We start from the raw sequence: 105,056 nt of genomic DNA, 5'->3' as shown, positions 1-105,056 counted from the left end.
GGTGCAAAATAAGTCTGTAAAGCAAACTGTCCTGGTTTCAGATGAGATAATTGTCTTTATAGTAAACGTGCTGGATTTAGTATGAGAATAATGTTGACAACAGGCTGTTTTAGTTGGTTTTGAGTAGTGTTTACTCTAAATCAAGGACATTTCAGCTTCCTGTGCTCTGCCAGTGAGGAGGTGCACAAGAATGGAGGGGAACATGGTCGGGACAGCTGACCCAAACTGTCCAAAGGGATATTTCATACCATAGAACATCATGCCCAGTATGTAAATGGGGAAGGAGTTGGCCATGAGGTGCCAATGACTGCTGGGGGACAGGCTGGGCATCAGGCAGTGGGTGGTGAACAATTGTATTGTGCATCATGTGTTTCTCTTGGGTTTTATTTCTCTTTCCTTTTACAATTAGTAGTACTAGTGTCTAATTATTATAATATTTTATATTTTGTTTCAATTATTAAATTGTTCTTATCTCAGCCCATGAGGCTTGCCTTTTCTATCTACTTTTTTCCTCACTGGGGCAGGGGTTGGGTAGTGAGTGAGCAGCTGCTGGGGCTTAGCTGCTACCTGGGGTTAAACCACAACAGAGTGCATTGTCTTAATTCAATCCTAAATGTCTCACTTGGCTGTAGACTGCAAGAAGAAAAGTACTGCACACCAAAACTTTGATGTTAGAGGGCAGGAGGATTATTGTCAGAAATTACTCCAAATGCCAAAGGCTTACCTGACCAAACTTTAGTATAATCACGTAGTTGTTACGGAAAGATGTGAACAAGAAAATTCACTTGTGCTGGTATGTGCATGGCAATGAATATGATTTCCTAATAAGTTTGACTGTATGGAATATAAACCCCAGTCATGTAAAGATATTCTTATATTTAATATTTTATATTAAATTATTATAAATATTATGTATAATTTATTCATATTAAATATAATAAGTATTAAATCGTGTAATGAGGCAGTAAATAGAACTTGTCTGAATTTAAAAAAAAATAGAAACAAGCCTGTAAAGACCAAAGTTACAGCAAACTATTTCTAGACACATCTCTAGCTTTTATTATTTTTTAATTAAAATAAAACAGAGAAAGATAAAATACCCAAATATAAACTTCTAATATCTTTTTTGTTTGAAGAAATAGATCAGATCTTCCAGGAATGTCTACAAATGGAATGTCTACACAATGTCTACGCAACTACACAACTTTCTAGCACGTCCAACTTCTGTTTCCTTAGGCTTCTTAAGGTATAGCAATGGAAAAATAAATTTGCTTTCCTGGAATTCTTCTTTTTTTGTGGGGTGAGGGAGATGTGAGATTTTCATCAGTAGTTTTTGTCTGAGAGGAATGATCTGATTTTTCTTCAAGGAATCTTTAAAAATTTAAGCGTGCACCTATACACGAAAATATGCATATGTCTGTTGATGGAGAAGGGTGACATAACTAACAGTGTGCACGAACTTCTGAATTCTGCTGTTATTTTCTTCAAATAAACATGTATGGGAGTTGATGACTCATACTGCAAAGTCCAGACTCACTGATTTCAAGCACTTCCATTGGAACTTCCTTGCCTGATCACTGGGGTCTTGAAGTTATGTGTTTATTTCTGTATGAGTCAGAAGTTATGAATAATGTTACTGCTTAGTTGACTACAGAAGTAGAAAACAAAGGTCCAGAAAAAGTTTTGGAAAGCCAGATGTCATGAAAAAGAAGATAGAAAAAGAAAGAAAGAAAGAAAAAAAAAAGAGGATATAAATAGCAGGATGCCCAGTCTTAATAGAGACGAAAAATTCATGGGTTTGGTTAGTCAGTAAGTTAACATCCACCAACTCCTACAATTGAAAAATTATTGGAAATTGTAACTAAAATTAATATATAAATGGAGGTGGAAACAATGCTCTCACTGAAGAGTAGAAAGGGAAACACATTTGATAAACTCATATTTCTGGCAAAAGCCAAGGAAAAAAGGAAGTATTGGCCAGAGATGAGAAAGCTCTCACCAAGTTTTGTAGATGTTTAAACAGGTATCTAGTTAATAGTAGATGAAAATTGCAGACCTTGAGACATCTAGTTCAGCCCTTTTTCCAGGGAAGAACCAACTGTCCCTACAACACTCTTGGCCAGTGTTTGTCAACCTCTTCTAAAAGTATTTTGTTGATGGAAATCAAGGAGTTTTTTATGGGCTGTTTTGCTATTCTCACTAAAATATTTATTTCACCCATTGTTCTCCTCACATCCTATCACCAAATGAATGTATTCCTTTCTTGTGTGCTACTACCTGTAAAATTACTTGAACACTATTTTCACCTCTCACCATCAGTCTTGTCTACACTAAGGCACCTGAGTTCCTTCAATCTTTTCTCACAAATCATGATTTGTCGACACATTGTCAATAAGCATAAAGTCACCACTCAAACGGCAGAGGGATCTTGGAAAAGGTTTTTTTTTCTTGGTAACTGTCTTTCAAAAAGAATCTCAAATTACCTGCAAGATGTCCTGAGTAATACTGTTCAATTCAAACAATGTCTACAGAGTGAAAAATAGTATCAACATCAGGTTTATAGTAAGCTGAGACTAGGTAGTGATTAGTTTAGGAGATCTTTCAAAGAGAAATGTGACAGGGTATGTCTGACTACTTTGCTAGGGGAAGAAGGGTCAGCTGGTAGAATAGTGCACCAAAGTATTGATGCTATGAGATACGGAATTGAAAAAGGAAAATTTTACCTCACTATGTAAAGAAAATTCTGTTACTAGGCCTCATAATATGCATAAAATTCCACTCTGCAAAAAGCTTCCTGATAGCTGGCTTGTGAGGATAACATCCATAGTGAATAAGGTACAAAAGTGAAAAGCAGTATTAATATGTGGTCTAATTATGATTAGGGTTGTAAAAATGGATTCTAGTCTTCAGAAAGAAGTTACAGCCAAGATGGAAGTTTTAGGTTACCAACCAATTTAAAATATATGTTTACTTCCAGCCGTATTGCTGGTCTGATTTTAAGGTGAAGACACTATTTCTGTGCCTTAGTTTTCCATTTGTAGTGACTCACAGTGAGTCATGAGTGCATGACTCAGAGATTGTGGACAGTACAGCTCCTATGGATTGAAATCAGAGCCAGCTTGACAGGTAATGCCATGGAGTTTCCTGCATTATACAGGACCCCGAATGACAACATGTACATGTGCAGTACGGTTCATGCAGGTCTGCTATAATTTCCCTTTTGCCTGAGACTGATTTCAGCATCCATATTGTTATAATCTCTACACATCTGAAAAATGTACTACTTCTTTTTCTGATTTGTTTAATCTGTGGTGTTCTTCAGGCAGTTGGATGAGCTACAGTTTTAATATTCTGCATTTTTCATGGAACACAGTACAGCAGACATTCTGGTAGAAGAGTTGTACAATGTAGATCTGTAGCTGAAAAAAAATAAAACTGACTTAGTTTTCAATAAGCTTTGTGTCATTTTAATGTACAAACTGGATCCTTTTAAATTAATGCCTATTGCCATTACTTCTTGCCTTTGAGTTTTGACATTCCCTCTGCCAGCTCTGCAATTCTGTAAGAATTTCAGATGTTGTGACTTAACTTTGATATCTTTATCTGCTAAAAGACCCATAATTATCTAAATACCACTATATTTCCTTCCTAAATTTTCAAAAATATAATTGCAAAATTAATGTTCTTCAAAGATTCATTTGCTTCTATTTGCTTAATAACTTAAGTCTCTCAGTAGCTACCATGTGGTTCACAACTTTACAAAAACCAAAAAAGCAGATGATTGTTCATGCCCTCTCCCCATTATCACATATCAGTGAGAATCTCTTCCTGAATATGGACTTGGCCCAGATCAGAAGCACTGACATGTTAAGGAAAGGCTGTATAATACTTGCTTCCATCAAACTCACTGAGTGCTGCCAGTTTTAGTCCAGTACTCAAAAATCTCATATCATTGGTTGTCATTTACATTAAATACAAGGTGAAACTAAAAGCCACCCAAATATAAAAAACCCATTGATTTTTGGAAACTAGATGTAAAATTAAACTTTACAGCATCCATCAGCCCAAGCAGTTATTTCATTTACACTGATTCATTGCACATCTGTCCTTGCCTGGGGACTTATATATGAATGGTACTAAATAGGTAAGTAATTGGGCAAACACTTGTTAAATTTACCTCTTTTGGATGCAAAGCCAAAGCACAGCAATCTCCACTGTTAGCAGGAAAGTGTGTGATCTCTTTCTATTCCGCTGGGTGATGGATGTAATCCCCCATGTACAACCACTCCTGCAAGTTACAAAATGCTAGCTACTCTGTGGTCTTAATGTCCAGGTTTCCCAGAAGGTCTGCAAGAAAGTGCATCAGGGTTAATTATAGACTGTCATAACACAGAACTAATTTCTGAATAATTCAACTTTTGATATTACATTTGCAGCTGAAGCCATTTCCAAATATGAGATGGAACAAAAAATGCAGGTAGCATTAACCTCTTATTGCATTAAGATTGGATTTAAGTAATTTCTGACAATGAGGCATTCTTGAGCTTCCTTTAGCTGTGTGAATGACCTCTAATCTCTCTAACACAAATTAAAAAAAAAAAGCTTCTTGCTCTCTACTGTAGAAAAAGCCTACATACAGCAGCACTGCCATCTCCTGCCTGCTTGCTTTCCTGCATACAAGTAGGAGATTTGTGCTGCAAAGCAGCCATAGAAAAGGTGCATTTTTCTGCTACTAGGTAACTGAGGCAGTAACATTTTCTAACACTCAGGGATAACACATTTGGAGTTCCACAGATGTGGAGTTTTCATGAGGGAATTTTTTTATAAGCATAGAAAAGGACTTCAGCCATTAGTCCAGGATTTCTGATATATCTCATTCCAGATAGAACAATAGCTCAAAATGTGTACATTTGTGTACTTATGCTGTACCCAAGGAATACATAATACCTGTTGTTGAATATGCTTCCAGAGAGTTGATGTGTACACAAAGGGACACATTTGAACAGGTCTAACACATTCCCTGCGGTCTGAGTGCTGCAAGTCCAAAGCATGAATGACTCATGTGCACAGGATTAATTCAATGCAGCTGGAGTGTATCTGACCATATGCAAGCATTTGTGTGGTCCATGTGCAGTAGGTCCTACAGGTCCCAGACGTATCACATATGCTCTGAATCCTTAGGACATAGGCAAGATAGAGCCAGTGTAGTGTTACAATACAGAGGTAGAATCACAGTCTTATCAGGGTAATGGTTTATTGCTTATCATCAGCTGGGACAGGATAGTTTATGCTTCTGAGAATATTTATACATATTTACAATGCCTGGTGCAGAGTCCCTTGCAGTTGGTCATGTGCCCACTGAACTCTCTCTGCTGTGCCAAGGTGTTACAAATATGGATCCTACAGGTCAACCGTGTCCTTCTTAGGGATTCGGTTCAGGTACTGACATGACCTCTAACTTGACCAAGCATTGCTGCATACTCAGCCTGTTGCCACCACTGTTGCCAGTTCAAAACAGCCACATCTGTCCCACAAACTGCTACCTGCTGGGCTCAGAAATGCCAGAGGACATGACACTTTTGCTTTTGGCTTGGAATAGAGCTAGATAAAAGACTAGGACAGAGGCTTCTTCTATGTTGCTCTTGAACCTAGAAAGCTTCCCAAACCAGAACCTACTGTGAATCATACAGGATGATCCAATTGCTCTTGGTTACTTGAACTCTTTTCTTGGACAGTCACATTCAACACCCAGAGAACAGAAAATTCCATCCAAAGCAACAAAATATGGAATGATAGGTAAGGCACGTAATAGTGGATACAAATGATAGTTGCCTAAGATAGATTTTACCTTCCCACAGAATCACAGTATCATTATTCTTCCCTCCTTTGAAGGCATATTTATTGTTAAAAACAAATTAAGAGCTATTGAAGACATTAGCAGGCACAGAAAAACAGTCTCTGTTGCTTACTAGCAAAAAGTAGAAGTTCCTATGAACCATTTTGTTGGCGAGATCTCAGTTCACACCCAGTTAATTGGCCTGTTTTGCAGGATTTAATCTGGTGGCATAAGAACCTTGAAATAAATCCCTGAGCTATGATTAGAGATGAAAGAGAGATTAGCGCGGGCAGGAGAGTTGAAGTGGTTTTTTTCTCCATCTCCATTGGTGAGGCAGTGTGAAGACAGAGCAACTACAGAGATATCAGTATTTCAGTCACCCTCAGGATGGCCAATTTGGGTATCATCTCCCTTGTGGTCAGCAAGTTACCGGTTTCAAGATCCTGTTCAGTCCTCTGAAGCAGGTTAGTGGTTTCTTTTACAATGTCACAAATAGGAATGTGGATTTAGCAAAAATGGCAGACTTTAGCAAAATCAGTTAGATGAGATGTGGTTTGTTTATGACAAAATCACCAAATTTCTTTGAACAATTTGTATCTAATAAGTAAATGTTAAAAATAAATAAATAGCTCTGCTATGTCTTGTTCAATGTAGTTAGGGGAATTTCATAGCAAAGGAACCACTAGGTGACATCTTGAAAGCAAATTGTATGGTGATGGAAGCTGTGTTTAAAGTTAAATTTTAATTAGACAAGGAAAGCTTGAGAACAGTATTGATATTATGGAAGAGATTTCCACATTTATTCGGCTTTTTTTGTTGAAAGAAGTATTTCTCCCTTTATAGAATATAATCCAGTTTGCTCCCCTATATCTGGGGAACGAATGTCTGTGTGTATATGATTCATAACTCTGGAGTGGTTCATGTGCAAAGGTTTCTAAGAACTTTGATAGAGGTGTTGGTTCCCTGAAGTGCTGGGAGTGTTCCTGGCTTTACTAGTAGCCTGCTGCCAAACATGACTTGGGAGAAGAACAGACACATGTTGCAGAGCAAGGCTAACACTTATAATTGCATTTCAGTTCTTCCAGCTGAAAAACTTTCTTCACGATGCTCAAAAAAATTAAAACTACCCAGCTGTGTGTGTGTGTGTGTGTGTTGCAATACATTTTACGCTAATAAATGTATTCAATACTTCATTAAACAGTTAGGGAAAGAATAATGATATGGTATATTTACAAAATTAATTATGATGTCAAGAGAATCTCATTATCTGAAATAAATTCAGTAAACTGTTAGCATAGGTGAAAATAATCTTAAGATAAGTATCCATGTAGAAGCTAGGAACAAGGAACAGAATAGGTAGCTTGTTCTCCTGTCCCAGATTCAATGAACTCAAAGTTTCATGAGAAGCACAGTGTCTCCCAAATATCAATCCTAAGCATATCAGTGGCAGCGAGGGTCAGTCAACAAGTGGTCACTGAACTACTACAACCAGTCATTCCATCCCTTTCCTCTGGCACTAGGACTCTATGAAATCACAGATCTTATGCTACTGCAGGACTGTGGTGGGGGTAGCACTCTTAGACAAATGTCAGTGTTCCATGAAATCTGATCCTACAACAATACTAAAAACTCAAGGGAAGCTGAAAATACCACATGACAACTTCTGGAGAAAAGTTCTACGAGAAGTACGAGGAGAATTTTTCTTGCATAGAAATTTTTTACCTTTTTTAACTTTAGGCATCTGAAAATTGAGGATGGAGCTATAACAGAATAGCTACATGAGATTGAATGTATCCCTGCTTATGGAAATTCAGCTTCAAATTTCTTTATGGCTAGGATATGACATCATCTTCTAAAAGCAAGGATGCCTCTGCAATAGATAAATTTTAAGTAGAGGTAGAACTGTTTATAACTTTCGTTCAAATGTTAAAACAAAATCTGGCAAGTAGAGTGTTTTCAATGACAGCGTAACTAAATCTGCGCTGAACAACTTAGAGATGTTCAAATATGTACATGTGTTTCATAAAAACAGTGAGTGATGCATTCATATGTACTGGCCCTTGAATGTGAACAGTGTATTAGGAGTCAGGAAATTTCACAAGAGATTCTCTCTGTTGTGAGCTCTGAGACCTGAGTATCAGGTGCAAATAAATCTATTAGCAGCCATCATTTACAACTATTTAAGGTCAAGTCACGAACTGCTTAACTGATGGAGCAATCAAAGATACTGTCTCCAGGCTTAGCAGGCAGGCTGTCAGCTGAATTCATAGGGAGGCTTAATTCTGTATCAGCAGAGAATGATCCCTTCAAATGAGGTCTGAAGGATACTGGAGAAGAATGCTGTGAAGAAAGCATTGTAACTTTATAAATGACTATTCTATGGACACCCCTGTAAGTTGTCTATCATCAATATGATTATCACAAAATGTTCACAATCAAAGCCAAAACTGAAAATCAGCCTTAACAAACACTAAAATTAGGAGCCTGTTTTTAAGCTCAGAGGCCTGCTAGCCTCGACACCTTTGGAAATAGACTGGTAAGGAAGTATATTGGGTATTTTGCACACTATTCCATATATTGTGCAAAAGATATCCAGAGCTGAAAAGCTTTGAAGAGAATTAGTTTTCTCTGTAAATGCAGGAAAAAATAAATGCAACATGAATCAATTAGATCTCACAGGCCTTAAAATCTTAATGCATGAAGATATTTAACCATATCCTAATATGAATCAAACAGCCTATTCCTTGCCTCTACAGATAGAATTCATTCCTTCTGACATAAACACATGAAGACACTGGGATACCGTTGCCTTTTTAAACTGTGCTTTGCAACAATCTGCTTAACCAATGATAAGCTTCACTGCAGCTGGAGATCCTTTAGCTGGTCACTGCAGCCCTACTTCTGCTCAGCTTGTCTGTCTGCAGGTGTTTTTCACACTGTTTCAGCTGACACAGGCTTCATTCAATAGCACCATCCACTAACTTAGAAAATATGATGCTGCTTATACATCTCCATTTGATCGTATTTACAGGATTACACTTTACTGTTTATAAATGCCATTGTATCAGTGGAATTAAATGACTGTATAATCATATAACACAGAGTTGTATAGCACAAAATCACTCCAATGATAGCTGCCAAATTAAGAACAAGACAAGCAAGTTTTCTGGGGAGGAAAGAAAAAAAGAAGTCTGTGCACATGTTTTTTGTCTTGTTTATTCAACTTTTGAACAGAAATCTGACCATAACACAGGAATCTAAGAATACTAAATACCTACAAGTATAAAAAAAATGCAGGCAACAAGTAGAAGGGAAAGACACTGGGAATCTTCTGAAGGGAAAGACAGCAGACCAGTTCACTTTTAGATATCAGGAAGTCTGCACAGAAAACTGGTCTTGACAAAAATTCATAGGAAGCCAGAGTCAGTGTTTGTACTATTTACTTATTTTTAATTGCTCTAGTTGGTCCTTAGATTTTTTTAAAGTGATTCACACTGTTATGAAATTTAAGCAATAGATTTCACTGGGGCAATCCCTTGGCAGGACTCAGAGTGCGTGAGGCTGTGCAGGAAGTTCGTTTGTAGCCTCTATAAATACCTGGCCAAAGAGACAGTAATCTCTCTCTCTTCTTCAGATTTCATCTGCATGCCTTGGATCCATGCTCCTAATCAGCTTACGAGCTTCCCTTGACCTACGCTTCTTTTCCTAATGCGCATCTGACTATGGCTGTCCTCAAAGTAAAATTCACCAAAACCAAGAGGGACAAATTGGCTCAGATCTTATGGATCCTCAACTGGGTTTCCGTAGTGAGTGGGATCATTCTCTTCAGTCTTGGCCTCTTTCTGAAGATAGAGATCAAGAAGCGCAATGAAGTGATGGCAAAAGGGGACATTAATTCTGTCCCCAACATGCTGATCTCTGTAGGGGTCATAGCATGCATCATCAACTTTCTGGGTGGCAAAATCTGCTATGACTGCTCAGATGCAAACAAGTTCTCTCGATGGAAACTAGTAATGCTGCCATACATCGTATGTACCTTTTGTTTTACCTTCTCCATCCTGGTGGGTGCTCTCATGTGCTATACCATGAGGAACGAGCTGGAAGAGTCTCTCTATCTGGGACTGAGGGATGCCATTAAGTTCTACAAAGACACAGATATACCTGGACGATGTTTCCTAAAGAAAACAGTGGATTTGTTACAAATTGGATTTCATTGCTGTGGAAACAATGGTTTTAGAGACTGGTTTGAAATTCAGTGGGTGTCTCCTCGTTATCTAAATATGGCTTCCAAGGACGTTGTGGAGTAAGTATTTATCAGCCATAACAAAAAACTTCTAGGAGAAAAACTCTTTTGAGAATGGAAAGCCCTTTTTTTCTGGACCTTTGTATCTCAATAAAAAAAAAGTAGAACGACCAAGTTACTCACAAAATATACTAAATACATGCACAATCAAAAGCTGCCTTTTGCTAAGCCTTTAGGGATGCTATGCGAAGCAAAGATACATCTCTCCTTTTTCAGTGTGGTGAATTAGTTACCTCAAAATTTTAATTTCAGTTATAGTGACCTGATGATGGTAAGAAAAAAAAAGACTGTACTATCAGCACATTGCACAGTCAATTCTAAGCACTAGTAAACCTTTTTTCTTCAAGGTACTAGACTTAGCAACCCAAGTTAAAATCTGTATGTTCACATGTGAGAAACTGCCAGAAACCACACACACTGCATAAAATTGCAGAAAACACCTCCCCCCCTTTCTTTTGGTGGTGGTGGTAGGGCTTCACATGATAGCAACTGTGAAATTATATGCTCAAAAAGAAGAGTGGTAATATTTACAGACAAGGTAAAATTAAAAATTTTCCAAAGTAGACAATCCAGTCTGTAATAGTTCTTCTAAAGCTGAAAAAAGATCTTCACTGACCTTCTTGAGTACACAAGAGTGTAGCAGCATTGTATTCCTAGGAAAGACAAATGCAAAGAGCTTGACTGGCATTTGTGAAGTGCTGTGTTTTGTTGAACTCAAAAATCAGTGACAATAAAGGCAGCGGAAGGGAGGCCAAATTTCACAGGATTCACAGCTTGAAACTGCCATCATAGCAAAGCATATACAGAGAGCTGCAAATATACCAGAGGGCAGGACCTAGGAGAATACAAACAAGAGGGCATCAGCATGCATAAGATACTTATCATCGAAATAAAGCAATATAAGCATTCTTTACAGAGAAGTTAGACAGTGTCATGCAGAACAGAGTGACCCAGAGGTGTTTTAAATCCTGGTTCTACACTGAAAAGAGTCATGACAACAAAGATGGTCCCCAGGAACTTAAGAGAAGTCTCTTAGTGTGAGGTCAAAAGTAAAATATACTGCCTTTTATCTCTGTGAGACATGTGGAAGCAGTAATGTTTTACCCATGGTCTTAAGTTCTGTTTTCTTTTGCAGGGTCACCTGTGCTCTGCCATTATTTTGAGAATACCCTGTCAGTTAGTTTTTGCCCAATTTAGGCAGAAGGTGACAGTGAAATGTGTGTGAGGAAAGTAATTTCTGCATTTGTTTTGCTGTGGATAGATTGGTTAATTTCATCTTGATTGCCAGAATTGAGGTTGGAGGAAGAGGAGGGGAAAGGGAAAAATTGAGGGGAAAAAACAAAAAAGGAGGTTGTATTTAGTAGGCTCACAGCAATAAAATAAAAGCAATTATTCTGCCATCACAGCACTGCCACAGATACTGAGCTTCCTAGCAGCTTATGTTTCATTTGAAGGTTACAGTTAGTCCCAAATTCCAGAACAAGACTGGACCACAGCATTTCTGCTTCTTCTCTTTACCTGATGAGCTTCTTGTAATTATTTCCTTCCCTCTAATTTAGATCAGCTGTAGTGGAACAGAAAAATATTATTTCCAAACATTAATAAATTAGTATGTTTTTGAAAGTATTAAAAAAAAATCTACTATTGGCAAATGGTGAAAGCTGGGTATCTAAGTGAAAGCTGTCCTTCATGTATTCCGGCCCCCTTAAAAGGCTAAAGAGTCTGGACTTGATTAAACCAGGGCATGGATCTCACCTGTGGGGCTGTATCAGGAAATCAGCCTTTTGCAGTGAGCATGAAAACAGACACACGCTAGAAGCTGCTTACCCAAGGTGTCAGAGTATCTCTCAACATCTTGATTAATTTGAGACTGTTGTATTCCCATCCTATTTTTTTTTCTTATTATTCTTTGCTCTTTCACCACTTGTCCTCCTGATCTCATAGAGAAGGGAAAGGAATAATTTTTTGCAAAAGATACATTTTGCAAAGTTACAGAAAGTAAAGTAGAAACTCCCTGGTGAATTAGTCTCAAAACATGTCCCAAACCAGCCCTAGCAATGGGCACAGTGATGAAAAGCCAGAAGACAATTTCCAGTGGTTCCTGTGGCACGCAAAGTTGTTCTTGTATTAGGTTCTCTCTCATGGAATGCTTGCGTTGAAAAATCAATCCAGAAGTAGTGAAGCACAGGATTCCCAGGGACATAACTTCCATTAGAAGTCCACCAAGATAAGTAAGTTCAAAAATTGTCTTTCATATTTTCAGCACAAAGATACCTAAAAAGGCAACATCTCCATGAACACTGAACCCACATCTTGTGGCACAGAACCAAGAACAACATGAGATACTGTGCTATACCTCACTTAAATACAGCAAATCAAATATTGTTTTCTGGCGGTAAGCTTTTCCAGTTGAAAGTATAACCTCATTTTCCTTTTGTTATGTTGGGGAGGCCTACGTTGCAGCAGAGTTGTATTATTTCCTTTTCTAAAATCACAGGCACTGCCTGCTGCTGCCACCAGGTTTGTAATGCCCAAACTTTGTCCTGTTGCAGCCGTCTGAAGAGCAACGTTGATGGGAAATTCTTGGTAGATGGAGTTCCCTTCAGCTGCTGCAACCCCAGCTCCCCACGGCCCTGCATCCAGTACCAGCTGACAAACAACAGTGCTCACTACAACTACGATTTCCTGACAGAGGAGCTCAATATCTGGGTGAAGGGCTGCAGAGAGGCCCTGCTGGATTACTACACTGCTATCATGAGATCCATTGGCATTGCAGCATTGCTTATTTGGTTGTTTGAGGTAAGTCTCATGAAAGTGGTCTCTGTCAGATTAATCAGTCTTCTGTCTCTCTAGGATGGAGACTTCTCCTATCTGAGAAGTGCCTCAGCATCCAGTATAAAGGCCACAAGCACTTCAAGAATGTTGCAGGATTTTCCTTAGTAGAGACGACTTTTCCAAAACCCACAGAACAGAAGCAAATCTTGTTGAGGATGAGAAGTATCAAAAACTATAATTCTGTATAATTACAGAGCTTTTTCAATAGAATATAGCTTTTTCAATAGAATATTCCCTTCCCTGATGCATTTACAGGATCAGATACAAGATGATAAATGCAGTAACACAACTGCAAGGAAATTTGGTGAGAAGATCTGAGTGTTCTTCTAAGTCAGTTTTAACAAAGAATATATAAAATATGAGAAAAAAATGAATCAAAAAATGAATTTTGTTTATACTTAGAATTGAGCATTTTATTAATATCTTAAAGGCTCCTTTTTACATTATACAGTTTCATCATATAGACACTACTTGCAATCATGGCGTATCATCCTTTTAGAAGAAAATTGGGCTGCAGGTTATGCAATCAAAATAAACGCATCACAGAGAAGCTACAGGCCTGCAAAGCTGCAGTCTTCCTGCTGATGTCTGTAAAGAGAGTTCTCTGGATGTTGTCATCTGCAAGTAAAGGACCCCCAATGGCCCAGGCTCCAATACAGTTTTCTTACCTTTTTAGTATGTTTTAGTTTTCTGACTATTGCTCTAGTGCATAAATATTAGCTATGTAAATGAAATAGTTCACAACAGTCCTCAAGCAGTTCCAGGTGGGGTGGTGGTGTTAGAAATAACAGGCCTCTGACAGCACGTGAAAAGCTGTGAGCCAGCTCTTTGTGCTCCCTTAAATATTGACAAGCTGATCTTGATTCCAATGGAACTATGAAAGTGCTTTTTCCTGAACTTAGACTTGAGCCTCTGCTATAGGCCATCCTTCTTAATTTTCACACCTTGGCATGTAGGACACACTTGGCTTACACGTGAACGATTAAATTTCCTTGGAGGAAATATTGATTTAATCAAGGTCAGTGGAAAAAAATCCACTGAAATTAAACTACTACAATTTTTTCCTTCCCAATGACTGATGGTTCCATTAATTGATCATTCAAGCTATACCAATTAGTTGCAGTCTCTGAGGCTGCAAGGCTCCCAAGTAATTCTAGGTATTTATGTACTAATAACATGCAAAGAGGATTGTTACCTGAAGAATGAAGAGAGAATCTATCCCTGCTATGTTTCTTTCTAAAAAAATGTAATTAACTGCAAGAGTGGTTAGATATATTGCTAGGATAAAGAGTCTGTCTGCTTTACTCGGTTATGAGGCCTGTAAATACACAAGTCAGAAAACTGACTTCGTGATAGGACTGAGGCTGCAATTTCAAATCTTTGTGTAACCATTAACTGTTTCTTACAGCTCTCTGTACTTATTGGTGTCCGGTACCTACAAACAGCCATGAAGAATGTCCTTCTGCTAGGAGATCTGGAGGGTGAATCAGATGGTTGGTTACTAGAAAATAGTTTTGTGGAAACTGCCAAATACAACATCAGCATAATTAAGAACCTCGGCAAAGCCAACCAGATCTCCACTGTCTCAGGCATGAATGACCCCAACATTGATGTTCAAAACACAAACTGTGAAAAAACCAATATTCCAACCAAATCTATCCCTGCAGATAGGTAGGCAAATCTTCCAAGAAATGACATTACAAGTGTAGCTTTGCTCTACTACAGTCTGACAGTCATCAGATTTTATCTGGTGGGGAAAAAAAGGTAGAAAAACTAGTAAGACAATTGAACAACAGACTGGCGACAGGTCCAAAAATGCTGATACTTCTTTGGATGGATGTATGTTTACTTGTGAAATCCCTGATTCTCAACACTGCACAAAACTTTTGGTATTTTCCCCACTTTCTCTCCTTTACTTACAGACTTCTATCATGGTCTGAATACATCAGAGTAACCATTATGCACAAACAAGTATTTCAGACAGGTTGGGTCTACATGTACTAACATACAGGTTAGTTGAATAGGTACCGAAGAAGTTTGTCATTACTGTCATTACACCTATAAAAATCCCAGGAGCAGGGAAATTCCAAAAGAAATTATTACACTGGATAAAAAGATTGTTTACAAAAAAGAAAGAGACAAAAACTGAAATGAAGACTCTGCTGGTCCAAGTTAGGAAAAGGGAAATTTTAACCAAAATATACACATATTACAGTTTACTAGGTAGGGCAACCGACTAGGTAGGTGAAATTCAGGTGCAGGCAATAAAAGCTACCATAAAGTATTTAACTTATTTTTCCCAAAATGCCTGAAATATCTTTTCATTTCCCCCCTCCAATAACTTAGAGAAAGCCAGTTACCCCACTTCCCTGAAAGTCAAAGAGTACTGCTGAAAGGAGTTCTCTGCTTAAGAAAACTAACTGCCAGCTTTTGCAGGGACATTTAAACTTCCAAGTAGCATGTGATAGCACAAGTTTAAAAACAAGTAGATACTTCCTATAAAACAAACACTGATGATCCCAGATGCTCAAAAGCTCATTTCTAAAGTACTTACCACACTGATCCAGGGGTGGGAAGGTAAGGGATTATTTGTAATCAATGAAGGCAAAGACACACTGACAGCTCTCCCATCACAGTCCTAGTTCAGCACTCAGGAACTTTGTCAATGCATGGAGTGAAAGCCTTCAATGCCCAAAACACCTGTAGTTACAGGATGCCCTATGACTGTAATTTATCATTAATAGTAAGCAGGAAAAAGGTACTGATACAAAACAGAGGTTAAAAGACCAAATAAAATATTTTACTTGTTACTGCTGTGTGTTCTTTGCAGATGATCAAGTTTTATCACTGAAACATTCAAAACAGAACCATTCCTACTTTTGAAACTGTGCAGAAGTAAAAATAAAAATTTCTTTACATGTGTAAACACTATTGTATCCTGTAACACTAGAAAAAGCAAGAATTATACTGTAAGGATATATTGTAAATAAACTGTGCAATGTAATAATCTGTAGTGTAATTCAGGCAGGCTATATACGTGACCATAATTTCAAATGCAACTCCTTCACTGCTTAACATGTTAGGCCTACACTTAAGTGTGTTAAAACCCCTTCAAAGAACTAGATTTGTAAGCTGAGACTTCCTTCTAAAAGAACTGTTAACTCTTCCCTCTGCACTGCATTTACCTGTCTACTTCTATTCTTCATTACACTGTGGCCAGTATGGGATTAAAACGTAACTGGTGTGTAATTCATTCAACCATTTCTGAGAGCCACAAGTACTTACCAGGAGCTTTATAATTAGCTGCTACAGACTAGAAAAGAATGAATACAGAAATCTGTAGCTCCTTGAGAGATCAAGGAGAAAAGCAGTAATGCCGCAAACTAATCAGATTTTGCAACAGTACTTTTTTTCTTTAAATTCGGTGCATTTTTTTTCAAATGAGTATGAAAAGTGCCACTTGGGTCAGTCAATAACAGTCACTTCCTCAACACAATTTTATTCTATCTGCATTTGGTAAAACAGTCATAGACCTCAATAACTAAAAGTTATTAAGATAATCAGAAGTAACTCACAGAAAACCAGAAATTATTTCTGTTGGGTTTGGGAGTTTTAAATTAGGAAAAAACTGAATCATGAGGACTGTGAATACGCAAAAAAAAATAATAAAAATAATTTTTAAAAAATGCTTTCAACAATTAAAAAAAGAAGATGGATGGTTCAGCATGATTAAAATAGTTGTAAACCAGGAAATTAGAGCTTAAATAAATTAATAAGTAAAATTGTACTTCTGATTTTAGAAAATATTTCTGTATTTCCAAACAGCAAAACACATTTAAATGTAGAAGCAGAAGAAACTGGAAATTTTCCATTTAAAAATCTTGGTCAACTCTTGAGCTCGCAGAATTACAAGAACTGTGAGCTTACTCTTTTGATAGCTTTCTAGTCAATGGATTTGTCAAGAATCTGCTGTGAAAAAACAGATTTGGAAGGAAGAGTGAACTGATCATCCAGTCTCAGCACCTCTGTCAAGACACACAAATGTCATCCAGCAGTTGCTGTTAACCCATTACCATGAAGAGCAGAGGTATAAGTATCTGGCTGTGACCAGCTACACAATTTTCTCTGGCTCCCACATAGCTCATTTGCTTGCATATGAAGAAAACACATTTTACCATAAAAGACTATAACTAGCATTTAGCACGTTAACCTTTGTCTCAGCAAACTGCCTGAAACTGCAACAGTGGAATGGTTTTGAAATTAATGGAGTTTCAGCACACATCACACAGGCAACTGTCCTTGTCTGGCCTATTACCAGTAATTAGCTACTCATCAGATGAATTTCTATGCTGTCTAGGCATTCAGAGTCTCCACCGATACATTACAAAAAGATGATAGCTCATTTCACACTAATCAGGATAAAATATACTTTTGTTAAAAAATGCTTTCTTCTTTCATTTGTATTTATTGATCTCCTCAGAATATGGAAGTGCACTCTACATACCCAGCTTCCTTTACAGCACCTATCACAATACTTTGGGTTTCCTGCAGTATTAAACACCACAGAGCACTGGATCAAGGAAACAAACTCGGGTAGCAGCACAGACTCCATCTTTAATTCTCCGTAATTTATAAAGACAGAGATGGCATTAGTGAGCCAAGCCTTTAAGCCAGGGCATCTGCTCAGATACAGAAATAAATACGATTTGGGGGACACTTCTTATCCTATTTGTTATTAATGCTTAATCCAGTCAGAATTAATAACAATACAGCACATTCCAGAGTAAGGAACTCACCTATGCATAAAACTATATTTTTTACCTAGCTCTTGATTTAAAAAATAAACACTAATGTTGAGTTTTGGGTGAAGGCACTATGAGAATTTCTTTAGAAATTGCACTTACAATGCTCCTCCTTTAACGCTTTCTGGTTGCCACTGAAAACACTTGCTCTATGCTGATCATAAAGAAAAAAATAGTAAGAAATATAAACATGCAGCACATTTTGGATTTTGCTAAAATGAACATAGCTCAAGCAGGAACTCTGGTACATTGGGATGAGCATCTCAGTATTTGTAACCAAAAAGGCAAATATTACATTTCAGGCACAATTAAGGAGATGTAAGGTTATGCAGTCTGCTGAAAAAGACTAACCACACATCTTCACAAATACAGCAAGGACTTCAAATGATCATGAAATCCATACCCCCCACTTGGTGCTTCACAACATATCACTGCAGCTCAGACTTACTCAAGCATGAAGTCTGAAAAACCTCCTGAAATTAAGTCTCATGGACTGTAAGTTGTTTGACCTGTAATTAAACAGCACTAAGTATACTCCTTTTTTTGACACTGATCTCATGAACAATAGTTACACAAAAGTAAGAAAACTCAGGTCCCCTTTTAATGTCTCACGTGCAACTTTATACCTGGTCTCTTACTCACCATTACACAAAATCATGTGTATCACCTCTCGGAATATCAGCTTGCTCTCCTTCAATGCAAATTTTCTTTACATAGATTCACTTTCATGTATGCTTTCGACTGTACTCAATGCAACTTCAGTTGAGAGACATGTAAGAAAGTGGATTTTCATTATTAGCCTTTTTTTTTTTTTCTGTATCAACCCTCAAATTTAGCATACCTCCAAAATGTTTATAAAAACAAAGATTGTGCCACAGAAATGAAACAACTTCTATTTCTGATTAGTATCTCTGAAAATCTTGTCAAGTAGTAGGTTAGAAGAATCTAGAAGAATCTAACAACTTAGATGTTGTATTTTGAATCTGACTAGTTTACATTGGAGATTATTCAAGGTTGTTATGTAGAAAATAAAGTGGACTTCAACGATAATGCAAAGTATATAACAGCCAAAATACTCCTTTTTCATAACTTCATACATTGAGATTTTTACTATGCCAGAAATGGTGCTGTGGCTTTTTTCTTTTTTCCCTTAATTAACAGGATTCTTATTCTAATTTTCTTCAGAACATTTCTGCTGGTAGACTTCAATCTATCTATCTATCTCTACCTTTTCAGGAATTGGTTCTTAAAAACCGTTTACTAAGAATAAGCATAAAGAGCAACACCATTAACACCCAAATGGTGCCCCAAATCTGTAACAAAGCAGTGAGGATGTAATGACGACCAGCTGCCTGTAACATAAAAGGAGCAAGTACTGGCCATTTCTACGTAAAAGATTTCTTGACTGTTTGCTTAGCTCTACAATAAACACTTCTTTTGAAGTATGTATTACACAGGACATTAGATCAACACCACAGAGATTTCTAGAGGTTAAGTATCTGCCAAGCAGTACAGCCAGTTCTTCTTTGAGAAGACACAAAACCAGAATCACTCAACTAGATCAGTTTTACGGCATCTAAATTCTAAATTCTGTACTTAAGATTTTTTACAAACTTAGGCAGACACTGCAGGAATTTGCATCTGTAAAATACTAGGATAAGTTTCAGGAGGACTGTATCTTTATGTAAGAAAAAGCATGCTACCGTTCCTTACAGTACAACGATATAGACTACAGGGATAACTGATGGTTTACCAACCATTTACCAGCTCTTCTCCTTTCCCATACTGACAGACACCACTATAGGGCTCCTGTAAAATGAACTGTGAGGTGTCAAAGTGCCTTCAAATAAAAACTGAATAATCTATGAGAAGTTACTTTATTTCCTTTTTTTTTTTAAATATACATATACAAGATATTTTATTTCAAAAGCACAAGAACATTATACAAGTTTCAAATTTACATTTTTGCAATTTAAGATACCAGTATGTGCATTATCAAATAACTTCTGTCAGCTTGGATGGAACAGAAATCAGTGGCATAAGCATCTTGCGGTCACTAAATACAGATTATACTCACAGTGAACCAAACTGCATAGTAATTTATGAAATGAAAGATGACCACGCTAGTCAGTGAATGACATGGGAGCCCATTTGCTAAATTAGTATGTGCAAACATACAGAAAGATGCAACTTTCCTCTCCCACTTCTTCAGCTACAAAGAGATTTCCAGAGCTTTAAACAAGCTCACCTGCTCTTACCAGCTCCTGTCCTTATATAATACAGTTCAGACAGAAAACAAAGTGATCTCACTGCATATTAGATAATGGAAATTTTGTATCAATGAAGTACAAGACAACTGAAAGTTTTTGATAACTGAATAGGTAAATATCAGAGGGAAACAGTGAGAAAATACAGGTTTGGTATCAATGAGGCAATTTGCCAGTCTTAATTCAATATCTTTGTTGGTAAGCAGTGTTTTGATGACTTAAAAATCACCAGTGCATGCAAGTTCTCATGACAACTGTTCTAAATTCAGTATGCGTTTCAAACATGTTTTAGAGAAGACTAACAGAATTAATGTTTGTCTTCAAAGAGTTTAATATTCAGGTTTTAAAATCTGACAATTAAAATAAGGAGAATGGTCTTAATTGCAAGAAACAGAATACCTGGAAAATATACCAAAGCCAACTTGTTTTATCACTGGGGAAGGATTACAGCAAAAGTTTTAAAAAAGTATTTGAAACCAGAACAGCAAGCGAGTTCACTGATATTCCATCTTTAGATTCATTATGGTGCTGTTCGGTGCACGCATACATACATACTCAAAAAACATTAAAAAAAACAAAACAGAAGAATGCTATTTAAACCTAAATTGTTACTTGTGATTCTACTATCTCTCATGTAATTGTGGCAAAAGAAAACAAAACAAAAAAAATACATCATACAAAAACACAGACATTAATTTGAAAACCTGCCCTTGAAGGCCTTATTAAAATGGCACAAAAGAATCCAAACAGCAAAGGGACAGGGAAATTGAGGGTTGTGACAACTTCAAACTTTCACATGGAAATGGCATTTCCTGGGAAAGAGTTTTTACCCATCACATTACAAATTCTCTCATGTATATTATGGTTGAATTCAGAAAACAGAACAAACATTTAGAACTGAAGCACAATCACATATCATTGAGAGAGAGTTCAATCACAATATGCTATTAACTACTGAAGGGCAAAGAGACAGACACGGTCAACTTTTTCTCCCTTTTCTGCTCTACCTGGCACTGAACCACTGAACATGCCTCCCAAAACATACCATTTAATTTAGGCAGACTCCAAAACATGCTCCAAACAACAGTGACAGAGGATGATGAGTGGAAAATTCCTCAAATATGGGCAAACTTATTTCTGATTCTAAAATTTGCTGCTTTTGGGCTTTGATTTTAATCCAGTGATAGCTTTGAAGGCCACTTACTTTACTGAAGTCTCTGGGTCTTGTATGGCTTGCAGGGCTACACCACAACTACCTACCTGAAGTATTTTCATTTTTGATTCCTGGGGAAAATCTCAGAAGACAAACTGTAAAGCAAGTAAAACTAACTACAACCTAGCCAAATGGTGAAGCCCTAGACCTCTTATGATATACATTAATGGAGGATAAAAAATTCATTAGATAAAGTGAAGTTCTGGCAACACAAAAAGCACAGATTTAATTTTTTGATGCAACAAGCAAGATGCTAATTTCCCCCCATGCACTTTCTATTCCACACTTCTCATTTAAGGATGTCATTAATGAAAACTCTCATTAAATCTCAAGGTATAGCTGAATGCAGTTTTTTTTCTGTAAACTTATTCTTTGTTGTACCTGCTGCTGCAGATTATTAAAGATCTGGCACCATTTCCACTCCAATATTATCTCAACCTATTTAAAAGCTTCACTAAGCTTGGGAAAAGAACCCAGGAAGAAAGTAAAGAAGGCTTTTCCTTGGCAACGCCATTTAGATATGTTCTCAAGGCATGGAAGAGACAGAAATGTGGTCTGTGCTCTGAAGCACAGCATTTGGGAACTGTCCTCATGAAAACATGTGAAACAATTAGAACTTGTGAAAAAAATGGAAATATTTCTGGACCTGAACACTCAGTATTAATTACAGAATGTGGTTTTCTTTTTTTTTTTCTTCTGGAAAGAAAAAAAGAGGAAAATATATGATATGAGTTTCTGTTTCAATGTATCAGTGATACATTCAACCTAGAGAATCCATCAATTAATCATGTCTGAACTACAGAAACCACTTGAGTAGATTTTTTACTGCCACCCTCCTTTCCTTTTTTCAAAGCACTGCCAAAGGTACAAGTTTTCACTAAAATCAAGAGACTCAGAGCAGTTGCCAGTTGAATCCAAAGAAGATCTGATTTGTTTCTTGGCTCCTGGCAATCTCCTCTATGATGCAGTGCTGCTGCCACAGCAGATGGAGCTTCCGGTAACGCTCCCGACATAAGTGCAAGGGATTGCCTCTTCTTCAGGGAAGAAAAGAAGAGAATAACCAGTTAGCATATCAGAATAGCAATGGATAAACATTAGTCCAATTAATAGTCTAACATTAACACTAACCTATATTAAATACTTGCAGGAACACCAATTCCAACAAGTCTATTTGAAACGTAAAAAAAATTCTACTTGTGACAAGCACTGACTGCCATTTCTACGATGACATTTCACCAATGGCAGTTGTCACATGTTTCTGATGAAAAGCATACAAAGCATTCTTGAGAAAAGTAAGAACGTTTAACACAGAAAAGTGTATTTTCTCATTATAAACTACCCATTCCTGACTGGAAACTGCCATCAGTTCACCAGGCCGAGACACACACTACATACAGTGCTGTACACACTAGCCAGAGGAACATGTTGCCTAATGGGTATAAGAAAGAAAGATACAAAACAGAAACATAGAAAGTCAAACATTTACTTACTTTAGACCTGGATCTGTTTCTCCATATTCATCCAAGTAGGGTGCAGGGTATAAGCAGCCCCTGGTTTTACCTTCAATGAGGACAACTTTGCATTCCCTGATTCTTAAAGAAAAGAATAGCTTCATTTAAAATACAACTCCAAGCAGGTTCTTCACTTTTTGGTGAGCTATAATTTATGCCAAAGTAATGTTTCTTTATCTCAGACAAAAAAAATCAAGTGCTTTGACAATGTTACGAATTCTGTCCTTCTAATATTTCCCTTTAGTCTTTAACACATAAATTCTGGCTACTTACTTGAGAAACATACAGACTCCAGCTCCACACTGAAGAGCATGAGACGTACAGGCTCCCAACTCCTCCCCATTCACCAGTTCCTGACAGCAAGTATTCTGGGAACACAACATTGCCCCACAGAATAAACACAATACTGGGTGTTTTTGTTCGTCATCAGAAGACCGTGGGCATCTAAAAGAAGCAGAACCAGCATGTTACAGTATGAATTACAGCTTTAAAATAAACGTTCACTATGGTTAATGTTCCTTAAAAAATAACAAGAATACCTATCCAACCAACTAAAAGCCCCAAATCACAATCAAACAAAAACCCAAGACATCATGTCATAATCAGTTCACATATCTGCCTCCTTATGCTGTGTTTTTACACTGCTTGAAATATTTTATCTGCAAGATATCTGCTTTGAGCAGGAGTTTGAACTAGATGATCAGAAAAGTCCCTTCTGACCTGAATTATCCTATGATTCACTCTTCTTGGCATAAAACAGTGCCATCATGTGGGCTTCTTGTGTCCAGTGCAAAAATAATTTTCAGGCTTATGGCCAAACCAAATGTACATTGCACTGGAGAAAAATGACCACCAGATTAAGCTATAAAATTTTTATATGCTCTTTTATCAAACACAAGTGACTTCTTCTAGCAAGCTGTTGTGTTTCACTTTTAAAATGAACATGTGCTAGTATTGGTATAACCATAACAGTGCCTCCACTTGTAGAAAATAATTTCTGTATTGCTTTAACACCAGTTACAGTAACTGCAAGAATATAGATTCACTAAAACTGACAAAACACCTAAGAACACAACTATTTGTTACCTAAACTTACCTAAACTGAGAGGCTTGGTTCAGAAGACAGCTATAGTCTTCAGGAAGCTCTATTAAATTATTTCTTTTCCTAGGATACCTGGGTAAGTGAAAAAGAACTATTATGAGATTAATAAAGATCAAAGCAAATAAAGGAATAAGTAACTACAAATCCCTGCTAAGCTTTTGGTAATTTCTACAGAAGTCTGCAATTCTAGAGCAATTCTTGAGTTCTAGAATCCCAAGCAAGAGGCTCCACATGGGAGCTTCAACACTTCTATATTCCAGCAAAGGTGTTGAACTTAAATTTCATATATAACCTACATGCATGAAGGCATTTCATATTTCAGTTAGCTTTTTTTTCCCCCCAGAGCAGGACAGACTGCTTGTCCAACAATGTTGTACAATCTCAATGAAGAGTCACTACACAAGGAATAATAAATAAGACAATTAAATGTACTTCTAGTCATAGAGCAAAAGGAACAAAACACAGAGTCTCCAACTTGCCCTCAGCAAGCACTTCTTTTTTTCAAGTGTTTTAAGTGAAAACCAGAAGAAACAACAACAAGCTCACCTTATTGCAATGCTTTTCCCTTTCAAACAACTCAACACCACTGGGTCAGCACACCACCTATTTCAAACAGATATTTGCAGATGATAGCATTTGATAAAAATATGCATTTAGGTTCATTAAACTAAACTAGTAAGTGATAAGCAAACACAAAACACTGATAAAAGTGTTGATTGTTCTACCTAAAACGTCACAAGGTAAAACAGGTGTTTTTTTATACTTCAGGAGAAGATTTTAAGTTTATACAAGAGGAAAAACCTATGAGAAAAAACACTTAGAATTATCATCATGCACACAGAAACACAAGATTAACACAGTTAAAAAATGCAAGAAGTCTTCAGACATATTCAGTTTCTCAAAGTGGGCTTCAATACACAGCACCTTTTGGAATATATGCACCCAAAGACACAGCGTATATAAATATTGTACATTCTAATACAAAAGCATTTGTGCTTTTTATTAAATAAGCATCACCCAATGGTTATTTTACAATGGTTATTTTACAATGGTTTATTGCATGCCGTGTGCTTGTTTAGAATGGCCAAACATGTCTGTCAAACCAACGGCAGATCTCAGCCAGTTACCAAATAGAGGAACTGGTATGTTTAATACGTCTTTGAAGTTATTTCTACAAAAAGGAGGAGAAGGAAGAAAGAACTGCAGCAGATGGTCAATCTAGTATGCTTCATTTAACACATTTCTCAACAATCATCAAATTTAGTCTTCTGAAATAAGATTCTGTGCAAAAGCATATGGGAACCTGCATGAAGATTTGGCAACTGTTACTATTACGTTAAATATGCAGCCTCCTACTGGAAACCTCTTTTTCTGACTGGGAGCACTGTAACTGTTAATCCTGCTTCTATGATCTTTTCCAATGTTCACAAGCACCATCTTCTGCATTCTCTTAAAAGCACTATTATGTCTTTGAGCAAATATGTAAGAACAAGTACGACAAACTTACTTAACAATTTAGTTGTAGAAATTAATTTATTAATTTATATGTAATAATATATACTACAAATGGCATTGATTCATAGTAAAACTGTATGCAGGGAACTGTTTAGGTTAGCTATATGGACTATAAGATGGAAATCACTGGTTCAAAATGTCCCTAAATTGAAGAAATCTAGACAACAGAAGAGAGGTTAAAAAACCCAACCAAACAACAATGCAGTAAAAGCTAATGTGAGTCAGAGAATTCTGCCAAGAACCGGGAATAATCATTAATGCAACCAGGTGCTCAAATGGTCACATTAAATACACAGAGACATTCTCCAATACAATATTCTTCTCCCGGATTATTCTTAATTGGGGGTGGGGCATGGTGTGTCTATTTATTTAATTTGAGGTTTTGAATGCAGAATTTAACCAATTCTTTCTTTGTTGCTGAAGAAAGAATGTTTTCTTTAATGCTACTTCCACAAACTGAAAGAGGGGAAATTTAGGTTAGAAATTAGGAAGAAATTCTTTTCTTTGAGGATGGTGAGACATTGGAATGGGTTGCCCAGAGAGGCTGTGGGTGCCCCAACAATGGCAGTGTTCAAGGCCAGGCTGAATAAGGCTTGGAGCAACCTGGTCCAGTCGAAGGTGTCCCTGCCCATGGCAGGAGGGTTGGAACAAGATGATCTTTAAGGTCACTCCCAACCCTCTAACATTCATGATTCCGTGACTGCAGATGGCAATGTATGTAATGCTCAAACTGTACCTTTTGACCATTAAGCCAATTTCAACATCCACCAGTCTATTTTGGAAATGATGAAAAGAAGTAATACAGAGCCTCACCCTGCTAGCTACATGATCCTCAACATTCTCATTTATAGCTCATGTAATCAGCACTTTTGCTGTAGACACATTAAAAATAAGCAAATGATCACTGAGTGGCATATCAAGCAAGCAAAGGTTTAAAATAATTTCTTCCTTTCTGTTTGGTTTCATATAGGTCTGCAAGCACTAGTCCCTTAAATTAAAGTTATTTTAAATAGGAATTACCCTAAAAGAGTAAGTGATTGATGTTTTTGAAGTGCTTTAAGAGATTCAGTGTCCCTGTGCAAAATGTTTAGAACTCAGTATGAATTTGAGCTCAATCATTTGCTATCAAATTTGATCTAGAATTCCCACAGGACCACCACAACAGAAAAAAATGGCCTGTCCAGTCCCAGTCAGTACCTTTGAAGCAGTGGATTTACAGTGTCCCAATATTCATGGAAGAGCAGGAACAAATTTGTAGGTAGAGAGAGGTAACTACAAAGTGCCTTGAATTGCCCTTCTTCAGAAACTGGGAAAAAAAAAAAAAAAAAAATCAATGAGAACACTTGTTTAAGTGTTTCAGTACTGCTGAATAATTCACTCAAAACTAGAAATCTGCCACTCCCTTTCTATTGAATAGTACATATCCTACAGCTTCAGCATAGCTCCTACATAGTACAATTGAATATTATTCCACCAATTTAATCAGAGCTATAATAATTTGGATTATCTGAGTATCTGCTTAAACAAATTTGATATATATTATCAAGTATTTTTTAATGCATAAGTTACTGTAATAACAGAATTCCTTCCTTAAATTACTGCATAATATGTAACACATCTTAGTGCAGTGGATTTCTGTACTTGCACTTTAGTTTTTCACTATCCTTGTGACAGTCCTCAATGATATTAAATTTTGCTATAATCAAGTCAGTGCTAACAGATTACATAAAGTTGGGCTAATTTAGTAGCTTGCTGGGTGGTCATTTATTGTCTCTGCTGCAGAAAATGATGTCGTTTCATGAGAAAGACTTCTCCCTACAGAATCAAAGATCCAGACTACTGGTTACAATAACAGCATATCCCAAAGTGCAGAGATTTTGACTTGTATATCCTAACAAAATTCAAATTTAGTTCAGAGTTTATATAGATTAATTTTATATTTTTGTTGTTATATATCATACATGTTATATTTTGTCTCAGTTATTAACAGAAATTATGGTCCTTCTTTCCAAATAGTTGATAATTCTGTGTTTCACTGCATTTTGACAGAAGACAAAATAGTTTTGGGGATAATATCTGTAATGCCTTAGAAACCTTCAAGGAAGGGGCTTTAGTTTTATAATGTGCTTTATATCTATTTGGCTTTCTTTTGCTCAATTCCTGTATCTTTAGCATTTACTAACATTAGCTCTATAAAAAAAGGTTGGTTTTTTAAAATATATTCCAGGCAATTTCTTAGGTGATGTAATCTAAATTCCTGAAATTATCCTTAAATCGCTGAATCTTCATAAACAATACTCACTATAAATACCTCATTGATAATTCACATATTTGCACACACTCAGAACTAACACTTTTTTATGCAAGGAAAGCCAAGACAACTCAGCCTCTCATGCTTGTCCCTTTTCTATACAAATTATTAATTCCCTTACTTTCCAAGTCTCACTTGAATGTACTGACTATTGTTAAGTTATTGTGAAAATTTAAAAATTCTTTCAAGACAATAAAGGTCATAGATTTGTTTTCCCATGTTTACCTTGTAGTAGTTCCTCAGGTGGAGAAACTCCGAGCAAGTAATGAAAAAATAAAGCAGCACAGCGAAGGTAAGGCATGATGCCTTTTTTAACGCAATCCCATACAAGCCCGCCTGGAATATCCTGACTAAAGCAACTGTAAAATATAAATGAGAAATAATTGCAGTAGTTCACAGTGCAAATCCTTCTAGCACTTTCACATTTTGGCTAGCATTGGTAGAATGGTAGCTCTGCGGAAGCAGCACTGATGTAACCTCAAATCCTGTGAAACACAGCCACCAGCACTTAACTTCCAACTTCTCCTTTGCCTAAGGAATGGGTACTGAGCTTATGTACCACACTTATATTTTAACCAGAATTAAAAAAAATAAATAGCCCACACACAGCTCAAGGTTACTAAAGATAATCTGATATAAACTGTGCAACACATCACACAGAGCAATTCATTCTTCAACTGGTTGCTTTTTATTACCAAAAGCCAGTAAATGTTTGAAATGGTGAAAATTTTTGATTCAGTTGGTGATTTGAATGAAGTTAATAAGAGAAAAATCCCTCTTTCCCCAGCATAAGTACTCTTCAGAAACACTAAAATTAATAGAATAAAAAGATTAATAATTCACACTTTATTACAGAAGTAACAACACTAACACTCAGATTGTTTAAAATAAAGCTATACTAATCCCATTTTTGTCAAAAAATACTGGAGTGCTACTGATCCCAGTAATTATTCTTTTAGTTTGTGCAAAATTGGTCGAGATTTCAGAGTAAATTTTACTTCGAGTGTCATTGTTTTCTAAAGATTTTAAACAAAATTCACGTTTATGTGAACAAGAAATTCACACAAATATTGACCAGGACCTGATGAGGAACAACCTGTAATGCTGCATTATAACATCAAAGACCATTGCAAATTTATTATGTAGACTGCTGTTGAAGCACAGATAGGTCAGAGTAATAAGATGAAAATGAATACATAGAAACTAAAACATTAAAACTATCAGAGCTGGGTTGCCTAAACTTTGGCATTTAATTTTCTATCCAGGCATCTTGGTACAATTGTCCAAAATGCACAGCACCCATGATTCTAAGCTGACGCCTCAGAAAAAAATCCTCTTGGAATTTAAATACCAAATGTTAAATATTAAAACATTTAGACTTAAAAATTTAGAAAAGTATCAGTCATTGTCAGTCATTGAGAAACCTATCTTTGCAATTAGCTGTGATGAAGATAAATCAAAGCAGGGTTCATAGAGGGTACATCCATATTTTCTAGTTCATTTCACACCAATACTGAAGTAGTAAGGAGTCTGAAGCTGTACCTATCAGAAAAGTCTGAAAGATGGGCACTAGCACTCAAATAAGCAACAATATTCAGCTTTACACTTTATCCCCCTTTTGCAGTAAGATCATTTTCTACTTGCTGGATTCCATTTATAACACAACTGATCTAAACCAAAATAATCAAAGCAAAGAAAAAAATACTCTAGTTGGTTGTGTTTCTCTCCAAAATTGATACAGCTATTTTTTCATCCTCAGATCAATAATTTACTCTGCTGTCCACAAAAAGCAGACATTTTAACTAAAAGCATTCCTTTCACCAGTTTCAGTGTTCAGGAGCCTGAGAAGAAAGCACAGGGCACTGTGCTAACTCCGCACACAAAACGAGCTATTTTTTTCCTTCCAGGAAAATGTAATGCTACAAGTGAAGTGCTACTTACCCACTGGTGTACTGGCAAACCTCTCTACAGAAAGACTGTGCAGACTGTGCCTCCTCGCTGTTATCAGATGAGTGAGCACTGGGGGATTCTGCACACAAAAAGATGAATTCACTGTGAACACACTTCACCCTGGCACACTTCTCTTTTATAAATATTAAAATCTTTTTTCTATTTATGCAATTGCATCACAGAATAATTTCCACTTTAATTTACTTAATTCTTTTCTATTTGCTATTTTCTGCCTAAAAAATGCTCTCCTAAGACTGAATGCTGTAAGGGAGAATCGGGAATACTGCCTCATTGCTTACCCTCATGTAAAGAACTGCTTCCTCCCCTCAAACTTTTGAAGTTGTCCTACACAGCTTAAGCTACAGAAATTTTTTTTAACTTTTAAGTTTTTTTTTAAATTCACATCATACTGAAGAAAAAGAAAAGTAGTAGGTGGGAAGCCTATAAGCTACTGATAGTTTTTAACAATGTCATGAAATAGAGAGAGAAGTGAAATTCTCTCTGATCAGTTTACAGGATTCTGTATTTTGGATCCAGGTATTTAGTAAGTTGAAGGCTAAAGAAAATTTCATTTCCTCAGTCCATACTGACTGTCACTGTACAGCTCAGTGATGCTACTTGGCAGAGCTTTGATTCTCCTGCAAGCAGTGAAGAAGGGAAATTTACCCCTCTGAAATGCCCGGCTGACTGCAGCATGTACTAATATATCAGTAACTATTTTGTTTTCTTAGGCTAAGCACACAGAAGTGATGGATGAACTGGATGTAGCTAATGGATGAACTGGATGTAGATGATACTCTGAACTGGATGCAGCACTATTTAACAGAAATACAGATTATTACTACAGAAAACTATTACTACCTAACCTTAAGTGTCACTTATTATGAGGAAGTTTATACCTGGAAGATACTAGTGGTGTCATTCCATTATTTTTAAGAAACTGCAAAAATGCCAGAGAAACACAACACAAATACACATCTACCTGTTGCTGAAGAGATGACAATTTGCATTATGTGCGCCAGTGTTGTCAGATGGAAGAGGTAGAGGTGGTTGTAGGCTGAACTAACTGATGAAGGTTGCAAGTCTACAGCATCTTCCCAGTATAAAGATGGAAAGGATAACACAGCTCCCACCTACAGTGAAAAGGCACAGGCAAATATTAAAGTAACAAAAATTTGGTAATAGCTATAAGGGTAACAATTATATTCTCACACTACATTTATATTTTATTTCTGTAATCTGAGTATGCTAATCTATCTTTCTAGTTTTAATTCAAAGTGTAGCAAAAGCTCTCTGGAAAATACTAACCATTTGTGCACCACAGCATGTAGGAATCAGAGTTGTACGGTAATTGCCAGTTTAGAGATACCAGGACAGGTGGTTCAGTTCCTAAAAAGCTTAATTTGTATTCTTTGATATAAGACAAAGCACACTGAAAAAACTGAGGAGTCAGACCAAGCATTAGAGAGAAATGCAATCGGTAAACCAAATTTTATTTGGTGAGTTTGGTTGTGTTGGCTTTTTTGTTGTGTGGCTTTGTGCTTGTTTGGGGTTTTTTTACAGGCAGAAAAAACTATAATACAGACTTCTATTAAGAACAGAAAAAGAGGCTAATAAAAATACAGTAGGTAATGAAAGTGAACGTGAAGGAATCAGAAGGTATGAGACACTGGTTGAAACAAAGAGAAAGTGAGGGAAAGAAACTGAGTGCATAACAATGGAAATGGTAGAAAGAAGATTGAGATTACAAACATGAATTTTAATAACAAGACAGAAAAGACTTGAAAGTTAGCAGAACTAAAGTAAACATATATAGCAGTCATATGGAATCAATTGATTGTTGCTTATGTATAATCCTTTGACTCGTGCAAGTGAACAGATAATGCAGGACTATTTACAGAGTATAATACACAAAAATTTATGCTAAAAAAAAGGTATTAATATGAAGAATAAAATGAACCTGCTTACCAAAATGTGGAACATATCTACTTCTAAGAGTGATGGAGTGTCCTCCCCTTTAAAGTTTGGTAGGAGAACTACAAAATAAAGATATCAGTTATACATTAAAAACATATTTTCTTCTTTTGGATTGAATTGTAGTATCAGAATCTGATTTTAGAGCCTCTATCATTTCTGTTTTCATTTTTAAAAAAGCGCAGATCTCTAAACTAAGGATCTATTTAATAAATTGCTTACCACTTATTTGTGCATATTTGGCTATTTCCACATGCCCAAATAGCTGACCATTTTAATCAATATATCTTCAAAATTCTGACATACAAATCCTTGATTTATTTCCCCAGCTCTAATAAATCACACAAAGTGTTAAGGGTGAAGGTCCTTAGGCACCTCAACACTAGACGCCTCAAAACCTCGCCCAACAGAGAAGTCTAAGCACCACACCTAAGCATCTTAACTATATAGCAAATGAAAGAGTGGGATCATACTAACCAAATCATTAAGAAACACAGGGGAAGCCACATACCTCAAATTAGCTCTCCCTGAGACCAAAATATCTTAAGCTAGGCTTCAAGCAGCCTTTTGAAAGTACTGAAAATCACGGAATTATGGAATGGTTTGCATTGGACGGACCTGAGAGATCATCCAGTTCCAACCACCCTGCTGTGGGCAGGAATGCCACTCACTAGATGCAGTTGCTCAGAGCTCCATCCAGTCTGGCCTGTAACACCTCCAGTGGTGGGGCATCCACAACTTCTCTGGGCAGCCTGTTACAGTGCCTCACCACCCTCACAGTAAAGAATTTCTGTCTAACATCTAAACCTACTCTCAATTTGAAACCATTCCCCTTTGTCCCGTCCCTACCTACCTCTATAATAAGTCCCTCTCCCTCATTTTTGTAAGTCTTCTTAAGACACTAGAAGGCCACAATGAAACCTCCTGAGAGTCTTCGCCACGCTGAGATGAGTTTTCACAGTTAAGGAGAAATATCTATTTTTGGCTTTATTCACCTACTTCGAAGAGAATTTGAGTAATTTTGAACATTGCCAGAAATGGTTTGTTACTCATCTGTAAATATTCCAGACCTGAATACCTGCAGACCTAGGTAATCTGGAATAAATTCAATCAACACCCCATGATTTCTGGCAACATTACAGAAACTGAAGCAAGCACTGTTGTCAGGTACTCTGACCCTTACTTCTATGATGTATTAACCTGTGTGCCATTTTGGAATAGAAACTCCTGCAACACCAAAGGTAGTAAATAAAAGGAATACAGTACCTCCTAGAAGACGAATCAGATGTTTCTGAATCAGGACCTGTGGGGATGTTGTTCTCTGAGCAGCTGCAAACTGCACTAATGCTTTAAGGCCACTGTGCTAGAGCGCAAGAGAAAAATCATTGAACAGGAAAAAAGGTTAAATATAAGAGTGGAATAGAACTGTAAAAATATACCTATTCCTACAAACATACAACACATTTATAAATTAATTTAATATTAACATCTGTATATAAGCAGACATATTATTCTTTCAAAGTGTTTTTTATGCTATGGATCCAAATATTGAGAGATAACCCTCAACAAAGAATGATCTTGATGCTAGTAGTTTCAACAGGTTTACATATGTATGTATATTATAAATAAACTTTAACATATATTGCATATCTTACTTGTCCATACCTGTCTGTTTTGTAGAGATCCAAATAAAGGCTTGCCCTCCATTTCCAAGAGGTTTTCTTAAAATTAAACACAGAAAAAAATTAGTTGCTTTGCTCTACATGACCTAATATTAATTTATTCTTAGTATATACACTTGTTTTTTAAGATAAACTTCATTCTAATAAGAGAATTCTCTTGAAAAATAACATCTATATAAAATGGCACTGAACATTTCCCAGATAAATTATTCCAGTCAGCTTTTCAAAAATTTTCAGTTTTCAGACCTTGCTAACTAAGGATTTGAAGGAATACTGTTTCACATGAATTATAATATTCATTCTATGGATTTAGATTTATTCTCAGTTACCTTATGCAATGCTGAAAACCCTCAAGTTACATTTACAGAGACACTATACGGCCATCTTACCCTCATATTCATCATAGAACCATAGAATGTCAAGGGATTGAAGGAGACCCTAAAGATCATCTAATTCCCACCCCCTGCCATGGGCAGGGACATCCCCCACTAGATCAGGTTGCTCAAGGCCTCATCCAACCTGGCCCTGAACACTGGCAGTGTTGGGGCAGCAACAACCTCCCAGGGCAGCCTGGCAACATTTGCACTCCTGCATTTGACTGCAGTTTAACAGAAATATTTTGAAAACAAAATTCCCAAGTGAAATACAATTCAGCTTTCCTCCCTGAATGCACTGGTTCTGAAGGAATAGTAAAGAAAATATATCTAACTGCTGTCTCAAATTAAACTCACTGTTGGCATTTCATACCTTATTTCACCAGCTTCTATCTAACAACATACTATTATTTATATTGGTTTATAGTTGCTAATTCTATTATATATACAATTACATATAATTTACTTTGCTATATTATTACATATGGCTCATACTTATGTTGAACTATTATTTATTCAATCATATTAAATAAAATTAAACAACCAAGCAACTGTAACATTTTCAATTCATGGGACAGGATAAGCTGAAATCCTGCTTTACCTATACATTGGATGGTAAAAGCACAGGTGCTCCAGGTCATCATAGGAATCCGGGAATCAACTTCATTTGGAGCAACTTTTAGCCCAACTCTATAAATGGTGGTGGCAAAGAGAATAAGCATCTCCTTGATACTGCTTGAGTACTTGGCTCTGCAAAACCAATACGAAAAAATTTCAGTCTCAATTTTTAAGATTGTTTATTAGTTACTGGTTAATCAATCACTAACAAAGTCTAAGTCCAAACCAGGAGAGTTATTTGTGAAAGAAATACTGAGTACAAAGACCACTTGTCTGGACAGAGGTGAAAAAAACCCCTAGTTTTAGTAGTAGACAAGCACCTTGACATAAAAGGCTCTACAAATTCAGGCATTAAGAGCTGCCAGCTTGGGAAGAGATTATTTCTGTATATTGCATTATAATTAACATTAGAAAAATGCAAACATCTCAAAGTAAAATACAATGAAAATAAACATTGTTAGAAACTGTAATTTTAAGTCCTGAAGTGAAAATAATGTGTTAAAAATGGAAGACATTTTAAGTGTGTTTTTAAACATATTTTTTAGCATTTAAGCTCTTTTCAAACAACATTAGGCTAGTTTATATAAAGGTAGTTATATGTAGGAAAGTGTTTAGCAGTTTTAATGGCTTGTGGGATTTTTTTGAAGTCCCATACAGAACTCTGTAATAGAAATATATGCCATTTGTATTAATTCTCCATATCTCTATGGACAAAGCAATTATACCACAGGTGGGGGTTTAACCAAGTTCACACTTAAACACCACACTGTTTAAGTTAACACCACACTGTTTAAGTTAGAACTACAGAATCTTTCCCATGAAGATCAGTTACCAAGAAAACAATCGATTCAACTTTCTGACAACAGAAATTTTTTTTTTTAAACAAATAAAAGATATATGTGGGTACTTTGCATAACTATGATGTCAGTCAGAAGTAGCAGAAGCAGAGTAGGTAGAGTATTATCTAAAAAGAAATAAGGGACAGCTGAGATCACTTGAAAAGTATCTACCCATTCATTCTGTTGTACTGGGCAAGTGCTTTTGCCCACTGAATAGAAACAGACAACACGCCCCTATTCTTTTAAGTGATCCATATTCCATTTTTGCATCCCAACTCACCTGAAATCTATGCTACAGACATGTAGCAGGAAAATTAAGGCAGACAGACAATAAATAACTTGCCTAAAAACACAGCAAATAACCGAAATCACTGGAACTGTAGCTTAGAAGACTCCAGACTTCTAGCTTTGTACCAAGAACATAAGAAGTACCAGACTGGATTTGCTCAAGAGGTCCACCTAGCTCCTCACAGATCCAATATTCACTGAATGCTTATGGAAAAGAGTAAGTAAGCCCCTAGTCAGACAAAACAAATCACATGTCTTTCCTTCAATACAAATTCTGAAGTATATCTAGTGTATTGAAGGGAAATTTAATCTAGTGCAGAGAACACTTGCAGTAACACTTACGAGGACTGAACTCCAAAACTAAGGATAGAATGGAAATCCAAAGCTGAGTTCCCCGTTCCCTTGTTGGTGAAAGCTGGAAGATTTTGTTTCTCTCCTTCCATGAAAAAAAAAAAAAAAAAAAAAGAACATGTCCATATTAAAAGCCAAAGAAGCTGTTACACTTTTACAACAGTGTAACAAAAGGCAGTCTTTTTATTGTAAACACACACCTCACCAGCCAGACTACATTCAATGATTCCTCCTTTAGGTAACATTTGCCTCTATTCCCCAAAATAATAGTTGATTCTCTGTGTCTTGTTTTCTCAACACTCATACCTATTTTCATTTTGTCCTTTTTTATTTAGTTTTTTTCTTTTTTACTGTCTCACAGTCAATACAAAAGTCTAATTAACCATGATCATTAGTCTGTTGACATCCTCTCCAAGTACACATAATATTTTTTCTATGGCAAAGATGAAAATAATTTAGGAGATGCCAGAAAATTGGTGAGGTCACTGAAATCAAGACATTAGCTCAGAATGGGCAATAACCTTATCCGCAGCTTTATTTGATACTGTCTTGACTGACAGCAAAATGTATTCTTTATTTGAAGTTTTCTGTTGGCACTAGTTAAAACATGTACTGACATATATTCCACAGAATAGTTTAAAAAATAAGATAGCAAACCTTTAGTATTTTTCACACTGTAGCCTGATATCCTGACTGTGACAATCTCCAGCCACCTAGTTAGAGACAGGATTTGAGCTACTGCTTCTGCATCCTCGCTGAAAATAAAAATAGAAAGCAGGTTTTACTTTAACACTCAAAGAGCCACCTAAACTTCGAAAACAGAGGACACAATTAGATCCAAACACATTTACTCAGTTCTACTGGCTTCAGAAATTTTGAGCAAACTGTACAAAATTAAGGCTAAATAATACATTTAGGTACTTCCTCATTTGATTTGAGCTCCAATGAACAGCAAACCCAAAAATGCTTTGTAAAAACTAAAAATTTACTGCCAAAAGAAGTATTTTAAGCTAAATAATCAATAAGGAGATATGCAGTATTGTATACAGATGAGGAAGCTCAAACCAAGTTTTCCTTCCAAAAATCTGAAAAACTGACCAGCCCCAAAGTATTTTTTCCCTTTTTTTCTTTTTAATTCGAGATTATGCAATCTGGTATTTCACCTGTTTACTTTTTGAGCCTGCAATGGAACAATAGGAATCACGGTATTGCAAAGAGATTTGCAAAGTGGACAAAGATACTCTCCATTCTCCAGGTCAAATATCTGTTCAACATGCAGACGTTGCCGAAAGTTCAGCTGCATTGCTTCAAAGTACCTACAACATTAAAAAGGAAATTACTAGAGAGTGGAATGGCTCAAATGCAATAGGAACACAATGGTTCAAAGCATAATTATACAGCAAACACTTATCCAAACCAACAAACAAGTCTTTTCCTTTGACTTATAACTCTTTTAAATCCTTAGATGTAAAAATAATAAAACGTGTGAGCACATACATGAACTCATGTAAAAATGCACGGCATATATCACTGATGGAAAAATGATGCCAAGTTTTCCTTGCTTACAATATCCTTATAAATTTCATCGAGATTTTGCATACAAGCAATTGTTACATCTTCTACTCTTCCTTCTTATCTTCAACATAACGAAACGTATCTACAAATCATATCCAACTCATAGCAAATTTGAAACAGGTATTGAACATATTGTTATTTAATTTTAGGAAAAACTACTGGTAACATTTCACGAATGATTCATCAGCTATTCATTGCAATTACCAAGCCTCATGGCTAGACAATGGAACCATAGCCTTCTTTCAACAGGAAGAGAGAATAATATATATTAGAATATCACACTTCAACTACTTTAAACTGAAAAGGAAGTAAGAAACAACTATGATCTTTTAATAGGTTTCATTATAATTTTTGCCCCCTCAGTGGATGCAGTAAGGCTTCAAATTTCATTAATGTCTCAGTGGCATTTATAGGAACAAAAAGATGGAACATTTAAATCTTCTTCTCCGGATACAAATTCAGTCCTAGGGTTCAGACTGAGTATGTAGGATCTTAGAGACACATATGAAATTACCTAAATTCCATACCACAGTAATAACTAGATTTTTTTTCATTTAAATATACATCTTAATGAAATAAAATAAAATCACATTTATGTGATAAGAGAAAGTGTATATGCAGGGGCACCTGCCAAAGTCCTAATGGATACAGAATATTTAGGAAAGTATTGTGTTACAAACAAAAAACCATACATTTATTTTCCCCACATTCACACAACTATGTTTTTGCAAGCAACTCCTCTTCCTCATACATGGCAACTACGAAGATATTCCACTCATTTGAACTTGTTCTGTTTTAGAGGGTTTGCAGTATTTTTAGGCTGCACATAGAAAGGTATGGCAGGCATTGTTCAGAGGAATATTAGTAAGTTAGAATGTCTGTTATGTAATAAATAAAAGACTATACTCAAACCTTCTGTGCCATCCTGTATGAGAAGAGCCTGTTGTCCATTTTAATCCCATTAACCCATACAGCAAGTCATCTTTTCTTAAAGAGAGCAAGGGAACTGAGCTCCAATGTTGCACTACTTAGATCTACGCAGATGTAGATGGATCTGCCAAGAGCAGATGTATTATACTCAAGGAACATACTTGTGATCATTTCAAGTGTGTGCACCTATTTATTCTGTACTGATGTTTTATTGTAAAAAGGAACATATCTACATACATATAGAAAAGTGAATGATAAGCACTAGAAGCTCAGTAAGATTTTTTTTGAAGTAAGTTGGCATAAACGCAAACAACAAAGCTCAACAGATTGTTTATAATTTATACCATATAAAGAGTAGCTTGTAATTGCATGATCCAACTCTATCTGTTGATAGTACTTCAGTGGGGTTATTTCTACTGTTATTTAACACTGTTTACATTGTTCAGAGTTGCCAGACCTAGGCGGAGTGAAACATAGGATGACTGTACCCTGCAAGCTAGGAAACTTGGTCTTTCAATATTCAGGTTGCATTCAGATCCAAAACACTTGGTCTAAATTGTGGGTCACCCAGACAATAGAAATCTTGTAAAGTTTATAGCAACTGTATCAATTCTTCCCCCCTACATTTCATTAAATGCTTCTTTACTGAGATGGGAGGGGTCACGAACAAATACTGAGAGAGAGATTTAACCTCTCCTATTATAAATGCAAGAACCTCTTCTAAAGTCTCCCTGGAATAAACAAGCTTCACACTTTAAGTACTGACCTGGTGGCAGACTTTTAAAGTACTTTTGCTATTGAATGCTCACCTGGAAGATTCCTACTGGTTCTCACTGGACTGCTAAAAGTAAACCTATTCAATATGGTTTCTTATGCTTGACCAGTTTTACTGCATTGTTTATATCTGCATAAATTAGCAATGCCTTCAAGATTATTCTCTGGGTCATAGAAGGCCCTAAAAACTTTTAATGATTATCATCTTCATAAAGTCAAAACATCCCCTGTGCCATATATCATTTTTAGATGAGTACCAATAATTTTGATCCCTTAATTAAATGTCCACGTACTGCACTGTGTTTTCAGTGTATTCTTAGATGATTTGGAAAATAGATTAATTAAAAACCATTAAAAAGCAGCAAAGACATCCTTACTTCTGCCAGCAGGCTGCATGCATCACATGACCACAGCTCCCTGTGTGGGTTCCACACGGTAAGTCAGGGTGCATGAAGAGAGGGTCTAGCGTATCTACAAACACATAGCAGGAAAATTATTGAATGAACAGCAACTTCCCATCACTATGAACAGAAATGAACAATATACACAGAGTATGAACCTTCAGATCTTCTTACAGTTTGCACAGTCAGATTAAAACTCCATTGGGCTAACTTTGCCACACCAATCATCCAGCAGAGTATTGACAAGACAGAACCCATTTGAATTACCGAAGCTTTTCCACTAATTCTAAAGAAAAAGACAACAAAATTCAAAAGCAAATTGGTTAAAAAGAAAAAAGGGTGCTTCTGTACTGGAACAGATTTGTGGTTGGATTCACTACTGCTGAAGATTTTATTGTCATTTTATTTTAAAATGAAAATACTAAGGACAAGTCAGATGAGTCATTTCTCCAACTAATTCCATGTATTTTCAAACCACCGACACAAAAAGCATTGCTGAGTATCAAAAATCCAGTCTGTTCTTTACTAGTGTTGCACAGCTCTAAACAACAGAAACATTATGACAATGTACTGCTGTCCTTCTGCTGCATGTGCACCCAAAGTGAGATCCCACTTTCGCCTTACAGATATCTACACAATACTGAACAACAGCAGTCCTTCAAGCCTCATCCGGTGGACTGTTTATGATTTTGAACAAGTACACTTGAATCTGACAGAAGGAAAGAAAAACACCTCTAGAACCTAAATTGCACTGAAAATAATTCTGTTTGACAGCAGCTGAAGCTGCCCTAAGTCAAATAGAGACTGAAATAAAAAAATAAACCTTGGTATAACACTAAATTGCCACTATATGCAGTTCTGCTGTAGGAACAAGCATTTTCCCACTTATTTAGATATTGAAAGAAAGAAGTTGTTACAGGGTTCCTGGTAACTGATGAGCAGCAGAGGACCATGCAGCAGGCTGTAAGTGCTATAAATAATGTCCAGAAACAGCTTTAGAAAAAGGAACTCCATTCCCTTCTTTTTTCAATTATTTCAATAGCCCAACATGTCACTGCAGAAAATTTACAAGTGTATCTGACTACAAGAGCATAGGATTTAATCTGTACTTCAGGCCACCACAGAAAAAAGGAAAAAAAAGATGCAATTAGTATATTACCTACATAAAAATTCTACACAACTGCCTCAAAAATGCCATTACCAGTAGTTTGCTGATTAAAAAAAAAAAAAAAAAAGGAGTAAGCAGGATTCCGCAGGAGTTCATCCTGGGCCTTGGACTATTCAGTACTCATTAATGATCCAGAGGAGAAAACACAAAACATCTTATTAGTGAAACAACTTGGTAAAGGTCTGTAAGCAGGATAGAAAATACAGTAATATCCTGGAGAAATATGAAAGAATTCTAAACTTTCCTTTGCTTTAGAATTCTGTCTGGTAACAATCAAGAGTTTACTTCTAAACTAAAGCAGGCATAATGAGCTGCACAAACAGAATTTAAAGCTATTTTCTACATAGCAGTATCAATAAAAAAATAGGACATAGTGTATGTTTTGCTCTATGAGCTGACCACAAACTACAAACCCCCCCCCCCATTTGAAAATAAGAAGGAATTTAAACTACAAACTGTAACAGTATCTATCTTGAAATACTACTCATTTTCTTTTTCAACAAGAGAACAAAAATATCAGTGAGTACTTAAGTTTTCCCTTTTCCTTGTATTTTTTTTTTTTTCCCTTAAGTAACAGACCAAAATTGCCACCATGTTTGGTCAACTGCTACTTACAAAAGAAATTTTGATGACCTTTGTGTTCCATGCTACCAATACACCATTACACAAATGTAACTCTTGGGATTGGGTAACTTTCTTGTATTCAGTTTTTTCTTCATTCATCAGATGATATATGATCCTTGCTTAGACTTTATTTTTTTTATATTGCTGTTTTTATTATTTCCTGGATATATAAGGGAGAAAAAAAAAACAAACCAAACACCCTCACCCTTTTCAGGTTGCCATATTGGCCTCTGATATCGTTCATTTATTTCCTCCATATTGGGAAAGTTTGCAGCTGTACTTGAATAAACAGGAATGGTGAACAGTCTTGGGTTTTTCTCCAAAGCAATCATTCCTACCAAATCTGCATGTCTTGTGAGATTAAAGCATTTTCTGATTTCCCCCACCAAAAAATCTAAATCTTCATATACTTCTCATTTAAGTTTTAAAGCATGGATTTCAGAACAATTCAAAAAATTTCAACTTTTTTTCTGAAATAAGGTGAGCCATTTACTAATCTGACCAAAGAAAAGAGTTTAGTTGGTTCTAATAGTTTAAGCTCCAGGGACAGAACTGCTTGTAGTCTAAGAGAAGAAAAATCACATACCCCCTGAGAGTTCAAGAATTCTGCTCCTATTCTGAGTTAAGGCAGTTGACTTCTGGACACAGGCAGATAATACCATGGCAGCACTTTCCAACTTTACTTCTTGCTCCTCCTGACAAAGAATACAGGTCAAAACTTCTTTCTCAGCAACAGACGGACCTCTTTTGGGACCCAAAGCAATTCTGGAGTAATCAACTGCTGAAGATACGCTGTAAGATCAGAAGTGACAGATGAAAAACAACCAGCTGGCCTTTTCTAAACAAACTGAATTCTTCTGGACATCTAACAAAGTCATATACTGCTAATATTTCTGGATTTATGCCAAACTGCTTTACAAAACCAAATGATGACCAAACAATGAAAAGACTCCTCAATCCTCATTACAATGCAGTATTCTTGAAAAACGGAAGGAGGAAGCCAGCTAACATAGAATAACACAATAAGACAGCAGGAAATTCAAGAAACTGTATTCATTGCAGATTAAATATATTTTGAACATTAAAATTGCTTCCCATTCTTTAACAAATGAATGCTACTACCTTAATTCAATGCTTCATGACACAATAAGCTTCCACATATTTTCTAAATATTCTCTATTTCCGAGTTCAGCAATGATTTATAGAACACAATTTATTAATGACCAAAGCATATGGAAGTCATCTGTACTTTTCTTCCAGTAGGTAGCTCCATTTTCCAGATTAGTCTTGTACAGCCCCAATTACACAAAAATTGTGAGCTGGATTAGGTGTAATATATTGAAGTATCTCTAGAACAGGAGCAATGCACATCAACAAGATTATACCCAATATAAACCGAACATCTTCAGTATGAAGTAAGATGCTAAAACCTAACAAACAAATCGCCAGTGATTTGAGCTACAAGAATAATATGTTCTTCATTGCAACCTAAACTTAAGGCACATTGGCTTTCAGACTCTTTCCAAATAAAATACTTAAGTTTTCATATAAGGTAGACAGTCACCTCCAAAATTAGTGCTGTCAACTCAACAGCTTTCTAATGACATTTTCTTAAACGTTATGCAATGTAAGAATCCATCATCTGAAGAAACTATTTTTTTATAGTTTATTTTATGCTGCTCTACAAAGTGATGCACTGTTTTTACATCAGCACATATGTGCTATACGACATAGAATTCTCTAACAGAAGATGACCTAAAAGGAAATAGAGACACAAGTTTGCTGACTGGAATGACACAATCCATCCCTTAAACCTACTTATGTACTTCATGTAGCGTAATGAGCTCATGTAGCAAGTAATGTACTCTTCCCACCAGAACTCTGGATGCCTGTTTTTTCTTACCTTTCTTCTTCCATAATATCATCTTCTTTCCCCTGGGCCTCCAGTGTGTTTTCATAAAGGAGCTTGTGGGTTTCAATGAAATTCCTCTGTAGGGCAGACATCTGGGCCATAATCTTCTGACGGTGCAACCTTGCTGCCTCTGCCTTTCTCTTCCGCTCAGCTTTCTCTTTATCCTGAGTGCTCTGGGTCTTACAATAAGAGAATAAAGAAATCACAGGGCAACTGCAAACATAAAAAAATGGAAAAACTCTTTCCCCAGTTATAGGCATTCTAACCACTGACATCAAATTCCCTAACTGACAACACTTTAATGAGGGAAAAATGTTAACTGCTATCTGAAGTAAAAATAAATAAAACTCAGATCTTTAAATGTTCACTAGGTTTATGTTAATGATAATGTTAATAGATAAACATTCACTAGACTGGACTTTTGTGGTGTACAGAAGATCACTAGTAAAATCCCTAGCCCAAAGACAAGATCAATAATACCCAAGTCATTTTAATTAGGTACTTGTCTGTTCTTAAAAAATTATAGTGAGTAGAAGGTCAAAGCTTTCTCCAGCGTTCTGTTATTTTGTTATAACCGAAACCCCTATTGAGTATTCAGTATCTCCCTTACAGTAATTGAAGAAAATTTTATCTTGAACTGCCTATCCATGACACAACAAGTGTGTCAGCTTTTTATGCATCTGTGTATTGCATTTTCATTTTTCTTTGTTACACTGAAAAACTTCTGCTTCCAATATTTACTTTTGCATCAAGTTTTCAAAAACCATAAACAAAGTAATTCTATGCTTTAGAAATGGAGAAGTCAAAAAACACAGGTAGAGTTTATTTAAACATACAGAACCTAACTCTTCCAACTCAATTACTTAAGGGACAAATGCAACATTATACACATTGCTTCCATTCACAGTACCATCACTTCTTGAGAAAAATCGAACAACAAACTGCTCCACAAGTAGAACTGTAAGAGACTAATTTCTTACTGACTTCTGTATTTTGTTTGATACTAGATATCATATGACAGCTACCTCAAAAAAGAAACACGGCATATGCTGTGTGGTAAGTTTAGAACTAGGCATGCTATGACCAGCCAAGACACTGTTTGGCAGCAAGCTGCTGCCAAACAAAATGTGTAAGAGCAAACTGGTCTGTCTTTGCATACTGGCTAATTAGATTTTTCTTTTCTATTTAAATGCCAATTGAAAACACAACCACACCATGGGACTGAAGACATCTCTGAAATCTCCATTTTCATTGTGTCACAAGATGCAGACGTTATTTTGAGGGAAGGGCAAAGAGACTGACAATCAGAATAATTACTCAGGGCTCATGTCTTTATACAATCAGGGCAAAGCAGATTAACCTCTTGATAGATACTATAAATGACAAGATATCATTTAAAGTGCATTTGTTTTTCTAATTACTGTATGACAGTGTAACAGAAAAGGTGGTCAAATCACAAAGACAAGAAATGGAAAATTAAACATAAATTACTTCCTTCAGCCCCCTCAGTTGCTTCACTTAACTTGGAAGTACAACCAAAACTCACATTAGCTGCTGATAATTCCATTAAACACGTTTAGCACAAATTTCACTTACTAAAAATACTATTCTTGGAACCTAAATCCTAGCTGTAGAAAAGATTTCAGAAATTAGTTTTGAAAAACCATCATTTTAGGATGCAATAAATTTAAACACATTAATGAAAATAGCCACTCAAAACATGAAATACAAGGCTTCCACTGAACTTTTATTTTTATTATTACCTCATCACCTTTTGTAGTTTCTGAGCCTGATGTAGCTCCTACTGCTGTCAAACTAGTTTTTTCTCTCATTCTCTTCACCATGTCAAACATCTAAAAATAGAGACTTAGATGTTAAAAATAAAACACGACTTAGCTCTAATAACAATATAGACTAACACATTTCCAATATTACAACATATAGACACTGAAACAGGCTGCCCAGAGAATTTGTGGATGCTGGAAGTGTTCAAGGCCAGGCTGGATGGGGCTGTAGGAAATCTGGTCTATTGGAAGGTGTCCTTACCCATGGCAGGGGCTTGGAGCCAGATGTTTAAGGTCCCTTCCAACCCAATCCATTCTATGACAGATAGCATTAAAACTCTTGGTATCTAGTTTAGTTTTATTTTCAAATGGATTAATACTCCTAAATAACAAAAACACCTAAGACTGTATGTGCACTCCCAGAACACTGCTGTGTCTGTATCCTACACCTGACAAACACTGCTCAGTACGAAGGGAAGTAAAATTCCTACAGATTTTTCAGTCTTCGAGCACTAACACTGCTAAGCAGCTAAAGCATCTGTACATCAGAAGAATGGACAGGCACCTCTAGCTTATTTCAAGTAGATGAGATATGGATCACCCCATGCAAACAGTAAAATCATGCAAAAATTTATACATCTGGAACAGAAAGCTCTCCCTATGCCAAATTAGTTAAAATTGGACCTTCAATTTTCATTTACTGCTTTCTCCAGCTATACTCAGTAAGCAGTCAGGTTTTGTTAATATTAAGTATTCTATGTTTACTATAGTTATCAATCAAAAGTTACTATATACTTTCAAAAGTACATTTTTATGTTTTGCCTTAGAATTTCAGAAAAATTAATTCTCTAAAAATCTTTTAAACCTGCCTATGTAATGTACCAGGACAGTTCAATTTTAGTAGCTGAAAATAGCTTTGAATCCTATTCTTGCTCTCTTTTCCAAGACCACTGCATTCTATGTGTGCCACATAAACCAAGAAGTCACCTAAACCAGAAAGGTCAAAATAGGACAGCAGGACTCAGCTCCTAAGCACAGGCACCATCCTCCTGGCCTGGAGAAGCTATCACAGACCTAGAAGTCTTTCTCATCTCTTACTGGATAATGGCAGGGTGTGGAACATAAAAATTCCACAAGTCAAAGATAGAATATGGCCAATAGTCAGATCTTTATGACTCAAGTCCTAATACTAGCAGTCTCTAAAATGCTTTCTGCATTAATAAATCTTTAGTCATCATTTGCTGTTATTTTGCAACAGAAATGTGAGGAATATACATAAAAATCTCATTACTGGAATGAGTTATCCATGCAAAAATTGACCTAATATTTGAGAGTACCAATAGCAAGTATAATACCGCAGAAGATTAAACTTCTCAGGAAATCACTGCAGATGTAAACACTGGATGACAGGTAGGAATGATAACATCTTTTATAAAAGCTTTCTACATTACTGGAATCAGATCATTCTTATCTCTCCTTTGTGTACCTGCAGTATCCAATTGACTGTGTCCTTCTGTGCCTCTAACTGGGGAACTCTCTTCAATTTTTCCAGAAGCATTAACACATTCACAGCATTCATAGCTGAGCTTCCCATTCCTTTACAAAGTGAAAAATAGAAAAGGGCCTTCAGAGAAAAAAAAAAAAAAAAACCCTAACATTTTAATGTATTTACAACCAGGGACATGCCTTAAAATACTGCTAATTACATAACACACACATGAACACAAACTCTGTAATTACATATCTGGTATAACTTCATTTGTTTCTTTCAGTTGTATATAATTTCTCCCCTTGTAGATCAATCATTTCTGCTTTAGAAAATTTTTGCTTAATAATGTCTGCTTAAAAGGGAATTGCATTTCACTTCAGACGGAAGCCATAAGCTCTTTAGAGTTTACCTATGTTTGCCAATAGCTTAGTGTGTACATGTTTATTTCTAATCACAAAAGCTATTGTTATTACAGTAATTATTTCCTTCATCACAACTTAGTGGGAGTTCATAGCATTCTAGGCCTTTCTCTAACACAAGAATGCTTTAAAATAAAGACCATTCTCTTCAATGATATTTCTTTTGCAGCATTTTCTATATGGAATTAATCATACATTTTTAGTAGGGAGAGAAACACATTGCAAAAATAACTTTCTTTTAATAAATAGCTTCTCAAAAAGAGGTTTCTTACAAAAATACTGGTTATTTTTGCATCCCTTAGGTGTAACTTGGGCTTTGGTTTTTCTGGTTATGCAAAACTGATGGTAGCAAAGCATTCTCTAGCACTGCTGTTATAATTACTACTTTTAATGTATTACTGTAGTTGACATGAAGCTTCTGAAATGGAAATACTTTCAGTGTGATGATGATACTTCATCCTGAACAATAACAAAAAATTAAAAAATAAAGTGCATCGGGAGTGCTTTTCAAACACATTTTTTTTTAAACTAAATAAAGGGACGTCAGTAATTTTCTATATTTATTCTTGTAGAAGGTATTTGTACGACATATAAATGTGTTGTTCAGGACCATGGTTTAGTGGTGCACTTGGCAGTGCTAAGTTAACATTTGGACTTAACGATCTTAGAGGTCTTTTCCAACATGAATAATTTTATGATTCCATGATTTTACAATTCTTATCTCTGTTGCATCTCACAAGTAGCAGTAATGTTTAGCTTGATAATGGAATTTTTTTATTTATTCTTACACAACGAAGCAGAAACTCTAGATAAGATGGAAGATTATTTAGAAAATGCAGATTCCAACTCCCACACAGTAGTCCTGAATGAAATATTAGGAAATGCTCAATAGAGATTCAAAAAAGAATAAAGTGCATGCCACAGCCACTAAGTTTTGTTTTTATTTTCACCACTATGGAATAAGACTAACTTGCAGGTAAATCAGTAATTGTACAGCTCAGGAGAACCAAAGATGGATGCAGTTCACAAAAATCCACTGCGATTTTTCAAAGAGTTCTTCATTTTCATTTCAATGCTGTTCTTGTAAAGGAAAAACCATTTTCAGTTATGTAACACTAGTACCACTTGTCATTTCTTTCCCAGGAAGAGAAGCACATATCCCCTTCAACGTACCTGGCAACTGGGAATAAAGGAAGCTAGTCCAAACTTGGTTTCTTAATTATTGAAAAAAAATTTATATTATCAGGTTTTAATTATATAACAAAAAGTAAAACCTTTCTAACTAAAATCACAGAACAATTTCTTCCAGTTTATCTTAGTCCTTACAAAATCAAGTTAGCCTAGTTCAGTCTGTGCTTTTAAAGAAAAGGAAACATACGTGTCGCTTTGTGATAAAAATCAAAGGTTACTTCTTCTTCGGGAGACTTCTGTAACTGCTGCTTCTCTTCCAGTAACCCTAGAGAAAGCAGATGAAGCACCTGAAAAAAAGTGAAAAATTAATGATTCTCATTGGATGTTTAAGATAAGGAACATAAAATAAGGATGTTTAATACAGTTCTGTAGTATATGTTTATTATATTAATGATAAAACACGTAAAAGTGCAAAGATCATACACGGAAAGTGAAATAAAAAAGCACAGTATAAACTTACTGCATATTATTTGCACTAAAATTAATCAACTTGCAAATGCTTTATATTAGTAATGTGAAAAACCTTGTCACTTTGCTGATATAAATTCCTATTTGGCCAATTTCATAATCCAAAGATTATCAGGATAGTCAAGGCAATTAAATAATCAACACACTCTAACAAAATGGATGAATTCAAGGAGTCTGTAATTTCAGGTCCTAATTCTATAAATATTAAAATAACAACCCTCCAAAAATAAACAAACAAAAAAACACCCCAAAAACATTTCAACAATATCTTAAAAGACTAATGTCACTGCAGTAAAATTAAATGTTTAAATACTTACAAAAATTATATTATTTTACGACTGAGGCCCCAAAGACATTTATGTAACTGCAGCTCAAAAAGTGAAGGAACTCCAAATATCAAAGGGTTACTTAATTGTGAAGTTTCAAAAAAGTATGAGGTAAGGAGAATTACATATTGAAATAGCTTCAGTGATGAGGCAACACAGGGAGGAAAGCCAAATAGAACACTTGAATACTATTGTGTATCATGTTTCTATTTTACAACAGAAACAGGTAATTAGATAATTAAATTTTTTTTCTTTGTCAGTAAGATTTATAAAAACTAATTTGGGGACAAAAAAATTTAAATTTAAAGTGTATCTTCACACATTTTGATCTTATCACTCAATACAGGAATGACCACCAGAAGATGACCAAGGCTAACCATACCATTTGGATCATAGCCTCAGTCCACAGATGTGTTTCCAGCTCTACCGCTCTCTGCAGAAGAGTCCGCAGGATGTGCATCATAACATCACAGTTCAGAATCCTCACCACGTTGCTGAATGCAGGACTGAAGTCTGGAGGAGGAGGTGGTGGCAATGCTAGAAAACAGATGTGCAAAGATATCAATGAACTGATATCCCACCCAAGACTACAGGCAAAAGCAGAGACCACAAACATACTAATTTCAGTCAAAGAAAAACGGGACCTTTAAATTAATGAAACCATGCTCAAATACAATTGTTTGCCTAAGTCAACCTTCATCTTTGGCAAAAAAGTACTTTTAGTAAGTGCTTACATAAAACACATGCAAGCTCAGTTAAACATTCAATAACAATTATTAGCTGAATCTGTAAATGCAGATTTTTTAACAGTTTGCACTGCCTTATCACTTACATATCACTATTAAACATACAGTTTGTACTTTGTATCAAGTATAAACTTTTCAAGCAGTTAAATGCAAGTGAGGAATGGAGCTTCCAGACTCCACTACAGTGTCACATGTCTGGAGCTCTAAATTTTTCTGCTACTGGCATTCCAGTCATTTCTAGTTAAGTACGTTTTCTGAGCTAATACTGGAGCTGTGTGATGTGGAACCTTGGCATCTACTAACAGCAGCTCATTTAACACCACAGCCTTTCCCACCTGGGAAGCACTGACTTCAGTCATCTTTTGGTACCTGGCTGTCTATTTTCAGATTACGTCTTTTCAGAGCACCCCTGTGAATGCAGTATCTCTGAAACCATCATTCTTTTGACAATTTAGACTGAATGAAGTTACTGAGAAAGACAAACACAGCCACATTAAAGAATACGCAGGAAGTACCTGCAAGAAAATATGTAGCGTCAGGGGAACACACATCAATGTCAAAAGATATCTTGGCATTTTGGAATCATACTGTGCAGTTATATGTGAATTTCTGACAATTACATCCAATAAACTGTATATTTTTATATTTCTGCAAAATTAATCTGCATCTTAGTTACTCCACCATAAAAATCTCTGAGTTGTTCATGGGTTTGTCAATAGGTACTATGCCATGTTTATCTCCCTACATGTAAATTAAACTAAAAATTCCAGATTTCCTGTGATAAAGAAAAAAGACAAAAGAAATACCAGTTGCTCATTAATTACAATTACTACAAATCAAAATAAATTTAATATGAACTCAACTATCCACTATTAAATCACATCTCCCAAAGCTCAGTCTATGTACACAACTACACACACTACCAAATTATCACATTTGTTGAATCATCCATTTTATAATTTTACCTTCATCCCTGTTTTCTTGTTTTCTTCTTTTCTTTTGTGTATGTTCAGCCTACAGAAAAAGGAGTGTTGTTGTATCAGCACCTCTATGGAAGTACACAATTATGAGATTAATGCAGTAACAAGAAACCCTGCACTAGAAATATGGCAAGATACATAGTGAATGCCTGGTTTCCTACAAGAATTTTATCTGAAATACATTTACCAACATTGCATTCTGCATTTAAATTTGTAGTAAAGATAAATAATTGGACATATCTGCTCCCTCAGTAAGAGTTACAAAAGCAAAGTTTGGGGTTTCCCCACGCAAAGATAATTCTTATGTTTTGTTCTCAGCATAACAAGTTAACAGAATTAATACAAGTCGCCCCAGAGGAAACACTAATGCAAACCATACCATGTCAATTTGTATTGACAGTCTTAACTTCATGAAACATGGAATTTTGAAGGTAGCTGCATATACTCTTTACTGAACCAATTTCTTTAGATTGCATTAATTCTGCAAAATTCTTTAAATGTTCCTAAGTATGTACTATTTTTTTAACCTTTTAAAGTGTATCTTACACTTCTTACCTTGCTGTGCTGGGTCTTAGTGTAGTGATAAAAGAACATATTGAACTCCTTCAAGCATTCGTCTTTCAGTTCATAAACTCCATGGCCAGAGACACCCGGTTTCCTTCCAGAGAAATATTTCACAACATACAGATCAGTAATGTACATTCAGCACATCTTTGAATGTAAACAAACACAATTTGTTTTCTAAGGAATGAGGAACTGTAATGGTTACTTCACTAACTTATTAAAAACAGAGAGTGAGTACAATTAAGAGTCTTAAAAAAATTTAAGAGAGGATTTACAGGAGTGAACAATCCAGCAGCAAAATATTTCTAGTCTACACCATCTACAGCACGCCACATAGCCTCTGAAAACTCTTTTTAACTGTATGGCTTAGAATTTCAGGCATTGGATGTTATCATATAAAATTCAATCCTTTATTTAACCAAAGTATAAAACAAGTAATACTTGCTACCTTCCAGCCAGTGAGATTTTTTGAACCGTGCATGTAATTCCCAAAGTAAAATTCCTAAGTACACCTACAGTTGCTCTTAAACACAAACAAGCAAGCCACATAAAATTTAAAATAAGGTATACTAAAGTAATTAAGGTAAGACATTTTTCTCACAAAAATAGCAGACATTTGGACTAGCTTCTTTCAGCTATTCCAACTGATTGTTCTACATTTGCATACACACAAACACACATATATATATTTATATATATAATTAACTCCCCAAAGAAAGGGGGAACGTTCCAGAAAGTTATCAACTAAGTAACATTTACATCAGTTCTTAGATGGCAATTGCCAAAGGCACAATGAGTTGTTAATGTTCGTAACTATCTTTGGAAAAAAATCAATTTTTGACAATTCTCACACTAGGACATGAAATAACTAAACTCCTGAAACTCCTCAAACTGAATTTCATGACAGAGGGTGGCAAAGGGAGAGAAGTAGGGGCAGCTTAGGATGTTCCACACATTTTTCTTTCCTATGCATATTTGCAAACATATCTATTTCAAGACAGCAAAATAATAGCTGAACTGAGACTGTGCAGTTCAAATTGCTTAACCCAAATAATCTAAAAAAACTGATTTCACATTTGAGCTACTTATAAAACAACATTAAGAACTTACTTAAATGTAGCCACTTTATCAATTACATTCTCCAAGCCAGTTTCATTGTTCTCCTGGTAAAAAAATATAGTTTGGGATAAATATATAATGATTCAAATATCTTCAGTATTATTCTATGTGTAACAAAAATAGACAAACAGATTTAGATTATTCCCTAATTCATGAACTACCATATTTTGCCTGCTGTTAATCAGAAAGCAGACACTCAGAACTGACAAGTTCCAAGGAAATACTTAAGATAGATAACACTTTCACTTAACAATGTAGAACTTCATTAATAACAGAGCTGAATCACTAGAAACAGGTCAATGTTTACCCAACCTTAATGGAGGGGTAAACACAGGTTTAGGTATTTTAGAACAGTGAATGTGGGTATTATGACAATATTTCAGGATACTTAATTTACAATAAAAATTTAAGGTTTTTTGCATTGACTGCTGGTTTTGAACACTTGCACAGACTGTAAAATCTAATCCACATCTCTTGTCTTTGCTTGAATCTTTAACAAGTGGAACAGAATGGCACGGAAATCTGTGTTTTCAAATAGACCTTTACAACACTTGAATTCAAATGGAACTTCACAGGTTAAAGGGATCAAAATTACAGGCTCTAATTTATTAATGGTACACAGGGCAAAATGGAACCCAGCTGCATCATCCTTTAGGGCCAAAACAGAAAATTTCACAACTTCATTTTTTGAGTCTAGGAGAACTACAGCTGAGTATTCTAAAAACATTCACTTCTTAATCAAAAAGCATAATTCCCACACAAGTCTTTTATAATCAATCCAAACTTGAATCTACAACATTTACCCTTACATCAGTAAGGTGTGTAAGCCCCTGTGTCATGCCATTTTGTAATTCTCAAACCAACAGTTAAGTTTTACATTAGAAATAATTCCATATAAAGATATGAAAGTTAAAGAAGAAGGACATAAAACAAGAAGAAGTCAATTAAGGAAAAAAGTAAATAAATCAGGACTCACGTTTTCAGGCAAGGACTTGGTAATTGCACTGTGAGCCATTGGTTCAATACATAACAGATGGATGATTTCCCTCATTATAACATCTTCTTTTGTCACATTACTGATTCCAGGCACATATCTTTCCCCTGTCAGAGTGAACCAAAAGGAGAAGAATGGCAAGTGTGACAGGTATAAAGCAAATCAGAACTTTGCAACATGATAATGGTATTGCTGGGATGTTTCATTGTATAAATTTGCATTTGTCAGAAGTCTGTCCCAACTGTCAGAGTTAAAATGTTTCTTAGCCTAGCTTCCTAACAAAATGGGCCAAGATAGACTCTCTTCATATTCCACTTTTATGTTAATTATGAAGTTATCTAATAGCTTTTTTCACTGTGCAACTCCTATTGCTTCCAGCTGAAAAATGCTTGTGTTACTGAATTTTCTACTTAAAAGAGACACTCTCCAGTATCCTCTCTATGCTGTCTATGTTAAAGAAAATCATCAAGCCTGTTCTGTCAAAGTAATCATCCATTACTACAACAACAGAGAGAAATTAAACTTACCCACAACATAGATGAGAATCTGTAGCATCTCTTCTATTAAAACATTATATTGCTTAATCAAATCCTGCAAGAATTGGAGAAATTAGGTAAAAAAAAAGAGGTGCAGAAAAATCCATCCATCAAATGACACTGAGCTCAGCCTTCATATCTACTACTTTGCTGAAGCACTGTACTGTAAGGAGAAGCTTCCATTCTAACAAGCTGGAACAAGTTCCTGCTCCTGTAAAGGAGATATTATACAGCAACTAAAATGCAAAATTCACATGCAAAAAAAGAAACAACAGCTAAAAAAAAGTACCCAAAGTGAAGGGTTATAGCAAACCCTTCAAGTTTTAAGAGTTCAAGCCACAAGAAGTAGTGTAACAACCCAAGAAACTTCCAACCAAAATAAAAGCACATAACATGGCCTAAGAGACACAAAAATGCTGCAGTAAAGTCATTTACATGGATTTTGGTATATTCCCTATGAAATAAAGGTCGAAAGGAGCAAAACCTGCTTGCTAATTTTGAAGAAGCCTCTACAAATTCCATGTACAAAATACCTACCTAACCACTAGCTCCAGTGTTTACTGACTCCTAGTGTGGCCTTAAAAATGCAGTTATCAAGAGCAGCTTGTTTTTCTCATAGATGTTTCCTATACTCAAAGCTGACAAATTAAACAGCAGAAAAACTCGCTACTTACCTGATCTTTGGTGGGTTTGATCTTTTTGAAAGCATCAGCAAGCTCATATCTCTGCAGTATCAGCAGGAGGAACTGGTTTGGATCCATAAGAGATGCACCTATCTATCAAAAAAACCCAAATTAATATGAACATAACTTACTATTTCAAAATCAAGCAAATTTAACTGAATTTTTTAAAATACATAGAAGTTTTATAAGACAAGTATGCAATGATTCATAACATTATACCTGGAGCATGATGATGTCTTTATCATACATCTCTTCTCTGCATTTAACATCTTGATAATAGAATACCTAAGAAACAGGAAAATAGAATATAGATACAAAGTAATGTACTACCAAATGTGCATCAGTCAATCTCTGAGGCTTTTTCAAATTGTACCAGACCTCTATTGAGTAAAGAAAAGTCCATATTTGTTTAAAAATAAATGTGTACTTTGGAAGCGAAAAATTATTTTTTCACCTATACAGAAAAAGTCAATGCCATACTTCACATCCCTTCCAAGAGGGCATAATTCCAATAACTGCTTCTGATTAAAGTCAAAACATCCTCCTTCTCCTACCTCAGTTCTAGGAAAGACAATTCTACAGGAGTTTACCAATATTTACTTTGATTTCACCAAATGGTGCTGTGCAAGGTTAGCAGGGAATTTCTGCCATCAAAGGAAGAGAAAAAAAAAAAAAAAAAACCAAACAAAAACACCACCCCAAAGTGAAGCCAAAGCAGGCAAGGGTAGACTCTTCCCTTGACCTTTACTCTTGCAGTAGAAGTCACAAGTATTAGAAAATGTCTGTATGCCTAGCATACGGTTCTCAAAAGTTTAGTATGAAATTAATACAGTTTAACTTTTGCATATAATAATTTCTATACACCAAGAGGAACTTCTAACATTTTATGTTAGAAGCAAGAGTACTAACAGGTACTCATGCAGTAATTATGAGATCTGAAAGTAGCTTACAAGTAGACACCAGTAATATTAATACTGTTTCACAGAGTAGGAAACAGTCATAATAGAGATGAAAATACATCTAAGACAGGGAGGTAAACCATTGTTGAAGGTAGAAATAAAACCATGTAACCTGAACTCCCACCTAGAAACCTTTCTATTTATTGTAGAAGTGACCCCATGATCTCTCTCTGCACTGGATGAACCCCTTGCAGCGTTACTGAGAAACCCTTGCAAACACTATTAGGGAGTACCTGGCTTATCAGGGAGAGCCCATTCCTTCTCCACATCTCTGCAGCAACCTGAGCAACCAAGACAAGGCATCGCAAAGGATATTCTACTAGCAGCTCTACTTGAAATTCTTCCTAGAATTTAAAAAAGGGAAAAAAAAACAACCACTTAAAAATAAACCTGCTAAGTCCTAGTGAACCAAGACATATTGACAGCTGGAAAATAACTTGTATGTGTGCCATGAAGGTTAGGGGATATAGCTTTAGGCTTTTTTCTTCACAGAGTATAAATCACAAGAAGTACTTGGAGGAAAAAAAAAAAAAAAAGACTCTTACAGGTGAAACAAACTCATGCAATCTTGAGATGGCTCCAGTCTTGCTTAATCGTACATGAAGACCTACAAAACCAAGGAAGAAAAATCAGAAAATATATCAAAATCAGTGAAGGTTCTCCAACCCCCTTCTAAATGTTAACTAAATCATCTACAACTCAGAATTACAGAAAAAAGATCAAGTTTATTTAGGAAAGACTTCATACTTTTCCTTTTCTTTTTTAAGATGAAATATCTATTACATTATCACAACAGTTCTTACCAGTCTTACAATCCATTATTTTATGAACAAATTTATTCACTGAATGAATTAACTAACACCATCTAAATTGAGATGCTATATCATATTAGCAAAATTTTTATTTCACATTTAAATCATACATCAGCAGTAAACGAATTTCAAGACTACAAGGCTTAACAGACGGCATCTTGGTATCAAATGACGTGATAAAGAATCCACAGCTTAATAATAGCATATGATTTCATTTGTTTTCTACAGAAAGCACTGATCATCCACTGCTGTGGTCCTCTGTATTCTGTCTGGAAACCTGTCCTGGCATGTTGCAAACGTATGTCTTTTGTCAGGAGCATTTTAACAGTCCTAAGATATATGTGGCCGGAAAATAAATTCAAGATACAGTAATAATGGACATTTAGTTAGACAAAGCAAGCAGAAACAGAACCACCAACAGTCCTGAGAAAAATAAGTATCTCATTAAAAAGGAAAATTTTTCCTTCTTGCCTGACTTCTCTCTCCCATTTAGAAATACATCCTCCAACCTCCACAGCAAGTATTATTTTGAGAAAAACTTTCCCTTAGTGGGACATACGGAGAACACATACTCCTGATCCTGAGAAGGTAAAAAAGTCAGAGAGCAATTGATCTGTGAAGCACTTAATCCAAACGTTTTCTGAAGTAAAGAAATAGAGATGGATGATAAACATGGTTTAAACAGCAATCAAAACACATCACCTACCAGCAAGAGTCCTAGACAGTGGCAAATGTATGCTGACAGGATCTGCAGACACTCTGTAAGGTCTGCTCTCCAGGGTATGGCCACATAAGTGAAATACTGTCTTTTCCCGAGAGCGACCATTTGTGCTGCACCTCATCACAGCTTTATGGCATTCTCTGTATGACCTGAGCAACAGCTCTTCCTAGAAATTAAAATAAATGTTTAAGTTATATTTAAAAATTATGCAGTCCATCCTCTCTCTCTTTGTCACACCTCAGATTAACTATTTCAGACTAATTTTTTTGTGGGGAACTATATTGAACAATACTGGGCTTTTGTAAGGGCTGCTATTTCAAAAGCCCTCAGGAAGATTCACAAAAGGCATGCATGCAAGAATTCAGACAACTGATATACTTACATCACAGGCACACCACTCCTGGAACATCAAAAGAATGTTCTTGAGCTGCATCTGTATGGCAATAGCTGCTTCCCAGTCAGGGTCCACCTCAATGTGCTGACCAATCTGTCTTTTTATCTCCTCCATTCCCTGCAATGGAGATCCCACAAAATACTCTGTCTGAATCAGTGATCACAGGCTTAACACAACACAAAATTTCACAATCAAAAGGTAAAATACATATAGCTAAAACTGATGAGTATTACTTCTATAAACATGACTTCTTCACCCACACAAAAACAGGGATTGAAGAATTTACCATCGTGATTGCATGTTTATATCCAAAATATTGTTACAGGAAAAAAGAGGAGCTGTAATCTCTTTACAACAGAGTATTAGAAAATTATTCAAATGTACTGTACCTGCATACAAGTTAGAATCCTTAGGAAAGAAACGAATCCTTCTAAAAAACGCTCCCTCAGACGGTCTGTCCACACTGTAGGCTTGCTGACTAAGACATACCTGTCCCCAAAGAAAATATTATCATTCTTTATTCAGACTTCTCTTCTTATGTTTATATTTCAAGTGTTCTTGAAATACAATTGTTTTCAATTCTTTTAATACCATCAATTACATCGTCAAATTACATCACCCTCCCCATCTTAAACTATTCAGAAAATTTCCCCAAATACTAGAGCTACTAGTCACTTGGTGTGACTCCACCAGTGGAAATCAACAATTTTTTTTTAATTCCAAGGTATTTGGGGTGGTTTGCTTTCACAAATTACTCAGTTTATTAGAGAAATCTGGTACCTGTAAAAGTAGAAAACCCTATGCAGATAAGCACAATACAGCTTTCCCAGAATGGTAACAAATAGGAGACGAATTTCCCATACTGTCTTACAGTAGATATATTTTATTTATTAATGGAAATATTATATGCTATTAGATAATTGAAAACCAAAAATTGTTTTTACAGAATCTAATTTTGGTACTTTAAAAATTTAAGTTTCCACTGAAAAAGAAAATATTAAAATTTTATGCGTGTTTTTTGAGGGGTTTGGTTTTGGTTTTAAAGCAGTTTTATCATCAGACTCTGAATTGAAACACTTCAGCGTACTACCAATTTTTTAGAGCTGCTCCAGCTTCTCAGCCTTCCACTTACCTGAGGTCATATATGACTGCATATACTCGATTCAGTTTGTCCTGACTGTAGCCTTGGAAGTTGAACTTGTCATTTTTGTCTAGGTACTCTGGAAGCACTTCTAGGAGTGTCTCTGTAATGGTGGTGATTACATTTTGCTCTTCAATAAGATGTCGGGCCTGCAAGAACAAAGTGAAAATTTTTTCTTCCTAGTTCTGCTAAATAATTTGTAATCAGAAAGATTGGATTCAAAGGAAAAAATACTTGGACAAAAATATTTTAAGCATTTGCAAAGAGCCCAAGACAAAAAAACTCCTACAGTATTTATTATATAGGAACAATTGCTATCAACTTTGTCTATTTGTTCAATTCTGACAGCATCTATATAACGGATATGCTATTTCTTTCCTTGAATGATCATGTAGAAAAGAATTTTTATATTAGTACTTCAGCCACTAAACATATAACCTTTAAAATTCATACACATACCTCCCCCCCATAACATTAAAAATATTTCATCCCCACAAAAAGATTTTTAACCTTGTTACTCCCTTGCCCTGTTCTTAAAGTCACATAGGAAGGTAAATGTGAACAGCAAATAAATACACAAAGTTAATGCAGAGTACAATGTGCCAAGAACTTATTTGCATTCCTTCTATGCTCTGTAATGAATTTTCACCATGAAGTCAAGCCCCTGCTTTCATATCAGCCTTAACAAATCTCCAAATCATTCATATTCAACTCAGCAATGCATGAAGACTGCCCACCAAATACAACAATCTGCAAAGGTGGCATTGCTAGCAATTCTCAAACTTGTTTTATACCTCTAGCAGAGACAGGCTGTACATACCAGAGTTGGTACAGTGAACATCTGAACTGAGAGTGCTGTCACAGAGAGAACTCTGTCATGATCATCACTGATGTATTCTTTTTGCAATGCCTTGTAATACTAGAAAAAGAGAATGTTGGGGACATGAAACATTTTTATTAACATTTGTTTACTTTTTTATTTACAAGAATTATGTCCCACTGTGCTTCTCCCACTTAATAGTAGCAACCAAAAATGGCACAATGTCCTCAATGTACCAAAGCAATTCAATATGGCCTCATTGCCTTGATACTGAAGATAAAGACAAATTTAATTGATCTGCCAGATTGGAACCAAAATTTTTTTCTCCTACAATCAATATTCCTCAGCAAAAATATTAAGTATCTGAAAAAAATCCATAAAGACATTTTTTTATAAAACAAGTCTTCCTCCTGCAGTGAACTGCATTAATAGTTATCCAGCAGCTGTTTGTAAAAGACATGCACAATGACTAATGCACATCTTTATTTGCTTTGTTTCAATCCACAGAAAATCATGAAGTACCAAATCATCTTTATCAGAATTAAGAAGTCTCATCCTAAAAAATATTTCTTAATATTTGTATCTAATTTTCAAGAAGAAGGGCCAATTTCAGTTGCAGTTCATGTGACATTTCAAGATACACAGAATACTAACAATATGGCATTCAAACAAGCATATCCCTAAATGATTCTAAGGAACAAACCAGTGATATCGGAATTAATTAACTGCACTCCATAAAGGCTGAGCTAGTTATTGAAGCTCTACTTGTTTAAAATTCGTTATTTATATTGAAACAATTTTCAGTTTGGAGGGAAATTTCATAAAGCTAGCACAACTTCATGTATTAAGAACTAAATAACCATTTACCTTCACAAATTCCACAGCAAAAAGTTTTTTGTATTCCATTTCCATGAAAAAACTACTGAAGATAAGTTCATGAAGAACCTTCCTTGCCCCTGCAAAGAGCCAATACAATACGTCACTTTGTTGTACTAAGATGCAGCTTTTTGTGGAAAAAAGGAACCAATTATTAAACTATAATTAAAAAATCATTAAAAGCCTTGAAATGGTTGTGAATTACATGAACAAAGTTATAAATATTTTTTCAGCTTTTGACATTTATTGCTATGTATTTAAAACACAGGGTAAGCATCAAGTCACTCACTGTCAGGTTGCATTTTGGAAAAAGATTCTTCAAGACACACAAAGCAGGAGAAATTGAGGGGGCAAATATATACCCCAAATATAAATTAGCTTAGCTATAAAAATTGAGGCTGTATAAAAACCGTAATATAAAAACCATGAAGAAATGTTAATTCTATGTGCTTAGCACTTACTTTTATCTATATGTCACAGATAGATAATTAATAAAATTAATTCAGTTTATACCAACACAGATACACGAACCTTTATGAAGTTTTGCATCCCATAGCATCAACTTGCTTATAAAGCATGGCTTTTCAGATCCAGCTTCTTCAAGACATATTTGACAAAATATCTGGCGAAAGTCACCTGTAGGGATGAAACTACTCATTTGTACAAGAATGTTTCAATAATTAAATTATATGACACAAGAAAATTAGAATTACTGAATTCTGTTCCTTAAAAGAAAAAAAGAAGCGCTTAAGTAGGAATTACTTTTAGTATTTTTTCCTCATTGAACATACTCCCACATATCCTTTACCTTACTGATTTCTTCCTATTATTCTTACCTACTTAATTTACTAAATCCCATGATACAGAAGAGTATTTTAAAATGAAATTAATTTAGACAGCTTTGCAAGGCAGATCCATAAGAAGCCTTTGCTATGTCAGCACAGAAATGCACAGGGCTAGGCAAGTCTGTGCTGGTCACTGCCTCAGGCTTTAAAAGTCAGTCTTTTGTAGAATTTCAGAGATTTTTATATTTTCTTGCACCTATCAGTAAGCACAGTACTTGAAGTAATTTTGGGGATCAACATATTGCACTCACCCACAGTTTTTAACATTCAAAAATGAGGCCTTAAGTTAGTAAATTGAAAAGGGAAAGTGAAGAGTCATGAATCAAATTCCTGACAACCTGGAAATAAACATTATTAAGTGTTTCTTGATCCATGTTCTACCACTGAAAACAAAACCATGAAAAGAACAGGAACCACCAGACCATAAAAAAGTTCCACCTGAGTACAGAACATCAGGCTCATAAAGCCTCTCTGCATACAATCCAGAAGCAAGACAGGAAAGTTTAACTTCAATCTTTGTACTTAAAAACTCTCCTAAAACATACAGAATCATCTGTTAACTTACCTGGACAAAAATCAAACTTTCACTAGAAACTTTGAAATAAACCACGCTCAAAAATTTGTACTGATTAAAAGAACTGTCTGAGGAATTCAGAGCAGCAAGAAAATACCACTGGCAAAATAAATACCAACTTGAAAAGAACAGAACACTAAAATTTGTAAAACAGTGTAAAGAATTACAAAAAGGCACAATTCTGATCTATGTATTTCAAGGGAAAAATCAGCAAATGTTCAGAAAAAATGAGAAGAAATTCTCTCTATTAACAAAGCTTACAAAGGGGCTAAAGCAGACCACCAGATTTACCTATCACGAAAGAGGATAAGGAGTGAGTAGAGCTTAATCTATGCATATTTGTACTGTGTGGAGAAATTTTATAATGGCTTTAGTGTCCCAAGACAGGTATGAAAGGAACAGTAACAAATCAAAAGTACATTGATTCAGAAATCTTCTTTAAAACCATAAGCATCATCTAACACCAGAACAATGTTTGGAAGCTTCAATCAGACTTTCTGCTACTGGACAATTTTTTTAATTAAGGTTTAAATTTGCTTGTTTTATTGACACTTTCTAATGAATCACAGCTATCAAATTTGAAGCGGAAATTAATTTAAGCAGAGGATGTTTGTTTTCACTGATAGAGATGTTCTGTGGCTTTCCAACAGCACTGAGGAGGGCAGCTTTTAAGTACAGGAGTCACACACTGAGTGTGTGTGATGTTGAAAGTGAGAATAATAAAATTTTGAGACAGTAATCAATCAGGGAAACACATTTATTTCAACAAGAAGGAACAGAAGAAGGAACATAACCTCACTGATGGATATCAGCACCCATGCTACTGCATGGTTTATTTTCTAACTGGGAAGAACATGAAAGTATTTTAATTAAGGGAATATCATTTCATATCACTGCTAAATTCATTCAAATACTGACATGGCCTTATTGTAACAAAACCCAGTAATGCTTACTTGAATAGCTCATGAGCTTGTTCAGCCAAGAACCAAGGCGCAAGGCAAACTTCTGGTGTGCCATAACATCAGCATGCAGAACCTCCACATGGAGTGGTCGTTGAGAAACATTTTCAGAATGCCTCTAGGAGTCAGGTAAACATTAGTACATATTAAAAAAAAAAAAAAAAAACCACTTTGATTTCATTATTTATTTTCACCACCCACCATTTCTCCCAAGCCAAACAAAGAAAACAGTTCAATGTTTTATTTCTGAAGATATCTATCTATCCTATCTCAAATGTGGTGGTATAAATTCCATTGCAAAAAGTTCACAGGCAAGTTATAAAACCATGCAAGTACTAAGCTAAAGACTGCATGGCAGACAAATAAGTATGTGCACAGTATTAATACTAATTAGGTTGGTATGGAGCGGTTTTTTATGTGAAAAATACTTTAGGAAGTTACCTTAATTTCTTCTTTTGCTTCCTGACAAGAGGCATACTGCCCTGCCTTAACAGCTCTACGACCCTGTTTAAGAAAATATTGAGCATGAGACCAATATAAAGCAAACCCAAAATGTCACAAGTCTGATACTTGCTATGTTTTTTATATGTAATAGAAAAACAGGGCCCAACATGACTCACAGTGCTATTAAGCATCTAGAAGCAAATAAAAAATCACATAATTGTCTGTAGAAAAAACCCTATTTAAATTAAAAAAAAACAACTAAGTCTGGGTATCTTAATATTATTAAATAAGGAAAATTCATGCACATATTAAAACAGATGAGAGAGATTTCTGTAGAACACTTTACATACAAACCGTATCAACTTTCCTCCTAGCACAAAGTACATGAAACTGCAGGCTACACTGTACACCTGGGTTTAATAGTTCTTTCAGTATAGCCAAGAACAAGCTGGACCTCAAATTCCACTCACAGGAAACCAGAGATGAGTGCTTCCTCAACAAGTTCTCCACACCTGAGAAACAAGCGTTGACTAAGAGTTGCTCACCAATGCACCTTTCTCTTCTCCAGCTCCAGCAACCAGAAACAAAGATTCTATAACCAAGTGACTATCGTAGTAACTGTTAATGATCACAAGATGACTCTCTCCAATATCCCAAATGCACTCACCTCTTTATCTATGGTAGTTGTATGCAACTGGGCTTCACCAAGTTCACAGCCAAGTGCCCTTTGAAGGCTATAGATGACATGATCATAAGAATGATGTTCATCATTGAAAAGCACACAGTAGTAGCTGTCTACCTTCTCTCTGCTGGAAAAAGGGTAACATATCATACAAATGAAAGTAAAATTGTAAATAATGTCCTTTCAAATACAAGCAACAGCTTATTTGATAGCTGGAGAAGAATGTCAAACACAAAAAGAAAGTTATTCAAGTAAATCAAGCATGCTCTTCATGCTAATGTCACCACCCCCACCATCTATGCCAGAACAAAACCACAGAAACCATGTATCAAGTACAAAAAAGTAGTTTTGAAGTTATTTGATATTCTCCTATTAGTTCCTTTCTCTGCTGTTTCATGAACCCCTTTCTTTTGTAATGTGATACACAGCCTTTTTCCATTTTCATAGAATCATGGAATCATGAAAGAATCATGGCTTGAGTTGGAAGATACCTGTAAAGTTCATCTAGTCCAGCCACCCTGCAATGAGCAGGGACATCTTCAACTACCTCAGGTTGCTCAGAGCCCCACCCAATCTGACCTTGAGTGTTTCCAGGAATGTTTCCAACCACCAACCCTCTGGGCAACCAGTTCCAGTGGTTCACCACTCTCATTGTAAAAAATTCCTTCTTGTATTGACTCTAAATCTACCCTTCTGTAGTTTGAAAACCATTAGCCCTTTTCCTATTGCAACAGACCTTGCAAAACGGTTTGTACACATCTTTCTCTTGAGCTCTATGGAAAGCATCCTTGAAAATCTGCCAGCTTTGTTCTGCTCCTTTGTCCCTTAGTGTGTCATCAGTGTCCCCCACAAGAGCCAATGGCACCTTGGTGGGTTTCTCCAGTCTCCTGACACTTCCTCCCCTGCGCACCAAGACCTGCTGCTTCACTATGGATCAGGCTGGCTCAGGAGCACTTCCCTCCAGGGACTGATGGAGGACACTCCCACACTACTTTTCCCATGAAGTATCAAAAGCTTTTCTCCACATTACTCTAGGTCAAAAAGAGCACAGTGCTGTTTACAGGGATTTCAGCACTAATGTCTGCATGAGACTATCCCAGGTAAAATTATAATCCAAGTTGCTAATGCCTTGAAGAGAAAGCTGGAAATACTACCTACCTAATGGTGAGCTCTGGAGGCAGTTCCTTCTCTTCCTCCCAGATAAGCATATCTACTATGTATTTTATCACGGAGGGAAACACCCTCCTAGAATGCTCCATAATTTCTTCATTTAACTGACATTCAGAATTCTGTAAAACATGAAAAAATATTAACACAGAAAAGACATTAAAAGGGGGTTGGTAGAATGACTTATTACTACATTTGTTTCAGGAAATTATCATTTTCATGATTTTCAAGCAAATTAACCTCACCTAACTCTTCTTTTCAAAGTTATTTCATCACAAGGGCTCTCAGTATTCCAAGTTTCACCTGCCTTTCTTTATGCATCCATGTTTTATGTAGGACTAGACTACAAAAGGCCTCATCAAATGCATTTAGAAAGCTTCACCATTTTTTGAAACTTGCCTTCAAATAAAGCTGTTTAACAGCTTTCTACATACCATAGATATTAAAAGTTTGCCACGCAAACCAAGATTCTTCCCCTGTATTGCTTTTCTTTCTGTGAGGGTATTCTGTCAATCAAACAGAAACAGTCACAGAATCCTAACTCTGCTCTTTTCAGAGATCATTTCAGAAATCATTCAAAATACCCTGGCGCACTGACATTATTTGCCATTCACGCAGATAAACCTTATCATATGAATTGCCTACATCATGTAAAATTATTAATTACTTCTATAAGCATTTAACCAGGAGATAAGTTTTTAAGTAAAGCAAATCTGCACCTAAGAATGGAGCAATCAATATTCAGGCACAAGACATGAATATGCTGCAATGACACTGTATGAAAGGAGAGCTTTAATCCAAGGGCCCTGATGACCTTTACCACATACCAACTTCCTTTCAGTATACACATAAAGAAATGACATATGTTGTTATGAATGGTAACACAACCAAATCCAGTAATTTCACATATAAATATGACACTGAAACAGAAATTGTATTTGTACAAAGTTTACTATAACTTTAGGTTCACTCAAATGGCAAAAAAAATCTGAACAGGTATGTTTTTGCTAGAATGAAAAAAGATAAGAAACACAGATGCTTTTCAGGGATAAAGCTTACCATGAGTGACTTTGAATCCCAAAGTATTAAGGGCACTTATTTCTGCAATATGTAATCTGGCATATATTAAATATCAAACAACAGAAAGAGTGATGTGTTTAATACAGCTAAGAACCATATTTTCAAAAATTCTTAAATGGATAAATATGACTGCAGTTAATGTATGAAGCAGATAGTTTTTTCTAAAAAGCAAAATTATGTTGAATAATACATTAGATAAGATGGGAAAGCTAAAAATGTAGTGAAGGAGAAATAAAAACGTGTTAACATGAACAACAGTTTTCTGACCTGATATGTATCAGAACAGCAATTTAGAGCCAAACATGCAATCTAAAAATGTCTATCAATGAAATCATGGTCTATAAATATCACTAAGTGTACATACTTAAATCTGGATATGCTTGTACATCTTGGTAACTAAGAATATACATGTCTGGGATAATTATTTTTTTCCCCAGACTGACAAAGCTTTCATCATCTTAATGTTTGGAGCAGAATGAAAAAAAATATAGAGCTAAGAATAATCTAATTGAACTGAGCTGTAAATATACTAATTTTGTCCCCATTTTTCTGAAGAGTTTGGCTTCTTAAGCACTAATGTATGTTAAGAAAAAAAACAACACAGCTGGAGAAAAACTCAGAGCCATGCACAGAGATCATTCAAACAATAACCCTGCAATAAGACATGCTGCTTTCCTTCAGTCTGTAGGGAAAAAAAAAATCAAAGGAAATCACATTAAAGGATTTACAAACTATTAAAAATGGTAATTGAACTCATACAAGTAGTGAAAAGTTAAATAATGCAATGCCATCTCCAATTTTAGTGATATATATATGTATTTATATTTATATATAATATCCATTTTAATAGAAGTCACAGTACAGTGAAATTAAGATACATCTAACATAAAGTGAAAGGGTAAAAATAAAATTGCCTCAGAACTATGATGCAAAATGCATAATTCTTTAAGCTTCATGGTAATGCTTAAATAAAATTGTGGAAGAATAAACAAAGTATGTTCAGGTATCAAAGTTTGGAAATAATTAGCCACCTTTTAAAGAAAAGTGCCTGGCAAGTATTGTTCTCTTATCTCAGACATGAATTAGTGAAGTTAACCGCTTTTAAGGATATATTTAGGAAAACAGATTTTTGTATTTCTGGCATATGGAAGACATTATTTTGGAATCAATAAGAAATGGATAACTCCTAAAAGCATTAAGTGGGGATTCTACAATTATATACCCTCTGAATTTAGAGTAATTAAAGGAATACTGGTCAGGATCATCCAGAAAAGCCTGCTTTTTGTCTTTTTGTTTGAAAAGCATGGGATAAACTTCTGCCAGAAGAAAACGTGCTGGAAAAGAAATACGCAAGACATCTGTACTACATGTGCTTTGCCACTTATTTCTTTTAATAAGCACTGTATGTATGCTGAGAAAATTCCTACATTATGAATGTCCTTGATTCTTAAAACAGAGAACAAACCATAAGATAATCCAAACACCCACAAGCCCTTAGTCATAGAGAATCCATGACAGACAAGTCTTTTATTAAAAAAGAAAGATGGTCATGTAATGCAATCTTTCAAATAGCAACAAGTAGTTTACATTAATATACTGACTGCACAATAGCTACATATATCGACAACAAAGAACTAATAAGCAGCTTTCTACTCCTTCAAATTCAAGTAATTATCTAATTATGTTCTCTATCATTCACAACTCTCAAGCAGCACTTATTGCAGGAGTTCTCTACTTTCCCATATGTCTTCATCAAAACTACCAGCAATCTAGCACTGAAAAAAAAATCCTATTTTCCTTCAGAACACAAGGACAAAACTTAATCCTTCCCAATGAGGAACTGTGCAAATTTCTTAACCTGGAAACACCTGCAGAATGTGCTGGGAAAAGTATTAAACACCTATGTAGTAATGGTGACAGCAGCAAAATTAACCATACCATAGCTATTTTTGGGTAGTCTAACACTGAGGAAACCATTTGGGCTCTTTTGATTACAGGTTTTTAAAATAAGAGGGTAGAATTTACAGTATTTATTAATTTCCCTTTAAGCAATATTCTTACTTCTTTTGGAGAACTGGATGCTCCAGGCTCATGTTTAGTACACAGCGGTCCAGCTTTCCATGCCTCTGTATCCCCACAGTCACAAAATCCACCTCCAGTGGAGCTATGCATCTGGAAAAACCATGTATTTCAGTCATGAAATATGCATATTATAAGGAAAAGGAAAACAGAAATGTGCATTACTTAAATCAAACACAAGTATAAACACCTACTTAAAAAATAGAAGAGTCATTGCATAACCAATGGGCTTACAACAACTCCTCTTTTTTTAGGTAAGAGGAGACTTACCAAAGGAGAAGGGTAAAAGGTAAACCTTTTGAGCAGAAAATAAAGGAGGAAATACAGTTGCTGCTACAAAAAGGTATGCAAGTCCTAAATAAATTTTACTTGAAAGTAAGTGAAAAAGCCTATGATTGATGAGTGTTGCATAAATGGCAAAATAATTATTTCCGGGTTTACTCACAAAGTTATAGCAAAGCTGGTTAACGCCTTCTTTAAAATTACTTCATAAAGTTAGAAAATAATATATAAAAAAGTCTGCATAATAAACAGACTTTTAGTAGTACCTCTGCTTCTTATCAAAGAAAAGATTACATGATCAGCATCTAAATACATTCTAGTAACTTTAACTTTGCATTGGACTTTCAGAAGAGCACAAATTCTGAGCCTCCATTTTGGCAAAAAGTTCAGACAAAACTCAGGCAAAAACAATTATCCTTAGCTTTCTCCAAACCCCGATCTTGAAATAATTGCATAAAAACTCAATGACCCAATAAAAAGACATTTAAAAATCTGTTATTTACCTGAAACATTTCAAAATTACCTGATCTAATTAGACATGCTTCAAGCAGGAGGCTGGACTATGTGACCTCCTTAGGTCTCTTCCAACATAAATTATTCTATGAATCTATCAAGAGCATATCCCCGTATTCTTCAGATGAAAATGCTACAAATCTGCTCCTGTCTACCTATTTCCATAACTGATGTTTTATCCTAAGAATTTACTAAAAAACAGGGAAATGACAACAGCTTCTCAGCCCAGCTGTGTTTCCAAACTGCTCTGTAATCATTACTGTCTGTTTTCCCTAGGTTTTCACCTTACGTATTTCCCAACAGAACCGACTGTTACTCAGGACACAACCGTCATTTTCAGTCACAGCTCTTTGCTCTGACCTACACTTCCATGAAATTGCCGAAAAGAATGACATTCTATGCATTCATATACACTCCTTTATCTTCTGGTTCTTCAATTAGAAAGTTGCTGCTCTTAGAAGAAGCTTTACATAGTTAGAAACACAAGAGAGAGATTATGTAATTCATAAATCCCAGATTTTTTTTTAAATAATAAAATTACTGATGGGTTATTATAGCCTCAGAAGAACTTCTCTAAAGCTATAAGTACCATTTTTTAAAATGAGATTTTCCTACCTTGTACCGGTGGTTCTTGTGAATACTATTCTGGAAGCAGTCAATACAGAGCACACAAGTTGGATCAACTGCACAGTCTCTGCAACAAAAATGGTAAGTGGAAAACTTTCTAAAACAAAACATGGAATTTTCATGCACAAAAGAAAATGCTGCTCTGAAAACCAGAAAAATTTTGATTAACAACAGAGTCAAATTATAAAACCATTGACTTTTGTCTCCTTTCTGTGACATGGAGTTACAAAAAGGAGAGTTACTAACATTAGCCAGTCTTGTTAGATTTGAACCATGTACTCAAACTTGTTATATGAAATTCTGTCAAAAACATGCTCAATTTCCACTTTCAAAACTTGCTGCTAACTTTTTCTGGTTTTGCTAAGAACAAGCAGCTATTAAAACCAGTGAGGACTCTGAACTGACCCTTACTATTGTTTCCTGACCTGTAGTCAGTTTGACAATTAAACTTTTGCTACGCTTCTGCTAGGTTTTGTTTCTAACTTTTAAAACAGTTAGAAGGTGAAATCTGAAAACAAAATCCTTTATTAAATGAGCTAGGAACATATACTTTGAAATTTAACTTTTAGTTTCAGTCATGCATTAAAATATCAGAAAATCTGGAATTACACTCATGGGCAATCTAATTCCATTTTTTTCCTGTGTTCCACATACATAATTATATTGCCTTTTTTCCTTAAAATATGGTCACTTTTTTCTTTAAATGCCATTTTACTCTATGCAAAATGTGGAGGACAGGTGCCAAATGACAACATATCAAATTTTTTGCTTTATACCATTGTTCAACATTTAGTTCAAGCCTCTTTTACAACTAAAATACCATGCCAATTCTAATTGCAGAAATAATGTCCTTTCAAACCTTCAGATTATAATAATAATTACAATAATTTAATACTTCAGTAATATTAATTTATAACCATAAGTCCACTGAAGCATGAATTAAAAGAAAGGAAAAAAAATGAAGCCAGAAGTGCCTGCTAGATTTGATTACCCAATTCAAGATGTTTAGATTTTAATACTTCAGAGTATCTTATTTTTAGCATCTTAGAAGCCTAAAGCAAACTAGCTTCAGTTGCAGTAGTATATACAGTATCTTGTATAAATACTACCACATTTCTGCAAGACTGGAACTCAAAAAAATAAGAAAAATAAACAAACTGAGATATTTAGCTTTGTCTTTTTGCCTGCTACAATACATGAACTCTGTACAGGTAGGCAGACAATCATTCCTGCTCCAGCAGCACTGAACTGCCTTAACCAGCTTTTTCCTTCATACAACTGTCATACTCACTACACACCTTCTATTACACACTAAAGGACTTCTCCAAAGACCGTTCTCCTTTCATACATAACACAAACTTATTCCTAGAAAAGGCTGAAGAGTATGAGATTAAAACTTTACAGTGTAATTCATGAACAAAGTTTACAAAGAGCTTTCATTTAGACACTTCCTAAATTCTAAGGGATGGGTTCTCTACTTATAACATTTTTCATCCTTAATAATATTCTTTCACTATTTCTGATTAAAATTTTTAGGCTTTTAAAATAAACTGAAACATAGAAACTGAAACATAAACTATGACAGTAGTATGATATTAATGCTCATTAATTGCCAGCACAATTGCAGTCTTTACATTCATCACAAAGAGTGCTGGCTTTTTAATATTAATATATATTTTTATTAATTACACTAATTAATGTATTTGTATAAATCGGAACTGATAAAATTAATTCCATCAAATCAATGAGCTTCCACCTTTAATATACTCCAGGATGAGAAAAAAATGTCAACAAATGACCCCGAGTCGCACAGCTATTGCCTAAGCAAAGGACTGATATTGTTCAGAAATGCTGGATTCTGTTTCAGACTTTGAAAGGGTGAGTACTGTATCCCTCAATTCAGGTACAGACTGCATACTCATACTCTGTCATCTAACATTTTTAACTAACGGCTTTCAGTACTTTTAGTATACTTTCCATTTCCTTCCCCATTTCTCTGCCAGAGCCTTCTTGTCATATGCAATCTTCCTCACTCTAAAATGGTTTGAGATGGGAAACAAATGCCACGATCAGTTAAGCAAAGAAGTTCCATGACATAAGCAATGACTAATTAGCAGCACAACTGATTTTATTAAGCCATTTGCTGCATTATCTCAGATGGTAACACTAATGACAACACACCTTCTTTCTTACCTGCAAGAGTATGTTGTCTCTCCTCCTTTGAACACCTTTCCACAGAGCTGGGAGGTTCCACTCTGTTGTAGTTTCTCAAGGAATATATCTGGGTCCTCCCCAAACAAATAACATTCCAGGGGGTATAATATTGCTGCCTGGACCATTTCTTCTTGTTTCTCCAGCAAGGGGTCCATTTCAGCTGAGTAAATATTTGGCACATGTTTTGCCAAGCACTGTAAAAATGTAGCTTGGAAGTCGAATCTTTCATCACACCACTGTAACAAAAAGTACACCCATGGATAAACAAACAAATAAGTAAATATAAAGAAAATAGGATTACACATTTCTACTGTGAATTCAGAAGTCTTTCCTACCTCAGAAGTCAATTCTTTGAGCAATAAAATCAAAGAAACCATTCATTCCAATCATACTAAGATATTCTTATTTTGCAAGTGCAGCAGCTTGATCAGTCTAATCAGATTTCCTGAATCACAAAGCATTCAAACCTATCCGTGATTATCTGAAAATGAAGACCCATCCATGAAGTGCAAGGAACTACTTATTCAAATTCCAATGCTAACAGATAAATCTGGTTTTGTTCCAGAATTTTACCTGAGCAGTAAGTGCCACTGCAATCACTGTATTAAAAAAAATATAAAAGCTGTATAAAAGCTGTAGCATGCACACATATATAATATGTACGTATACATACATGCACTTATATACATAGATATGTATTTATTTTCACATATTCAGATCTAAGGAACAAAAGGAAACACAAACAAATTCAATGGCTGCCTTTTTATTGTAATTAACTTGTTCAAATTTTTCAACTACCCAGCAATATTTTTGTTAAATAAAAGTGATGCTTACCCAAGGCATTAAGACACTAAATTGTAAAAAAACCCTGAAAATTAAATACAAATTTATCAGATACATGCCTATCAACACTGAAAATAGCAAAGCATCACACCCAGCTCATGGTTCTGAGAAAGATATTCTATTGTAAAAGGTAGCTGAAAACTGAATTACTAGATCATGTTTATTTTTTATCTATTTATTTATTTGATTTAAGATGAGTGGACATGAATTATTCTTATCATGATTAAACTTCACAATTTAATGTTCCTGCATAAACATGTTTCTTCCTGTAACTTGTTTTTGTTTTATCCTACCTGTACTGCACTATAGCTTCATCAAATTCCCCTCCCAATTTGGCTACTGTATCTTTTAATGCAGAAGGGTGGGATGTGGCCCCTTGGCACGCTCTCTTTGCAAAGCACAAGAGAATCCCAGTCTGTAGCCCTTCTATCTTAATCACCCATGTTCCCAAGAGATGGTGCAAGTTTAGCTTCTGCGTTGCTGGTCCAGAGCACGTCATACCTTCAAGAAACACAGGGCTAAGCCTCCCTGAATATCTGCCAGAAGGGTAAAATGGGTTCTCACACAGTCGAACTCACAAGCATGTCAAGCATTCTTGTGCAAAGCTTTTAATTCTATTTAAATGTTGTTCTGAGAAGAGAGGACAGGAAGTAGGGAAGGAGAGGGAACAAGAGAACTCTCTCAAGTAGGCTGTCTGCCTTCTGGTAAGCACACTAAAATATATCCTCAGCCTGTATATAACCCAGGAAATACCCATTATACTCACAAGAGAAACAAGAACATTATTTTCCTTATTTCTAAAAGCTGCACCAGGCTAAACTTCAGACCTATCCCATGCCCTCTGTGCCTCCTATGAGAAGTAATTTATTCCTTTCATCAAAATCTTTCAGTATACTATATTCAACTGTATAAAATTACACACAAAACCATCAACAATACAAACGCTGCCAAATAAAGCATCCCCTTTAAATTAAAATTGACTGTCCAATGCTAGCTTGGTCCCCTTGTCCACATATACTGAAATTCAGGCTTGAATACCTCAACAGTTTGAGAAGTCCTGCTTTCCCTCTGCACACTCACTCCCTTACCTGAGGTCATGCCTGTCAAGAGCTCAATTGCTACAGACATAAAAACCATATGAATTGATAAATTGATAGGTTTTTTTTTGTTTTTATTGACAGGATGAGCCAGAAGTCTAGAAAAACCAAATAACTGTCCAAGACATTTGCAAGCCGAGATGAGGCGCACACTGCAGCTTTCTGCCCAGCCCTGGCATAGACAGGCCTGAGAGGCCGTGGAGTTGCCATCCTTTGACATATTCAAAAGCCAGCTGGACATAGTCCCAGGGAACCTGTTCTAGGTGACCCTCCTTGAGCAGGGAGTTTGAACAGAATGACCTGCAGAGGTGCCTCAATCGTTGTGTGATTCAAATGCTTCATAAGGAGGAATCTTACTTCTCTGTCAATCTCTATTAATCTTCCAATTTCTGTTACTAGCAAGCTCTACAGAAAAGTAATTTTCCAGATTTGGTTCCACTCGTGTAAATTTGAAATACAGTCCTGAAAGAGGCAGAGGCCATGAGACAACACAATTAAGGAAGAAACATTACCATGTAACCAAAAGACTACAATCAGTGAGCTCTCCACAGCCCCCCAGGCACTCACACCCTACTCACAGGAGCCCACATGCAGTAGCCAACAGACGAAAGCCCAGAGGAAGCAGGCCTGAATACACTCTACTCCAACTGACACTACCCCATTGGAAAATATTTTCCAACTGCATACTTAAAATTACTGAATTTAGGAAAAAGAACCACCTTCACATTTGGAGCAAATCAGAGCTTCATCTCAAATCTGAATTCTGAAATTGCTCAGCTCTTAAAATATTTGTATTAGTGTCCTTAGTAGAGTTCTTCTGATGGGTTTCTTGGTCTTTTTTTCACTTTTAATTAAAGTCTGCCAAAGAAACAGCCATGCTACCACATGGGCCATATGCACATGGCCCTGAAATAAAAACCCCACAAAAAATGACCAGAATGAGCTAAGGGAGTTCTTACTGCAGCAGCACAACACAGTCTTTACTGCAGAGGGAGAGTAACATCCACAACCACACGTTGGTGGGCATTCACAGGTACTGGAAACAGCAGGGAAAGGTGGCACTCAAGAACCTGACACTAGTGAAGAGTGTATGTCAAAGATATAAAGTACAAAAGAAGAGGTAGGAGACTAAGGTATCTCTAACCTTCTCCAGACCCACCTCTCTTGCTCCTTTAAAACACATTCCTGTCACATTCACCTTTTTTTAAGATGAAGATAATTCTCAAACTGCACGAAAGAGGAAGGAAAAGGGAGCCAGGAGGAGTTGTTGCAAAGCTGTGTTTCTCAAGGGTTAGCAGTTTTTTCAGCAGAGCAGACACAGAAATCATTTTGTCCTACACATTTGATTTGTTCTGTATAACAAAAGCAGCAGTAACTTGTAATCTTTACTGACTCTTCAGAAGAATACTGTGACAGAAGTAGTACCTCAAATACCACTTGAGAGCAAACCATTAAGAAAGGATTTCTTGTCTTGCATGGCAAACATCTCCTCCTCTGTGGGATCAGACTAATACTTCTTCCCATGTGTAACCACATACACATTTTCCCAAATGCCCATTTCAACCAAACACACAGATTTATCCTACATTTAAAAGGACAGCTTGTAGCTTTTCCCAAACCCTTTAAATAAGCATCATGCCAAAAGGTCAGAGGTTGAGAAATTATATTTGCCTACAAATACTGCGATAAAATATGCAAAATATCTGTCATTGATATAGAAAATATATCCATATCCAATTTTGTCTTTCAAATACATTCCATTTATGAATAGTACAAATAACAGAAATGAGAGAGAAGGAAGTGTACAAGAAAAAAAGAGAAAAAAGTTAACAACTCTCTCCATTCACTTTTCACCTTCAGACCAAGCATCAAATGAGATTTCTCGCCACTATGACAGAATTTCTTTATCATTGCATATCATTACGTACATTAATTCAGCACTTGTTGCTTCCATGACAATTTTTGATCTACCTTCTAAGCACAGCTCTCTTGGAATTCTGAAGTCTTTTCAAACTAACAGCTTGCATGAGGCAATATTATAAAAAGCAGCTCTACTTTAACTGCACCAATTGACAAGCTGATCTTTTAGTGCAAAAGCGATTGCCTAAATTTCAAGACTATTTTTAGATCTATACATTAATCTAACCAGTGAAAAGAACGAATATTAATAAATACTAAATAACATTATGAAGGAACAGACACTACCAGTAGCATGAACTGAAACCTGTACCTGGTCCAGCATTCCAGTTAAAAGGAACACTAAATTGCTTTGTTATGCATAGCAAAAATCTGTCAATCACAAGATGACAATACCAGCCACCTGTCAAAGCAGCTAGAAGAAGCAGGATTTTAAAAGCAAATATTTAAAATGCTGGGGTCATACTGGTTTCAGGCAGGTGCCATTCAACATAAATACCAAATGCAAAAGGCAGCTTTAACACACAGAACAGTTGTTACAAGTTAAACTGAGATGAGCAGGACAACATCTCAGAAAACTTTTATTCTGATATTGTCTAACCAACTGAGGAAACATAAGACATTTTAGAAGGATAAATATACACAAGTTTTTTGATAAGTACGCCAAATACTTAAAATTTCTTTGGAAAGGAAAGTTCAAAAGATTCTTGAACAAATGTTTTCATAAAAGATTCTGCTTTCAAAATTTTAGTTTGATTTTTCCTTGTTATTATTTTGATTTAAAATTATCAGTTTTCTAATGCACTGGAAATAAGATGCAACTAGAATACAAAACACCTAGGCACTATTTTTAGTAAAAACAACAAGGAGACAAGGCAATCTATTTCAGCCTCAAAGACATATATTCCACAAAGAAGAGGCTTCAAAAATAAACACTAGAAATTAACATACTTCTTCCCTGCTTTAAATCAAACTGAACTTTTTTTTTTTTTAATTCTGTCTGTGAAAGGGCACAGTTCAGGGAGTTAAAATGGAAACCTACTCTATTTGTTCTGTCACATTCCCAACAGAAATTATGTTGTTTCACATTCACCAACAAAGTATAGCCAATATTTTAGTAGAGAATCCAAGCTTTAAAAATGACTGTTTAGAACTCAAATACAAAGTATCTGTTTTCTGATGCATCAGTCAGCTCCTTTATATACCATGGTTAAAAAATCCAAACCATAGTACCAACTTTAGTATCTGCTCTGGATATCAGTAATTACACTAAAAGAAGTAAGTTAGGTTTCAAAAGTTATTTTCTCTCAGCACAACATGGGTAACATTCGACACTGTCTAACATTGTCCTAACAAAACATCAGCTTTGACCTGAAGACATAAAAACTTTTTGATCTCTACAGTCATTTCACTTTGGCCCCTGAGACAAAGCGGGGTGCCAATTCATGTCAAAAGTTGCTTTAATGATGCAGGTGTTTGCCCACTGGGAATGAGACTCAAAACCAGCACAGACTACTAAAGCTTTGTCTACAGTACAATCTACCTCGATTCCAGTAGTTGCCAACGACTAGCTACCAGTTTAGCTGAACCAGAACGAATCAGTGACCACCAGAGGAGGACAAGTAACCACCAGCCCATCTGGTACTGTTTCAGCTGCTGGACAGCTAAAACTAATGTTTTCTTTGGGGTAAACAATGCACAGACCCAAGATGCTCAACCTCTTGGAAACTGCAGGTCACGTTTAAACCACAGACACCTCCAAAACCACAAAAGCACAACTGCAGCTCATGGGAGTAAGCACCTCAAAGCAAACTGGTGCCCAGGGAGAGGACTGGGGTTAAATCATGGGCTGTAGTTCTCTCTGCCATGCTGGAGGTATCTCTATTGCAGCTCTCTACCAAGTAGACGCTCCAGCCTAAATATGTCACAAAATTAGCAGGATACTACTACTAAGTAGGTTCAACATGTAAAACAGTCAGGAATTCTAGAACTAATTTGCAAGTCTTTGAGGCAAGCAATCTAATCACCTTTTCAGGTTCCAAGCTTTTTGGTGAAATCTGCATTTGGTAGATAGCAACATACAACTAACACTAGAGGAAGCAGAAATTCAGTATGGCACAGTAAAGCAAAACAATGTGCAAAATACATATTTCTGGGGGAAAAGTTATTCTCCCTATACAAATAGCAAAATCACCTTTGAAGAATTACTTCTAATATTCTCTGAGACTTTGAAATTGATTTTTAAGTTCTGACCATTCATTTGAAAGATCATTTTAATTTTGTTTCTAGAAAAACAAAGGAAATACTTTGATTCTTAACATCCATGCTGTGGTCTCCTACATTTTGAAGGAACAGCACATCTATGAAATGTCTTAGCAAGCACCAGGCTGCACTTCAGAACACACAACTATAGTGAATATTTACAAAGAAGTAATTCATTAATGGAAGGGTGGAGGATGCAGGGGGGAAAAACAATGACACCACTAGTTTAATTAATTCCTGTGTACTCATACCTCCCTAATTTTCCAATTATCATTCATTTTAAGATCCACTGTATACAGTCCAATTCTGCAGCAAATGAATGTGTAATAAAATTCAGGTGACTGATATTTAGATCCATATCCACTCAGCATCCCTCAAATACTTTCCCTTATACACCAAACCCAACCTGTTTACCCCTAACATCTCTACTCCTCGTGCATCTAGGAGATCCTGAAACAGTTACATGCTTTCAGGAATATCCACTACTTTCTCCTGGGGCCACATACCTCTCACAACTCTAATACTGTAATAGGATTACAGCAACCATACGTTGTACACTTTATCTGGACTCAACCAAAGATAACAGATACCTTTACAATCACAGTTCACCCCTGCACTAACAAAAGCCACAAAAAATTCCAATAAATATGAAGCAAACATGAAAGCTGACAGAGAAGAAAAAACCACAGCGCTACTCGATACCATAACAAAGTAAAAGCACTTCAACGGACTCCTAAATACCCAGGGATGCAAACATGACCTGGGCCATGCTCCAGTTGCCTGTTGCAACTTCCATTTCTGGGTTGCTGACACAAGTGTAGAGTAAAAACTTCTGCCAATATGCTGCACTGTTCTGAATACAGTGGCTTGACCACAGTGGCATTTCAGGGGTTGGTTACACTAAAGTATATGATGGCTTAGCTAAAATGAAATTTTTAAAAATTTACCTTAACATAAAGTAAAATCATATAGACATGTAGTCTGGTCTAAGCAGGTCAATTCAGTTTAGGAGAGTTTAGATTTAAAATTAGAGGACACTGCAACTCCAAGTAAGATGCCTGACTCAGACTTCACTAATTTCAAGAAATAACCTGCACATGAATATGAATATTCCCTCCATATTACTACCTGATTACAACACATCTACAGTAGCAGGACTCCTCATATGCATTTTCTCAATTATAAAACAGCACTGAATGACACAAAAGATCTGAAAAATCTTAAAATGCACAAGTGTCTGTATTGTGTTTTACATCATAAAGCTAGAATTTAGATTTTTCCTCTCTTTAAAGAAAATATCCTAATAATACAAGCTTTTCTCTTCTGACACACTACTACCCCACTTATGTCTCATCTCTTCTCTTAGGTGTACTGACTGATGGCAAAAGATGGGACTTTAAAAAAAAAATCCCTTTTCTCCACAAACATTACTGAGAAGGTACAAATACATAAGAATTTGAAGATTTCGTGTAAATTTAAAATCCTTGGAATATCTAAGCCCTGCTCATCTATTCCAGGTAGCAGCCACCAAAGCAGGCAGGAGTCAAACCAGAATTTGTTTAGAATACAAATGGACAAACAACCAAGGGCTGGATCCAGCCTGCAAAGCAGGCTTTTGTTAGGCCACCAGCAATGCCCGCTAGCCAACTACTAGAGAAGCCAAGTCCAGCCCATTAGTCAGCCAAGTAAACTGTGGATGCTGTTGGGAAAGAAAAGAAAGTAAACTCGAGTTTGGTAGACAAAGTTTACTACTCAATCAGCACACAAATTCAGCCCACTCTCTTCCAGGGCAGCTCAGGAAACAATACAGCCACTACGGAGAAGCAGAGACAGGACCTGACTTCAACTAATGCAGTGAAACACCAAGTCAAGTATTTTCAACCACAGTCATCCAACCCAAAGAGCTGGAGATAAAAGCAGAGAAGACACCAGAGACTTGGGCTGGGTGCAGAAGCATTTATTACCTGAGTCATCACCAGCCATTCTGGAATCAGGCTGGCTCCTGAAGAATCACTCAGGTAATCCTGCATCATGCACCCAGTGCTCTGGGAAGGTTTGCAGCCAGGTGTGCTGCTGCACTGCAACCAGTGGCACCCACAGCCAGAGATGAACAGGGGAGCAAGAGTCTGTCTGACCACACTGACATTGAGACAGATTTGACAAGTTCAGTGAGGCCAAAGCTCACCCTATTTAACCAGTTGTTTCTGCTCCACACAACTTCCCAGTCCTAGCACCACAGTGACTTTCAGAACAGCTGAGCACAGTGAAAGTTCAAGTCAGGCAGAATACACTAGTTCCACCTAACTAGTACCATCTTCAGGACAGCAGTAAATTGGGTGTACTGCCTCCAGGTTACAGCTGTCTCTGGCACCACTATAGCCAGATTTGCTATCTAACATCACAAATGCTGTCAGACACAACATTATTATTATCCCAGGCTCCTCTTCTCCCTAATTATAACACACCCTCACCCCCTACTCCCTGTCAAAATCCCTGCAGTTTGCTTGGATGTATGGCAGGCAACACCGTCTGGATGGCCAACCACCTCCCTTGGAATAATGGTAATTCTGGCCCAGACACTTTCAGTTGGCTGAAATCACATTGAAATTAAGACCACTTAATGGAGCAGCATCACCTTTGAGCAGCTGAGGATCTCTTCAACATCTCTCTCTTAGTTTTTCACACTATCACCAGTTTTATGGATTGCTTGGGCTAACTCAGCCTCTTATGTCCCCAGTTAATGAATGGCTGATTGCATTGCCTTGCTGCTGATTGCCACTATTACCATCAGCATCACTGACTCTATGTATGGCTCACAAGCTTCACAAATCACCTGCCTTGGGTTGCAATTTTGCAATCAAATCACATCCTTCCTAGTTTAAAATAGAATTGTTTCTAATACTAAAAAAACCCCACACCTAGGCCTGTTACAGTCACATAAATATACTTAAGGCTGCAGTCTGTGACTAAAGGGTCATTTCTAATGATTTGCAGACACAGTTCTAAGAAGAGTACAAGGAACAATGGTTGCTGGCTTAGGGCTGCCACATCCAAGACAAGTTCCGTGAGTAAACACTTTCCTACTTTTATTAGTGGTGTGTAGCATCACATAAAGAGCAGCTACTCTACAGGCTTGCCAACGCCCAACTTTTAAAAACCCACAGTCAATGGTTTCAAAACTATACTATGTGTGCAGATTGTTACAGAAAATAGAACATAAAGTGTAAGGTTCCTGATACACATCCGTCTGCCTTCCTTTCTTAAGTTGTCAACCTTTGGGTTTTAAACTTCTCCAGGTAGTGTTTCAAATATAGCAATCACTACACAAGGATGTGAAGGAAACCACAGAAGGCACTTACATGCTACCACTAGACACGGTCAACACCAAATTCTGTTCAAGAGCAGACTGAAAAATATCTGTTCAATATTAAATCCATAGTTGATTATTTTGCAGAAAGTAAAAAGAAACAATGTTTCTGTTGATCAACCAAACAAACAACGGTCTCCATCTGCGTTCTTTCTAAACAATACTATTTGCTGCTCCATTCACACTCTGCAGAACAATAATTTGTTACTCAGCCTTTTTTGTTCCACAGTAAAGTCACCTTTAATTAAGAAAAGTAAAGGACTACCATAAAAGATGCACATATACACTACAACGTTTTAAGGACAGTCGCTGAAGCTGCCTAAAGTTCGATCTCATTTAATCTCGTCATTCAGTGTCAAGTGCAGGCACGGGACAGGGGCTGAGAGACGCTGTGGGGAACTGAGACAAACCGCTTGGCTGTGGCCCCTGACAGCGGCTCGGCGGGCCCAGGGCAGGGCTGGCTCTGCTCTCCCGGAGCACGGAGCCCCGCAGCCGGCGCAGGCCAGCAGTGGGGGCGCAGCCCCACCGGGAGCGGGGGCACCGGGCCGCTCGCTCCGGCCACACCGCCCCGGCAGGTGCCGCCGCCGCCCGCCGGCTACGGCCAGCGCACAGCGGCGCGTCCCGGCCCTACAGGGCGCCGCTCGGCAGCCGCGGAGTGCCAGCCTCGCTCGGCCGAGCGGCGGGGCGGCAGCGCGGGGAGGGCACAGGCTGTCCCCGAGGGCGGGCAAAGGGAACCGCGGCGCCGCGCCGGGCTGCAGCCTCACCGTAGCTCGCTCCGGGGCCTGCGCGGGGGCCCGGCCGCCCGCCGCTCCCGCTCCGGGACCTCGATCGGCTCCGTCCGCCATTTTGAGAGCGAGGGACGCGGCCGGCGGCGCCGTCACGGCCCGGAAGGAGCGCCGCCGTCACCGGGCGCTGCGCCCGCAGCCAGGGCCCAGCCCGCCCCGCCCCGCGCGCAGCCGCCGCCGCCAGGGCTCGGCAGCGCCGCCTGCCGCCCGCGGGAGGCCAGCACAGCCCGGCCCGGCCCGGCCCGCTCGCGTTGGGCCTGCCTGCTGAGTTACGGGGATGGAGCTCCTCTGCAGGCGCTTCAGCTGCACCGTGTGCGTGCTCGCTTCGCGCCCTGCACTGCCGAGTGACGGAATGAATTAGGCTGGAAAAGACCTCTGAGACCGTCGGGTCCAAGCTACGAGTGAATGCCACCATATCATCCAGACCATGGCGCTGGGTGTCTGGTCCAGTCTTTCCTTAACCACTTCTAGGGATGTTGACTCCACCTCGCTTGGCAGCCCATTCCAATGTTTAATCACCCTTTCTGTGAATAAATTCTTCCTAATGCCCAGCCTAAACCTCCCCTCGTGCTATTGCTAGCAACCAGGTCCCCTCATCCTAAAGCTAGCAAGAGAATAGCCTAAGTAATTTCATAGGCACAGGTGCAGTCACACCACTTCCGTGTGGATCCCACAAAAAAAATTTTATGAACCTAGTATGAGTGTAGGAGGCAAGAGTAGCCTTAGGCAAATGCCTGTCTCCAAGATCAAAATTTTTCCTCCACGCCTCCTTCCTACAGCATATTATAACTGTTCTGGATACTTAGCCTTGGTTACTTTGGCAGATTAGGGCATTTAGGAACTTGACTGATATGTGACAGACCCGGCTTAAGCACTGCTGGAAGTTTTCCATATTGCTGCAGTCCAGTTGTGCAATTCCCTGGGTTACTGCCTTCCTAAGGCTAGGGAAATAGGCAAATAGCCATATCAGTGGATCTTGGGGACATCATCAAATGTCTGATATCTTTACTGGGAAGACTGCCTCATCCCACTGTAATCTTGCTGTTTCAAGCCTCCAAGCAGCTTTTCCATGTTCTTTGGGTATTGGTATGGATGAGACAAAGTTTACAGGTGAACTGTCCAAGTATATTCAGTAATTTTTCTCATTGCACCTGGCCACAGGTACTCTCAAAGTTCCTCTCTTACATCCTCAGAACATCTGCATGTAGCTCCTCTGTCACAGCTACCAATCCTCTTCATTTTAAGAAGTCCTGCAGACTTGTTTACATTATTGAAATCTGTCACTTAAAATCACTGTACAGATACTGTCACGGAGACAGCTATGAGGTGCAAAATTGAAAAGTGACTTTTGCCATGAGCCACTTAATTAATTCAAGGCTTCATCTCTTTCTCTCTGCCCATGCTGCTGATCTGTATCCAATAATTTTTGATAGCATGGCCAACCATTAACCAGAAGTATTGTTTGCGCAAAAACCAAGTATAGACTGTAATTACTGGAGTCCTCCACCTGTTTTAACATCAACACTAGCAATTGTATAATCCAGCTTCCAATGTAGTCAAGCAAGAGAAGCAAGGCACAATTCCAAGACAGCAACAAACCCAGTCAAGCAGCAGGAGGGCTGCCTGCAGCCTCCTGTGCTGCAAGACAAGAGGCTTGTGTGGCCACATCTTTTAGCTAACTATCAATGTGGGTTTGCTTTACTGTGGGACTTCTGGAAGTTATGCTAATGTAAATCAGCTGCTTTAGTTGAACAAGACTTACTGTTAGACTTATTTAAGAAAACTATTAAAAAAAAAAAATTGGAACCCACATGTGCTGAGAGACAGCAAAAAACGTGTCAGCAAACCTCTTCAAAAACAAGTTGGCACCACTGCCCAGGCACAAATGGCACAAGACACCAAGATCTCCATGGATACTACAGTAATAGAGGAAAGAAAAAGAACAAAACAGGAATTCAGATCAATTTTAATACAGATGAAATGCTTGGCAGCCTTGCTAGAGCTAAAATGGTGGAGCTTCAGGAAAAAAGTGAGCAAGCCCCAGTTTTCAACATTATTCCTGAAGATTACAGGATTGCTGATTGCTGTTGATTTAGCAACAGTTCTTTGGGGTGTTTTTTGGGGAGAAGAGCAGACAAGCAAGATGGAAGGCAGCTGGAAAAAAACAAAGTAAACATACATAAAATCCTGCAAAAGAGGAGCTAAATTATCAAGAACATCTGAAAAGAGGTGTATTACATTAACACAGTCTAACTGAACTGAAAAATGGGGGGTTTTGATCAATAAATGCTAATAATTATCAATGCTAAAAATTAAATCTTTATCTACGACAAATTATATGAGAAAATATAATTACAATTAAACAATATTGAATTAGAAACTTCTAATACCTGAAGTTGTTTGAGAATACTACAGTAAATATCAAACAGTCATGTGAAGAGACAGAAGCTTTTTCACCTAAACTTATGCTTAAGATGGTAAGAAAAAAATCTCAACAGTAAATGTGGGCAGCAGTTAGGAAACTGAGTTGATAGCAAAAAATAACTTAGCAATTATGAAACTGTGCAGTTGCTATAGGAAGGTTTTAAATGGTGTGCGTCTATATATATATATATATATATATAGTGGGGTGTATACATATATGTGTATCTATATAAATGTTCAAAATACCATTAAAAGGCTTCTGTCTGCAGCAAAAAAACGTCAATTGCCTAGATTTCCGAGCAGGTGAAATTATTGTACCGTCAGGAGAAAAAGTGAAAGTTTACATGTTGTATTTGTAAGTAAGCAGGACGAGACATGACCTCTTCGTCCGCCTGGGTTTCGTTTTATTTTAACCCAGGTATTTCCAGGCAGCCGGAGGGGAAAGCGGGAACGCTCAGGGCCCAGGCGGCGGGGGGAGAGCCGGGATCCCCGGCCGGGGCGGATAAAAGCGGCAGAAGGGGAGCGCCCAGCCCCGGCCCGCTGGCATCGCTCCTCCGAGCGGAGCGCGGGGCGGCCCGGCGGCGGGGCGGTGGACGCGGAAGTGCCGGGGCTGCCGGCGGAGGGCTCTCCGGGGCGGGCGCGCTGGCGGCGCGGCGCAGGATGCTGGGGCTGGCGGCGGGGCTGCTGGCGGCGGCCGCCGTGGCGCTGCTGCTGGACTGGTACGTGCCGGCGGGAGCGCCGCCCGCCCCGGGGCAGCGCCGCCGCTGGGCCCCGCAGCCCGCGCCCGGGGCGGCCGCCGGCAGCCTGCTGTGGGTCGTGCAGGTGAGCGGGGCCGGGCGGGCGAGGGGCGGCCGAGCCCGGGTTACAGGTGCTTTGCCAGGCTGCCCGAAAGGTCGCGCTGAGGAATATGCTCGGTGCCGGCAGCTCGATGTGCAGCTGCAGCGGGAGCTGCAGGCTGAGCTCTGGGGGCGGGAGGCCGTGACCTGCCAACCCTTGACACAGCGAAGGGCACAGGGCACGGGGACCTGTGACCCAGCCAGGGGATGGAACACTCAGAGACAGCAGGAGCCCCAGACTGCCCTGCTCTCAGACTGTGAGGGTATAAAAGCCCGGGGATTCCTTTCTTTGGGTTCCCTTCTCGGAGCTGTTATTTTGTTGTTGCACCATGATTAAATTATTTTGAGGATCCTGACGTCTGAGACCCTGCTATGGGAAACCTGGGGTCGAGCTGGTAAAGAAACCTGGTGAGACAGTGAGCGTGGGGCTGTAGGTGGGAACCTGTGACCTCGGTCCCAGCTCAGGTGCTGTGAGTGTCACTGCCAGAGTGCCTCATGGATAGCTGGACACAGAAGTTTCCTTATCAGATAAGATGTGTGTAGTGGAAGCGGGTAATTAAAAATTGCCTGATTATTTCACTATCCAATTTATTGCATCAGTACCTCATGTGGTATTATGTAGTATCCTGGTGAGAAATGCAGGCTCTGCCTGTCCCTTTCCCCATCCAAAACCTCAGAACAGTGGTGTAGCTGAGAAAATAGCTATACTGATTTACAGCAATAGAAAGTACTGGGCCAGTATTCAGAAGTTTAGATGTACACAGCTTTGTTTCCAAGGTTAAACATGAAATCCGAGTTGACCCGGCATAGTTGTGGAAGCAAATTGTCATGTCTTAGTACTTCTGTGGCCTCTTCTGACTCTTCTCCCCAGAGCATTCCTGAAGCACGTAGTGTAGGACTAGCCACAGAAGTGTTTACATATTTGTAGTTAATTTAGGCTGAGATGTAACAGGGATTACTGTACATTTCCTTCTAACAAGTAGCTGCTTTTACTGTTTTGTTTTTATTCTCAATCTCAAGAACACTTTGCCTGTTTGTATTAGCTGCAGGCAGTGATCTAAGTGAATGAGCTGGCATATTAATAGTCCTTTGGTTCTCTCCAATTGTGTCATTTTTTTTCAGAAATTTTTTCTTAAGTGACTTAAGGCTTATTTTTACCACAGAGTGGATCTTGAGATGAGAGATATGCTTGAATTAATGTAAGTAAAGCCCCTATCTAGAGTTGCTATCTTGTGAAGAGTCAGACAGAGCAGCATATATCATCTCCAGAGCTATATGACAAGCAGCATGCACAGGCCCATGTTTCTCTTGCCGTGTTCTCTGTGGTTTTGTCACTTCAAGTGGAGTTCTCCCAGGGATAGGCCACAGCACAGCTAATTTGAGTCTTGGCTTTACTTTCAAGTGGTTATGTTTTCTTTCAGACGTACCCTTTAATAGCTGCTTTATCATTGACCTAACTTGGAAACTAATCAAGCACCAAATCCAGCCTTGTGCCTGATGATGCTATGGGAAACAGGCTTCAGGCTCCCTGGTGACTCCATAGGTCTAGCCTAGGTCACTGGATAGAGTTCAAGTTGGTCAGTTCTGCCTCCAGCAGTTCCTGCCTTGTTTTTCTTCCCATCCACAGGACTATCTCTTCTTAAATTGAACTAAATCACAGCCTTTGTACTTAAATCTTCTATTAATGTCTTGTTCACCTTTATTAAAGCAGAATTTCCTTTCTTAGCCAGTGCCAAATAGACACTCTAGTTCAATATTTGACAAGCTTATAATTATTTCTCCTATTTCTGTCAGCTGGATGTGTTCTACTGTTCTCTAGGCCTTGTAATTCTCCCTTGTTAATGCCTACCTGTCCTGAACCACATCTTTGCTAGATAAGGAATGTTGATGGTGATTTCTCCTCACCCCTAAATCTCTTCCAACCCATTTTAATGAAAATAACTGCCTATGATGCAATGAGAGAGGCCAAGTATCCACATGAGTCCATGGGAGGGAAAGAGCAGCAAGTGGGCTTTCACCTACATTTTGGAAATTAATAAGAGCATTACAAGCTTTTCATCTTGCCCACTGTCTTTCCTTTTATTGGGATATTGTCTGAAATTAATTAAAATTTTTTAAAAGCTTTTTTAAATTTAAATTTTTTTTTAAAAAAAGTAAGAAGCTCCACTCCTGAGATCTTCATATTTCCTGGCTTTTAGTGATGACAGAAACTTAGTCCCAGCTCTCAGAAGTCCCAGGACACTGTAACTCTTAGAAATGACAAGTTAAACATTTTTTAAATCTTAAACTCATATCATAGTATGGGGAAGAAAAGCAGGAAGGTTATTATAGGAAGTCAGGCTTCCCAACCACTCTCTGCTGTAAGGTTGGAAATTTACATTTGCTGTAGTTAGTAGTAGAGCAGGAGTAAGGTTTCTTGTAGGAGTGTTTTTTCTCCAGAATGAAAACTGTAGAAGTTTGATTTTCCCTGATTGCTGAGATGAATTAATTGCAAAACTACAGGCTGAAAAGAAGCAAAACAAGTTGTATCCTTGTCAATGATTAAAAGAGGTTTGATGTATCGAGGTGGTTTTGCTGTGCTCTTTGCTTCACACTGGTTTGAATGCATCAATGAAAGTGAAGATAAAGTTATATCTAAAAGTGTTTGCCTTTTTAGCATACAGTTCTGCTCTAGGCAAAAATTCCATGTAATTCCAAATGGGGAATTCTCCTAAGCAGAATTTAAAAACTGTATTTGGGTAATATTTTTTCATATACAGATGACTGAATAAGAAGAAGTAAATAATTTTTCTCCAAGGTACTTTATCTGGATTTTTCAAAAAACTACAAGCTTTACAAAAACAGGTTTATTAAACTGAATGTAAAGGTTAATGTTTTCTTTCCAAGTGATATTGTCAGATGGCCATGAGCATGTGCTTACTGTTTTTTGAGCATCGAATACCATTTGTTTAAATCAAGGAGGACAATTAATTAATTGATTCACTGAAGTGGAATGGAAAGTGGAATTGAAACCATTCACCCAAGATTTTTTTTTGTACGGTACTGAAAAGCCACAATGTAAAAAAATAGAAAAATCTTACTTTACTTATTCTCCCCAAATGACTATTCTGATGTGAGGGCTTTGACTGATTCAGAAATGAACAGCATCTTTTACAGTTACGTAGAAGTCATATTGTATCATCATTTCTTGGGCAATCTTTGCCTTCTTGAAGGCACATGGTATGAGGTCTAAACATACTCATTAGATCCATTAAAATGCATGTATAGAGTGTTAAAAGTCCTTCCACCCAGCTACTGGAAATGTCACATCAGGTACAAAATAAATTACCATTATATTTCAAGTTCTAGGTAGCTTTAACCTATTGCTTTGCAGAACTACTTTGTATTCTCACTTGTAGCAAAACCACTGTGTTGCACCAGAAACTCACAGAATTTGAAAGGCAACAGGCCACTTGCAGTCATCACAACTTACTGTGGGTAGCTAAGTATGTCCCTATATTATTGTATGCCCTTAGTTTTAAGGAAATTTTTTCGATGTAAATGTGGTTTTAGGGGTCAGAGTTGCAGTATAATTTGATTATTCTGCTTTTGTTCTCCCCTAGTCATGCACTGATATCAGTCACTGTAATTGCTCTTATGTTGCATTGTTATACATACCTGGCTTTGCAGAACAACCTGGATAGCAATAACCCTCTGCTTGGGGCAGTGCTTCATTCTTTGCTTTTACAGGTGTCAGATATTCATATCAGCAAATTTCGGGATCCTAAACGAGCTCCTGACTTTGAAAGATTCTGTTCTGAAACAATTGATGTAATTCAGCCAGCACTTGTTCTAGCAACAGGTAAGCAATACAAAAATGTAAATTTCCTGTTGAGTGTACTGACAAAGGAAGAGCAAATAAGCAAAATTCTAGGATCTCAAGAGGGAACTTTAAGGCATTAAGGTGTCTTAAGCAATGGAAATGGCATTGCAGCTGAAGATAGACTGCTAGAAGTGGAAAAGAATAACCTTCCAACAAGAGAATTAGTTTCTCTTAAGTGTCTCAGGTCTGATGGTGAGTTTAGTGTGTTTTATGTGTAGTAGATGATCATGCAAGATAGCTATTGTTTTCCCAATGTGTTGCTGCATCTTAGTCCTTGCTAGCAGCTACCTTCCCTCTTGTCCTCCTGGTAATGTTTCCACATTCTTTGTGTTTCAAATTATAAAAGTGAGCAATGTCTGTGGTTAGTCATTAGGAGACAATTCCTCTCTCAGAACAATCCCTGCTCATCTTTCAGTATGAAATTCACCTGTGAACTAATGTAAGATTTTATTGGTAGTTTCCATGTGAATGTCTCATACCAAGAAAGATGAAATAAGCCTTGCCACTTCATTTGACAGCTTGCTATTGAAATGGATTAAGTTTTGACAAGAAAATCAAAAAGACTTTGAGCCATTACTGTATGAAAGGCTTTAGATTCTTAATGCTTGACCTGGAGTCTTGTTTCTACAGAGAGTTACTTTTCTAATTAGTAAAGGTGCTGCAGTGATGTGGTTGATAGATGTCCGATGAGGCTACATCTGCAATAGAAGGGATTTACCCTTACATTGACCTCATGGACCAGATACAGGAACATCCAGATTGCACCCAGCCCTGCAGCCATTTACACTTGGAGGCAGGGATTGCATGGTTCCATAGTTACAGTATTTGTACAAGCTGTGTAGGCCTCTAGTCATATCTCACCTTTGTACACTTTCAGGCGATCTGACAGATGCTAAGACAAGAGATAAACTGGGATCTGAGCAGGTAGAAGATGAGTGGAAAACTTACCAGACAATCCTGAAACGATCTAGAGTCATGAAAAAAACCAAGTGGATAGACATCAAAGGGAATCATGGTAAGAAAGAAATTAAACATCTCTGTCTTTCCTGTGATTGCAGATCACAATATAAAGTGTTAGTACTCACTAGTGTGTTAGGGGTCATTATGAACCAGGAGAAAGGTTTGCCATCCATGCCTATTGAGGACACACTTTGTTTACAGGCCTACTGGAGTTTTAGTACCAGAGAAGTAAGAGTCTTTTGCCTTGCAAGTGGTAGAACATGACTTCAGGTGTTAGTTTCCATGTCATTATTTTATATACCACATTATTTAATGGAGAGGCAAGCTATAACTTTACCACACTGAAGAAATGGCTTCAGTTTACTTTTCATAGAATTCCCCCTCACAAGTTTAAATTTAAAAGGTACCGTATGTCCAGCAGCTAAAGGAAATTTGGTTTCTTTTGAATAGAAAGTACTCACAGGAGTTTGCATCCATCAGTTGTTGCCACATTCTAAGCATTCAAATGCAAGCTCATGTAGGCTGCATAAACAGGCTGTTACAGGAAGGGCAGAACTAGAAAGCTCAGCCCTGTGGGGAAAAAGTGCATGCTTTGTCACATATACCCATTTCCCCACCAGGCTTCTGTTACCAGCTTTAATAGAGAAGTGGAAACCAGTTGCAGGACAGACTTCCCCAAGCTGATGTCTGCTTTACACACATTGTTCTCTGATGCTATGGCTACTTTATTTTCCATGAATGAGTTAGGTCTTGCTTACAGAGCTTGCACCCAGACCAAAAAAGCTTCTGTCAAGCTCTGTGATCAAAGTGGAGACAGATTTAGCTTTTAGCCAATAAATAACAATTTATATTCCCACAATGCCTTTATCTTTGAATTGAAACTTAAATGAGAAAACAATTGTCACTTAACTGCATTGAGTATATAATGTCTCCTCTGCACAGTTAGACAGTCTACTTGCCAATCACACATTTTAAAAAAATAGCTCTTCAGCACCTGCTGAGACTGCTTTATCTCAACATTACTAAGTTAGATACAGGGGCCAATGATCAGTTTGATCCGGAAGTTTCCTTATTTCCTTTTTTTCTCCCCTGCAGATGCATTCAACATTCCACACCTGGATAGTGTTCAGAATTTTTACAGGTACTTTTATCTACCATACAAAGGCTGCTATATTCAAGGTCAAATTCACGAAACAATGTCCTGTTTTCTGTTATCACATATGCTTTTTCTCTGATTTTCCTAGCCCAGGATCATATCTGCTATTCCCTCTGTCTTTTGCGTTTTCAGTTAGTAGAGCAGAATCTATTGAGAAAATAGAGAATTCTTTGGGCAGATTTCTTACCTCTTATCCTCCCGTGTTTTGTAACTGAGTGTGTTAAATTTGTCAATTTCTACAACATTTTTAGTGACAGTCTAGGAGAGAGAAGACGAGGGAAATTGAGTTGGTTTATTAATATATAAAAATATATTTTAAAAAGTATTAAAATTATTAAAATTGTCTGCAGAAATAAAAATAGAAGCTAGGGAAAACAGTTATTCAACACCACATTCTGGCTCTCATTATGCATTAAAATGAAATAAGGCAGTGGGTTGTAGTGAAATACAATACTTTTACACAAAAGCATAGGTTTCCATTATAAGTTCACAGCATTAGCAGAGGATGATTCAACTGTTACACATACTCAAACTAGGACTAAAGGAGGAAATTTTATTGAAGTTAATGATGTTCATAAAGATAATGTTAAAGTCAAATAAAAATATTGTGAAAGGGTTTTTATGGCATTGGAAGTATTGATTTGTGTTGAAAACTTGTTTTTAATATATTGGCTTGTATTCTATTCAGGTCAACTTTTCTAGCAATTCTGCTGTTCTGATTGGTGGAGGAACAGGGACATGAACTAATTTCTGGATGGCTATGTTCAAACTATACTCATCATCTGAACTCAGGAATGTTTTAGCTTCCACATATCATGCAGGGAGTAAAACAAAACTAAAACAGCTCAAAAAAACCAAACCCACACAAAAAAACCCAACCCAAAACACCAAATGAAAATTTTAAAACCTCCCAATTAAACTTAATGAATTTTAGTGATTCTCAGATTAACTCACAATCATTTTACTTACAGCATTTACTCATTAATTGAAAAATTTAGTAGGTACTGTTAGTTGAAATGTTAAGTCCTTGCCAATGGAAGATGTGTACAAAGCCCATCTAGCATAAAGTATCAAAAGCACTTCAATTTTATAAGTCAGAAATAGTGAAATTACCTGTTGTCAGTGGAAGGAGAGAAAACACTGTATGTTTGTCATGGTTACAAGCTTTCCTAACAGCAGTATTTCCATTTTATTTTGTTAGGAAGTACTCTGCCTGGCGTAAAGATGGCTCTTTCCATTACATCCACACTACCTCTTTTGGGAACTATTCATTCATCTGCGTGGATGCCACACTCAGCCCAGGCCCTAAGAGACCCTTTAATTTTTTTGGGATTTTAAACATGGTATTGTATAAGTCTTTGCATTCTGTTTTGCTGGCTGTTTTATTTCAGTAGTGGTTTGGAGGTTTGGGGGTTTTTTTAATATAGACGAGTTGTTTGAAAGATTTGTGTTCATCTCTAAGAGCATTTATGTTTTTAAGTTAAAAAAATTTTTAAGTTTTACGTAGGACATTTATTTAGCAAAATGGATTTGTCACCTACCTGTTTCAGAATCAAATGGCAGAGCTGTCTTTGATGGCAGCAGAAAGTCTGCACAGCAACCATACTATCTGGTTTGGCCATTATCCCACCTCAACAATCATCTCCCCATCCCCTGGAATACGAACATTAATGAGGTAAGGTCTTCTTATCCTATGTGTTTTCAGCCTGAAGTACATTTGTTGCCTCTCTTCACATGCTTATCTCTCACTTTCTAGGTTTTCTGAAGTGATATTTCCTTCCCCCCAAATAATCACAGTTCTCATGTTGTTTTTTTAGTTCTGCCACAGCCTATTTATGTGGACATCTCCATACAATGGGTGGGCTGCTGCCAGTCTTGCACAGTCAACACCGTGGTGGCACTCTGGAACTCGAACTGGGAGACTGGATGGATAACAGGAGGTAAGTAAAGCCCATATGAACAAATTACTATATGAAGCCTACTTTGCTGTACTGTGATTCCCTTTTATGCTGTTTGGTGAATTTGAAAGAAGCATGAGATCAGTCTGACTGACTATTACTATTAATGCTTTTGAAAAAAGTCTTTGTGTGTATGTTTGAGATTTTTCCCCATGCCAACAGTGTGCTAATAACTAATTTTTTCTTAATTCTTGATATTTAGAAATTAAAAATGGGACATCTAAATGTCTCTTTAGTATGTGTTTAGTGTTCAAATGTAGACAAATAAATAGTAATAAAATTCAGCATCACTACTTCAAAATATACATGCTCTGCACTAGCTATTAGAATTCTTGACACAGAAATAGTCCACCTGAGAAATGTTACCTTACTAGCACTTCAAAAAGTGTCTGATGCTACATGGAGTGTAGTAGTATATTAGCTTTTATTCTGCAGTAATGCAAAGAAAGATACTGCTATACATACAGGGAAAGAGCATACTGGAGTCTTTGTCCTTAACTGAGTACCTACACAGATACTGTGGCAATGTACATTATATTTGAGTTCTTTAACATAATGTTCATTTATCTGATTCATGTACAAAATTCTAAAGATCTTCACTCCTGGAACTTTGAGTACTGCTTCCATGATTTATAATAAAATTAACCTCATCAGAAGTAAGCAGCTGTACAGTTAATACCGCAGAGTTCATTAATGTGGGATCAACTGCTGAAGAGAATAAATGGGAAATAAAGTCAGGTTTTGCTTAGCAACTTGAGAAGCATGGGAATCAGCTGTGCACACAGTAGTTTGTATGAAACAAATTTTTTCCTTTCATTGTAGGTACCGGATCCTTGCATTCGATCACGACCTCCTCAGCTTTGCAGATCTTAACTTTGAAGAGTGGCCTGTAGTTCTCATCACCAATCCCAAATCCTTCCTTTACAGCAGTTCTGCTCATGAACCACTAGTCAAAATTCTTTATTCCACTCACATCAGGTACCCTGTAATGTCTTGATTTCACGATATTAAACTATATTTATATGTATAGACACAAACCTTTTTTTAAAATGTGTGTCCACTGTTCTCAGAATTCAGTTTTCTGTAGAAGATTGCTCCAGAGAGCTCTCTTTGTACTGTATCTGTGACAAAAAGATTGCATAGTACCAATTCATGTTTGTTTTATTTAGGTAGCTATTTCCCCTGAATTCAATTGAACTTTATGTAACAAAAGTTGATAGATTAATATATAATTCAAATAGATTAATAGATGTGCATAGATTAATATGTAATCTGTGTTATTTATCTCACATGTTCACACTTACTCTGTTATTTCAGGATTTTGTCTATGTATTTTTCTAGGTGGTTTCTCTGTCCACTACAGACTTCTTAGCTTCTTGTCTTTTCAGTTTTACATCCCATGCATAGTAAAACATCGGAAGCCTCTGCCAATTTTCATATTGGTTTTAAATCTCTCAATATTTCAATTTTTACCTTATCTATTTAATTTTTACATGTATATTTCCAATTTCTAGTCCTTTTTCAACATTTTATATTTGCTGTTACATGACTCTGCTTGAACTACTGCATACATAGAATTACAATCAAAAGCAGCTTGTCATAGTTTTCAGTTAGGAAGCAGTGTCCTACTAAGTGTCCTATTTATTTTCCAGTTTCCTATTCAGAACCTTGTCTAAAAATTCTTATGATTATATTAAATATATGAACTGGTAGAATTATTCACCATAACTGTATGAAACTCCTTCATTTGACTAAAACATGCTCTGTATTACTAGAAATGAAAGGAATTGTACATGCAATATTTTGAGTCGGTATTAGTATCACTGATTCTATGAATATAAGCACTGCCAAGTGACAATACATTTGTTGGTATCTGAGATCTGTAATATCAGTCTTGCATTCCACTCCATTTCTCCTAAATGCAGTTACAAACACTGAAAGGCTATATTCTGACTAGCAAAAAGAAAAAGAAAAGACGGAAAAAACCCACTCCCAGCAACAAAAGACTTAAGAGAGAGAGAGCCTGGCAATTTTTAATGAAGCCATCTACAAGTATTTGGTTATGTGTCTATGTGTGCTGGAGGTTGCATTTGCACTTGTGTTAGCAAATGTTTTGAAGCAAGAGTTCTAAGATTATTTAGATTATTTCTGCCAGGACCTTACAATCTCTGCCACCTCTTTGTCTGTTCCACAGCCAGTTTTCTATTCTGGTTTTTTTGTGTAGTGCCATACAGAACTACTGATTTTTTTAACTGTGGGAAAGAGCTACCATGTTACCATTAACCTACAGATATTTCACTGTTTTAATTTCTAAATCTTTTGAACTCTTTATTACAAGATAGCTTAACCTTTACGGACTTCTCTTAAGGAAGTAATGACATATCTGCAAGTCCTGTAACAAATCTGTTTATTTTGCTCTTTATTTACTCCTTAGAATTCTGGCATTCTCTCCTTCTGTCATTATCTCTGTCCAAGTCTACATAGATGGAGTTCACCTGGGGAATGCACATCAGGTGTCTGGCCCTCTCTATGTACTGAAGTGGAAGCCACAAAACTACAGTGAAGGGTTCCATCGCATAGATGTGACTGTCCAGGTAAGGTACCTGTTGGCATTCTTTGTATTGAATTTTTTTTCCTTGTCATATCTTCTCCATTACCCTCCTGCCTCACACAACTAGGAAAAAAAATACATGATAAAAAACTTACTTTCATATTTGTGTGATTACAAAACCCGAAGGATTTAATAAAGCAATGAATACTGACTGCTAAGCACCAAAATATTCATAAAGCTGCTGGGCTAAAGAAAGAAACACTATTTTTTGTAAAAAATATAATAAGACATGACAGAAGAGCAAACTTGAATTGAAATTGGCCAAAGATGTCAAAAATTACAAGAAAGGGTTCTTAAGGTACATAAACAACAAGCCAAAACAGAAGGAAAATGCTAGCCTGATGTTAAACAGCAGAGGTGAATTAGTCACCAACAACGCTGAAAAGGTTCTCAACACTTTCTTCACCTCTATCTTTACCATCAGTGTTGGGCCTCAGGCCTTGGGAACAAGGATCAAGGTTGATGCAAACAGAGACCCACTGTCAGTGAAGGAACAGTTGGTGTGAGACCTGTCACAGGAGTTTGACCCTACAAATCAATGGGCCCTGACAATTCCACCCGAGAGTGTTAAGAGACCTGGTTGGCATCATTGCTAGGCCACTCTCCATAGCCTTGGACAAGTTGTGGAGATCAGTTGTGGACATCCCAGAAGACTGGCAGAAAGCTAATGTCACTCAGGTCTACAAGAAGGGCTTAAAGGAGGGTCCAGGAAATTATAGGCCCATTACTTCAGTCCCTGGGAAAATTCGGAAACAAATCCTTGGTGGGGGGCTTTCACAAGTCAGATGAAGCACGTGAGTGGGAAGAGCAAACATAGATTGACCAAGGGCAAATTGTGAGCCAAGAAGAACATTATGAAGTTCATCAAGGACAAGCATAAGGAGTTGTGCCTGGGAAAACATAATCCAGGAATGCAGCACAGACTGAGATCTGGCTGGCTGGGGAGCAGCTCTGTGAAAAGGGACCTCAGTGTCCTGCTGGACCATAAGCTCAGTGTGAATGAACAGTTTGCTAGTGCAGCAGAGAAAGCCAATGGATGCTGGGGTGCATCCCCAAGGGCATCTCCAGCTGAGATAAAGAAGTCACTATCCTTCTAGGCCACACCTGGAATACTGTGCTCAAACTGTTAAATAAATTAAACGCTGTTTGTTTACTTGTATCAGATTGTGGCAAGTACACCAGAAATGAAGCACAACAAAACTTCAAGATATTTTAATATGGGCTATTACCTAGAATTGAACTTTCAGATGACAATTGGTGGTGGGGCAGTAAACAGTCACAGTCTTCCATAAGTGGCTGAATCTCTGATGGGGTCTTCTTCATATGTAGCACTTTTAGACAATGATTTTACAATCACTAATTTACTTGAAACTGCAGAATTGACAGTAAGTAATCCATTGTATGTAGAAGTATTTAATACAGCAGTATGCCAGAGAAGCATGCATGAATTGGATCTTTCTAGAAAAGCTGCAGTGATAATTAGGAACTTTTAACTAGATGGTTTTCTGTACTACTGGTATGTAATTGCTCTCATATCAATCTAGGATGCTTCAGGAAGAACTGGCACACGGGGCCACTTATTTGCTATGGAAGAAAACCTCTCTCGTAGATTTGACTTTTGGCCATCTGTTATTCTTCTCACTGACCACTATGTTCTAGTAAGTACTTTCAGCAAGACAACTCTTACTCCATGTTGACTTCCTAGAGCTGCACTAGGCATTTTCCTAATTCCTGGTAGGCTTGAATGCAATTTACTTTTCCCAGATATGACTCTGTTGGAATTCCAGAACATTTAAAGTTTCTCAAGTTGCACAGTTCAACTACAAATGTGCAGCAGTGGTTCATGCAAACAGTTGACTTTCTGGATTTAGTCCCAATTATCCATTTTTGGGCATAAGTATAGACCCATTTTGTGCAAGCAAGAAATTGAAAAGGAGCTACTGGAGATAGTAGAAAAAGGAAACTTTAAATCAAAGAGAAGTTCACGGTGATCTGTTGCAATATGTTTTCTGGTAAGAATGCTGAAAATATTCTGTCAGCTGCTACATTAACTAGCTCCAGCAAATAGGAGGGCAAAATCCCCATTAATAAGTAAGTTCCATGTCATATCCATATGTGTTACAGCTCAGTATATGCAAAGAAAGATGTCATGTCAAAATATTTTAGGTGCACTTCTAGAACAACATAAGAAAGTCCATGTGGCTGTAATTCATATCGTAATTGGCTGAAAATTATTATCTTAGTTTTTTTAATCAGTCACACATTCTACACAATGTCTTGAACTGAATTTTTCCTCAGTTCAATGCTCAGACAGTGTTTTACCTTGGAAGTGTAATTACACTTTTTCAATGGGTATGTTTACAACACTGCTTTTTAAAGATTCAGGTCTATTGCTTTCAGCCATTCAGCAGAATTCAAGTCAGTACAATACAAATCCAATTACTCTTCGTTTCAATGACACCAACAAGCTTTGAATATGTGTTTCAAATAGAAACCTTTGTACCATTCTATCAGTGTCCATAAGGCATGCTCCAAGGCTGCTACTACTCCAGGGCTGGCTTACAGTCAGAACTGTCTTTTCAGGCTCGTGTGCTCTTTGGACTGATTGTGCTGATTCAGATCACCCTCCTTGTTGTTTTCAGACACCTCCAAAAGCCAGCACTCAAAGGTATGAGCTAATGTTTCTATGTGGTTTTTCATGAATCTGTTTTCCCCTAAACTTTTTGCTGTTGACCTGTGTGCTAACAATAGGTAAGTAATTGTGCTGTTAATCACCATATGCATTTTACATCTGCTACTGTGGGGTTTGATTGGTTTCTCAGAAGCTGCTGTTATGCTTTTAAGGGGACCTGGAAAACCTCCAATATATCAAATAAAGTAAACTAGAAACTTGAGCAGGCATCTTAGTTTAAACAAAATTTGGTTGATTGAAATCCAGGGTTTCATTTTAATGTTCTCACTGAAGAATCCAATGCGTAAATGTTTTATTTTGCATTAGTTCTGTATGTGTGCTTGTTTCACTACAGTCGTCAATGAATTCTCTCTCACCTGAGTGGAGAAACACATTTCCTTCTGCAAAAATAATTTCTGTTAATTTTTGCAAAGAACATGAACAGGGTTGAGTCTTCCTCAAAATAATATTAAGGCCGTTTCTGTTATAACTTGGTATTTTGTTTGTGATAGATCTTGTAAATGACAATTATTACTATAAAGCTCACGGTGTTTATCCTTCAAACAATTGTTTGAACCACACCTTACTAATGAGATTTTTCTGGAAGCCACCTCCCTTCCTATTCATGTCAGTGTTTGTCCCTTCCTTTATACTCCTAATCATGTAGCATCCTGGGGTAACTACAGCAACTGCTTACCTAGAAAATGAACAGACTTTCCGTTGCATATATGGAGCTCAGCAGCTAAATATTAAAAAGAGCTGACTCTGTGGTCAGCTAGGTGGGTCCACATGGACCATGACAAATGTTTTTCAAATTAGTGAACAAATTTGTTAGACCAGTTGATTTCCAAAGGTGAAGCTTGCGCTCTGGGGGTTAACTCTTTGTGAGAAGGGCAGACACATAATAGGTTTAACTCTACAAGCTAACTTTTATAGGAAGGCTCTCTTGATCTGTGAATTGCCTGCTTTAGTTAGAAAGATAATATTGCTTTTTTTCTGCTGACACCACATGCTTGCCAGAATAATGTCATTTTAATGCCTAGTCTTAATTTTGAGTTGCTATCAGATCTCACTGAAGTAGATTTAATCAAAGGAAACCCAGTTAATCTAGTCCATGCTGACCTGCCTTTCTGGGTTTGCACAAGTTACTGTTTTGATTCTCTTACTTTTCATTTAATATGTACTTTATCCATGTTTTTCATTCTAGCTAACTTCATTTTCTGGGTATAGAATGGTCGTTCAGTTTTATTTACATACAGTAAGTGTATTCCTTTAGAATGGCAGGTTCCTCTGCTGTTTTTAATACAGATTTTTATATTTATTGGTTCTTTACTTTCAGTTATCACAGTAATAGCAATGCATTCCTTTGCATTTCTTCTGTAGACATGCCAAACATTATTTTTATATTTCTTATTTAAAACAGTGAGTAAATAATTTGTGCAAACAATTTTGTGAATAATTTGTGAAACAAATTTGTGCAGATTTGTTTCAGAAAGACCAGTATTTTACATACATACATATCTGGGGAGGTGTTGCAACCTGAATGAAACGTGTTTTTCTTAAATGTTGTCTCTGTTTAGAAAAGCCAGGATTACTTACTCTGACTTCGTATTCCCTTCACGTCTTCAGTAAAACAAACACCTTCTATTACTCAATTCTGGTTCTGAATTTATACACCATTCTGGGTAAGTAGCCTGGAGTACTGGAGGACATAAATTAGTATTGTGAAATTACACATCAGATCCTTATGAAACTTAAGAATTCTAACATCTTGGAGAACGGGGAAAAGCTACTTAAATTGCATAATCTATGCGGAACTTTTAGTCTCTTTGAACATAAACTTTAAAGGCTTCTTTCTGAGAGCCTAACTTAGAACCCCTGAATTAAACACTTAAATTGTTAAATTAGTCTGAAAGCAAAGTGAGTATTTTTTATTTTAATTTCTCTTATTTTTGATTATTAGCATCAGAGCTTACAATCTGAGTTTATTCTCATCTGATAACACATTACTGAAATAGCTATTTTCTTGTTCATCAGTGTAGTATGCATAGTGTAGAGCAGCCTGTGTATTTTAATTTCTATGCTTAGCCAGGCTGGAATTGTTTCTGACCAGATTTTTCATATATCTTTTTGTAATTCTGGGAAAAAGCTACTCTTCGAAAAGATTCACCTTTTTACTTCTCTCATAAGGAAGATTTTATATTGTGGTGTTGAAAATTGTCACAGAGATGAAACTAACTTAAAAGTATTTTTGTTGCATGCCACAAATCTCTGCAATAATGTGGTATTTTCACACCAGATTGCTGTTTGCTGAAGATGCAAACATGAGGCTTATTACTATGGACAAGCCATAGAGAAGTCTCAGGGTACAAAGGGCCATGTGGGAAAGGGCTGTGTCTGTATTGTGCTTCCTGATGGTAATGTTTGGTTTCCTCTCTTGCAGGACCATGGTTTGTAGGTGAACTGATAGATGGCCAGATGGGGGCCTGTTTTTCCTTTGGGGTGTTTGTTGGTGGTTCCTTCTTACAGGGCAGTATGACATTTGTGGTTGGGATTTTACAGGTATGTATTTATAAAATTAAGGCTGTAAAACTGCTTTTTTTCTCTGGGATTTTTTTCCAATTTTTTAATAGTTTTATAAAGAAAGGAGACTTGGAAATAGAGAGATTAGTGACTATGCCTGACTACAAGAGGTCTTCCTTACCTTTCTGCAGATTTAAAGGACAGAAAGGAAAGGAGGAGGTTAATTCTTTATTTTCACAAAGTACTCTTTTTCTCTAATGAAATTATGTTGCTTTGGACTCCCTGGATATCTGGGTTAGAGGCGATCTCTACAGATTTATAACTTTAAATTTTCTATAAATTTTCTGAGTTTGTCCTTGGCTTACAGTGATTAAGCAAAAGAAACTGAGTGTCCAGTACAGCGCTTACACCCTGAATAACCCTCCAGATCAGTAGGTGTCACTCTCCAAGCACAGTTTTCCCAGGAGTGGTTTCCCTATTAATGTGAAGGAGAAGGTGTCATTCCTTGGCATTTAAGCTAGAGGCCCAGTGTTGCCTCCTCCTTCTTGTTGTCTCTCTTGTACCAGTGTGACACCATCGTGGGCTGGGTCAGAGTTAAACTGACATACCGAGCTTCTGGTTTTGCCATGCTAATTTTTTGCTAAGTCTGGCTCCCTGAATCAGCTCCAAGAAAGGTCAGATGCATGTTAGTGCATCTCACTGCAAGGGAATGGGCAGAAATACTGGGCCTGGGACTGAGGCACAGGCAGTCACAGCTCTATCAGCTGCAGTCTTAGAAGTGCATCCTGAGATTCCATCTCTGGGAATTGTACTCAGCCCTTAGAATAGAACAGCTTTATGCATGTGTATCTTTCTAAGCCTTCGTATATGTTACCCAGAACCCTTGGCTTGCTCATTGTCTTATTTTTCTCTGCTCTTCCTTCCAGATGATGTTTTTCAACGTGCCATTGATGGCCTATCTGTGCTGGTGCCTGTTGCAGCGATGCCAGGGCCACAGCTTCCGTTCCCACGTCCGTCACGTCCGACGCCTCGTGGCTGTGCTTGTTCACCTGGCAATGGCACTGCTCCTGGCCTGGCAGGTCTATTCTTGCTATTTCTTGCAGCGAACATATGGCACCTTGGCGTTCTTCCTCTCCCCAATGAGAACATGGCTGGTGGCACTGGCCTCAGCTCTGATTTATAAAACCTGGACACTGAAATCATCGGAGCTCAGAAATTACATAGTAGAAATGAAAAACTGTCAGAGCTCCTGAAGTACAATGTAAGTACTCCAAGTTCTGTCTTAAAAACTGTCAAGGTACAACCTATCGTTTTGTGATGCTGGAATTCCATACAGCCCAACCATTACGTGGTGAGATCCGAAGCTGCACCTGCAATGCTACAGAACTGCATTAAAAATAGTAAATGTACAACAATATGTCATACATACTTTTGTTGTATTACACAATATACTGCATAAAACATGTTATATAATACAGTTATAGATTATACATCAATGCAGTAAATTATAATAATCTCTTCAATGAGGTTTTTTTAGTGATACAGCAACAGATATATCCATATGGCTCACAAATGGTAATGTTTGCCCATTACTACTGTGAATAGAAAAATACTTTTAAATAATTCTTGATTTTTATAATGCTGGGAAAAATGAGCAGAGAACTTGATGAGCTTCTGGATCTGTGTTTAACTTTGATTTTTATTTCAGGGTTGACATGTGTTTTTACAAGACTAGACCAAATGTCTTTATGAAGTGATAGTGATTTCAAAGGTGCTGTAGTTGCCTTCACAGTCAGAGCCCTATGCCTATACTCTTTTTCAGTTCATAATGCTACATATGCACAGATTATAGGCTGTTAGGTCTGTATATGTATTTGTGTTCATGTTTACCTGAGCTGTGGCCTGTTGCTGTTGCCCTGGGAGTGCTGGCTAATTAACAAGCTGGCTCCCTACAAAGAAGGAGTTTCATTTTCCTCACTGTGCCAATTCTCCCACACATGACCTGTTAAAGGACAGTGAATTATCAGTGGTCTTGGGGTTTTCAGCTTCAAATTAAAGAATGGAGACAATGTCCTCAGGATGGGAGAGGCTGAAGGAATAATATGGTCTGATGCCTATGAAGTCTGTAATTGAGCTGATTAGGGCTGTGTTTCTGGGTCTCAGCTAAATGCACCAAAGAGTGATCTAAGAAAGCTCATTTCTTTGTTTTCATTTTTTTTCTAAGTCCAGAAATGATAGAACACTTACATTTATGAAGAATGCAATGATCCAGAGTCAAGAGAGCTGAGGTGCCTTGATCTGTATAGAACACTGTGTTGCTGTGTTCACAAAAGACCTACTGTGAGTGGAACATTAAAATACTTCAGGTAATTTTACAGTTATTTATGGCTCCTCAAAAAAAAGGAGGGCTAACTTATTTATGGCTCCTCAAGAAAAAAGAAGGGTAACTTATTTATGGCACCATTGGAAAAAACCAGTAGTGACAGTAGTAAAACACACAGGAAAATGAATTGGAAGAAAATACTGACTATGACAAAGCCTTTTTGTTATTTTGAAAAAGCAATAGTTTTCCTGTTCCTTCATTTCTGTTCTTCAATGATTATTGATGTAATAGGAAAAAGAGAGACAGAGAATCCATTAATGTAAGTTAAATATACTGTTAAGAGAATTCAGAATGTCATTTGTTGCTACATAAGTTTGTTTTGCAAAGCTGTTAGAAAATCAGAGGCAGGGAGCAAAATTTATTAGTGAGAAACACTACTGAAAAACTGATAATAAAATGACATTTCACAATTACATTACTTCTATGTGATTAGAAAGCATAAGAAGTGGCAATAAAATACTTTGTATCTATACCCTGTGACAAGACTGTTCTGAAATGAGACTTGTGTTTTGTTTTGTAATATTAGCAGTTGATTGCCATAATCAAATCTCAATGTAATCATATGTGTGTGGACTTAAAAATCCTACAGTCTGTCAAATACTTACTTTTTGGCTGCATGGGATGTGTTTGGTAGATGGATGGAATTCTGCTAAAAATCTCTCTATTCTTATTGTGGCAAGCGAAGATGTTTTGCTTGTAGATGCACTATCCTTGGCTCCAACAGCCCAAATAAGAACCAAATGCTCCTAACATAGTTGATGTGTGATTTCTGTATGTATGTATGTGGGAATAATGTAATAAATTTTGAGTGAAAGGGGTTATCCTACAGCCCTGCTGTCACAGTGAAGAGCACACTGCTCTTCACTGTAGAAGCTAAGAACTCTACCCTGCATAGGAAGCATCTCTGACCTCATGCTCTACAGACTCAGTTGTTGAAGCTTTTGTTGCCTAAAAGACAAGTAAAACTTACTTCGTCTCATGTTAATACAGATTTTTCCCTTAAACAGTTCAATATTTTACAGTCTTAGTAGGAAAATCCTAACTTTCCTGCTTGAGCTATACACTATCACACAGGAGGATTTTATTTATCAGTATCTGCTTTGAAATGTCTTAATTCTTCATCTCTCAGTAGTTCTGAGAGGGTAGACCCTAGTCTGTGCTTTTAATTTAGCTTTCCCTGTTGCAGAGGCAAGTGGTTGCCTTAGTTAACTGTAACAAAACTCACAACACAGTGTATTTCTCTTCAAATTCAAACAAAATAAGTGAGTTTCATAAAGTGCAGGCCATCTCCCAGAACACATCACCACTCACTAAAATGAGTCACTGATAACTGGACAAACCTCTGACAGCTATGCAGATACTGTAATAAATCTGGGAGCCAGCCTTCAAAGAAAGCTGGATTTGCTGCACTGTTGGCCTGTGGTTCCCCCAGTGTCCATCATTCCTGATGTATTCCTTGCAGCAGGATGAGGTCAGTGTCCTTCCCCTTGGCAAAATAACATCAATTGCAATACAGTATCATACTTCAAGTTTCTGAGTTGCAGCCATCTTTTACCATTGTCCAATTTATTATTTGGCCACAATTGATTACAATATTTTTCCATCTTTTCCCTTGTCATTGTGTTGCCCCCAAGCTTCTTCCATTTTTTCAGGATGCATCCTAGAGGGCTATGGGTTGGGGGGTAGTGGGGTGGATTGGCTTGTTCCCATTGTTAAACATAATGCTACCCAATACTTTTACCTTTAGGTTGGGATCTC

At 37.0% G+C, this 105,056-nt stretch overlaps 3 protein-coding genes across 4 annotated transcripts; 2 read left to right on the top strand and 1 right to left on the bottom strand.

The window, feature by feature from the left end:
- The first annotated feature begins 9,558 nt into the window (after nt 1–9,558).
- On the top strand, nt 9,559–15,784 carry LOC146436350 (photoreceptor outer segment membrane glycoprotein 2). Its single transcript, XM_085062301.1, has 3 exons — nt 9,559–10,139; nt 12,692–12,938; nt 14,383–15,784. The coding sequence occupies exons 1-3, from the start codon at nt 9,559–9,561 to the stop codon at nt 14,647–14,649; spliced, it is 1,095 nt and encodes a 364-aa protein (XP_084918427.1). The 3' UTR covers nt 14,650–15,784.
- Nucleotides 15,785–19,639: 3,855 nt separating this feature from the next.
- On the bottom strand, nt 19,640–82,062 carry UBR1 (ubiquitin protein ligase E3 component n-recognin 1). 2 transcript variants are annotated; one of them, XM_085062287.1, is made up of 47 exons: nt 81,894–82,062; nt 71,623–71,879; nt 69,418–69,496; nt 67,990–68,100; nt 64,840–64,970; nt 63,667–63,808; nt 62,997–63,059; nt 62,550–62,673; nt 60,709–60,813; nt 60,169–60,257; nt 59,302–59,400; nt 58,473–58,630; nt 57,730–57,829; nt 57,329–57,457; nt 56,932–57,112; nt 55,959–56,020; nt 55,647–55,757; nt 54,674–54,739; nt 54,446–54,547; nt 53,763–53,826; nt 53,218–53,342; nt 52,233–52,285; nt 51,114–51,216; nt 50,544–50,592; nt 49,215–49,369; nt 48,226–48,325; nt 46,426–46,535; nt 44,919–45,008; nt 43,147–43,334; nt 41,830–42,035; nt 39,428–39,521; nt 36,935–37,087; nt 36,429–36,526; nt 35,763–35,856; nt 34,277–34,425; nt 33,285–33,340; nt 32,886–32,982; nt 31,614–31,681; nt 30,628–30,778; nt 29,637–29,724; nt 27,921–28,054; nt 26,582–26,690; nt 24,416–24,472; nt 23,864–23,941; nt 23,041–23,211; nt 22,747–22,848; nt 19,640–22,290 (listed from the first exon to the last, which is right to left on the bottom strand). In XM_085062287.1, the coding sequence occupies exons 1-47, from the start codon at nt 81,972–81,974 to the stop codon at nt 22,149–22,151; spliced, it is 5,274 nt and encodes a 1,757-aa protein (XP_084918413.1). In that variant the 5' UTR covers nt 81,975–82,062; the 3' UTR covers nt 19,640–22,148. The 2 variants fall into 2 exon arrangements, with proteins under 2 accessions (XP_084918413.1, XP_084918414.1); XM_085062288.1 differs by having other exon boundaries at nt 63,667–63,805.
- Nucleotides 82,063–84,791: 2,729 nt separating this feature from the next.
- On the top strand, nt 84,792–103,799 carry TMEM62 (transmembrane protein 62). Its single transcript, XM_085062282.1, has 14 exons — nt 84,792–85,160; nt 88,904–89,015; nt 89,914–90,051; nt 91,092–91,137; nt 92,354–92,495; nt 92,703–92,827; nt 92,970–93,092; nt 93,933–94,088; nt 95,545–95,704; nt 97,266–97,379; nt 98,305–98,389; nt 99,973–100,077; nt 100,836–100,954; nt 101,842–103,799. Exons 1-14 carry the CDS (start codon nt 84,999–85,001, stop codon nt 102,166–102,168), a joined length of 1,914 nt encoding a protein of 637 aa, XP_084918408.1. The 5' UTR covers nt 84,792–84,998; the 3' UTR covers nt 102,169–103,799.
- The last annotated feature ends 1,257 nt before the right edge of the window (nt 103,800–105,056 follow it).

This window comes from Lichenostomus cassidix, chromosome 5 (genome assembly GCF_008360975.1).
Source record: "Lichenostomus cassidix isolate B80296 chromosome 5, HeHo_3.0, whole genome shotgun sequence".
Taxonomy (NCBI): Eukaryota; Metazoa; Chordata; class Aves; order Passeriformes; family Meliphagidae; genus Lichenostomus; species Lichenostomus cassidix.
The sequence above is the reverse complement of the archived record's forward strand: the minus strand, read 5'-3'. Positions and strand labels throughout refer to the sequence as shown.

Excerpts from the sequence above, each read along its gene's own strand:
- TMEM62 (XM_085062282.1), top strand. The coding sequence starts at position 84,999 with ATGCTGGGGCTGGCGGCGGGGCTGCTGGCGGCGGCCGCCGTGGCGCTG. Across the intron at positions 90,052-91,091 it reads AGACATCAAAGGGAATCATG|ATGCATTCAACATTCCACAC; the intron begins GTAAGAAAGAAA and ends TCTCCCCTGCAG. Across the intron at positions 91,138-92,353 it reads AGTGTTCAGAATTTTTACAG|GAAGTACTCTGCCTGGCGTA; the intron begins GTACTTTTATCT and ends TTATTTTGTTAG.
- UBR1 (XM_085062287.1), bottom strand. The coding sequence starts at position 81,974 with ATGGCGGACGGAGCCGATCGAGGTCCCGGAGCGGGAGCGGCGGGCGGC. Across the intron at positions 51,217-52,232 it reads GATAAAGTGGCTACATTTAA|GAAACCGGGTGTCTCTGGCC; the intron begins GTAAGTTCTTAA and ends TTTCTCTGGAAG. Across the intron at positions 50,593-51,113 it reads CTAAGACCCAGCACAGCAAG|GCTGAACATACACAAAAGAA; the intron begins GTAAGAAGTGTA and ends CTTTTTCTGTAG.
- LOC146436350 (XM_085062301.1), top strand. The coding sequence starts at position 9,559 with ATGGCTGTCCTCAAAGTAAAATTCACCAAAACCAAGAGGGACAAATTG. Across the intron at positions 10,140-12,691 it reads GCTTCCAAGGACGTTGTGGA|CCGTCTGAAGAGCAACGTTG; the intron begins GTAAGTATTTAT and ends GTCCTGTTGCAG. Across the intron at positions 12,939-14,382 it reads TGCTTATTTGGTTGTTTGAG|CTCTCTGTACTTATTGGTGT; the intron begins GTAAGTCTCATG and ends TGTTTCTTACAG.